Source organism: Centrocercus urophasianus, unplaced genomic scaffold, assembly GCF_019232065.1.
Source record: "Centrocercus urophasianus isolate 14NV4802_14NV808 unplaced genomic scaffold, USGS_Curo_1.0 seq_8, whole genome shotgun sequence".
Lineage (NCBI taxonomy): Eukaryota > Metazoa > Chordata > Aves > Galliformes > Phasianidae > Centrocercus > Centrocercus urophasianus.
In genome coordinates this window covers 657925-798467 of record NW_024885421.1, presented here as the reverse complement: position 1 = coordinate 798467, position 140543 = coordinate 657925, and the positions used below count along the sequence as shown (strand labels likewise).

At 51.8% G+C, this 140543-nt stretch overlaps 4 protein-coding genes across 5 annotated transcripts in view; 2 read left to right on the top strand and 2 right to left on the bottom strand.

The window, feature by feature from the left end:
- CNTFR (ciliary neurotrophic factor receptor) overlaps positions 1 to 46454 on the top strand; it is a 66605-nt gene extending 20151 nt beyond the window's left edge. The window contains exons 2-7 of the mRNA XM_042838454.1: positions 762 to 992; positions 27991 to 28108; positions 29055 to 29221; positions 35461 to 35624; positions 45421 to 45601; positions 46309 to 46454. Of these exons, the coding sequence (XP_042694388.1) occupies positions 762 to 992; positions 27991 to 28108; positions 29055 to 29221; positions 35461 to 35624; positions 45421 to 45601; positions 46309 to 46454 (1007 nt within the window). The remainder of the gene's footprint in view (positions 1 to 761; positions 993 to 27990; positions 28109 to 29054; positions 29222 to 35460; positions 35625 to 45420; positions 45602 to 46308) is intronic.
- A 28192-nt stretch (positions 46455 to 74646) lies between these two features.
- IL11RA (interleukin 11 receptor subunit alpha) lies at positions 74647 to 95120 on the top strand. The gene is made up of 13 exons (XM_042838456.1): positions 74647 to 74755; positions 90986 to 91085; positions 91316 to 91376; positions 91542 to 91708; positions 91851 to 91965; positions 92802 to 92834; positions 93074 to 93237; positions 93336 to 93499; positions 93585 to 93726; positions 94073 to 94168; positions 94267 to 94366; positions 94540 to 94622; positions 94712 to 95120. The coding sequence occupies exons 2-13, from the start codon at positions 90986 to 90988 to the stop codon at positions 94729 to 94731; spliced, it is 1245 nt and encodes a 414-aa protein (XP_042694390.1). The 5' UTR covers positions 74647 to 74755; the 3' UTR covers positions 94732 to 95120.
- Positions 95121 to 110373: 15253 nt separating this feature from the next.
- Positions 110374 to 112973, bottom strand: LOC122171077 (C-C motif chemokine 19-like). Of its 2 annotated transcripts, none has more exons than XM_042838413.1 (4): positions 112748 to 112973; positions 112131 to 112670; positions 111722 to 111818; positions 110374 to 111339 (listed from the first exon to the last, which is right to left on the bottom strand). In XM_042838413.1, exons 2-4 carry the CDS (start codon positions 112361 to 112363, stop codon positions 111319 to 111321), a joined length of 351 nt encoding a protein of 116 aa, XP_042694347.1. In that variant the 5' UTR covers positions 112364 to 112670; positions 112748 to 112973; the 3' UTR covers positions 110374 to 111318. The 2 variants fall into 2 exon arrangements, with proteins under 2 accessions (XP_042694347.1, XP_042694348.1); XM_042838414.1 differs by having other exon boundaries at positions 112131 to 112254; positions 112748 to 112941.
- A 3462-nt stretch (positions 112974 to 116435) lies between these two features.
- Positions 116436 to 119095, bottom strand: CCL21 (C-C motif chemokine ligand 21). Its single transcript, XM_042838415.1, has 4 exons — positions 118970 to 119095; positions 118189 to 118309; positions 117951 to 118104; positions 116436 to 117754 (listed from the first exon to the last, which is right to left on the bottom strand). Exons 1-3 carry the CDS (start codon positions 119034 to 119036, stop codon positions 117966 to 117968), a joined length of 327 nt encoding a protein of 108 aa, XP_042694349.1. The 5' UTR covers positions 119037 to 119095; the 3' UTR covers positions 116436 to 117754; positions 117951 to 117965.
- Positions 119096 to 140543: the final 21448 nt, after the last annotated feature.

Below are 140543 nucleotides of genomic sequence, written 5' to 3'. Positions count from 1 at the left end.
ATGGGAGGAAAGCATCCTATGATCCTCAGCACTGATGAGACCACACCTTGAGTACTGCATTTGGCTTTAGATCTCTCAGTATAAGAATGACTTTGAGGCTCTGGAGCCTATCCAAAGAAGGGTTTGGAGCACAGGTCTTATGAGGAACAGCTGAGGGAGCTGATATTGTTCAGTCTGGAGAAGAGGAGGTTCAGGGAAGACCTTATCACTCTCTGCAACTCCCTGAAAGGAGGCTGTGGCAAAGTGGGGTCAGCCTCTTCTCCCAGGTAACAGTGATAAGATGAAGGGGATTGGCCTTCAGTTGTGCCAGATGAGGTTCAGGTTGCATACTAGGAAAATTTCTTCTCAAAAGTTTTGTGATGAATTGCAGCAGGCGGTCCTGGGAGGTGATGGAGTCACTGACCCTGGATGTGTTCAGGAACTGTGTAAATATGTCGCTGAGGGTCATGGTTAGTGGACATGGTGGTAATGGGTTGAACTAAGTCATCTGAGAGATCTTTCCCAACTTTAACCATTGTGTGATTCTGTGAGATAGATGTGATCCTTGAGTCCCAGTTCATTGGTCCTTACCAGCTGATTCACTCCAGTACTCTGGTGTAAGGTCAAAATAAATTATTATCCGGACCAGAGGGAGAATGTGAACTTCCCTGACCATTGTGTCAGCTCATGCTCCTGTCCTTCCCATGCTTACTCGTCATGGTAAGATCCTGTTTCCAAGGTAGCCCACAGGCTCTGATCTCACCTGCTTTTCTCCTCCACAGACATCCACATCCAGTATGAGCGGGTAGGTGCCGACGTGACCATGAAGTGTGGCTCCATGGACTGGGATGCAGCTGTGACCTGGACAGTCAATGGCACTGACATTGATGACTCCCACCTGAACGGGTCGTACCTGATCCTGAAGAAAGTGGACCTGACTCAGAACGGCCAGTACTCATGCTACGAGGGCTCCTCCTGGCATCTCAAGTACCAGACCTTCCTTAGGGTGGGAGGTGAGCACGCTGCTGTGTGACGTTGTGGGGAACAGGGGACACAGCCACACCACTGGCTCCTACACTGACCCCTCACTGCACCCTCCATTCGCGCCAATCCCAATACTGTCCATGTATATGGTTTTCTGCTGCACCCTGCAACACAGCCTACCAGTGGTGTATGAATCATAACAGCAGGATGCTGGAATCAGCCTCTCCTGCTCCAGACTTTGAGTCAAAGCTGATAATGATGCCCATGGAATAATTTTGGGAGGGATGCTGCTTCACCAGCCAGCCCAGTGCCATGGTACAGCAGAAGGAGCATTGTCTGAGGGTGGAAAGGGTCTGTACATGGCTGTGGTGGGGGACAGCTGCATGTTTCACAGGATTTTGCATATTTTAAGTGGGAGATGTGCTGATTCACAGATCTCACTGCAGGAGATAAGAGCTGTGCTGTATTTCACACCATGCTGATAGCTGATAGCTGACAGCAGCTGTGTGTTTTGCAGGCTGCAGTGTTTGTACAGCTGATAGCAGCTGTGGTTTTCGCAGTTGCAACTGAGAGCTGGCGATACCTGGGAGCAGTGTTTGGCATGTCTGGTGGCAGGGTGGAGGCTGCTGTAGAGGATGCTGAAAGGTACCAGTTGTAAGACCCCAAATATATGCTTTGTAGGTGGCTGTTCCCATGGGCGGGCGATTTCTTCTTTAGCACCTTGCAGGTGCATCTCTGCCATCTCTGCCACATGGGCCAGGCAGAAGAGTTACATGTATCATGCGTAAGCCCTGCAAATTGGGCAAAAATGGCCCTTTGTGTTAGTAGGTCCAAGTTTTGGGAATGCTGCATGGTGCTGACCTTGTGGTACTGGTGTCTAATGGGAGGGATGCTGGCACACAGTCTAAGGATGCTGGAAGGAGCTGGACATCAAAGAAAGAAGCAGGCAAGTGGGCAAGTGGAAGCAGAGAGGATGGTAATTAATAGCATGTAGCAGGCAAGTGCGTGGCCAGAGACCTCTTGACCATGTTACGGGGCTGAGGCGGTGGTCCAGGACTATTGGTCAGGGTGCCAGCAACACCTGGTATTCCAAGCAGGGCCTGCAGCCCAAATGTAGACCTAACGAGGGGAACATTGTCTCCAAACATCTCTGTAGCTGTGGCATCACTGAGACTCTGCAATGACTCTTACCTCTGCTCAGCGCCTCAGCTAATAGTAAGCCCTCTCACTCCGCTCTGGGACCCAGGGGAACTTCACAGCATTACAGCTGAAATCCCACTGTTTCCAATTACGATTTGTTCCTGTCTGCTGCCCACTCCTGGCCCTGCTGGGCACTGGGCAGCCAAAGGGCACACTCAGACACCACAGGGGCCACGAGCAATAAATAAATGAGTGCCCGGTGTTCTAATGCAATTAAGTATGCAAGGAACTAATCAGATGAGACCCTTTTAGCGGTAATTAATTTAATTGCCTGGATTTAATTTAATGTTCTCTCTGAAGTTTCTTTTCCCAGCACCCCTGCTGCCCCCAGCCCCTCCCTGCTCCCCTTTCCTGCCCTCGCCAGGGCCAGTTGGTACCCCAAGGTATGCAGAGTGCTATGGAGAGCAGGTTTGGGAGCATCCTTGGAGGAGATACACATGGTTTGCAGCATCCCCGTGGTAGCTTGTAATTGTGGGGATGTTTGCTGCATTCAGCTGGGCATATGGAGTGAGTGCCTGCAAGGACCACAGAGGAGAACCTGTGATTTGTAGAATCTTGGACTTGTTTAAATTGGATGGGAAGTTAAGTGAAAACAGGCCTGTGGCTGCATTTTCATGTCTTTAGCAGGTCAGAGCAGCAAAATTAAAGCAGTGTTAGCTATATGAATAAAGAGAGAGCAAGGAGAGAAATGAGCTGTGCAGGGAGGCTGGAGGGGAGCTTAGCGGTAACAGAGGTAGAATGTGGTCCTGAGCAATGCTGGGAAAAAAGGGGAGGAGAAAACCTAAAGATGGTCATTAGCCAGGTTCATTAAGGTCGGAGGCTGTCATTGGTGGAACCCAATGGGGATACAGGGAAAGGCAGCATGTCTCCTGTGCTTGGGAAAAGTAAAAATCCCAACTTCAGTGTCACAGGGTGCACTCAGGAGAAAGCACAATTACAGATATGGAGACAAATGGAAAATGGGAGAAAATAATACGGAGGCTTGCCAACAATACATCATGGCAGATTAACCTGATAGCTCTCTTTGATAAGGGAACTGATTTCCTAGGCCCAGAAATGCGGCCGATGTAATCTATCTTGACTTCAGTGAAGTATTTTGTTATGATGCCACATGGGAAATTATGAGTTAAACCAGAGAAAATGTGGATTAGTATGGGAATTGGAACATGGCTTAGGAAATGGCTAAAGGGGATCAGATTGTGCTGAAAGGGGATCTGCTAGGAAGGATGGGGAACTACAGCATCAGCCTTCGGACTGTGCTGCTCTGTTTTACGTAGTGGCTCTGAACCAGGATGATGAGGGAGTTCAGGTGGGACGTGGCTTTGGGATGACCCTGGGGCTTCTGGGGTGAGAGCTGCATGCTGGAAGGGCCAGAATGCAAGTGGGGCAAAAGGCACAAAGCACATGAAGGTGGCACACTAATGTGCTTTCACAATCTGGTCTTAAGGATGGGATTTGATATCTAGGTCCAACTCATGGGGGTGTGGCCGAGAGCTCTGCAGCACCCAGCGGAGTGCAGATGGCTTGAGGTAGCCTGCCTGTCCCATAGCTGCAGAGACAGGGATGCTGGCACACAGGCGGTGCGGGCAGTGTGTGTCCAGGGATGGAGTGACTGAGACATGGAGAGCCCAATTGGAAGAGCAGAAAGGAGCAAAAGCCGTGTTTATATGTGGGAGTCCCATCTGCTGTGCACACAACATGTGAGGGGACAGTGGCACTTCTCTGGGACAGCTTCTTCCAGAGGGCTTTGGGCAGCAATGTGTAGCTTTTCAGCCTTTCATCAAGTGGTGACAACTGAGCGTGGGGTGAGCCGTAGGAGGGCAACCGCAGTGCATATCTCCCATAGTCTTCCCCATAGCCTGGAGATTGGTGGGTGTCTGAGCATGGGTTGGAAGCAGTGGGCAATGGAGCTGTGGGCTTTGCAGGGCTCTGGGTACCAAGCTCCCGGCTACCTCCATGAGCTGCAGCATTTGGAAATGCATGGCCTGAGGGCCCGTGGATGGATGTAACAAAGACGTTGGGAAATAATGCGCTCTTGAGGTTTGGCACACGGCTCCGTGCATTACAGAATGTTATAAAAATATTGCTAATGGGCCAGAGAGGAGTGGAAACGCACGGTGGAGAGGCTGCCAGAAGCTGGAGAGTGCACATGGGAGTGGGGAGGCCTTGTGTGCAGACAGGGGAGGGAGGCAGCAGCCGGGTGGGCGTCCATCCTTTCTCTCCCATCTAACCTGCTTGTCTCCATGCCCTGCCTGATGGAGTCTGCAATCCTCTGGCCCCTCTGTCCTGGGATGCTGGAGCGCCCTGCTCACCCCATTGCTGACAAATTCCCTATGGCAGGGATGCAAGTCGGGATGTTGGTTGTGGGATGGGGATGTGAGGCCACGTGCCTGCCCAGATCCTGCCTGCAGGAGTGGGAGGTGGGCAGGCTCCAGGCTGGCTTGCTTCCTCCCATGTCGGTCACTGCAGTGGCTGGCAAGAGAAAGGGAAAAAACATGCGGTTTGACAGAAAACGACATGGAAAAACAACCAAATTAACAGAAAAACAAACAAAGCAAAACCAGAATGGGTTGGGGGGGGGCAGGGAGGGACGGGGCAAAGCAACAGAAACCACATGTGAGCAGGGAGGCCGAGAGAGCCCGAGTGTGTTCTGTGTCCTGATTAGCGAGCGATCAAACATCAGCCACTAATAAATAATCAGAGCCTCCCTTCTCTCTGCCTTAGAAGTCCCTTTCCTCCCAGCTGGGCTCCAGCTGCAACTGGAGGATCGGACTGCAGTATGCTTCTTTTTTGTGTGTATGTGTAGCGTTTTGGTTTTTTTTTTTCTTTTTCACCCATCCATGATGAAGAAACAAAGGAGGCAACAACCTTACAGTGTGACATGTTCCTCTGTGTTTCCCCAGCTCAGAACGGAGCAGCAGGCAGGTGTGAGCAGCCCACAATGGGCACTGACTCCATGAGGTGGCTCTCTGCCCAGTCTTCTCTGGAGGTTGATTTGGAGTGAAAAATTGCACTGATTGTGCACCCACGCCCTCAGCCACCGGTGTGAAGGTGCATGGAGTTAGTCTGGTGCTCCCGCTGGTGTAGGGTCAGTGTGTGCAAATATTTTCCTCCTCATGTCCAGCGATCTGTGATATAGGGATTGTTTTTGTCTAAAAGCCTTTTTGATGGATTTTTCCCCCATGAGTTTGGCCAATCCTTTCCCGTGGCCATGTAAACTTGAGGCTATTTCAAGAGCAGCAAGTTTAATATGGCAGTGGCTGCTGCCGGGTACGAGGGCCAGCTGGCAGCACCAGTACTGTGTCCTTCTCTCCTTCCAAACTGGGTACCCACATCTCTTCTGCCCCTTGAGAGCAGCACTCAGTTGGCTGCACCCAGGCAGAGATGCATCGACCTGGAGCTAAACCACATTGAGTATAGCGCTAATAAATCAAAGCATGTGGCTGCTGATGTTCCAGCATCAGAAGATGCACCCAGAATCTGTCAGCACTATGGCTGTGTGTTTTTCTGTAAAAGTCTGTTGCAGTGGAGGTGCACAGGTAAGCAAAGGGTTATTGCCACATCCCTGGAAGCATTCAAGCTCCCCCTCTCAATGGAGTCCTGGGCTGCCTCATCTGATGGGAGGCAACCAGCCCACAGCAGGAGCTGGGGCTGGGAGGGTTTTAAGGTCCGTTCCAACCCAATCCATTCTCTGATTCTGGGATTCCATGATAACACATGAGGCTGATCAGCAGAAGTGTAGAAGTGGAGCTTCATTTCATGAGCCATACAGGCTGTCTGCATGCCCTGCTTTGCTGTTTGCTCATGGCTGGAAAAACTAAGTGGAGGAGCTTTGCTGCTTGTGCCCTGATTTTGGGTCTTGGCCCAAAGACAAGTTGGTTACGATATTCAAGTCATCATCCCAGCTTTTTAAGCAGCAGGTCAAAAAATACTCCCCCCAAAAAGCCCAGCTATGCTCTCAAATGCAATTAGTGCTAATTGGATTAGAAGCTGGGCTAGAAAAACAAAACACTTTCAATGGCAGCAGGCAATCTCTCTCCTCTGGCCACATGGGAGAGGATGGATGAAGCTGTGCCCTCAGGCCCAGTGCGCACACATATGTACATTTGCATGCTCACACCCATGCATTGCACACACCCGCACTCCACTGCCTTCTCCCATCCTTCCCTGCGCCGTGCTCGGCAGCCTGCCCAGCTGCAGCATAGCAGAGTGATGCTTCCTTGGCTCGCCGCATAAAATATGATAATCTGGGGCAGCCGGTGTCAGAAACAATAAAAATATCCCCTCTCCCAACACGGCGGCCCCCCTGCACTCATGGGAGCTGGGGGCGGAGGGGCTCAGCGGCACGTGGCATTTATTAGGTGCTGCGGCATGGACTTGCAGCACTTGTAGGTCTGCCCCAGAGCAGGGAGGAGGTCAGCACATGCGGGATCCTGGGTCCCCATGATCTGAAGGGACCTGGCCCCATGCTTGACTGTAGGGACCCATGAGCTCATGGCAGCTTGGTGGTGATGGAGGGCTGCTCGCTGAGCCTGAGTCATGCAGGAGCATCCCATGGCACAAGGTCACAGAGAAGCCACCGCTTCTCCTGGGAGCTCCTCTCACTGGATCATGTCAACAATGGATGTTCCAGTGCCCACCCTCTGCTTGCTGCCATCTGCTCACAGACTGCTTCTCCCTCCCAGCACATCCTTTTCCCTGGGATGGGGTGAGAGGAGAAGAGGAAGAAGAGCTTTGAGGCACCATCCCCATATGGCACAGCTGGGTTCTGGGGACTGTGCCATGCCAGTGTCCCATGTTACAGCCTCCTCCGCGCTTCTGAGGTTTGTTTATTCCTTGTTAACATGACAAAATCAGCTTGCTAATTAGCAAAGCCCAAGTCCAGTCTAAACAGCTTCCTGAAGCCCCTATTCCTCAGTGCCAGGAATGAGGGACGTGCGGTGCCGGAGGAACAGAGCCTCTCTCTCCTTGGCCAGGGGACAGCGGCTGCAGGCCGGGGCTATGCGTTCTGGGGACACGCGCTGGCGGCACTGGGCTCTGCTTACACCAGGAAGGATTTCGTCTTGGCCTCTCCTAAGTGCCCCTTGTCAAAATATTTAGTGCAAGCTTCCTGCTGCCTGCTCGTGGTGGGTCCTCAGCTCTGGGAGGTGATGGAGGGGAAGGGCCGGGATGCGGTCTCTGAGCTGTAGGACACGTCTGCAGGGACCCATGGTGCTGAGACCCCACAGTGGGGACCCCTGCCTTCCCCAGAGCTTGATGACCACACTACCAAACAGATTCCAAAGGAAAGAAGGTGACAGTAAACCCTTATTTTTCCCATCTCTTGGTGCTTCTCCATCCCTCCATCCCCAGTGACGGCACCCGGGCAGCAGTCTGGTTCCAGCATCCGATGTACTTCCGCGTGAAAGACATTGTCATTAGTGATGGTTTCCCAAGCCGGTGCGCCCGCTGTGAATAATTTAAAAGATCTAAATGTGTGCTAACAGCAGGTCTGCATGGTCAGGAAGGGGAAAGAAGGAGGGGTAGGAAAGTTGTGGGTCTGGAAAGTAGAGCAGGGAGTGAAGCGAGATTATTTTCCTGCTGTTTGCAGGACAGGGTGGTGTTCCCCCCCGGAAAAGGAGTCAGAGGGTTCCCATGCCCGATGGATCCCTTTGCTCCCTGTCCCCTCCCGAGCTGTCAGCATCGGTACCAGAGGCAACTGCAGGACAATTTCCAGTTGCTCTTGCTCAAAGCACTTTAATGCTGTTTAAACAATTACGCAGTTGATAAATTTTGACAAGAAGAGATAGAAATAGCCTGGGAGAGCCGCGCAGTAGAAATGCTCTAAACAGATGTCCCTTTTCTCCCCCTCCCCTGCTCCCTGGGGGTCTTTATCATTCCCTGCCAACTAAACAAGACTGTGTTTGCTCGATTTGGGACTGTGCGAAGGGGGGAGCAAAATGCCATATTAAAATGGTTTATGATACCGTCCCTGCGGTGACGGCTGCTTGTTTTCTCTCCAGAATGATCTCCTCTGCACCGACGGGAGCCTTGCACAGCCTGTGAATACCACAGTGATGTTTGCCCCTCTCGCTGGCCCACTGGCTACTGGATTCAGCAGTCATTTGCATGCCAAGGAGCCATGTGTCCTAGCCCAGAGATACAGGGGATAGAGTGAGCAGCATCTGTAGGGGATGCTTGATTTCTTGTACTGCTGAGCTCAGGTGTACAGGGTGAGGAGAGAGACGCAGCTAGCTGTACCCAGAATCACCGCCCATTGTATTTTCCTTGCCACAGCCACTCACCCCTCCATCTCTGACTTTCCCAGTTCTCCATCCAGGTGCATTTGCTTTCTGCAAAAGCTTCTTCCTTTAACTTCTTCCTCCTCTTCCTCCCTTACTTGCACGCAGGGGAATGCAGATCTTCTCTGTCCTTTCTTGTCCTGGGTGTTTGGAGCTGAGCACAACTGCAGCTTTACTTTTGCTCTCCTTCTGCTCTTTACAGAAATTCCCAATCACACCAATCCAAGCAGGATCCCCCCTCTGCCCTTCAGACCCCTGGGTATTCCCGTAGCAGTACAGGAGGGCACCACATTTGCATGGGATGTTTCGTACAGTGCCAGCACTGGTACAACTGCAGAAGCCTTGTGTGGAGTGGTCTGTGGGGTGTCATGAGTGTCTCAAGGAGAGGGGCTGGACTCTTTTCCTGGTGCTATCAAGTGTGTGGGTGGTGTTCGGTCTGGCCAGGTTCCCTGCAGGAAGGAGCCCACCAGGGCTCTCAGCACAGCTGCTGGTCTGCTGCTTTTGCACAGAGGCAGGTCTCCAAATCATCTGCAGATCCAGCCTGCACGGGCTCCAACATAAACAGCCTGGGCACAGGTGTGTGGGGTTTCCTCCAGCTTTACTTCAGAGCAAAGCCCCATGCGGGGCTCCCCAACCCAAGGAAAGCACCTGCAGCACACAGAGCACTCTGGAGTAGGGTATGTGTCATGGGGGTCTGCTCCAGGCTGCATCCCCCTGCACCGTCACTGCTTTTTTTTTTGCAAAGAAAATGCAGTGTGTGCAAGCAGAAAAGGAATTTGCAGCTGGGGTAAGAAGCACTGAATTGGTGCTTCTTACTGAATTGGAGCTCCTTCCTGTCATTTTTGCTAGTCTGCAGCAGGCAGATAGATGCACAGAGAGGGGCTTTCTGTAAACCCAGCTCACTTACTGCACTGAAAAACAAAAATGGTGAAATAAGGTCCCACATCAGATCCTTGTGCTCTTCCTGGAGAAGAGAGTGTGAAGATCAGTAGTAAGTCCCATAGACCCCTGTGCTATTTTTATTTGCAAACCAGACTTGACTGTCCTGCACACCAGCAACAGTCTCATCACCTCCAGGTACAGGAAACAATACACACCTTTTCTATCCGAAAAAGGCAGTGTTTGTGGGCGTGATTTTTGTCCTGTCCTCTGAGCAGCACTGCATTTGCAGTCTCTCCAGGGCCGCCACTGACTGCTGTGTTCATCTGTGCAGAGTTCTGCTTAGAAAAAGGGTGATGGACTTCTTCACTGGCACGAAGAAGCCCATCAGCTGCTATGACTTATAGTTTGTGCAGATGTAACTTTGCTGTATTCCCTTCCCTTACTTCCCATCTCTAGCACCTGGGTTTCGGGGATAAAAGTCAGGGGCAAATGGAATCCAAGGGCTTAATTGTGATGAAAAACAGCAAAATTGCAGACAGCAATGGAGATATCTCTTACAGAAGGGTGACAGGATAGAGACAGCACAAACTGGGAGATTCAGTTGGGACAGAGCAGTCTGAGGCTGTGTACACAGCCAAGGTAGAATCAGCTTCAACAAACACTGCTTGTGTGTGTGAGGAGGCGGCAATTTTACCTTGTTGCAGATTGGATCTGGGACATCATTGCAGTCTGTTGCAGTTGCACTAGCTAATATGTGAAGGTCCCTTCTAACTGAACTATCCTCTTCTATTCTGTAGTGAGTAATTTGAGGAGGAAAACCAGAGAAAGTGCAGAAAGATGCAAAGGGTGCAGGGGGAACTGCTGTAAGGAAAAAGACTCAAAATAGTCTGCTTGGTGGCTTCAAAAGGATTTGGAAAGATGCCCTGATTCTAGCTGGTAATTGCCTCCAAGCGGAGAAGACACCGAGTACTAAACTAGCAAGCAAAGCCATAACTAGAGCCAATGACTGGAAGCTGAGCATAGCCACATTCAAATTAGAAATGAGGCTCATATTTTTAATAGAAAAAATGATTAAGCATTGGAACAAACTGCCAAAAGCCGTGGTGGCTCCTCTGCTGCTTGTTATCTGCAGAGCAAGGCTGGCTGCCTCTCTGAAGGATGATTCAGTCGAACATGAGTTATTAGGCTCAATGGAGGGGTAACAGCGGGATGTAATGGCCTGTGCAACCCAGGAGGTCAGGTGAGATTAACTAATTTTCTCCCGTGGCCTTCAAGCCTGTGAGTTAAGGAAAGTGTGTATCCCTGTCTTGCAAATTTAGCTTCATGGACACTTTCCTGCTGATTGGTGCCTGATAATGTGACTCTGGCATTCGGTGGTTGGAGCTGGTCTGTGGGACATTTGGAAGGTGCTGCACATCACTGTGTGAGATAGGACAAAGGTAGCCCCGAGGGTGCAGGAATGCATCACCACAGTGCGGAGTGTGGTTGGGGCCGTTTCTCTCTTCTTTGAGCTCTCCAGGAGTAAGAAGACTCATGCATCACCCATTGGAAGCCACACACCCCATGTGCTGTGTCCTTATCCAAAGCAGAGGATGCTATGCAGAAAGATGCAGCACAAGGCAAGAGGGATTAGCACGAGGCAGCAGGTTGGGTGGGATGCCCTGTGACTGAGCTGGGGATGTGGAGCTGTCATTGTTTGTGAGCAGTGTCACCGCCCCTGGAGCTTGCACAGAATGGGCAGCTTGGCAGGGACACAGAAGGAGGTAAATGCAGCCTGCTGCTGAGCATTTTTTCTCCTGGAAGGAAGCTAAATCCGCATTGGCAGGAGGAGCTGGCTCTCCTCTGTCTCAGGGGGGCCAAGCCCGAGTCACCTCCCGCTCCCCAGTGTTCCCTGCTTTGCATGAAAGAGGCACTTTGATTGCTGACATCTGTAGACAATCAGATAAGAATTAGAGTTATTCCTCTCGGCATAAATGGTATTTCTAATCTCATAATCCCTTAATATTGTTCTCACCGGGATATGGCCACTGCTAATCCCTGAGAACTTGTTGTCAGGCAAATTTCAGGGAGGTGCCATGGAGAGAGTTTGGCTACCTTCCCCCTGCCCTGAGGACCTCAGGGAAGCGATTGGAAGTTGTGCACCATGTATGCACCATAGGCACGGGCCATTGCATCGATCATCCCCACTGTGTTTGTCTTTCCCCAGCATGCCATACATGCTGAGCAGAGCCCAATGCTGGCTGTGCAGCCACGTTCCCGATTTAGAAGAAGGTGCATGCTCTATGCAAGAGGGTATCCCCAAAGCTCACCCTCCCTGGGAAGCACCTTCCATGTCCCTCTCCCAGCTGCGTTTTCACAGGAGGCAGTGTACCACCATCTCTCCCCCTGCCAGGCAGAAATCTGTCCATCATTTCCTCCTAGACCCAAGTGGTTTGTTACTATAGCTACATTGCTCCAAACTCAGGTCTCTGCAGGGCTAAGGTCTCAATGGCATTTCTGCGCAGCTGAGAGGAGAGGGCTTAGCCTCAAGGTCAGATGCTGCAGGCCATGGGGATGCTGTGACTTCAGGCTTAGGTGCAGTGGTGCAAGTTGTCCAGTAGCTCACAAACACTGAAACGCAGCACGATACCATGAAAAGAAGCATGGATGTTGTTGGCTTACAATAAGGCAGCACAACACTGCAGTGCATTTGTTTGCTGCTGCCTAAAGGCTGGCATGTGGATAAGGAGCTGGTGGGCACCCTCGCTGCAGTAATTTTGGGGAGGAATTCCTGAGGGATTTTCTGTCAGGAGAAAAGGTGGAACAGCTGGATTTTATGGTTCACTGGCAACTTTGGGAAAATGCTCCAGAAATCAATCAGATGAGCATTTTTAATGAATTGGAAAATTAGAGAATTAAACACTTGGGTTTGGGATTTCAGTGGTTTTAAGAGATGTGTGTTTTAATTAAATCAAAGGGAGCTCCTAAAGGGAAAACCCTGGAAACTTGGCCCTTCCCTTATAAACACCAGCAGTGAAAACAATGATGCCGTTGTGTTTCCTTTGGAAGCAAAGCAGACAAGAGCATGTGAACCCCTTTGGCATGGCCAGATGTGTGGTGTTCCCTGCAGTGGAGACATGGGTTAGGGTTTGTTCCATCCCACTGTGAGGGTCCCCTCAGCTGCAAAAGGTGCCTCCAGGTGTCCCTGCAAGGAGCTTGGCTGGCAATGGTTGGCTGAAGGTGAATCACCTGGCACCAGGACCATCCATCTCTGCCCCTGCCATACTGTTCCTTCTCCTTCCCCTGCTGAGACATTGCGTTCCTCCTTTCCTAAATATCCCCTCCAGTGGGGCCACCACCCCACTGTGCCCTACCCTGTGTCAAACCCTGAGGGCAGGAAAATATTTTGATTCACATCCCAACCTAGCCTGGGGCGATGCTTCAGCCCCAGGCTATGCCAGCATCCTGAGGGATGTTGTAGGATGCGTCTCTGACAGCATCCACTGCAGTGAGTGACCTCCAGCAACAGCTTGTGCCTGTGCTATTTCTATCCCCGCAGGCATCCCATCCTTGGGCTGAGGGAGCAAATGCAGCAAGGCAGTCATCCTGCTGAGACCTCTTTTGTGGGCAGTGGGAGAAATTTCAGCCTTGATGTTCCCTGTAGCAGTTGCTGGTATGTGGCTGCTGAGCCAGGGACCGCTCCCCCCGTCCAGCCATGCCTCTCTGCCTTATCATTTCCAATCCTATCAGAAACAAAACTGCTGCTGCTTAATGCTTCATTACAGGCTGTTATGTGTCTCCTACGTTGCCCAGGAGAGCAGCAAGGAGGGCTCTGACTCTATTTAATAACTGTTTCATGGTTCCTAATTGACAGATAAAAACGCTACTAACTTGGTTTCATCAAACATAATCTATGGGCAGGAGCAGTGCTGCCCTTCTGGAGGCTGGGCGGCAGCACAAGTTTGGATCCATTATTTTGAAATGGGAAATCCATAACGTGCTGATGTGCCATGCCGATGACAAGTTTATGCCTTGCTCTGTTGGTTTTGGCTTTGACCATGCTGGGGGAAGCCAGTGCTGCTGGCCCCAGCCCCAAGACTGTCACCCTCAGGCTGTCACCCCTGGGGCTGTCCCACCAGGCTCTGCTCATACTGGGGAGGAGCACCGAACCTTGTAGCTCTGACAGGAAACATCCACGCTGATGAACCAGGAAAGGATTTTTTTTTTTTGCAAATTCAGAGATATCGGGAAAGCAGGATGTTTCTCCAGCACTGTGCTTTTAGCAGAAGTTCACTGTCTCTGTGGACTTTACCCTGCCCCTTTCTGCTGACTCAGGTGACCAAGTGACCTAGGCTCCTTCCACACTTTGCGATGGGAAATGCCAAAAGACAAACCTTTGCTCTCCCCAGAGATACACATGGCATTGCAAAGCCGAAACTGTGGATGCAAGGCGTGCCAATGGTAATGAGAAGGGTTGCAGAGGTGGGGTTCAAAGCCACACATCTGACTGAAAACTTGTCATGCAGTGACAACATTAGAGGATTTGCTATTGGAAATCTAAATGAGAATATCTATTGGAAATTGGGCTTTTAAAGAGCTTTCTCCTCCCATCATGGTGTCTGGAAGCTGAAATAAAAGCTGGTAGTGTGGCAGGTATTTGTGAGTAGTGGAGGGGCTAAATTGCACCCTGTGACCAGGAATCACAGAGGAATCAGCCCCTTGGACACCAGGCTTATGGTACTGCTCACTGGGAATCATTGACAGCAGGGCTTGTGCAGCGCCAGACAGTCAGGTTTTGGCTCCTCCTTCTGTTTCTTGGTTGGTTTTGCCACATTTGAGGCTTTTAAAGTTGGAATGAACACCCTGAGGTGTTTGTGAAGCTCCAGTGTCCTTTGCCAGGTGCAGAACGCCCACAAACTGCATGGGCAGCACCACTTCTATGGGGAAGGTTGTGATACTTGGGGAGAAAAGCACAACAAGCACATCATTCGTGGGGATGTCAAATCCTGTGTGCAAGTGGAGGCTGAGGTACTGTGGTGCCTCGCAAAGGCACCTCCCAGCCACAGCTCCTGCAGTTTGCCCACTCCTAGTAGGGGCAAAATTCGCAGCTATAGAAGGGGGGGAGGGGGACTGCCTGTCTCCTTCGTTCTGCAATCCTCCTGAGACAGTCCCACTGTAGCTCTGTCTCCACTCAACCACTGCAGTGCAGCCTGAGTGCTCTGCGCGAGCCTTGCATGCAACACAGGCTGCTGGGTGCAGGCGCCAGGCTGCTGGAGGCATCCATGTAGAGGGAGCTGCTCCAGGCATTCTGAGCAGTGCTGTGCTCGGTGACGGAGGTCTGGCAATACACTGTGACCTCAGTGTGGCTGTGCTGCAGGTCCTGCAGATGGTCTGTTTGCTGGGAAAGCTGAAGGACATGGGAGGCTTTCTCTGCAAAGTGCCAGATTCTTGTGCACAGCAACTCAGAAGAAAAATAGGAAAACAAACACAAAGAGCTTCAAGCAGAAAAATTATTTGAGTGGAGAAGCACTTCTGCTGCGTGCTCAGACTCATTTTATCTCCATGGCTTGGCTGTTATCTTGCATCACGTCCCCTGTAGCTACAAGCAGGGCACAACATGACCCTGTATCCTGATGAGAGCCGTTGGTGTTGCAGCTGGGCTGTGCCATGAGAACTACAGATGGCTACAAGGAGCTGTGCAGGTCTGCTGGCTGTCCTAACAATAAATCCATAACCATGGATTAACTGTCTGCAGAGAGAGCTGGTGGCATTTCATCAGCCCTTCACACCCCACTGATAAAGGGACTCTTGGTATGAAGGGTGGCCAAGAAACCACTCTTCCCCTTTCCCATGGATGAGTGGCTGAAGCTGTTCCCAGCTGGCTGGAGCCCCTTAGCCTCTGCTTCATCCCTCAAACTGAGCATCTTCCGCATAGTTAATCATGGCAAATGCAGAGGCTGGAGGCAGCCGAGGCCACCGAAGCCCCATGCTGCTCAGTGACCCCAGGGAGGAATGTGCCTGACTCACAGCATGGGAATCCGACCTCCACCACGGCCCTGCCTCTTGCTGAGATCACAGACATCCATCTCCTGGCTCCACAACTCCTGGCAGTGCTGGAAACAGTCCGGCTTGTCCTCCCGCTCCCACTAAGTTGGTCTCCAACTTACTGCAGTGATGCTCTGCTTACATCCTGCTGTGGCGAGCACCCAGCTCAGCACCTGCATCTTGGTCCCCAACCCTGCTCCCACACGCACCAATCCTGGCTCTCTCCAACATCATTTTGGCATGTGGCAGATGCTCCGAGTGTGCCAGCACAGCCACTTGGCTACCTCTGATCCTCCTCCAGGTGACCTGCAGAGTCCTGTTGGAGTTGCTAATCCAGTGCTTTTTATTTAAATCAGTATTTTCTATATATTACCTTTTTCCTCTCCCAGAATGGCTTTAGCTGCAGTCAGGTTTGCACTGTTCTGCACTTGCCCAGGGGCGTCACTTTCCATCCATCTCAAGTTCTCCACATGCATCCCCTGATCTCAGCCGTTTTGCTGGTTTTCAGAGCACTGGTGGTGAAGCTGAGAGTTGCCCAGGCACAACGCCTGGTGGTGAAGCTCTTCTCATTCTGCCATGCACCCACTACAACTGACGGCCTGGCCCCGGCCTTGGTTACCAATCTCTGACACCAAGCAGCTTGTTCGTTGTCAATCCGAGAACATCTGCAGCATGGATATGGGTGCTAGCAGCACTCATGGAGCCTGCAGTGCTAAGATATTCTCCAGCCAAACCTCTCGGATTCAGATTACCACTAATTCACCTCATTTCCTCATTTGTTTTAATTTCCCAGCAGAAATGAAACTACAGGCTGCTTTGACCAGTTCCTTTCCTGGAGTTAAATGTTTAGCTCCTAAAAAAATGGTGGTCCTGAACTGGTTTGTCCCAGTGACTGACCTGAGTACCCTCGTGACATGGCAGGGGCAGATGTATGCATCTCCTTGGCTAATGCACCTCACCGAAGAGCAGCAGAGCAGCGAGGAGAAGGCTCAGCCCTGATGTGAAATTCTCTAGTGTGGAATCCAATGGATTCTTTGGTGAGATCCTCCTCCTTGTTTTCATTTACCATTTTCCAGCTTTTCCTTGATTGCCTCTATGATTGGAGGGTTAGGAAGGTTGGGTCCAGCCCTTGCTTTTCACCTGGTGCCGTGCTGGTTTTGCACATTGTGCCCACCTACTTATGAAGGTGTTCAGTAGGCATCAAGTTTGCAAGGTTAAGGAGCATTCCTATACAGTTATAGAACTCCTGCAGGCTGTCACGTGTCTCGCGAAGAGGAGTGATTGAAATGGTCATCACGGGGTCAATGCGTTAAAGCTGTGCAGGGAAATGAGCTCTACAGATGCAGCCTGCTATGTGCACAGCCTGACCCCAGTGCATGGCATCCCAACACATCCCAGCAACCAACCATCCCACTTTCCTAATTTCAACCCCGTTTTGTGCCTTACGAAGCAACTCCCATCTCAGGGCTGTCCTCAGGACCACGTTGCCATCTCTGCCTCCGGCAGAGCCTTCCTCTCATCTCCAGCTCTTCGCTGTGTGCTCTGCACAGGGATTTCAGGTGGCTTTCCTTACCAAAACGTAGCGATAGAGTTACTTTTAATAGCACATACGTGACATGGAGCGGGACTGACCACTCCGACTCCGGCTGGCACGTTATAAATCTCGGGGAAAAAAGAAAATGCAATGGGCCAGGAGGGTGGGGGGTGAAAAAAAACAGAAGAAACAACGGTTTTCCCAGAGCCCGAAGCAGTGCGGGGTGGGGAGCTGGAGAGGCAGGGTCGTGCGGCTCGCCGGGGCAGAGTGTGCAGTTGTTTATATTGGAAATGAGTTTCTGTTTATTGCAAGCTATGGTGGGGAGACCACAAAGTGAACGTAAAACAAAATGGGAAGGGTGTGGAGAAAGGCAGAGGAAGGGGGGGCGGGTGCCTTTGACGAACTCCAGAAGTCACGTCCAGTAATAAATCAAGCCAGGATCCGTCCTGGGGAATGGGACCCAGAACATCTGCTGGAGTGGAGGGGAAGGCGAGCGGTCAAGGAGGGAGGGCAGGGCTGGAGCACCCCCTTTGGGGTGATGCCCATGGGGCACAGAGCTCACTCCTCTGTTACTTACGGCCATACCTCAGCTGCTCGGCACCTCCATTTCCTCAGGTGGCTTTTCCCCTATCCATCACTTCTACCCAGCTTCCAGGTGCTGGATGAGAGGAAGCAGCATGGTGAGGGTGTAGGTGCCACCAGGCAGGGTGGTCCCCTACCCTCTCATGAAAATTACTGTGTTAATGGGGCTGTTGCCAATGAAATCAGAGACAAATCTCCTGATAACCCCACCGGGGCCAGCATTGCATCCATTCTTTGCACAAGGCTTTGAGGGTATTAAGTGCTAAGTATTTTAGTTTGACATCTGAATCCAGCTGCATTGTTGTGAGAAGCCCTGACAGATTATTGCTCTAGACCAACCTTTCATATATAATCTATTGCCACGGATTTAGTGCTTCAGAAGGGGTGATGGACGTTTGTTTTACAGATTTAAGCTTTCCCCTCCTCTTCTTCCTTTTCTTTCCCCTTCCTTGGAAAATGGATCCTATTAACCGCTACAGATGATACAACACATGCCAATACATTTGCAACCCATTTTGCTCACATCAAGGGCTGCATTCAAGCTACAAACTTCCCCAAGAGTCCAAGTAAAGCATTGGGATGAGGAGGAGAGACAAAGGCCGTGCTTCTGTCCTTTGGGTCCTTTTCCAGTTCTTTCCAGCCCATATTAGTGCAGAAAACAGGAGATGCAGCCACTGGGACGTGTGTGTGTGTGTGTGTGTGTGTGTGTGTGTGCATGCACACACTATGGTCTCAAAATTAATTTGCTTCTCATCACACTGGGCCATGGCTGGGTTGCTTTGCCATTACAACACGGGTGCTGCGGGAGCCACTGTTGGAAAATGCCCATGTGCGATTTTGGGGCGTGAGGCAGGTACCAGTTTGTGCCTACAGCACCTCCCCTTGTGCAGACAAGCCCCAAATCCTCTTGTACTGGGCTTCACCCCACAGATTCGTCTGAATAACTCACCTGACACCAGGTGTGCTATCTTCTTCCCCACGATATTGGTGGCTACAGACCCAGCGGAACTGGCATTAACCCAACCAGAGTTGCTTTTTCCACTCCAGGAGAGGATGGCAAAATATTTAGGTAAATCCAAGACTGCCCTAACCCATTTGTTTTTCCCCATTACCTCCTTGCAGCTCTTACCCACAGCCATTGTCCTCTTGATGAACCTATCCCCTGTTCTCAGGAGGATGCTGAGCCACACCATGATGTCAAGGGGAGGCTCGTCCCTGCAGTATGGGGCATTTGCAGTGCAAGGAACAACACTGCATGTCCCATCCATGGCAGAGCAGAGCAAACACAGCATCCTTCTGCCACCAGCTGTGCCAATCTCAGAGCCAGGTCCAAAGCACAGGACTTGCTATTCTGCAATTTTCTGTGCAACGCTTCAGAGAGTGCAGAAAAATCCTTCAGTGACTCTAATAATGTTTCCCTCCAAAGCTCTTGGGTATTTTTCCTCTGTACCTGTGAAGTCATGCTTCAAGCCTGCAGAAATCCGATCAAATACCTCCTGAAATCCTCTGGAGCCCTTATGAGAGTTTATTGAGAGTCCAGGACTGTTTGACCTTGGAGAGCAGGGAAAAAAGGCAGAAGAAAGCCCTGTCTTCTCTGCAAAACTCCTCCTTTCTGAAGAGGAAGATGAACCCCAATCCCTTGGTCTTGGAGTCCGTTCCTAATTTCTAGCCCTTCATCTCAGGATGAGCAATGCCATTCCACTGCTTTGGATCAGAGAGCAGAAAAAAATTAATTTCTTCTTATTTGTTCTTCTATGGAAGAAAAGGAGAGAATGCTTATGAAGCTGCTGGAAGGCACTGTTTGTGCCCAGGGCTGCTGGCTGCATGCATTGAGGGCTGTAAGGATAGTTGGTGCTTTGGGATACTGTGTTCACTTCTGGGTGTCTCACCATTCAAAGGTCATTGATAAATTACAGGGGCTGCAGGGAAAAATTGATTAAAGGATTAGAAGACGGTGTAGGACCTAAAGGGGAGATTAAGGAAACGTGGTGGGATGCTGAATTGAGGGAAGAAAGGAGGGGAGGAAATGGAGAAAACCTTGCAAATATTTTGTAGATGAGAATTAGAGCAGTCAGAAGCAGTCACTGGGAGTGATCACGTCAAGTAGTGCTTCTCACTTTGTTTTGCAGAGCCTCAGGTGGGTGGCAAGGGGCTCCCTGAGCTCCTGAAGCTGCCGCTGCCTGAGCTGTGTGCACCAGGAGCATCCCATGGGGTATGCCTCTTGCCAGCTCTAGGGATTTAATCATCATGTTGTGGTCTGAGCAAGATGAGCATCATTTTTATAAAGCAAAGAACCTTTTTTAGCTCTGTTTCTTCACAGATGGGCTGAATAATGGGACTACCCTTGATGTCATCTGTGCTAAAGATTCAGCTGTTATTTCCAAGTGCAGTGACGTCTGGGGTTGTGTGAATTATATCATCCCAAGGATCTCATAGCCATTAGATAAGAATGAGGCCAGGGCCTAATTCAGTCCTGAGTATAAAAAAAAAGCCAAACAAACAATGGAAAGCAAGATGAGACAGGGTTGTAACAAGAAGGCTTTTAAGAAAGGATGAAGATACAGGACTAGTGATAAAGCAGCTCTTTTAGGATAGCAGCTAGTCTCCCAAGGTATGGGAGAAAACAAGGGGAGCTGCTCCTCCTGGGATGCTCTTCCACTGTTCCCACTTTCTCTGCAGAAGCCATCAGCATTCCCCTGCTGGAGATGTGTGGATTTTAATTTTGTCTCTGTCCCCTGAAGAGCTGATGCCATCTCCCTGTGTGGCTCCTGAGAAATGGGGGAGATGTGGAAGAGCAGTGCCTGTGTCAGCAGTGCTCTGACCTCAGATAGGGCATCATCTGATCCCTTCCAGTACAGCCAAGCTCCCTCCTGGCATTCATCCCCTTGCATGACACCCTTTGCGTGAGCTGCAGAGGTGCTCTGAAGATGGTCTCCCTCCTTCTGCCTGCTTTCACCTAACACCACAGTGCTATCAGCATAGGGAAGGATTCTTCCTGAAGCATGAGTCCCTCCTGCTGTTAGCCATGGGTCTGACCAGTGTTTTCTCCAAGCAGGACGATGAATACTGAAGGTTTGAGGTGGAGACTTCATGTCTTGGGACAAATTGAGCATCTTCTCAGGTGCACATCATTACTAGGAAGGCAGCATCCCCAGGCAGCCTGAACAGCAGCATCAGGCAGAGGTGTCCATTCCCCACAGAGTCCATGCTGGGATTTTCTAGGATATGTTATGCAAGAGGACATCTGGGAAGGAGCCAGGTGGCTTTGCTGGCCATGCTAGTGAGGCTGGCTGCTGCTGCAGGGACTCATGTGACTTTGGGTGTGAACAGCATAGAGACAGTCTGTATGAGGCACAATTTGGTAATATGTGAACTCCCTACAGCTGATTCCAGCGTGTCTCGGGGGACCTCTGGCTCCAGCCTAGCCATTTTCTCGAGGTGTCTGCAGCTCATTTGCCAGCTGACAGGGGGAGGAAGGCACCAGTGCTGAGAAATGAGATGGGAGGGTACAGACAGAGTCCTGGGATGCTGAGAATGGGCAGAAGAGAAGAGAAGCACAAATACATCCCTTTCTCTCCTGCAGAAAGCTAGAAATCTCCTTCTCCTTAGTCTCCATCCCCTGTGGTGTCAGATACCTATTCGTGTGTTAGCAGGACAGCATCCTGCAGTGCAGAGCTGGGGATGCATCCAGGCTGCCACTTGAGCAGGATAAGGAGAGAAAAGGCAATTTTGGAAAGCTGCTGGCTGTCAGGGGCAGTCTGCTCTTCCCCAGCTGGGAGTGAAAGCTGGTAATATTCACAGCTTTCCCACTGCTCTGTACATGACAGAGAGCTTGTAGCTTCTCTCAAGAGGCTCCTTTTGGATGAATTTATAGTTTCCAGGAGCTCTGGTGGGACAGTTTTGCTGAGGATACACGACTGCCGATGGTCTCAGTTTCGTCTGATTGCACCAAGTATTTTCCCTGTCTTCTCCATCTGGAATGGTGGGGAAGAAGGACTGCTTGCTTGCAAAGTAAGGTGGTGGAGAGGGCAGGGGAACTGCGTGGTGTAGGTTCTGTGGGGTTTAGTGCTTGGAGCCAGGAAAAGAGAGAGAAGGGAGATTCTGAATCCCCTTCAGCAAATACCACAGACATGGAGGACCGTGGCACAGACCCTCAGGCTCTCCAGTATCCTCATGCAGGGATGTTCCCTTGCTGTTGCTTCCAGCAGAGCTTGTGAGGAATGTTTCAGCACAGGCTGTTTCCAGGTCTGTGTGAGGCTCATGATGAGACTGGGACAGCAGCGAACAAATGCTTTGGAGCAGCTCTTTGGAGCAGGATTATCCAGACCTTTTATTGAGGGATACCTGAGGTGGAGATAGCTACTCCTCTCCAGAGGTAGGGGCTATGATATGGCCCATGTACCAGCCGTGAGCAATTTGAGGTGAGGAACAGGTGCTGGGAGACATATCCCCAGGTACAAGGGATCATTTGGTCCCTACATCAGCTTGGCACAATGCATTCCACCCCAGATGGAAGAATGGGGCTGGGAAATTAAGGATAATTAACACTCCCCCCTGCAGCCCATCTCTTGGAAACAGATTGTTTTGACAAAGGGGAAGATTCTATGGATTTCATTCCCTGCATTCTGCCCAGCTTTTCAGAGGGGCATTTGAGTGAGGGCTGTGGGAGATGCATCAAGCTCTGTTTGCCAAGTCAGAAGGGTAGAAAGATTCCAGAGGTGAGCAAGCAGTAAGCAACCCAGGATGCTCCAGACCTGTGCCATGGACAGGGACACACTCTACATCCCTTTGCCTCCATTTGCCAGCACCTCCCTCACTGGGGTCATACCTCGGGGATGTGCACAGCTCCCTGTACAGGACCTGGCTGGAGTCCCAGCATGCCGGGTCCCAGAGGCTGCTGAGCAGCTGGTAAGGAGGTTTGGTCATTCCTGCCCCAGGCTATGTACGAACCAGTGACCTGGCTCTGAAATGGTTTATGTTACACACAAATCTCCTCGCAGAGGTGCTGGGGGAGGAAAGCTGGCCTGGACATGAACTCCCCGGGCTGGAGAGCAAATCCCAGCCATGCCGTGGTCTCCCTGTGCCCAATATGCTGCTCTGGTGGCCGCATCCTGCCCCCTTGTTCCACCAGACCCTCCTCCTGTGGGCACACAGCACTGCGGGTCCTGTCCTCATCCAAGAGCTGGTGCTGCTACCGTTATACACAAAACAATAATCAGCTGCCGTAACAGGGACACGGAGTAGCTGAGCTGGCTTCCGCGCTGTTGTGCCGGCTCCAAGTAGAAACAGCTGCATTTGGTTTGGTTAAATGTTTTATTTACTCCCAATTATCCCAGATAACAGATTTGCTTGCCTTTGTTCAATATTTAATACTGTTGCAGAGCAAAGCTGCTCTGTGCTTTCTGACGGAGGGCAGGCTTGTGGCAAAACAGTTCTCTGCTGCCGTGGCCCCAGGGACATAAGGGTTCCAGGGACACCCCAGCACCCTCCCAGCACAGTGATCTCAGTGGCACCTGTATCCCAAACAGGGTCACCTGCAGGACTTGCAAGCTCTCACTCATCCCTCCAGCCTGCTGAGAGGTGGCTTTTAGGGCTCGGAGCTTGCACTGTGCTTTGCGCTTAAAGCAGAGCTGTGAACTCTGTTATGGGTGAGTAATGCTGTGTGCCTCTTCCCCAAATTTACAGCGCTGCCTCTCGGTGTGAATTTTCTGCAAGGGAAATGAGAAAATCCATAGCTTGGTTTATGAGCCCTAATCAGTGTAAAACAGGGCCTTTAAGAAATTTATCTTTTGCTGAGTCCACCCTTTTATTTGGCACCTTCCAGGGAATAAATTCTCTCTCCTTGAGGCTGGGGAGCTAGCTCCTGGTGGCAGCAGGTCTTGGGGACTTCAGTCACAGCCTCAGGTCCCTGCAGCAGGAACAGGCAGGGCCACTGTCTCCCTGGCCCATTTGGGAACGTCCCAGGGAAGAACAACCAGGAGTTTTTGCGTGTGCGTTAATATTGTCACAGGATGTCCCCGGAAGGGTCAGATCCCGTGACTGCTGTAATGTACAGGGATAGGTACCTGGGATTGGGGCAGTGACACTTTAATACCCCGTACACTACATGATGTTTTGATGTGGAATACTGAAACCATTAAAAAAAAAACAAAAACATAGAACCATGACACAGGAGGCTTTGGAGCTGGACATGGGTGTCTCTGGTGCATCTTGTGATGGCTTAGGTACCAGAGAGATCTCGTTTTGATGTGTATTTCCAAATGGGAGCATGTTCCCTGGAAATATCCCGTGCTAAGGCTGGGGTGGCTTAAAGTGTCTTGAAAAGAGGTCATGCATCTGGCAGTGGGGTGAAACCCTGTCACAGGAACATCACAGCCCAGGCATAACAGAGCAAAGAGAAGCAAAATCGAAGCATCACCTACTTCCCTTGCTCTAGCAATGGGACATGGACACATCCCAACCCTTGTGGCAGCAGAATTGACTGTCCCAGTGACAGCTGTGCTACTGGGAGCACACAGGTGTGCAACTGATGGATGCTTCCCTGCTCAGCCGGGCAGCGGAAATATAATTTATTCATTGCTATTTTCTTTGTTATTTCCTACCAGCCTGTTTTACACAGGCAATTTTGGATAAGTGGCATTAGATAAATAATGCATAGTGTTTGCCACCAGTTTGTGTGCAACAGATGGGCATGGGCTGGTATGTATGCTGGTCGGCCGCTCCTGCATGCCGTGCTGATGTCTCTGCTCCAGGCTAGTGTCTCCAACCTGGCTGGGTCCTCGCAGTGCTCTCAGGTTTGCTTTTGGCCACTTGGGTGCATTTTTACTTACGCACACTTGCTTGCAAATGAGCCAAGTGCTGCTACAAGGTGGGGGTGGTCGTGCAAAAACCATCATTGGTTTGAGGGGGCTTTGCAGAAGCAGGGGACAGGAGAGGCAGGAGTGAGCACTGTGCTGGAGCTGCCCCCTGCATGGGCAGCACGCCTGCATGCAGGCGGGCTGTGTAACAGCCGGAGATCTGGCGTGAGCACGCAATGTTGTCATGGGCCCTGGAGGTTTTGCTGGCATGAACTGGGGATGATGAGTTATGCAGGTCATCCCGCGAGTGCACTGTAACATCGGTATCCCCTGCAGCCCGGGGTCTGAATGTGCCCCAAGTGAAAGAGAAGAAATACCTCCTACAGAAGTGTTTTAGAGACCTCTTAAAAGTTTTATGGGTACTATTTTTTTGTATCCCTCCACCTGTGGAACAAGGCATCTTTAGTACATTCAGCCCTCAGCAGGAGAGGAAAATTACAACTGATCCATTTCAGAAACCTCTAAAAATGACCTAAAATAACTTTTCTATATATAAAAATGCCACAATTTTAATGTCCATTATCTCATGACCTAGCAGGGCTAGGAAAAGCTATTGTAGATCATTTTTAGTGGTTTCTAAAATGGATCGGTTACACTTTTTTCCCTACTCAGTGGGACTCAGAGTACAAAGGCATCTGGGCTTTAGAGGTGGCAAGAGAGACAGAACCCTGTTCTAGGCTTCCTTAACTTATCCCTAGGAAGGGATACTTTAATCCTCAGGGGCCGTCTTGTGGTGTCCCCAGTCTGGCAGAGTGCTGGCGCTGCTCAGGCAGCAGTGATTCCTGATGAGCCAGAAGGGAATTGGTCAAGGGGATACAGTGCAGGATGAGGAGGGCAGCCCCATCCCTGACATGGGTCTTCTGCAGGATTTGCAGCACAGTAGTGATGGTTGAACAGATTATACTACCTGACAGAGTTGTCCATTTTGCAAGGAAATTGCACAAGTGAATGCATTCCTGTGAGTGGCATGAGCCTGCTCACTCCCTGAAGCTTTTCGCAGCAGCTGAGCAGAGGGGGTGATGGGGGTAATGGGGTTGGGAAGGAGCCGTGGCCCAGGCATTAGCCACCCCAGGCATGCAGAGTGGACGTCAGCAGAGCACGTGGGAGAGGTGGCTTCCTGCCATGCAAGAGGTTAATAGACAGATTAGAGAGGGCAAGCAGTGTTTGCAGCGAGAGGAGAGGAGCTGTGCCTTGATGGAGCTCAGCAGCTCCACAAGGCGACAGGGAAGTAAATATTTGTCAGGATTAGGGAGGCTGCAGGCGGTCACTCCCATGTGCCTCTGAGAAGTGCCCGTGCTGCAGGAGGCTGAGCCTTGAGCCTGGGCTCTAGGGGCTACGTGAGGCCACCACTGGGCTGGAGACTGCAGGGGCTCAGGGCTGGACATCAGCCTGGTGGGATAGGGAAAGGAAGGGTGGAACTGGGCTCTGTGCACCCAGACACACTGCCCAAAGCCTTCTGAGATCCTCAGGACAGAAAAAGCCTTTAATGCTCCCTGATGGCTCAGTTTTCCTTTGCTGCCTTTCTTGCTCTCTCTATCAGCCGTCAGCCTGGCCCACCTCCAAAGACAGCATTATGGAGTGCAGGATCGATTGGAGCCTGCTATTTTATTTGCTGTCTGTAAGATCCTTTGATGGGTAGGATGAGCTGTGCTGGCAAGGATTTTCTTGCCAAGGCTGGGAGAGGAGCAGGGTTGCAGGCCACCATCTGCTGTAGAGTGATGGGACTTGCCACCAGCTCAGGAAAGGTGGCCATGACCCTCTCTTGGTGCACCATCACATCTCACAAAGAGCTTGATGCTCCCGCTGTAGTGGCACCTGGGGACATGGCCAGGTGGGCCGTAAAGTGCCACAGCCACATCTCCAGATGGCATATCAGCCTGGCTTTGCACTGACTGAGTAAGCATGATGGAAGCAGAGACTTGGGCAGTTCCATCTCCCTTCTCAGGCTCCTCTTCCACCTTATGCCTAAAGGCACTACAGCCAAATGACTGAAGCTGCCACAAGCACAGAAGCTGGGGGCTGAGACCCTGCCCCTGACCCCAGCGTGGTGCCGAGGGTGCCCATGGAGATGCAGCTCCCTTGCAGACTGCTGCAGAGCAGGGGTAGGAATGGGCAGCAGCAAGCAATCCTGTGTCTTTTGCAAAGCAAGGCAGAGACACGAGGCCAACTCAGAGATTGCTGAGAGCTGAATCTGGTCTAATTGCAAAGATAAATTATCAGCTGGGCTAATTGCAGGTAGGGCAAGGCACCGTACAGGACATTGGCGTTGTCCTGTATCCAGAGCCTGGAGTGGCTCCCGCTCTCCTACAGGAGCTGTGCGGCGCTGAACGCAGGAGAGTCCCATGGCATCCCCCCTGCACTGCCACTGCCATACTCCCAGCGCCATTCCCAGCCCCGTTCCAGCCACCGTGCCAGGCGGGTGCTGTGAGCCCACACTGCCACCGCGCGGTCGCTGGGACACAAGAGCCTGTCCCGAAGTCCCCTGCACCACTTCACCCCTCAGAAACATCTCACAGGGGCCCTCAGAGACTTCCTGTTGGCCCCTGCAACAGGTGATGCTGTGCTCAGCTTGTTGCAGCCTCACTCTTAGGGTATCTGTGGGGCAGGGAAGGGGTTAAGGACGACCATAGGAAGAGGAGGAGAACAGAGATGTAGTGGGGAGAAGGCCCTTGTTTCTGTTCTTGCAATTAGCTATGGAGGATCTGCTTAAATAATTTACCTGGGAGGCTCATTACGAGGCTCTGGCCTTCGTCTGCCGTCTGAAGGCTGAAATAGCCATTAGGGGGAACACACATCTCCTGTCCAAGCAGCCTGCCTGCCCCTCCACATCCCACACCCTGCCCGTGCTGCCCGTTCTGTGGTGCCTCCTCGCTCCATCCTGCCGCAGGGTGATAAGGCATGCACAAGCCCCGTGCCTCAGTTTCCCCCATCCAGCCAAGGGAGTTCATCTTAGTACAAGGTGCCATACCATGGTGCTGCTCTTAGCAATGGAAGAGTACAGGTACTGAAAGGAGTTAACTTCAGTGATTTTAGTGTGTTACTAACCTGCAAGGGCAAAATTTATCAGCAGAAAGGTATCACAGTTCTTCCTCCCACATGAGTGTTTCACAGAGGCTTCCTGTCGCTCTGCTGCACTCCTGCATGCTGTGATATTTGCTTGTATGTTTGGGAAAGCCGAGTGCAGCATGAACACTTGGGGACAGGATGCTCTGCCTCACTGCTGAGAGCAACAGTACAGCTGTTCCTGCAGGGCTGGATTTTCCCTCTGGTTTCAGGCTGCTTCTCTGCATCTTGTCAAAGCTATCCTTCTCCATCCCTTTAAGGACCTCAGGTCTTCCTGAGGATCATCCCTCAACAAGAAGTTTAGCACTCCCTGGGGACATGATGGAGAAAGCCGTGAGCGCTGCAGCTTAATGGGGTCAAGAGAGCAGCACATCCTCCCCATCAGAATCATCTCTGTGTAGCGATCTCAAAGATAATTTCCCCAGTACCTGCCAACCTTCTCTGCCACCCTTTATCTCATCAGAACTGGTGACCTGCTGGGGGAGGAGGCAAGCTCTCAGCTGGACCTGGGGGTGTGCTTGAAGGGGAAGGACCTCTCCGTGTTTAGGAGCTGGTGATAAAGCCCACCTGGATGAATAATTCCTCTTTTCTTTTTCCTTGACAGTCCCTCCAAAAGAGCCAGTGCTGATGTGTCGGTCCAACAACTACCCGAAGGGTTTCTACTGCAGCTGGCACCTGCCCAGCCCCACCTACATCCCCAACTCCTTCAACATCTCTGTCATGTAAGTGCCTTGGAGGGAGAGCACTTCGTTCCCCACAGCAGGTTCCAAGTAGTGCTTGGGTCAGCTGTGCTGAGTATGTACTGTCAGTGCCTGAAAGATGGGCCCTAGGACGGATGCTTGGCATGGGGGCTTTGTCCCAAGGAAGATCCCATTTCCCTACAGGTGACTGCCAACATAGAGGCCTATGAGACCTGGAATCCTAAAGGCCTAGAGGGTTGAATATAAGGCATAAAATCCTTTAGGCCTGCTTAGGGGCAGGCATAGAAGGAAGCCTTGAAGCTCAGAAGCCCCAGTACCTAGGATGTTAACTAGAGTTCTCAAGCTCTAGAGAGAGACCTATGGGTCTAGGTGTGGATCTGGGGGCCTCAAGGCTCTGAGGCCAACTCGTAGATCCCCTTTCTGTGCCCCTGAAGTCCATCCTGTCCATGCCACTTCTCTGTGGTGGAGGTCATACCTTCTGTTTTTCAGCAATTTTGGCACAGCCATGCTCCCTCCTGAAAACTGGCTGTGGCCAGTTTGGGCCGTGGCATGGCATCACCCACCGCCCTGAGCAGGGGTCCTGGAACTACCCTTCTAATACCACGCCTTTGTTTTTGGGGCTTATTTCCTGAGCAGAAATAAAATAGATCCTGATCCTCCCACAGGAGAGGCAGAACCAACCCTAGCCCCAGCAAGGTCTCATCCTTGCAGCTGAACAGGGGAAGAGCAGCAGCAATTTCTGGAGGCCAGCACAAACACCTTCACCCCAGTCTCTCTGCAGACTTCCGTCCATAATAGCAGATCCTCATGCAAAATTCTCTCCCGTGAGGGTGGCAGAAGGGGTTCTGGCATTAGGGGACCTTGCACAGAGTGGGTGCACCACACTGCTGCTCTACAGCTGTGTGTGTGTGCATCCCCACCCTGAGTGCTGGCCTGTAGCTAATTGCTCTTCTCCTCCTACTTACAGACATGGCACGAGAGAGATGGTCTGTGAAAAGGACATCTTCCCCAAAAACAGGTGTCACATCAGATACCTCCAGCTCTTCTCAACAGTGAAGTACAAGGTTACTCTGACCGTCACGAATGCTCTGGGCAAAAACTCCACCACTCTCACCTTTGACGAGTTCGCCATAGGTAACTTCCACAGCAGCAACTGGCCTCTCTGAGCCAGTGTTGGGTTTGGTTTGATCTGTGCACTGCATCTCCCACTGCAGCAATGGGCAAAGGAAGCGTCAGGGTCCCAAGTCTCTGTCTGCCCATGCATGAGATAGAGCTGGGGTATGAGCCATGCTGGCATCTCTCTAGAGTCTCGAAGGATTGTGGCATTTGGGTTTTGCTGTGGGACATGTGCTCCTGCTGTGGTGTGTCTGGTGGAGGGGCTGCCATGTAGGGATACGACACCTGGGCATCCTGGGGGAGCAGGGCAGGGTGCAGACGAGCAGCCCCCATGTGGTCCCTGATGTTTTGACTGGTGCTATCCTCTGTGGTCTCAGGTTTCTCAGGGTGCTAAGCTACTATTAGTTAGGGTCTTGGGAAGCAGCTGTCACAGGGCAGAGGGCTGGGGAATCATGGCACTGCCCTTCTCACACCTCTGAATATTGCTGAAATAGAAGTTTTTTCTTCATGTTTGAAGCAAATTTGCAGGAATTGGCTTTGGAAGACAAATTCCAATTACATGTGCATGCATAGCACAAGCACAGCCCGGACATGGAGCAAAACTGACCCTCTGTGGCTGCTGTCGTCCTCTGAGTATTTCGCGTCACCCTGGCTATAAATGCCCAACAGAGCTCTGCAAGGCAGCAGGAGCAACCATGGTGCCATAATAGCTCTGTATGTATGCTGCCCCGTCTCCCACACTTCTGCAAGGCTATTGCTCAGCCTCCAACTGGCACCAATAGAGGCAGAGAGGGCTCAGCTCTGCTGATGGAACTCTTTCAATAGTGGACCATCCTGGAGCAAGCAGTTCAGAGGGAAAGTGGCAAAGCAGGGAGCTGAGCACGGGGCTTTTGCCACCTACCGAAGGCAAACCACAGCTGGTGAGGAGACAAGATTGTCCATTTTCAAACAGCAGGAAAAATGAGAGAGAGGAGTTCAGAAACAAGTCAAAAAACAATTTGCTGTTTACATGAGGCAATTACTGGACCAGAAAATCAAATAAATGAATCTCTGAAATGCAGCCAGCAGTCAGTCAGTGCTACGGACATGCTGCGTGTGCCAGTCTTGAGCAGCCAGAATTGCCAGAGTGCAGGTAGAAGAGCTCCACTGCTGTCTCAGATTTTCCCTTTCTACTCTAGGTCCTGGAAAACATCAAACAAGAAACAAGGTGCCAGTTCCGAACAGAGCGGGGAAATTATTTTGGAGCAGGGACTGGGACTGTCCTCTTGTGTCCCCACTGCTGTGATCCATATCCAAAGTTCCTATCCTTTGGTGCATTGTGAACATTAATAACAAAGCAAGGAGCTTAGAAGGGAAGTGGTGGAGTTTTAGTCACTTGGGTGTTTTTAAATGGAAATTGTTGTCTTTGTGGAAGATACACTCCTTAAATGAAGGTAACCTCCGGACAACAGTCCCAGGGCAGCAATTAAGCTGCATTTTCTGAGTTCCTTGCATTCCCTCCTCCAGGAGTTCAGGGCATCCTCCTGTAATATCTGCATCCCACCCATGCCCTTCCTGGTTTGGAGAACATCTGATGCCACTCCTGAGTAAAGCAGCCGGCACCACCTCTGCAGGAGGAATCTGCCGGTCCCCCTTCAGCAAGCAGGGGCATCCCCCCCAGGAAGCACACCCGGCTCAGCACCAGCACAATCCAGATCCAGCCCAGGAGCCTGAACTCAGCTGGGTCAGAGCAGCAATGAGCAGGGCCAGCTGCTAGCATGGGTGCAGTACCACTGCCTTTCACCAGATGTGTTCCAGCTGTTGCGGGGGTGTGAGACCCCCAGTACCCCATGGCAGATGCTCAAAGGCACTTAAGGAAGGGGTGATGGGACAGCACATTGCTTCAGTATATTCCAGCCTTAAAATCTCCACGTTCTGCATGGCTGTGAAATTTTCCCCCTTAGGATTTTTTACAGCTGTAGTGTGTAAGAAGTGCAGAGGTGATCAAGCAGGCAGTCAGCAGGAGTAGCAGAGATGTTCCAGGATGAACTCAGCAATAGCCAAGTATCCCACATCGAGCTTCTCCTTGGGCCTTCCCGATTTTTGATTAAAACAAGTGTGCTGCACTACTGTATTTTGCTTTTGCTTGGCATTTCTGCCTGGGTGATTCTGGTGGTAGGAGAGCCCTAGGTTGCCTTGCATGTCTGCAACTCCTGGAGATCTGCTCTCTGCAGCTGCAACTGCAGCAGTGCAGGGTAGAGCCTGTGCCCCAGAACAGTTAGTGGCACCCAGCAGAAGTCACCAGTCAGAGAGTTCATCTTTGAATTCTGCCTTGCTAAATGGAAGTGCAGAGAAACCTCAGGCTTGAAACAAAACTATTTCACTGACTTGTTGCAAAGGGTTCGGGGGTGTAAAGCCCTTACTTTGTGCCTGCTGGGACCACCCACTGGCCAACCACAAAAAGACCCCTGGGAAGAGGTGATCTCTTTTGGTTTTGCTTCCTTCCTCTTCCACCAGAGTCCTCAGCAGCAAATCCCCTCCCCAGCTGCTTGGAAGATGGACTCTAATTGAGTGGAAAATGAGTGGTGCTTTCTTTTGATATCTGGAGCCGATGCCTTGCTGGTGGTTGCACGATGCTGCCTGTTAGCAGCCAGCTACAAGGGGCTGCTCTGTATTTCCATTCCTAGTGATGACTGGAAGAAGGTTTCCAGCCCTCTGACCCCCATCTTTCATTGCTAGGATATCCGGGCAGCCTCCTGCCCTGTCTCGCTGCTGGAAATTGTTTTCATAATTATGTTTTCTGCAAAGGTATAAATATTAATAAAGGTGAATGTGGTGAGGGCAGGGCTGTGCAAAACCTTGCAGGCATCACATCTCCAGTCTCTAGCCAGGAGGGAGAAGGGCTGGAGGAAGAGAAGAGAGGGCTTGAGGCAGGGGAAGGTGCCAGGCAGGAGTGGTACAGTGTGCTAGGGGCTACCCTTCCCCTTCTGACTGCTGGGAACACTGATGTGATTCAGGGATGTATCCCCCACCTCCAAGAGCATCCTGCCACAGAGCGGGGACAGCACCACAGTGCCAGCATCCCACCTCAGTGGCAACGCCTTTTTTTCTTTTAATGCAAACACAGGGCAGATTAGCAGGAGAAGATGCACAGCATTAAAAATGTATTGGCAGCACTGATTATTCTGGCGAGATGGCAGGGCTGCAGACAAGCAAGGGAGCGCAGAGGGGCTTGCTTAGGTGTGATCACAGAGGATTTCACCCAAAAATTGTTGAGCAGATAATAAACCAAAGGTTTATTATCAGATTTTCTTACTTCACCCCATGCCACGCTGTTGGGATATGCTCAGGACAGGCGGAAAGTGGCAGCACAGGCAGTGGTGTCATTCCACATCTGCCACACATCCCTTGTGTGACCCTGGGGAGGTCGCACGATTGTCCCCACTGCATCTCCGGGGCAGTGAACGCACAGTGTTGCAGAGGGGCTGTGTGAGGATGAACGTGCTGTCCCCTGTAAGAAATTCAGTCTCTGAGCACGGGTATACAATTGCCTAGACAGAAGGTCAGTTCAATTCATACTACTTAGGGAGGCAGAATTAAATTACGTAGACTGACATTTGGCTAAGGCATGGAGTTTAATGTCCCTCTTCTCAGGGAAAATGCCAGGGGATATTTAACGGCCGCAAGGCATCCATTTCAGCATGGGGCAGAAGGATGGATACATGGTGTGTGCTCAGGCAGCACCTCCTTCGATGAGCACTTGTGGTCCAGCGTGAGCCTGCAGAGCCTTTAGGCAAAGCCTGTCCTGTTCTAAAGACAAGAGATAACTGCAGGACCCTTTCTGAACCCGAAAGCAAAGCAGAACGAGCTGGAAGCTGCCTCCCAACCAAATCCCATGTCTCCTTCTCAGGAATGTTTGGAGATGCTCCCTCAGCTCTGCAGGATAATATTACATCTGGTTTTGCAGCCGCTTAACCAATACTCAGCCTAATGCCCATCGTCCATTATTATTATTATTACTATTATTACTTATATTACATTACTGCCTGCGGGCCTGTGCTGAGGACACAGCTCCATTATGCTCACTGATGTACAGCCAGACAGCCCTTGCCTTGCAATTTGCTGCTTAAATGGACTGGGCAGACAAAGGCCGGGGGAAGGAGGAGCGGGGAGCAGGGACTTGGGATGCTATGGAGGATGAAGCACTCCTTCAAGGTCAGGCACTGGACCAGCTGCAGAGCTGGTGTAGATCCCCATGTACTGGCTCCCACATCCCCGCAGCGATGGAGGGACATGGCAGGAGTTTTCTGGGAGGGGCTGGCACTGCCGCACCTCTCTTAGGCCTGGGCAGGAGTCCCACAGCCAGGGGGACACGTGGGGAGGCAGACGCAGCCCTTGTGATGGTTTTCCCATTAAGACGCAGTGACGTTTGAAGGCTCGCTGCTGCTGGGAGCTCTGCCACGCTCACAGTAAGCCAGCACAGCTCTCCTCTAATGTGAGGGGGTCACGTCCCTGAAAAATGAAGGGATGACTTCCTCCCTCAGCATCAGGGCACCTTCCTTGCTCTCCTCCAACCTGACACAGTGGCGTTTCCCATTCCCTGTGTTATGCCAGAGCTCTCCTCACAGCTGTGACATCCTATTGCATCCATCTCCACCCTGGTGCTTTTATCCCTTGCTGTGGAGCCACAGTTTGCTTTCATCTGCATTCATTCAGCCAAACAGATTTTTTGTTTTGCAAACCCAGCCCAGTGAGCCAGCACTGGATTTATACTTTTCCGTATGTGTTTGGCCTCCAAGGCCCCATGGATGGAAGCTGATGTCCAGCCCAAGCCCAGGGATTCAAAGCGAGCAAGGGAATTACGCAGCCATCTGGAGTAGCTCAGCATTGCAGTCCCAGCAAATCATCCCTCCCTCCGCAGCTCCTGCCTGCCTCAAATTACTGCCTCAAGTTACTGTCCTCAAATATGATGACTACAAAAACCTCGTGCACAAATTGCCTGCACTGCCCAGCTCCAGCCCGCCCCTTGCAAAGTGGCAGTGAGTGGCAAGAACATGAGTTTCTGCAGCAGTGCCATCTCACATGAGCACCCAGTCCCATACAGCTTCAAGCCTCACTTGCCCCCTTCACTGACCAGAGGAAGCAAAGCCCTTGTGGAGATGTCATCTCCCTGGAGCCAGCAGGGAGGAGACGGCTCTGAGTGCATTGCAGGAGCTCTGTCAGGCTCTTCCCAACCCCAGAATCTCTCCTGCGTGATTGGAATTAGAGATGGTGCCTTCACAAGTTTCTGGTCAGATCAGGAGCACTGCTTTATCTGGCAGTTTCTAGGCTGAAGTGACAGTTTCTTCATGCAGTCTTCATGTGGATTTTGGGAGTGTTGAGAGCTCTCCCAGGACAGCACCATTCTGTGATTCTGTGATTAGGTGACCACCTGCATCACTATTCTTAGTGAACACAGAGAGCCTTGTGAGCAGTCCCATGGAAATCCTTCACCTTCCCGGCTCCCAAGTTTGCAGCAGAGATTCAGGATATCTCCATGCATAGCTCCTCAGAGGGGGTGTGTTTTAACCTGGCTGTCAGGCCCCTGCACAACCCGTATTTTAGACTTCTCAGAGCTTTGCTGCTGCAAACTGAGAGTCTGAGCTGTTGAGATCTGGGCAGACTTTTGGTGAGGAGCAAAGCTGACTCTGCAAGAGGCAACGCTGTTCATCACAGCCTATTTAGGTTTTGATCCCAGCACTTTAAAGTAGCAGCAACTTCTGAGCATGTTGCACAGTCAATTAATATTCACTTGAAATACTTATTGGGTAGTGAAAAAATATTCCTGTATCTCAGAAGCAGAGCAGGAATGACAAACCACCGGGTTTGCCTGTGCTGCATGCAATGGGTCAGTGCCTGGAATCCCCAGCCCTAAACTGCAACCTGCTGAGAGGTGAGTAGATCTGATGGCAGGTCAGACTCCCAGCCATCTGGAGGAGCAAGGAAAGCATGGAGTTAGGGCTCAGCAAGCTCCCTGCACTCACCCAGGTACCTGTGGAGAGGAGGGATGTTCTCTGTTCTGTCCAGGTGCTGGCATCTCCTTAGTGCTGATTATTCTGAGCCAGGATATTCCTGACCCATACGCACTAAAAGGTGATTTTCTACAGCTGATGAGCCATCACTTGGACTTACTCATCCCCAGAGCACATCACCTAGGCAGGCTTTTCACCCACCTCCCCACTGTAAGACCTGTTGCATCCAATCAGGGGGACTTTAACAGCTGTTCTTTTCCCTTCCAGTAAAGCCGGATCCTCCAGAGAGCGTGGTGGCCAAGCCTGTGCCCAATAACCCGAGGCGGCTGGAAGTGTCATGGCAGAACCCCTCATCCTGGCCCGACCCTGAGTCCTTCCCCCTCAAGTTCTTCCTGCGCTATCGGCCCCTCATCCTGGACCAGTGGCAGCACGTAAGTGATGCTGAGAAGCAGGCAGCAGGCTGGCAAGATGGGGTGACCTGGGACCGAGAAATGTCTGTTCACTTTCCTGTCAACACAGCCCCTTTTCCTCTCTTTTTTTTTCCGCCTCCCTTTTCTTCCTCTTTCTTTTAAGTCATATTCTGCCTACAAATGGCTCTGCAGGCTCTCCCCTTTTTGCATTTTAATCTGTGGCCTGTATCTGTTTTCCATACATATGTTCTATATAAAACCTGCCAACAAGATGTAAAAGGCATTTAAAGTATAAATGTCACTGCATTTAAATGTGCCTCTGCCACATTTAGATTTTGAGCCGAAGATAAAATACCGTTTGCAGTAACTCAGGGCACAGTCAGCAACGGAGCGATTGCCATGATGTTATCGTATTTCTTACTTTTATTTCTTGTTTCTTTAAAAAAAAAAATTGTCAGTGAAATCCTTGGCAGCCCGCAGGACAGATTTCATTTGTTAGCGGCAGGAAGATAACGAACAGGATTTTTTTCTTCTTCTTTGCTATATGCTGCTTGCATGCTCCACTTATGAAGGAAAGCAATCTGCTGCTGGATGAGAGGTGCTGCTGCACCAGTGTGGCTCATCCCGACATCTCCTAGATGGGCCAAAGGAAAGCCAATTAGGCAAGCGTGGCAGCGGGTTGCTTGATGAGGCATTTTGCCCAGAAAGGAGACAAATGGGAGCCAGCGTTCCATCCCCAAGGAGCTCACCTGCGATGCGATGCTGAGAGGGATTTTCTGCCAGACAGCTCTTCTTAGGGAGAAAAATATCTCAAAAAGGGAATGAGAGGCTTTGTGCTGTGCTTGTGTCGCTGTAAGACATCATCATCCCAGTGGGTTTTTCTCTTTCAGTTGCTTTTCTTTGATAAGGCAGTGGCGCAGGTCTTGTTTCAGACTGAAGTGTTTTGCTGATGGCTTTGAAAACTAGACAGGTGCTGGTAGAGTCTTCTCCCATTTGTCTCTCCCTGCCCTTCTCTTCTCAGAGGGAGGGAGAGAGCAGCTGCCAATCGCTCTGCTGGGACAAGAGAGAGATGGGAGAGTTTGGATTTTCGCATTGTTGGAAGAGCTTTTTCATTTTGAGGAGGAAAGTATTCAAACTGTGGGAAAAGGGGTAAAGTGCATGGGAAAATAGGAAATGCAAAGTCACTTATTTCAGCTTATGAAACCATTGTGAAAAAGGCTGATGTTTTCCCCAGCTGCAGCCTGGTCCTCATGATACATGTGCCAATGGGCTGTCTCCTGCCTCGACGTATTGGCTTGGGGCTAAGCCCATGAGGGGACAGAACAGTACACAGTGGGAAATACATGGAGGTGCTGGAGACACTGGGGTGAGGCACCCCAGCTGCAAAAGTCAGCTTTAGGGCAGTCAAAAGATGTCTTCCCAAGCTGCAGAGCGGGAGCAGTCCTCAGTATGGGTGCTTGAGAGCTGGAAAGCTCACCATCTCAGGAGGGCACAGTGGTCCCAGTGGTGTCACTCTTAATCCACGGCGTTTTGTAGGACTTGTTTCTCAGTCACTGGCTGATGGAGAAGTGTGTTTGGGGAATAATTTGCTTGGTAAGCAAGTGCAGTACCAGCCTTGCTTACTGAATCCCTACCCCACTGATTGCATAATGAAAAATCTGATTTATGGGTGATTAGAGGAAAACTGCCACTATTCATCAGATATTCATCAACTATTTGCAAAACCTAATTCAGTCAGTTCCCAAACACCAGGAATGGCAGTGCTGCAGCGCCAGAGCCCTGGGACCCCTGGGTGTGCTCAGCCACAGCCTCCTTAGCCCCTCTGGATACCTGGCAGATTTAGGTGTCTGCACCCAAAAGTGAGTTGCCAGATGCTATGAGCCCTAGAAGTTTAGCATCACTGGAGGTGTTGAAGAAACAAGATGTGGTACTGAAGGACATGATTAGTGAGCATAGCAGTGATGGGTTGATGATAGATGATCTTAGTGGTCTTTTCAACCTTAATGATTCTGTGATTCTATAAGCTCTGCTTTTCTAGACCCATTGCTTCTTGGCATCTTGAGAGTGCCCAAGGAGCACCCAAAATCTGTCCAGGAGAGGGAAGGCTATGGCTTGGTGGAGCCAAGACCAGCTCAGCATGACTTAAATTGATGGTAGGTCTCTCCTTATAGGGACTGGTGTCCTGAGATAGGATGAAGCATGACCTGTGTTTGCACAGCAAGGTGTTAATTTGTGCTGAGGTGAAGGTTTTCCTGAGTGCTTTGTGGAATGTCCATTGCTGTAAGAGCAGGACTAGAGGACAGCTCCAGAGACTGGCTAGAGATACAGCCCTCCATGCTCGCATTGCACGTGGCATTTCTTGGCAAAAGCTGCAATTCCTTCCTCCCCTCCGCCTCCCATTATCTGCACAGGGGCTGATTTATGCACAGCACCTCAGCAGACAGGACTGAATGAGCACTAATAGGATCAGATGGATGTCGAGCTGTCGAATACTGTAGGGCCTGATTCAATCAGCGTCTGCTTTCTCCCAGGCTCTTCCTTTCAGGATTTTAATAATGCCAGGCCTTGGCACCAGAAGATGAAGCCGTCCGTGGCGGGAACAGTGGATCTTATCAAGAGTGCTGCTGGGTGAGCCAGCTATCATTGCACAGCATCTTCCCCAGGGACAGCCAGCCTGGGAGGTGCAGAGCCAGGGGCACAGTGGGGACCCTCCTCCCCTCCTTGACATGGCAGAGTGCTCACAAAGGTGCGTTTCAGCCTCAGCACACCGTTTGCCCCCCCTTTCTCTGGGCTCAGCAATGAATTTCCGCTCAGGCCACTTAGCAGCTCTCGTGTTGGAGTTTGCTCTGGGAGTTATTACTGCATGCTCTGGGATTTATTAGCACAGAGAGACGATGAGTGTCCACGTGTGCGGGATGCTGCTTGCAGCAGGGCTGTCGTGACATCTCACAGCAGCTCTGTTGAACCCAGCACAAGCATTTGCCAGTTGTGCAGGACACACAACCACTCTGTGTCACATTGGGTGATCACTCTGTCTCACCGACACCGAGCTCACCCAGAAAGCTGAGCAGCTTCAACGTCACACTCTTCCCTTCTGGAAGAGGGGCTGGCAGTTTCTTTCCTGCATGAAGAGAGATGAGATATTTGTAGCCTAAACAGATTTTTCCATTCTCTCCTTTTGGCAGAATCTCATGTTCTGTCTCCTAAATATAAAACATTAAATGTTCAGGGTATCCTTTATTTTTCTCCTGCTTTTAAGTTTGTAATTCAAGCCAGATTAGCATGGTTTCCTCTTCTGTTTTATAGCCCCATCCTGGCCCCAAGCGAGCTCTCCTAATGCTCTCAGATGTTCCTCTAATGGATTACCTAGGCTGGAACTGGATACCCTTTCCTAATGGATTGCTAATAGCCTGTTTCTGGTTTTACAGGCTCCTTCGGTTAACTCGCAACAGCAGCTATCTCTGTGCATGCCTGCAGGCTGCCCACGAGCACAGCTGTGTGCACACTCGTGGATGCGATGGCATGCAGGTCCTTGGCCATGCACATGCTCCCCCACACAGCCGGGGATGTCCCAGGTGACGTCAGGAAGCCTGACACAGCTCGTGCACCAGATCTACTCTTGCTCAGGGGTATCACCTGGATCAGGATCTCTCCATGGTTGTTTCTAGCGGAGATGGCATGCGCTGAGCACTGGCGGGGTTGGTGCACAGGCGCAGGAATGTGGCAATGCTCAGAGGTAGTTGTAGGACTGGCAGCCAAGGAAGGAAGGGAGGATTTCCTCTGGTGAGCTGCCAGCAATTTGCAGATGCCGTTGTGAAGTCTAATTGAACGCATTGGCCGTGCTGACAACACGAAATGTTAACGAACCGTGCATCTTCAGATTTGCAGAAAAAGGTCATGAGATGCTTAAAGCTAATAATGCGATGGGGTTTTCTCCTTCATCTTCTGTTTTGGAAGCATTAGAGACGTGTTTGTAAGCATTTGCAAAGGCTGGAAACAGCTTTCTTTAGAACATCAAGGGGAGATCTTCATGGCTTGCCAGGATGTTAGGTGGCCGTGAGCAGCGGTCTGTGCAAGGTCTGCTGTGTGGGTAGGTTTAAGGATATTTCCCCCAAGCAAACCAACGTTTTTTACCAAATGTATGACTCTCACAGGCTAACATAACGCAGAAGTATGTCCTAATCCTATACGTCACTGCCCGTGATGGGCAAGGGGAGGAAGGAGCTGGGAAGGCAATTAATGTGACCGCCTGCTGCAGCCGCATCCCCTTTGGGATGGCTGCAGTGTCGCTTTGTGACACCACACTTATTTGTGCCTGTTTGCATCCCCGTGCTGCTTTGCCTGCATTTCCCTTCCTCGCTAGGCAGCCTTGGCAGGGAGGTCACCCTGACCCAGCGCCATTAAAGCTTCACGCCTGGTTGCTTTTACTGCGACACTTCTCTTCCTTCCCCTCCTGGCTGCAAAGTCAGTGATTAAAAAAGAGGTGGGGAAAAAAAAAAAAAAAAGAATCAATAGGAGGTAGGAGGAAGTGAAATGTTGAGGCTGGAATAGCGTCGCTTGCAGTTTGGTATGGGACAGGCAGAGCAGAGGTGCCACAGAGGTGGAAGTCCCATCTGCTGTAGTCCCTCTGCATTGGCCCCAGCAGTAGGAGGAAGCTTTTGCATGGTAAATGCATCTGCAGCCGGAGCCTGGAGATTGGTGCTGAATGCCCTGAGCATCCCAGCCCCATCCTCCTGTGGCTGCAAGCAAAGCAAGCTCTGACAGTTGTCGCTTGGCAGGAGGGGAAGACGTATCCGGAGACAGAGTCCCATTATTAACAAGATTACAGCTGTGCTTTCAAAGATGCTCTTTATTTTAAGCCAGAAGGGAGCCATTCAGCCTCATCTGGTGTGAGACAAGCCAAGCTGCGGAGGAGCCCTGCAATTACTCGTCCTCCCCAGCCAATAGCTGGAGCTGAGCTGTGTGCTGCAGTCTTTTTTGGGGGGTGACTGCAGGGACAATGGCTCAGACCTCCCTGGAACTTATCCACTGCCTGGCTGGCAGGGAGGAGGCACAGGGGGAGGAGAGTCCTTCACTTTTACCAACCTTTCAGTTATCACTGAAGGAGAGAGAAAGTTTTGTCTGGGGTTAACCAAACTGATTCCCGCCGTGCCACAGGAGGAGACGTTTGGGGTCTCTTTTATTAGTAATGAATGTCAGACCTATATGATTTCCAGACAAAAGGGGGAAAACAAAACCTTTCCTTGCCCCTGCTGACATCATTTCACAGGCAGCAGCAACTGTTTGCTGTGACCCAGCTCTCGGGGTTGACCCTGGTTTGGAGCAGGAGAAAACCCCTTCCAGGAGTCACAACGGAGAGCGGGAGGCATTGAGGAATGGAAAGTAGAGCTGCAAACACATTTTTGTGTGGGATGCAAAGAGTCATCCAGTCCTCCCTTCTTCACTGTCTTCCAGCACATCGCACCACCAAGCCCAGCTGCAGGGCAGGGAGGGCTGAGGTCCTCTCCTTTTGGAGATCATCCAGGTATCAACCTTGCACTGCATCACCCTGTTCACCAGTAGTTGCTTCCTGGCAGCACAGAATGGAAATAGAGCTTGACTGGGAGCAGAACACACTGTGACCTCTTTACTGCCAGGGCACCTTGGCAGGCTACAGGAGCACAGGGGGAAATCACAGCTTTAGCCTCCGCTTCACTGTGTGGGAGGATACAGTGCCCTTTAAACTTGTGTTAGCCATGGGATGAGAGATGGACACTGCTCGGTGTGTACAGTGTCCCAAGGATGGAGACCTGCAGAATGCCAGCCCATGCTGCCCTAGGCAAGATGTAGGCTGAATTACTGCTGAATTACTGGGGCTCAAGGGCTCTTTTTCATTTCTCTCTGGTGGTTTTTTGTTGTTGTTTTGGTGGGGTTTTTTTGCAATGCTAATAGCTCTGCATTGCACTGGCTGCTGATCCCTCATTAATCTGGGCAGCGCTTTACAGCCAGCCAGAGTGACTTTTGGCAGGTGCACAAAGGCAGGCTGCAAAATGCAGACCCCTCCAGCCAAAAAAAAAAAATTACCATGCTCAGCCTTCTCCAACTTTTTTCTCTGTGTGACAGGGACGCGGATTAAGGAATTTCTCCCTCTCCCTTTGATGCTGTGTGCCCAGCCATCCCTCCGTGTCCTCCCCAGTCTGTTCTCGCTGCCTCTCCCTTTCTGTGTCCAGTTGGAACCTGTGTGTTTTCCCATCTGCTGCTGCTGCTGCATTTCTGTGCTGAGACACAGGCACCCGTTCATGGACTTTCTCATCAACCATGACAAAGCTGTTCTCTCTCTGATATATCCCCTAGCTCAGAAATGCCTTTTGGAAAACTTGAACTGCGCTTCAGGACATCCTATGTAAGGGGGGAGATGGGTGCTGTACCCTACACCTTCCCTTTTTATTTGCTGTCTAAATAGCTTAGGACAGCATCCTCCAAGATCCCACAAGGAAGATGCTTCATCCTGGGTCTTGGGGAGCATCCCCATGACCCCATAGTCCCATCTGCAAACATTCAGCTGCAGGCCAGCTGCATCTGGAGGGCAGCAGGAAAAGCAGGTGCTGAGGACATTCTTTCAAGTGCTGTATGTGCAGCACTAGGTGCTAGGAGCCTATCTCTGCTGGGCACCCTGATCCAGCTTGGGTTTGGGGCAGAGGAGCTCAAACTCCTTTCCTGCAGGACTGTGCCCTGGGAAGGGAGCACCTAATTCTGGCCATACGGATGAGAGGCAGTCGAGGGCTGGTTCTTTGCCTCGTCAGCAGGCTGGAAAACAGTAAAGCCCAGCACAGAGCCATACTGGGGGCTGAAGTCTTGCCTATCTCTGCTCCATGCAAGGCCTCTCCTTGAAGACATTTCCCCTGTGCAGGCAGCTGCAGTCACATCCTTTGCCCCAGCAGGACAACGACATCCTGTGATGACCACAGCTGCTGCCCCTTTCATGTTCCCAGTGTCACCCAGGAGTGCCATGCCACAGCTCCAGATGCCCTTCCTGATACCAAGCAGCAGGGCGGTGGGGGGACAGGGAACAGGCACCGTGGCACACTCTGACCTCTGATCCTGGCTGAGGCATTAGCAGTATCTGCTGGAGTCCCAGAATGATGAGCAGGCATTAAAGACAAATTCTGCCTGAATGATCCCAAACACTGCACCTGCTTCCAGCATTGAAGCCTACACCCCCTAAACCTGGCACCCTAATCAGCTGCACTTGTGCCAGTGGGTCAGACCCTGGCTCAGTGCTTTTGCTCTTCCCTGCAGAACTCATGCCCCATGTGCAGGGATAAGCAGGGCTAAGCATCCCTCTTCCCAACCCAAAAAGTGCAGTGCTGAGACAGACACACACCTTTCTCCCTGCTCCCCTGTGGATTTGATAACAACTTCGCACCTCGCGGGCGGCAGAAGGCCCTTTGCTCCAGATCTGCTGCAGATGTGAGGCTCCAAGCCACTGGGAGCACCTGAGAGCACAAAGCCTGGCTTGCGGCAGGCTGCAGGCAGCTCTCAGAGAGGGAACAGGGGCAGAAAGGCTCTTGCCCACAGTGAAAAAACAAAGCATCCCCTTCTCTAGTGGGGAACTTAGTGGCTTTATAAAAGCTGAGGGTGATATCTGTGTAAGAAAAGGATTAAATCTGTGCTAGGATGTTGAACATGCTGTGCAGGTGAGATGGGAAGAGGGCTGATTGTTTCTCAGAATGGGTTCCCTCCTTTCTGATATCCCTGCAAGGAGCAGGGTGATGGCTTTGACCACACCAGTCACTAGCCAGGCAGTTCTGCCAAGGCACACATCCCTAGCAGGGACAGTGTCCCCATGCATGCTGAGATGCATTGTCAGGACATCCTTGCCACATCAGCACACTGACTGTGCTGCATCCCAGTGGTGCAGCCCCCTTGGCTGTTCAGCTCTTTTCAGTTTCTGGGATGCAAGCAAGAACCAGGCTGAAGTCTTCATCTCTATCTTTCTCTTGCTGTTGAACCAAGTTCTTAATAAAATTCAGCTGTCAGTGTTACCCTGGGCAGTGGAATGCTGTGCTGGAGCCTTCTGCTCCTGGAAGCATCGCCCACCTTGCTGCTGTCTCCTGAAGCCTCAGCCACCATCTGCTCCCACATCCCAGGCTGAGTTCTGGGGCTCACTGGGCACAAATGCTCTGGGATCTTCCCTGAATAATGTCATAGAATCATAGAATCCTTAGAGTTGGAACGGACATTTAAAGGTCATCTATTCTAACCCCCTGCAATAAGCAGGGACATCCACAGCTAGATCAGGCTCCGAGATCTTGATCCAACCTTGACCTGAAAGTCTCCAAGGATAAGGCATCAACCACATCTCCAGGTAACTTGTTCCAGTGACCCACCACCCTCACTGTAAAAGACTTTTTCTGTGTATCCAACCTAAATATACCCTCCTTGAGCTTGAGGCCACTTCTCTTTTTTTCTGTAATGACAGATACTGCTGAAGAGTCAGTCCTCTTCATTCCTGTAGCTGAAAGGCTGCTCTCAGGTCTCCCTCAGCCTTCTCTTCTCTAGGATGCACAGCCCCAGCTCTCTCAGCCTGTCCTCATAGGAGAGCTGTTCCATCCTTTGGATCATTTTTGTGGCCCTCCTCTGGGTGTGCTCCAACAGGTCTATGTCTCTCCTGTGCTGAGGACTCCACATATGGACGCAGATGTCCCTGCCCCCAGAGCTGCTCAGAGCCACTGGGACCACAGCACTTGGCTTGAAGCCATCAGCAGGCTCAGAGGCCAAGCACCATGTCCCCCCCTTTGCCTCCTGAGCAGATGGGCTGTGTCAGTCCCTCATCCCCCCTGGACATGTTTATTATCAACATGTGTTGCGAGGGAAGGTGGTTCGTGTCAGCTGGGCGAGTGGGGAGGAGAAGGCTGCACAAAGGGGTGTCCATGGTCATGCAGGGTTTGTGTGGCCCCGTGCTACTCCAAGCCAGACACAATTAGCATGGATGGGAAATGAAACCAGTGGGTATTAATGATGAACCTCAAGGAAGGCTGCAAAATGATGCACAGCGCTCTCCCGCAGCGGTCCCTTTGGTGACCACAGGAGTCTGATGCAGCTTAGTGTTATCCCTGACATGTTGTGTCAGTGCTGAGCTTTCCTCTGCTGTCAGTACTGTGTGATTGCTCAACAGTGACCCTGCAGTGTGGATGCATTTCTATCAGGACATATCGCCAAGTGGATCAGATGTCCCCAGGAGGAGAAGGAGTGGGGTTGCTGGAGATGTGCTGGCAAGGGAACCTCCTCTCAGTCTTGAAAGAATGTTGATTGACTGTCAATGCCAGGCTACCCTGATCCCCACATCCCAATATGTCCGGGCAGAACTGCCCACACATTTACTAGTTTATGGTGACCTCTAGAGGAAGCAACTCCACTCTGGCTCTGCAGATCTGGGGACTCACTGCACCCTTGGCTTAGCTGGAGCTGGAGCATCTCCCTGTGTGTCCTTGTGCTGCACAGTGATCATACCTCTGGCCCAAACCACCCCAGAAAAACTTCCAGTCTGGTTTGGAGGATGTGTGGGGACATGTGGATATCAGGATTAACACTCTGCCTATTTCCATTTATGCACAGCCAGCTTCAATCCCAGCCCTTTACCCCCTTGCTTTGCCTTTAGATGATATTTTCTCCCTATGGGGGTAAAAAAAAAAAAAAAAGTGACGTGAACCAGTCTCTTTATCACCCTCTAGCTGGGCTAAACACACTGATCATCTCATACTTCCCACTGCCGGAGTTCCTCCTCTGGCTGCCTCCCATCCCCAGCACCCCCTGCCTGATCCCCACCTGCCCGCAGGTCGAGCTGTCGGATGGCACATCGCACACCATCACAGATGCCTATGCTGGCAAGGAGTACATCATCCAGGTGGCCGCCAAAGACAACGACATCGGCACGTGGAGCGACTGGAGCGTGGCTGTGCATGCCACCCCCTGGACGGAGGAGCCCAAGCACCTCACCACGGAGGTTCAGATCACAGGTGAGACCCTCACCCAGCACAAACACCCTACACTCAGGAGTCCGGGGTGTGGAGACCCCCAGCACTGGGGGTGTGTGGCAGAGGAGGGCACAGCCCTTTACCACGTGCCTTCACGAGCCTGTGGCCCTGTTGCGTGGTTGGAATGGCCCAGGAGGTGCTGACTCAGCACACCTAGCTCTGGCATCTTCCTCACTGGAGTGCTCCAAGTGCCACGACAGGGCTCTGGATTTATTATTATTTGCTGGAGTGCTGCCCCCCACCATCTCCAGCTCTTCCTCTCCTCCACAGCTCCAACCCCGCGCAATGGCTCGGAGCGATGCCAGTTAGAAATAAAAGCCCCCAAGTTAACAAGCCTCTGTTTCTAGGAAAGAGCTGGGACCGTGTCCAAATGCACGTTATCAGCCCTTGGCTTCCCAGAAGGATGGGAGCGTGCCCTGCGCCGGTTCCCCTGACTGGCACCAGCTGTGGGGTGGCTGGGAAGCACTGGGGGACACTCATTGCCAGGCACTCTGGAACCCTCTGGGTCTACTGTTAGAGAACAGAAAGTCCCATAGACCACACTGTCTCCATTCTCATCATCTTCTCCATCCAGCTTGGCCCTAGAGTAGCACCGTTGGGCAGTGTGGGGATGGGATGCCGCCCTACTCCTGTGGGCAACATCCTAGGGGGCCCCAGCTCCTCTCACCACCCACTCTCCCTCCCTGCAGAGACGACGAGCACCAGCACTTCCTCTTTCATGCCGCCCCCCACCACCAAGATCTGCGACAAGGGGGCCGGAGTGGGCAGTGGCGCCGTGGCAGTGTGTTGGACAGCTGGACTGGTCTTGGCTGCCTATGGTGTCCTCTTTATTTAGTGAGTATGCCCCAAATGGGGGCATGAGGGATGGGGTGGGTGCTGGAAGGGCGTGAAGAGCTCAGGGTCTCTTGCATGGTCGGGAAGGAGACGCTGAGCAGCCTGTGGGCGACGGCTGTTGGGTAGGAAGCATTTGGGTTTGCTTGCAGTTCTTTGTCAATAAACCCAACATGGCTGCTTTTCCAAATCGGGTGTTCTGGTGAAGATAGCTGGGCATGGTTTTTCAGACACCTTCTGCAAAGCTTGCAAAGGAGTTGGGCTTCGATGCTCATGTTCAGCAGAGATGGGGCATAAAGGATGTGCCACCCACCAGGAGGCACCAGAAAGTGCACCAAACAGCCTCTCACATACTGAGGCAGAATGTTGAAAGGTGCACACAGTGAGAGTGGGGTTGGTGTCTTCTCACTGGTGACAGGTGACAGGATGAGGGGAAATGGACTCAAGTTGTGCCAGGGGAGGTTTAGGCTGGATATCTGGAAAAAGTTCTTTACAGAAAGGGTTGTTAAGCACTGGAATGGGCTCCCCAGGGAGGTGGTTGAGTCACCATCCCTGGATGTGTTGAAAAACATTTGGATGTGGTGCTCAGGGACAAGATTTAGCAGAGAATTGTTAGATTTAGGGCAGTATGTTTAGGTTGTGGTTGGACTTGATGAACTTGAGGGTCTTTTCCCACCTGAGCAATTCTATGGTTCTGTGAGTCTACGTGACCCATGGCAGTTCCCATGGTCCTTTCCCTTTGGGTGCATCACCCCCATGTATGATATTAGTGGTGGCAATAGCAGAGGTGGTGTCACGCAGACAACGGTGCAAGGGCAGGGTCCTTTGGGAGGAGAAGGTGGAAGTGATGGTTTTGCGTGCTCAGGTTCTGAGGAGGTGTGCATTTCTTCCTGGGGAAAAAGCCATATTCAGCTCAGCGTATCCCCAGAGCTGTGTCAGTAGCTGGACACTCCTGCTAGCTGGCAGGAGGATGAGTGACCCTTCTCTTCCTCATCACAGATCCCCATCTGTCGCAGCCCAGTGGAGACAACCTCCCACAGCCACCGCCACCGCCACCACCACCCTCCCTCCGCACCCTGCCCGTTCTGAGTCTCTTTATCTCTTCGATTTTGCACACGTTGAGGACGTATCACGCTTCTCGCCATCGCTGCGGAGGAGGACAGAGCCACCATCCCCCCTCCAGGAGGACCTGCCCCAAAAATCCTCGCCGAGAGCCCGGAGCGAGGACATGCACTTGTCCCCATGTCACCCACTCCGCCCCACTCTCAGCAAGGCGCAACGAGCCCGGGCACCGTGCCGCAGCCCCGGATCCAGCGGGCCAGCCCCGCCATCGCTCATACAGCTAACCCGCCACGCCAAAGACGTGCCACCGCCGCGCCGCCGGGACGCGGGTGACAGAGAGCGTGATGGCGCGCTTGGAAGAGGGGATGGGAAACGGGGACGGGGATGGAGGGATGCTCTCAACCTGCGGCCAAAGGGGGCACCCCGAGGACCGGACTCACTCCCCCCTGAGCTCTTGATGGCGTGGAAAAGCTGGAGGGGTGCAGGGTGAGGGCTCGGTCCCCTCCGAGGGGATGGTGGAGGGATGAACTGGTGGCTTTCAGGAGTGCAATGGGGATTCGGGAGCTGGCTCGGTTTTCATGGGGATAAAAGGGGATCAAAACAGCGACAAAAGCCTAGGCTCCCCCCAGCAGCCCCTTGCAGAGCATCGCGGAGCCTGCCCCTCCAGCCAGCGCCCAGCAGCACCCAGAGGAGCCTTCACCTCCCCGTCCCCACGCCCTCACTCTCTTTCAACCACGTTGGATACAGGGAATCACCTCCATCAACATCTTTGTCTTACTCTTCAGCAAAATAAGAATAGCTTTGCCGTCCCCTTAGAGCTGGAGCCCCGAAGACCTGCCCCCCAGTGTCCCTGGCTGTCCCAGTCCCACTCTGTTCTCCTCCTCATCCCACCCAGGCCCTGTTTTGTAAAGACAGCTCCTCTTGTCCCTGCCCAAACCCGAGCGCAGTATTTAATACCGTACGTCCTAGTATTCCAACTGTTGACATGCTGTATTTGAATTTTTTATAGATGTATATATAAAAAAAAAAGCTCGGTTTTCAAAGAAATAAAAGAGAAAGAAACAAAAAAAATAATGGAGGGAAGAAAAAAATAAAGCCCACACAGACACACGCACACACACACGCGCGCGCCAGGAGAGACGGTCTTCATTAAATGATCATTTCATGACCACTGTCAGCTCTGGGTTATTTCCTCTCTGGACAGGAGGGTTTGGTGCACAAAACCTGGCCTTCAGAGCACTTCAAGAGGGTGTAAGAATGGTGGTGGGATGCCCACCTCTGGAAACCCGTGGTTGGCTGTCAGCACACCATGTGGCATCCACCCTGTGGTGAAGTAGCTGGCTGCTACTTGTACCCATTCATGGATAGTGCATCCCCAAGCTCTGGCTGCATTCAGGTACCTCCTAGGGAGGTGGGAGGACAGAGCTGTGGGCGTCTCTAGAGGCAGGAGATGACACAGTTCCAATTAATGCACTTTCCTTGTCTGATTAATAATTTGACATCAGAAAAATGGCATTGGCCCAGATGCTTTGAATGAAATTTCCATGTGACAGTGCTGACAGGGACTGTGTGTGTGGACAGCCTCCACCGACAGCTTGGACTGAGGAGCAGGATGCAGTGCAATGAGGTCTGCTCCTCCATTTCCCCAGCACGTGCCCCAGTTTCCTGCCAGTGTAGTGGCTGCTGGGCTCACGTGTTCATATGCATATGGACACAGGCAGCCTGTGCTGGTCCCAGATCAGTGAACACCAGCAATCCCTTTGCCCTCTTGTTTGTCCAGGTCTGCTGGGGATGGATGGGATGGAAGCAGGCACACAGGAGCAGCCTGTGTGCTGCTCTCATCTTGCCTTGCCTTTGCCTGATGCTGGGCCTCATGCCTTCCAAAAAGAGATGGATGGATGGATGGATGGATGGATGGATGGATGGATGGATGGATGGATGGATGGGAGGATGGATGGATGGGGTTAACATGACGACAGCCCAGGATTTTCACAGCCCTGAAGGCAGCACCAAGTGAGCACCAGCTCCCACCAGGTTCTCACTGTGGTTTTTGGTGTGCTGAGGCTTTGCTAGAGGAGAGCTCAGCCCCATGCAGCCCTGCCTCCCGCTCAGACAGTACTCCCCTGCATGCTGGCCTGGTTCACTGGTTAATGTCCCATTACCAGACAACATGCCTTCATCATTTATTAATGTTTCATTAGTGTTAAAAACATCTGGTAATTAATTATGCACTAATTATGGATTCACAGCATTAAAAGCCAGGGTAATCAGCCATAGCAGATGGCTCTCAGGGCAGGGGGAAGAAGTTTCTGTTGGCAGAGAAGAAAATGTCAGGCCCAGCCTTTGCCTGGGGGAAGTATCCCAGACAGAATGCTTTCATCTCTACCAGGCTCTCCCAGTCCATGCTAAGGCTGACTAGGAACCAGTCACAGGCACACGAGCTCAGGCCTTTAAACAGAGAGGAAACCTGCCCCTCTCCAGCCATTTTAGAAACCAAAGGAGCAGTGTTCCAGTACACAGGGCTGATGGAAAGTGGTGGCTTTTGCGCCCAGTCCCAGGCACCCTCCATCATCGGGAGTCCCACTGCCGGCTGCAGGAAGTTATTTGTCAGCCCCTCCACCGTGCCTGTCTGCATCAAGCAGCAGTCCATAAAGCAAGGGGTGTTGTAAAATCCCAGTCACAGGGTGCCCCAGCGATATTGCCTACAGATGTGCAGAGATGTTTCTAACTCGGGAAGGTCCTCAGGGAGCATCCCTGCCAAGCAGAAAATCCATCCACTTAGCAGTATAAATCCATACAGGAAGAAAGAGGGAATTGCCGTGCTCAGAGAGCCCCGTGCATCGTATAACGTGAAATTTAATACATTAGCCAGGCAGAATGGGTCTCCACATCTTCCCAGCACATATGTGGCAGTAAATCCCACCTTAGGTGTTGCTTTCGGCTGTGGCTGATGTGAGAGCGGCTTTTCACTGCACTCCCCAGGCAGGCAGGCTCAGGAGCTATTTCCTGGCTGCGAGGCCGTGTAAGAAGCAGAACACTGCCTCACTCAAGGGATGGGCTTAGCAGACAGCATATGGCTTCAGTGGGGTACCACGCTTCGGTGGATGGAGGAGGAGCAGTAGCCATGGTGGTTAGTGTTCAGGCTCTGGCAGAGCATCAGACCCAGATGAGAATGATGATGTACAGGGGTAAAAAGCAGAAAGTACACCAAGACAGCTTCACAGACGGACCTGGCCATGCATGCGTCCTATCAAACTTGCTGCAATGCAAGGTGGGATCTGCCAAGCCAGGTGGCACAGGAGAGCTGCAGCTCTTTGGGGCAGGCATCGACCTGGTCTCCGAAGTGCAAACGTCACAGCAAGAGGTGGGGAGATAAGCATGAGCAGCAGCAGGAGCTGGAGGAGAGGTGGTGCTTGTGGTACAAGGGTGAAGAGCAGCACCTACAAGGGGAGAGAATGCAAACTGATTCAGTGTGATTTTGAGGAGGGTTGGTCCCCAACATGCAACAGTCCCAAGTCCAGCAATGTGCAAGATCTCACCCAAAACCATGGAGCACATGTTTAAAAACTGCCTGTTGCTGCTGTGCCAAGAGAGATACAGTGCCGGATGCCTTTGGCAGGTTGCAGCTTTCCTTCCAGGACTTTTCTCCCAGTGGCTCAGGAACAAGGTTCTGCTGCCAGGAAAGGCTTCTGCTCACTGCTGGTGATGCAGGAATGAGTTTGGGTGGTTCAGCTACCACTTCACAAAGAAGCAGATGGAGATGCAGTCAGTAGCCGTGCGGATAAAGAGATCCTACCTGAGCACCCTCACAGTGATGCAAGGCGAAGATTTGTAGCAGCAGGAGGTGATAAATCACAGCAAGTTTCCAGTGACAGCCTTGGAATGTCTGTCGTTGTTGGCTTCAGATCGGGACTTCAGGACTTGATGTCTCCAAAAGAGGGTATCTGTTGTCTGAAGAGCCTCAAAGGACACTCCTCTTCCTCATCTCCATCCTGAACAGAGCAGGATCTGCCCTGGCACTGTGTTCCTGGTCCCCCGACGCCTTGTTCTCCACTTCCATGCCCTCTCTTCCCTTCAGACCAGTCCTGACACCTCATCCCAAAAGGCAACACAAATAGGCAGCACCCACCTCCTGCTGCCCCACATCATCTCCCTGACTACTTTCAGTCTGTCCCAGTGCTCTGATCAGGGTGACCTCCAGGGTACATCTGCACACCTCACATGAGAACACAGCAGCCGGACCCAGCTTGCATGGCTCAGCAGCAGCATGCAGACCAGACCACACCAGAGTCCCCTAATAAGCAATTGACTCTTTTTCTCTCCTCCCTTTCAAGAAAAAGCCAAGCATTAATTTGGCTTCTGCCACTCTGTTTATCTAATAGCATCTCTGATTGATTGTCTTATTTATAACCCAGATCCGGTGTCTGGGCTGCTTGCAGAGACAGGGATGATTGATGGGAAGAAGACAGCCGGGAGAGGACTTAATGGAGCTGTGTGGCTGAGCAGCAGAGCAGTGGCTTAGGCATGAAATGCAAGCATCTTCCAGAAGTCTGGGCTCCTTTTCTCCTCCTGCACATGGTTCTCGGGAAAGATGCTAGGTGCTGGGAGAGAACACTGTGGCCAGGGATGGTGCTCAGGTCTCCTCCAGCAGCTTGGACAAGAATGGGCCAAGGGGACACAGTCATCAGCAACTTGTGCTGCTCAATGGATTCTTGGGCCAACCTGAACACGTTCCAGGCCTCTGTCCCACCACCAAGAGCAGCTGCCCCCTCTGCAGGATCAGCACATGGCTGACATCTTCAGGTCTCCAAGATGATGTTCAGCTTTGATCCGAGCCAGAGCAAAACCCTCAGCTTGTTATAAAGTTCAGTTTAGGAAAACAAAAGAAAAAGAAAAAACAACCACCACCATATTGGTTCAGTCAAAATATTTCACGGTTGTTTAACAGTCTTTATTTTATCTCTGATTGTAATAGATAATCTAATACAACCCTAGAGCAAAGCCAAACACAGAGCTCTTTCATGATGAGGGATCCCATCAGCCAATTTTGACGTGGTTAAGCCCCATCACTTTTCTTGTTTTTTGTTTTTCTTCCTTTCTTTTCACATCTGAAATTTGAGCAAAACCAAAGCAGCTTCACGAACACTGTTATTCAAGTAGAGCAAAGGAAACCAATTTGAGAATTAGTCTCTCATCCACTGACATTTGGCATATTGGCACTCACACCCCCAACACCAGGTAGCCTCTACTCAGTGCTTTTGGTAGAGATCTGTCACTTTGGAGACAAAACTTCATGGAAAATCCCCCATACCCTAACACAAGCAGAGTGGTGCACATTCCCTTTGGGGTCACCTCACCCTCTGGCTGAGGGTGTAGGAGAGGTCCAAGATCCTGTGCAGGATGTTCGAAGAGGCCATGACAGAGGGGCCCCTGAGCAGAGGGAGAGGAAGCAGCCTTTGATGTAGAATCTCTCCTTTTGCAAACACAATGAGTTGCAGAGGAGTTTTATAAACATGGCTATTGTTGCTCCATCCCTTTGGTGGGAACAGATGGTCCAAGCGCTCAGTTTGGCCCCCCTCTCTTTCCCTCACCCTCCACCCCCATTAATAAAGCCCCAGCAAGTCCAGTACCGCTAAGGTTTTCCCAAGGGGGATCAATAAATAAATGTAATAACAACAAAGGGGCCCATGCAGACGAGATTCTGTTACAAAGAGGCCTCGGCCCCCCTCCTTCTTTCCGGGTGAGAGGCATTGCGCACAGGCACTCCAGTCGGTTCGGGGAGAGGTTGCTCCATCCCCACTGTCTGCTAGGTCTTCACTCTTGATGAGCTGAGCAATATCTGGAAGTCAGGATGACAACTCTGATGCCACCTTGAAGCCTAGACCATGGGATGGTGATGGTACGTGGCTTTTAACTCCCCATGGGCATTTTCTTGCCTTTTGAAAGATATCTGATCACAGTCTGGGGAAAGGCTTAGCCACCAGCCCTGGGTATGGGGCAGGCAGATGTTCTCTTCTTTTATGGTTTCCTGGCTAAATGGTTGCTCCAGATCTTTTCCCAGCTGATCACAGTAAGTACAGATCTCTGAGGAATCAGCTTTCAGATTCTACTTCAGCTCAGTTTCTATCTTGTTGCTTGACAGTGGAGGATGAGGCTGTTTTCTGACCAGAGAAAAAGAAGTGGTGACTGCCCCTTCCCTTGGTGGCACAGTGAGATTTTAGGCAGAGCTCAGGAACAGCAGTTTGCAGGGATTAAAACCACACAGAGCAATTTGCAGAAGGAAATCGCCAAATTGCACCATGTAGAAATCACCAAAATCCACAATGCTTCCTGTGGGGCCAGAGAGGAGCTTCTCCAAGAAGATCAACAGGATTTGAAGATGGCCAACAGCACCTCACTGGTCTCTGAATATTGTACTCCTGCTCAAACACTCCCTCAGGAGGGTGTCAAATGGGCTTTCCTTTGGCAAAGGATGAAACCCACTCTGTTAGAGCTCTCCATAGACTTGTCTGCTGGGGAAGAGGCTCAACCTGGAGCAATCCCAAAGGCACAGACCAATGGGCACTGCCTGGACCTTGGCAGCGTGCTGAGGGTTTGGTCCCAATACCCCAGATACATCCCAGCTCCAGATAGGCTGCAGACAGCCATTGCACCACCTCCTCTTTGGCTGCTTCCATTGCCCGGATGTGGTGGAATGTTGTTTTTATCTTCGGAGAACTCCTGCAGCTGGGGGTCAAATGGACAAAACATGTCTCATGCACATTCCCCCCCAGCCCCTGGCTCCACTCCCCCTTTGAGCTGCCCTGGGATTCCTCCCCTCCCAGCCCCTCACTCATAAAAAAATTGAAACTCTTGATATCATCTCCCATAAATGTGGATTTCAGGCCCCGTCAGTCACCAGACACGTCCCACAATCTGCGTTGGCTGCAGACAGCTGGAGGGGCTTGTGGAGGACCAGAATGACTTCACACCACCTCCCACGGACTGGGGTTACCCAGAGGGCTTGTTGCAGGGAGGGAAGTGCTCAGATCTTTTCCCACCTCACCGTCCCATCCGCTGCCACCACACCATGCCTAGTGCACATCAGAATGGGAACTGGTCCAAAGGACAGTGCAGGCACCATCCTGACGCACTCAGGACATGGATGTTGTCCCCATGAATCCAAGGAAGACAGCTGGCCCAAGCTGCGGTGCCGGTGAGGTTTATGAGGGCTGACCCCTCACACTGAGCGCCTGGGGCAGGATAAATCCCTCTCCGCCTTGCAGTGCAGGTGCACGGGGCTGACGGAGAGGGGAAGGGCCTGCAGATGCACGGGGGACCCTGCGAGGGGGAGCGATGCGGTGCTTCAAGTCCGTCCCTGAGAACAGTCCCTTCCATCTGCTGAGCAGTGCGAGCAGGGTTGAGGACACCAGGACAACTGAGAGATGGGGAGGACGCAGCACTTACTGGGAACTCGTCACATCTGGGGGAAGCAGCCCTGCTCTGCAGGGATGGGATGGAGCCGTCTGATACCTAAAGATGTCTCTAGGGATGTCTGCTCCAGAGCGGGGACCTACACTAGAGCCCATTGCATTGCTCTGTGGGTGCACCTGGCCCAGGGAGCCAAAAGATCTGCACCATGCTGATACGTAGGTTGCTCCAAAAGTAATGCCTCTTACTTATTCCCACGGAAATCACAAGAGAAACAGAAAACACAATAGCACTACTTGATAGAGCAACTTCTCAGCTACAAAACACTATTTTTCAACAGTCACCACCACTGGCCAGTTTGCATTGACGAACTGATTGTAACACTCTTCATTTCATGGTATGACAGCTGTGCTTGGCCATCTGGAAAGTGGCTTGTCTTTCACTTTGCTGTCACCACTGCTGAAATGCACCACTGTGCTAAAATCCACTGTTTGGTCTCCATAAATGTTCAGCAAGCATCAACAAATGTCAGTGGGTGCCAGTTTTTTCCATAGGGGGGAATTCAATGGCACACTTTTGCTTCATGCATACTTCCATGTCAGTGTGTCTCAGTGTTTGAGAAACTATTGAGATCTGCACTGAGAAAGATGCCTGAAAGCAGATACAGCCCACAGTCCTGCCAGCATCACCTCAGGCAGTGTGTTTGGCCAGGCTGGGACATGGGATTATTGAGTACAGGATGGAGAGCTCCATAAGAGCAATCGGGATGTCAGGTCACATCCTCCCTCCCATTTCATGTAGTGCTCAAGAGCCAAGCAGGGGGGAGGGAGACTTTCTCCGAGGGAATTGCAATCGTGTTTTGTTGATTTGTTGGTTTTTTTAATAACACAAAGCAGCTGGCTGAGCTTAATGGTGGATAAATACCCAGCATGCAGCACCTAGCTGACAATGAGTGTGAGCCCGGCACTGGATTCTTTGAAGCCAGAGCATCTTCATGCTCTCAGCAGTTTTGGGGCCCAAACCCTCTGTGCATGCCTTCTGCCACCACGTGGATAATTTATGGACTTGGTAGGCTATCCAAAAACTCCTCTGTGCACTGCCAGCATCAGCCCAGTCCAGCTGGTCATGTTTGCTTCCCATGGAGCATGGTATTGCATGAACCAGCTCCAAAAGAAAATGTTTTTCTTGACATTCAAATCACATTCACAGACCCTCAGTTGCAAGATGGCATCGTTTCTCAAGGTACACCATCCCTCTAGTGCATACCACCTACCCTGCCCCACCAGCAAGCCACTGACGGACAAATGTGCCCACACTTTAATTACAGCACTGCAAAACCTCCTCATGCTGTTTTGTTGGTTAGCTCATCTATTTGAGGAGCTGGAGCGGCACTTACTCAGCTTAGCAGCACAAGTCTCTGGATTTTCAGGCCTTTAATATTCACTCTGATCTGTTCATAAGTTATTCATGGGGCATGGGAAATGCTTCACAAGAGAACTCACTCCAAATTGCAAGCACTTCTGAGGCATCTTGCAATCTGCTTGTGCAGAAAAAGGAGGGAAAAGTAATAAATAAATGATTATTTACAAATTATTTACTTGTCTCCACTAATTTCCATGCTGTTTACCTGCCAGCAGTCTGAAGTCAGGAACAATTAGAAAAGACTCTCCTCGCATATCAGCAGCTGGAAGTTGTGCCACACAGGGGAGAAGAAAGCCAATGCATCAGAGGAGCAAGGAGGAGCTGGTTTTGGCTGCCATTAATGGCCATCAGGTTCAGTCTTGCTTGTCTCCACACTCCAGAAGCAGCCGATGTGGACAAAGCCTCCTTCTGCCATCATCTGCTCAGCCAGCAGACCTGTCTCCAAAGCGTCCTTATTTGCATGTCATGTGGACAGGCAGCCAATAGCCCCCTGACATAGCCCACTGCAATGGATGTCCCCCAAAATCTGTCCACGGGAAGCAACAGCAGCAATCTAGGAATGTCCTTATTGCTCCAGTTCACTGTGACACATGGAGCCAATCCAGAGCCTTAAAGCATATTGAGAGTCATGAGGGCACTGGGATCTGCAGAAGACGACCAGGTCTTGCTAGAAGGCAACTCTCTGCTCCATGGGAGTCAGGGATTTGTGGGGAACACTGTGGAGAAGGTTTCTGGCATGAGCTATGCAGCAGAACTTGACAGGACGAGAAGCCTGGATTGTTCTGGTGTCACCAGTGGGGGGAAATCATGTACACAGCTCGTGTGTCACCCCAAAAAGCACAGGGGGGCTATCTTGGGGCAAAGCCATCCCAGCAGGCAAGGGCTACCCATGCCAGGCAATGGAATGAACCTATTCTCCTTTCACAGAGCATCCTTCCATCTTCATCTCCCACAACAAAACAGAGAGTCATGGTGAAGAGGGATGAGGAGCAGGAACCTTAATGTGTAAGTGTTCGTTAGGGAAGGAAATGGGAGGAGACAATCTGGCAGTGTTGGGACAGTAAGGCAGGCTGGGGACTACTCATACTCGGCTGGGTTGACATATCCTGCAGATCTCCCCACACTTCATTCCTGTTCTGCCTAGGGTTTATCAATTCCCTCCAGCTGATCCAGTATCCTTACAAGCCAGTCCCAGAGCACTCTGTGCAGAGGTAGCTCTGGAAGGAGTCTCAGGATGCCTTTAGGATGGTGAGGAGTGTGCAGACCAGGAAATGATGGCTGAAGCTTGAGCTTGGACTGCTGCTGAGACAAAGCATAGAGCCTGGGTGATGTACTTAACCAATGTGCTATCAACCCATGCTGTGGAATGGTGACCCAGAGGAGACAGAATGACACAGTGTCAAAAGGACTGATTAGATGCACAGGCAGGGGAGATAGAAGTCGGATTATCCAGCCCTGCAGCATCTAGGCTGCAGTCCAGTGTCAGGTCAGTGGGCATGCAGCAATGCTGGAGCTGGTAGAAACATGGGTAACAAGTCCAGCTGCAAACACCTGGATTTGCAGCCCCTCTTGTCATTGGCTTGAGGAAACAATGCAGCTGAGAGGCAAGAGGAAAGAAAGATGTGGAAATGCCTGTAGGCCCCTTGGCCAGCACGTGGATCCAGCAGAGAGGGATTTGCACCTGGCTGGGAGCTGGCAGCAGTTTACTCGTTCACACCAGCCTGCTGATCTCCCTCCACAGCCCCCCAGAGTCCAGCTCTCTGGTGTGATATGAACACTGAGCAAATACCCCTTTTTTTCCTGCCACAATAACCCTCTTTAACTTTTCAACTTATCACCTGCACAGAGGTTTATAACATTTTCAAGCTAATGGCGTCTCCAGTAATGATACTGCAGATGTACAAGCTGCATCCTGGGATGAATAAATTATAGGAGGCAGAGTAAATTGCAATGGGAAGGACAGCAGCTGCGGGATGGAAACAGATGGCTTCGCTGCGCATCACAGCTTGCTCTCAGTGCAGGGTATGTTCCCAGGGATGGCCTTTTCCTGCTGGCCCTGACAACCACCTGGGCACACCTGAGGCTGCAGGTCCTGGAGCAGCAGCAAAAGCTCCAGCCAGTGCTGAGCTGTTCTGAGTGCTGCTGCATGGCTGGGTGGTGGGGTGGCTCAAAACTGCCTCTGTCCCAGAACTGCTGCCCTTGTGCATCCCAAAAGACCACTGGGGCTGGGTTTAGAGCTTCTGCTCTGCTCCAGAATTGCCAGTGTGATACCTCAGCCCCAGTGGCTGGGCTGGTGCTGGTGAGTCCTGGCAATTCACCCCACAGTTTGGTGTTGCCCAAATCATCAGTTCCCTGCAAAGTTCTGGAGAGCAGCAAGATGTTGCCAGGCTGTAGTGCTTTCTTCCCTCTTCTGCATTCCACCAGCCAAATCATTCTGCAAAGCCGCCATGCTAAATGCTGACCAATGTGTCAGAATTAGTTCTCAAAAGCAATTTCCAGTGTGTTTTGGCTGGCAAATTGGTTGCACTACAGTTTTCTGCGTGTCTCCATGTTAGGTTGCGCTCAGTGACTCAAAGAGAAAGAAGCTGGGCACCTCTAGAGATAAAAACAAGCCCTGCCCTAAACAAAGAACTTGATGTCTGTTTCTCTTTCTGACCTTAGGGAACCCAGCCTCAGCATAGCATACAACTGTCTGCTTGGACTTCTACAGCAATCAGGGATGGACTGAAGGAGCAGATGATAGCTCTTGCACTTGTCCACATCCAGGGAAGGAACCTCCAGCTTGTCCTTGGCTGGAGTCACATCTATGCTGGAAAGTCTAGCAGAGCTAGATCCATGCAGATCACCTCCGAGCACACCAAAGTGTACTTCCTTCCCTAGGACAGCAGGAACCCAGCCACCTTGAGCAAAAAACACCAAGCACCAGTGCCAGTAGGGCTTGCTCCTTTCCAGGCATCCCCAAATAAATGCTGCCTGAGCTCACACTAGAGGCAGAAGATGCATAAGGAGATGCTCTGTATGTCTGCCCCAGTCACCCACGAGGTCCCTTTGAGGTCCCATCCAGGCTCCTTGGATGCTCTCCAGCTGCAAAGCCAGGGTACACGCAAGAGACATTTCCAAGTCCTGGGAATATGGGATGCAGTTTCATTAGGGCTGCAAGATTAGGGTAAGCACAGCTCTGGCAGGGGATGGGGTCACCTTTTCCTTTGTCTGTAGAAAGTTTTACTGCACTCTATGACACCATCTCACTCCGCTTTCTTTCACAGTTTCACTGCCTCATTCCAGAGTGATTGCAGAAGCAAACGTGTCCAAAAGCAGATGGATCCGCTAAGCATTTCTTTGTTGCACATTATCTCATACAGTTTGGGTGTAATAAAACTTCTAGGCAGAACAAATCTTCAAGCTTGTGCCGTGCCTTATTTTTAGCTGCGAAGTATGTCTGTTTTAGAGCTCCTAATCCCTGGCTTGGTTGTAATTTATGGAGCAAGCTCTTGGCTCAGTTAGGCCAGAAGATTTGCAGTAAAACTTTTATAAGTTGCAGAGATGAATCCCATGGACTCTTGCAGTCTCATGAGACTCTCCTCCAGAAGTGTGTTTTGCTGAGCACTCCCCTGGTGTGGGAGTACGCTCAGGCAAGAAAGCGTCAGATGGCTGAGAATAAATTGTCCTCGCTATCGTCACAACCTGCAAATTGCATGGGAGGACAAATCGGAGGAGTCCACAGCTTTGCTGGCCTCACACATGCTGGAGATAGACATGGAAGCCCCCACTCAGCAGCCTCATGTCTGCACCCTTTACCTGGTGTGTGGAAGGACTGAGGACTGAACTACGTTATCAGGCGGAGCGAGGTGGTGAGGTGCCTGAGCAGGTGAGTGGTAACTTGTAAGCACCACTTGTGGAATTAGTGGGGTGACTGCATGCTCAGTACTGCAGGGAAGCCTGTGTGTACTTGGCCTTGAAGCTTTTAGAAGGGACAAGAGTGGGGCTTAGGTGCAGGAGCAGTACCAAATGTCTTTTCCCTCACTGCTTTGGGCTTTCACAAGGTAGGAGTTTTTTCAGGATGGGACACTATGTTCTGCTTTGCTGGAGCCAAGGAGCTGAGAAAAGTCCAGAAATGGACAAGGGGAGAGGGATCATGCCATGGGAGCTACCAACAGCCTCTTCCAGATCCCAGCCAAAACACAGTCCCACAGCTGTCCCCAGCTCACCCATCCAATTCTTGCCTGCAACATCAGGCCTGGCTTCTTTGAAGCTTCCTGAAGCTGGCAGCTCCCCATGCCCCATTCCTGAATGAATAGAGGTGTGTGCCTGCAGACCAACAGCTGGGAGCCGCTGCGGGGTTGCTGCAGCACATCTCAGCATGGACTCCAGTGATTCACCATTTGTGCACCACACTGTGCCAGGGTGATGCTCCGTTTGCTGTGGTGCTTAGATTCTAGTCTGAAATGTATCTATACCAATGCACGCAGCATGAGCAACAAGCAGGAAGAGTTGGAAATGATTGTGAGTCAGGCCAATTATGACCTTGTTGCTATTTCCAAAACATGGTGGGACCACTGCCATGACTGGAGTGCTGAGATAGATGGCTACAAGCTCTTCAGAAGGGATAGAGGAGGAAAGAAGGTGGTGGTGTGGCCCTTTATATTAAAGACTGTTTTGGCGCAGAAGAGCTTGGGTTGGGAATGATGGAGTGGAGTGTGTGTGGGTAAGGATCAGGGGAAGGCCTGTAGGGGAGACATCGTAGTTGGGGTCTGTTATAGACCGCCTAGTCAGGACGAAGAGTTGGATGAGGCATTCTATGAGCAGCTCGCAGAAGTCACGCGATCGCCAGCACTTGTTCTGATGGGAGACTTCAACTTCCCTGACATATATTGGAAATATAATATAGTGCAGAGGATGCAGTCCAGAAGGTTTCTAGACTGCGTGGAAGATTGCTTCCTTATGCAACTGGTAGGAGAGCCTACCAGGGGCAGTGCCCTGCTGGATCTGGTCTTCGCTAACAGAGAAGGACTGGTGGGAGAGGTGAAGGTTGGGGACCGTCTTGAGCAGAGTGACCACAGAATTGTAGAATTCTCCATTCTCGGGGATGTCAAAAGAGTGACCAGCAAAACTACCTTCTTGAACTTCCAGAAAGCAGACTTTGATCTGTTCAGGGAGCTTGTAGCGCAGGTCCCTTGGGAGTTGCTTCTCAAGAGTAAAGGGGCACAGGAAGCCTGGACACTCCTCAAGACCGAAATCTTGAAGGCACAAGAACAGGCTGTGCAGAGTGCCGTAAGGCGAGCCGCAGGGGAAGGCGTCCGGTGTGGATAAGCCAGGAACTATTGTTGAGACTCAGGGAGAAAAAGAGAGTCTACATCCTCTGGAAGAAGGGACAGACTAGTTGGGGAGATTACAAAGAAGTATCTAAGGTATGCAGGGAAGAAGCAAGGAAGGCGAAAGCCCAACTTGAACTCAGGTTGGCCTCTGCAGTAAAAGACAACAAAAAATCCTTTTATAAATATATCAATGGGAAAAGAAGAATCAAAGATAATTCTCATCCTATACTTGATGCAGCAGGGAATGTGGTCACTGAGGACAAGGAGAAGGCTGAGATCCTCGACTCCTTCTTTACGTCTGCCTTTAATAGCCAGATCAGTTATCCTCTGGGCTTTTTATGCTCCGATCTGGAAGTCTGGGACACAGCACAGAATATGCTCCCAGCAATTCCGGTGGAGACAGTCAGAGAGCTCCTCCTCCATCTGGACTGTCACAAGTCCATGGGACCAGATGGGCTGCACCCTCGGGTGCTGAGGGAGCTGGCGGGGGTGATTGCCGAGCCCCTCTCAGCCATCTATCAGCCCTCCTGGTTAAGTGGTGAGGTCCCAGAGGATTGGAGGCTTGCTGATGTGACTCCCATCTTCAAGAAGGGCCGCAGGGAGGATCCGGGGAACTACAGGTCTGTCAGCCTTACCTCAGTACCAGGGAAAGCTATGGAGCAAATCATCTTGGATGAGATTGCACAGCATACGCAGTGTCCAGGGGATCAGACCCAGCCAGCACGGGTTTGTGAAAGGCAGGTCGTGCTTGACCAACCTCATCTCTTTCTACGACTGGGTGACTAGTCTGATAGATGAGGGAAGAGCTGTTGATGTAGTCTTCCTAGACTTCAGCAAAGCCTTTGACTCGGTCCCTCACAGGCTTCTTCTGGGGAAACTGGCTGCCAGTGATCTGAACAGATACACACTTCTTTGGATAAGGAACTGGCTACAGGGCCGTGCCCAGCGGGTCGTGGTGAATGGAGTGAAGTCCAGCTGGCGACCCATTTCAAGCGGTGTCCCCCAGGGGTCGGTACTGGGGCCGACCTTGTTTAATATCTTTATTGATGACCTGGATGAGGGAATTGAGTGCACCCTCAGCAAGTTTGCAGATGATACCAAGCTGGGAGGTGGTGTTGATCTGCCTGAGGGTAGGGAGGCCCTTCAGAGGGATTTAGACAGGCTGAACCACTGGGCTGAGGTGAATGGGATGAGGTTCAACAAGGCCAAGTGTCGGGTCCTCCATTTTGGCCATAACAACCCCATGCAGCGTTACAGGCTTGGGGATGAGTGGCTGGATGAGTGTGAAGAGGAAAGGGGCCTGGGGGTGTTGGTTGATGCTCGGCTGAACATGAGCCGACAGTTTGCCCAGGTGGCCAAGAGGGCCAACGGCATCCTGGCCTGCATTTGTAATAGTGTGGCCAGCAGGACAGGGAGGTGATCATCCCCCTCTACTCAGCTCTGGTGAGGCCGCACCTCGAGTATTGTGTTCAGTTTTGGGCCCCTCACTACAGGAAAGATGTTGAGATCCTGGAGCGTGTTCAGAGAAAGGCAACAAAACTGGTGAGGGGCCTGGAGCACAAACCTTATGAGGAGAGGCTGAGGGAGCTGGGATTGTTCAGTCTGGAGAAGAGGAGGCTCAGGGGAGACCTCATTGCACTGTACAACTTCCTGAAGGGAGGCTGTGGTGAAGAGGGATCTGGCCTCTTCTCCCAGGCAACGAGCAGGACACGGGGCAATGGCTGCAAGTTGTATCAGAGGAGGTTCAGGTTGGACGTAAGGAAGAACTTCTTCTCTCAGAGAGTAGTCAGGCACTGGAATCACCTGCCCAGGGAGGTGGTGGAGTCACTGTCCCTGGCAGTGTTCAAGAGGCGTCTGGATGACGTGCTGCGTGACATGGTTTAGTACTAGTGGTGGCAATGGTGATGAGGAGACGGTTGGACTGGATGATCTTATAGGCCGTTTCCAACTTTGTGATTCTTGTGATTCTTGTGATTCTTGTGATTCTTGTGATTCTTGTGATTCATGCAGCCCCAAGGCCTTCATATTCACACGAGTACTTTTTCTGAAGAGAATGAATGCATCAGGGAAATGCAAGGGAAAGACAGTCAAATGTAGAGAGGAGATGTTGCAGTTCTACCTAACTTTATAACCTGAACAGGTACTAAGGTTATCTGGGTAGACTCACTCCCTGTGCTCCAAGGATGGAGCAACCTTGATCTAAGAGGTATCCATGGGATGTGACAGCTTCCTGGTGCCACTGTGCTGTTGCAGGGAATAGGATAGGTCTTTCTCAAATGTCTCCCTATTGTTTAGTCAAGGATAAAGCTGAACTTAATTTCTTTTAATAACTTTTTCAGATACTCTTTGGTAAATGCAGATGTAGAGAGCAGAGTTTGTCCTGTCACAGCCCATTGGGAGCTGAGTACTGGGCAAGGAAGTGAGTGTCTGAGACATCCTACTCACATAGCCTTGGCTCTCATCCTGGCCCTCTCCCAGAGATGTCCCAATGTCCATTGGAGGTCTTCCCCACGGAGGAATGCCTGGTGCTGCCTGGAAAAGATGGAAAATTGCCCTGTGTATTTCTGTCTCTAACAAATGGTATTCACAGTGAGGGATGATAGCCAGATTAGTAGCAGGGTCCTGCATAAACCATCCCCTCTGCATTCATCCCCTGTGTGCCCGCTGTTACAGCCTCCATCCCCAGCCCTTGTGGGAACAAACTCAGCCTCCCATCACACAGGAGAGCCTTTGGTTCCCATGCCATCCCCTCCCTGTCCCAGTGAGGCGATGACACAGACACACTGCTCAGAGATCCCCACAGAGATGTAGGCAGCAGTGCTCTACAGGCTGTGATGCAGTCAGCAGGACAGCTGCAATGCTAGAAACAGAAAGCCAGGGTGCCTGCTAGAAGCACAGCCTTTTGGAGATGGAGAAAACAAGGCAGTTGAGCCTGTAGATCTTCACCTTCTCTGGTTCTCTGCACAGCTAGAACACTCCGCTCTGGCATGGAGGAGTCCTGCCTGCCCTTGCAGGATGTGCAGTAGTTTGCAGAAGCTGGCTGCAGCGTGCAAGCCCTGCTCTGCTCTGCTGCAGTGCTGGCAGCGGTCTGCACTGCCATCGCATGGTTGTGCTGCTGGCTGGGTGCTGCGGGGCTGCTGTCAGGCTGCACGGCCCTGGGGCAGCTGTGGTGAGGGGGAGACTGCAGCTCCCACATGAGCCATTTGCACCTGCATTGATGGGTCGTGGTCCTGTCTTGACACACATCTCTCAGCATCACTTCCCCAGCATTCTCAGCAGAAACAAACTCCTCACAGATAATGTGCACCCACAGATTTTGGCTGTGCTGCAGGACGGTTGTAAGGCCTGCATTACACCTCTGAACACTGATGCGTCTATGAACATGTGCCACCCAACTGCTTTCCTCTACCTGGAAATTGCAGCAGGTACTCTGCGCTGGAGCAGCACACTGCGTCTCTCCATGAGGAAAGAGAGGATCAGAGAGGATCCTGTAGGGGACATATTTTCCCTTCTCCCACCTGAACTGCATCAACTTCTCCTCCTGATTCCAAGAACCAGACCAGTTTCCAGCGGCTGGAAACCAATCAGACAGCAAATCGCAGGGACCTATTGGTGACACATTTTATGGCACAAATCCCTCATTTCAATTTACAGACCTCCTCATCTTTCCCATGCTCTGTGCTCACAATCACCTGCTCGTGCTCTTGTGAATGGCACCCACAATCAAGATGCTGCTTAACAAAACCAGCTGTGCTCAAGAAAACTGCTCTAGGTGCACAGCTTGTCCTGTTGTACAGGTGCTTTGGTACCAACAGTACTGCAGATGCCCCCAAGCTATCTGTGCTTTCCCCCTGATCCTAAATGGTCTAAGCAGAAAATAAGATGTCTGCCTCTGAATCACAACTTGATGATGCCCATAGACAATTGCTCCTCTGACAGCAGGGCACTAAACTATTCTGAGCATATCCTACAGACTGTGGAGAACATGGGACCTGTGCTTCTTCCTAAATGATGAGCCCAGGTGTAGCTTTTTCTTGTGTCACCTAAGTCTCCCTTGCTGTTCTACAGCCAGAGCAACTCCTCCTGGTGCAGGGGGTGGCTGTCACTCCCCCCATTTACATACAGGTGGGTGGTCTCCACTCATACCTGGCCCTGCTGAATGGGTGCTTGCTGTTTTTTACCTGGTTCTCATCTCCTCTGCTACCTCTCAGCTCAACATCCGTCATTTTCTGGTGGGCAGATGCTCTGTGTCATACTCCTCCCTCTGTCCCAGGCATCCTGTTCTGCTTGGATCACTGCTCTGGACTGCTCAGAAGCACTGATTGAGGTGGATACTTCTCCTTTTTCCAGATAAAAATCTGTTGCCAAAAGCACTGTCCTGAAAAAAAGCACAGTTTGGAGGAGTTTGAATGGCAATGGAGTGTTGTTTGGCCCCGCTTTGGAAATCTCTGTCTTGGAAGTCTGCCTCATGATGCCCCCTCAGCTTACATAGGGCAGCATGTGGTCCCTCTCCTAGCCTCAGTCACAGCCCTTGGGAGATGGTGTCAAACACCATGTGGGGTTGCAGGAAGGACAGCTGTCAGTGTGCCAGCATTGAAGATATCAGCATGATCCCAGGACCCCACATGGAAACATCTCAAAGGGAGCTCAAAGAGGCTTTGTTGGGCAGTGAATGCCACTTTTTCTTGGATCTCTGGCTTTGCCTCCACATACCAGTAGCCTGCAGGCAGCATCAGGATGAGGAACCAGCAGCTTCAGACACCCAAAGGGGTGAGCTGAGGCAATTGGGTTTTTTTAACCCAAAAAAGGTAGTTCAGGGGAGAACTGTCTAAAATTACTGCAAAGGAAGTTGTAGAGATGCTCATGTTGGTTTCTTTTCCCAAGCAATGAGCAACAGGAGGAGAGGAAATGGCCGCAGGTTGCTCAGGGGAGGTTTAGGTTGGATATTAAGAAAAATTCTTCACTGAAGGAGTTGTGAAGCATTGGAACAAGCTGCCCGTGGAAATAGCCAAGTTCCTACCCTGGGAGGTATTTAAAAGATGTGTAGATGTGGTGCTTAGGGACCTGGGGTAATGGTGGATTTGGTAGTGCTAGGTTATTAGCCAGATTTGATGATCTTAGAGGTTTTTTCTTTCTCAACCTGAGTGATTCTATTATTCTATTATTCTATTTGTCTTCTTTGTATTTTCTCTACTCCAAGCATATCTATGCTGTTTTTTGATTTGGTTGATTCCCTTGCCTTGCCTTGCCTTGCCTTGCCTTGCCTTCCTTGCCTTGCCTTCCCTGCACTACCCTGCCCTGCCCTGCCCTTGCCTTTTTTTCCTACCTTGGCTTTTGAGACTGTTGTCTTCCTCGAAGAAAATCAAGTTTATGGAGCTGCTGTAGCAAAGGAGCAGGTGGACGGGCCGCTACCGGCAGAGGGCAGCCGCAGCCCGAGCTCGCAGCCGGGAAAGCCGCCGGTTCGTCGGGCACCGCGGGGGCTGCTCCTGCTCCCGTTGCCTCGGCCCCCTGAGCATCTCCGAGTCCACCATGTGGGGCTACTGCCCCATGCCCATCGCCGAGGTCAGTTCCCGTCTTTCAGCAGTGCAACGATGCCAAGGGGTGCAGCAGTATGAAGGGTATTCACACCATCACGGCATGCAGAGGTGGCTGTGCAAGGGATTAACCCAAAGTGTAGCTGGGCAGAAGGCTGTTGGCTGGATGGTGGCACTCAGAGAGTTGTCGTCAATGGCTCACTGTCCAGATGGAGAACAGTGACAAGTAGCATTTCTCAGAGGTCCATATAGGAACCAGTGCAGTCATCATTGGTGACCCAGACGGAAGTACTGAGTGCATCTTCAGAAGTTTGTGGATAACATTGAGCTGTGTGGTGAATCCAGCATCTCTGAGAGAGGGGATGGACAGACTCAAGCAGCTAGGCCATGCAAACCTCATACAGCTCAACAAGGCCAAATGCACGGAGCTGCACTTGTGTAGGGGCAATCAGTACAGGGTGGGAGATGAATGGATGGAGAGCAGCACTGACTGAGAATGACCTGGGTGTGATGTTTGATGGAAAACTCAGTGTGAGCCAGCAGTGTGCTCTTGTAGTCCAGAAAGCCAACTGTATCCCGTGCTGCATGAAATAGATTGTGAACAACAGGATGAGAGAGGTGACTGTCCTCCTCCACTCTGCTTTTGTGAAGACCCTCCTGCAATAATGTACCTAGCTTTGGGGCTCACAGCACAAGAGGGACATGGGCCTGTTGGAGCGAGTCCAGAGGAAGACCATTAGATTGATTAGAGGGTAGAGCACCCCTCCTGTGAAGATGGGCTGATAGAGCTGAACTTGCTCAGCCTGAAGAAGAGAAGGCTCTGGGGAGACCTCGTTGCAGCCTTCCAGTACCTAAAGGGGGCTTAAGGTACTGGGAATATGGGGAGGTACTCTTTGTGAAGGATTGCAGTGATTGGTCAAGGGTTAGCAACTTTAAACAAAAATAAAGGAGACTTAGATCAGACATTAGGAAGAATTTTTTTTTCCTGCAAGGGTGGTGAGGCACTGACACAGGCTGCCCAGAGAAGCTGTGGGTGCTCCATCACTGGAGATGTACAAGGCCAGGTTCACTGGGACCATGGACAACCTGATCTAGTCAGTGGCAACCCTGCCCAGGGAAGTAGGGTTGGACTACATAATCTTTAAGGTCCATTCCAACTACAGCTGTTCTGTGGTTCTATGGAAAGTCCCTAATGGCATTTGGAGGTAGCCCATAAGACATTGTCTGGAAAGGATAGCCTCCATGGTCTCCTCCTCTCTTTATTCTGGTTGTTTTATTTCATTTCTCTTCAGTCAGCAAAACTAAGCAGGATATCAAGGGAAGATCAAGGATGGATGAGCAATGCTCTGGTACAGCAGGTACTGGGGAGCCCACTACTAAATCACAGCATCTATGGACCTATTAGGGCTAACTGCATCTTAGGATGCATGGAACAGTCAGTTGATCAAAACCAGCGATTCTCCCACTATACCTAGTGTTGGTGTGAGCTCGCCTTGAATGTTGCAATCAATTTTCCCCATGTAAATGTCTTTGAAATGATGTTCAGGTCTTTGAAATTTTTCAAAGGAGGACAGCAAAGCTCATAAACCAGCTGGAAGGCTGGAGAGAGTAAAGACACCTAGGTTTGAAGAAAAGGAGACTGAGGGGTGACCTCATAACTGGCTGCAACTTGCTAAGGAGGGAAAATGGAAAGGGAGGGTGGTCCCTTCTCCTTGGGAACCAGTGCCATTTTACATGGGAATGGCCACAAAGCTGCATCAGAGAGGTTCATAATGGACATCAGGAAAAACTGATTTACTGTGAGGGTAGCCACACACTTAAAAAACGGATTCTAGAGAAATGGTTCATGTTCCTACCCACCAGTGTTGAAGAGACATTTAGATAATGCCCTCAATAACATGCTTTAATTTTTGGTTAGCCCTGAAGTGGTTAGGCAGTTGGACTTGATTTTTCTAAGTCCCTGACAACTATTCTATTCTATTCTGTTCTGTTCTGTTTTGTTCTGTTCCATTCCGTTCCATTCCATTCCATTCCATTCAATTCTATTCCATTCCATTCTATTCTATTCCATCCCATTCCATCCCATCCTGTTCCATTTCCTACTCCTCTCTCTCACAATAATGATAAAGAGCAGCATCTAGGAGCACAGACATGGGAAAGGACCTTTGATCTGCATCCAGTAGCAGGTCCCTGCTCTGATTTTACACCATCTTGGAAAGGTTAAGGAGGCCTCTTGATCCCACCTCCTAGCAGCCACAACAGGAGCAAACAATTAGCAGAGCTGGCTAAGAGGCACAGAAGAAGCATCCCTTGCAAAAGAATGCAATTGTCCCAGAAACAGCAGAATCCCTTTGATTGTGCTGATTTCGCTTGGGAAATTGAGAGGTATTTTGCCAAGTGACTAAGGAATAGGGACACAAGTGATGTATCTATGAGTTTAAATTATCAAAAGCCAACTTGTAGTCATTGGTGTCTTTGGGAAGGAGCCAAATCTCATCCCTGGACAGGAGTCTCTTGGGGCAGCTGTGTGTGCAGCATCCAGCCACTGGGGCCCAGTATGGGGGAGATGCTGCCAGGAGAGAAATCCAGCCTGCACAACAGGAGGGAGGAGAGGTGGAGCCCAGCAGCGTCCAGGCATTACGGTCAGCCTTTCTGGAAGGAAACATTCAAGTTTTCCTTTGGAAATAATTTCTCATGTTCCACTTCAGTTGTTGCTCGCTATCTCACACTATAAATACCATTTCTTCAGCAAGTCAAAATCAAATATTACCATGTTCCTTCACTGAACTCTTCCTTGGACATTCTTTTGATAGAAAACACGAAGGCCAGAAGGCCAAAACTGAACAAAACTGACATCGGTCTCTAGAAACCCTTCTTCCATACTGCTCTCTGTGTTCCACACAGATTTTTCCATCCTAGTGTCCAATGCATGGGCACACAGAGCCTTCAGCAAAACACAAGATGAAGGAAGAACAAAGGGGAAGGAGCTAGAGACTTTGTAATGGAAGAGAACCAAATCACCATGGGTTGTAGGCACTGGCTTGGCTCCCCGTTTACTGTCTTGATGGCACTTTCCCCCTTTAATAGCCAGGCAGCCCAGTGAGCCACATGGCTCAGCTTGTGAGCAGGGATGAGGAGCCCTCCAAGTGCTGGCAGGTTTGCTCTCATGTCCCCAGGTTTCTGGCTGTTGTTTCTGCCCTGACATCCCTCCATGCCAGCCCAGCCCTTGCTGCTGCCAGTCAAGCCCTGGCAAAGGGCAGCCCTATAAATAGCAGAGTGCACAGTATCTCTTCTCTCTGCCACCACTCTTCAGCTGTGAGTTGCCTCCAGTTTGCAGCATGGAACATTTGGCATGTTGCCGTGCACAGCGCTGGGAGCGGCTGAGTCTGCTGGGGGAAAGAGCCAGGTTTATTTTATTGTCATCCTTACAGCAGCTGTGGTGTTCCCTCCAGAACAACAGCAGCAGGCTGAAGGTGGAACTGCTGGTCATGAGCACTGAGCTGTGGGATCCTGCATGTTTCCTTCCCTTGGCTGGTGAGGTAGATGAAGCAAAAATTCTGGAGCAGTACAGCTCTGGAGTACAATGTGCATTGCTGTTCTGCAGGACAGAAGTGAAGAAATGAGGAAGATGTGGAGCTACAGGAAAGAAGGGGACAGACTCTTTAGCAGGGTCTCTTGTGATGGGACAACACAAAACAGTTTCAAGTTTAAAAAGGGTAGATTTAGGTTAGATACAAGGAAAAAGTCTTTTACAGTGAGGGTGGTGAGGCACTGGAACAGGTTGCACAGAGCAGTGGTGGATGCCATGTTGCTGGAGACTTTCAAGGCCAAGCTGGACCAGACTATGAGCAACCAGATCTAGCTGTGCACGTCTCTATCTATTGCAGAAGAGTTTGACTAAACGACTTTTAAATGTCCTCTCCAACTGTAAGGATTCTATGATTCTATGTGATATTGCTAAGAAATCCATGTGCCAGTGTGGGTAATATATGGAGTGGCACCAGGCTGGGCATCTGCCAGCAGTTTCTCCTTGCGTGGTATGGCTGGCTACAGCTGGGACAAGACAAGCTGCTAACAGACAGGATGAGCTTTGCATGGCAAGGAGCATCCTGCCATCCTGTTCCAGTTGCAGGACAGCAAGATGAATCGGAGCAAAGCAGAGCTGGCAGGGTGGAAGCTATGCAGCACCAATTGGGGTTTTTGCTGCCTCATTTCAGCAGTGCAAGCAGCCCGAGCTGTGACCATAATAAATAAAGTGACAGCCAGCGTGCAGAGCTCTCTGGTTTCCTGTACACTCCAGGCTGGCCAGGGTAAACACACAGCAAGCCTGCACTTTAAGCAGGGCCATGCCCAGTGCACGTCAGCCAGAGCCTGGCCGGACCAGGCAAGCATGAGCAGCTTTCCATTGCCTTGTCCAGCCCATCAGGAATCCATGCCTTTGGGACACCAAGAACAGCCACTGGGGCTGGGCTTGGGGGCAAGAATTGCAGTGCACAGACATCATGGGGTTACACCACAGCATTCACATGCATTCATCTCCTACCTTCATCTCCCTTCAGTCAGAATTCCGGTGATCACAGATGCATCTGGTGATTGCTGAGGACCAGTGTCCTGTCCCTTGCCACCGTGACGCAGCACCTCCTCTGTGGCCTTACACATCTCGCTTTGAGTTTAGTCTGAAGTCTGGGAGGGAGAGCAGTGTATAACCTAGAAGGTTGGGGGAGGAGAATGGGGGGAAGGGGTGTCCTGCATAAGTTTGTGATACTGTAATGTAAGCCCCAACCCTTCTGTTCATGTGCCTGAGTCCTGACCTGCCTAGACAAGAGCTGGCAGTTCCCCCTCTGGGCTGGGACTGGCTGTGTCTTCTCAGAAGTGAGAGAGGGGAGAAGAAGCACACAGTTCCCAGATTTGGCCCTCTTGTGGTGCTGAGTGGGTGACCCACTGCTGAGCAGGATGCAGCAGCCAGTCTGGGATGTGGGATGTGGGGATGCATGCAGTCTCAGCCTGAGGATGGAGCAGGGCAGAAGCTGCAGTGTCAGAGCTGCAGGCTTTGCCTGCCTCGTTCAGTGTGTGATGTGTCACAGCAGCCCTGTCCTAGGGGGCCCTGGGGGTTCTTTGCCAGGTTTCCCAGCCCCAATGAGCACTCCGCTGTTCAAGCAGGCCCCACTCTGCTCTCACCAAAGCTGCCCCTTCCTCACTCAGTGTTTCAGTCTCTCCTTACTGGCTCTGCATGCTGCTGGTGCCCTAGCAAGCCCTGTTGCCCTGTATCCCAGTACTCCACTGTGGAGAGTCTGTCTGCACTGTTTACCCCATGACCCCTCAAAATCAATCCCTGGTTTTGCCTTCACAACATTGCTTCTGGCAGAGCTGGGGGATTCCCCAGATCTGCAGTGCAGATGGGCTCTCCAGCTCTGCAGCAGCAGAGAAAGCATTACATGGCTTTCTGCCAGTGCCGGCGCCAAGCAGCCCAGCTCTCAACTCCCAGCACCCCACAAAGCACAAGAGAAAGCCCAGGGTCTGCTCCCAGGAGGGAACGACAGCCAAATGCTTACTGTCAATCATCCTAAGGAGCTGATCCTGCAGGTTGCAGCTCATGAGCATTGCAGGGAATGGGAGCAGAGCAGCATTGTGGAGTTGGAAGGGGAAAGCAAGAAGTTGAATGGAGGGAAAATCTCCCTGCCCAGGAGCAGCTCCTCCTATATTCCCAGGCAACCAAAATCCCCATGAACAGATGTTCAAAGCACCTCAGAGACCATAGGGATAGCTCAGGGAGGGACATCCCAAGCCCTGGCATGAGCCCAGCGTTTTGTGGCACAGGCAGGGCAGATGTGGCCACATGTGGCCAGCGAGGTTGCAGCCCAGGACACGAGCAGATGTGCCAAGCTGCAACATTCCTCGGGCAGTGTGGGCACATAGCCTCAACCACAGCCGAGCGCATGCCCACATCGCGGAGCCTGTGTGCGTGCTGGGCTGGGCACACTCACCCTACTGCTCCCAAAGTCCCCATTTTAGACTAGGGAAACCACTGCATTTGCAAAGAGCTGCAAAAAACAGTGCTTCTCCCAACCACATGAGAGAACCAAACGGAAGGGACCCCTCATTCTCCAGCACTACCACCCTGGGAGACAGCTTAGTTTGCCCCTTGGATAGTGTTCATTGAATTCCTTAACACCTCATATCCCAATCATTGCATTTATTAATACCCTGGAGCAGGAGGCAGAAGAGGCTGCATACAGGGAGGGATTTCCCTGTGGATTACACCACTTCCCCAGAGCACCGCTTGCACCAGCACTGCTGTGGCAATGGCAGCGTGCACAGCCTCGGGGCACTCAGTTATTGTAGGGTTGTACAGGAGGGTTGGCCCAAAGGAAAACACCAGTTTGTTACTGCGGGATTACATGGGAGGTGAGATGACTCACGGGCTTGTTATCATGAGGTTGCAGAGCATGAGCAGGTAGCAGGGTGCTATTGAGTGGTTGCAGAGGAATGCGATGATGCGGGCAAGGAACGCTTTGCATCTGTTACCACAGGGTTGCAGAGTTGGGCTGTAATGCAAACACACCTCGCTTATTCCAGGTGGGCTGCAGTGCACTCTGCTATTGTAAGATAGCTGGAGTTGTGCTGCGTGGATGCTGCATTCACATAGGCACGTGGCTCTTATCTCTGCACAGGCTCTCTGCCCGGGCATGTGGTAGTGCTTGGCCTGCAAGGGGCTCCCTTAGCTGCAGCTTTGCTGACCTCACCTGGGGTCTTCAGCCCATCCTGGGAGATCCCAGAGTGTGTGTTGCCCCAGGTACCAGGGGAGAAGTCCCTGTGGGTTTTCACCGGATGGTTTCCCGCTGCAGAATTTCATCATGGTTACTCCTCCTGCAAATATTTACATTAATGAAAAAAAAAAAAAAATTCCAAGGGAGTGCAGGGAGGGCAATGAAGAGGTGATGCTTCTTAGAAAAAGAGGAATGCAAAAGTACTGAAGGACATGAGGAGGAAAGAGGCTTTTTTTTTTATTTAAATTCACAGCTGAGGAACACAAGCCTGAGGGCCAGATTTCATCTTACCAGTAGACAAGACATAACCCCTGTAACAACAAAACCCAAAAGAAATTACAATCCCAGGAGCAGAGAAACTGCATCACCCCTTGCTAGGATGCTAGGGGGCTGCAGCTCCTCATCCCAGGGGTACCCTGACCAACGCAAGCCGTGAGCCCCAACGGGACGGGCTGGGCGAACCAAGTGCCCCCGGGACATCGGGAGCCCGAGGACGTCGTGTGCCGCAGGGGCCGCGCCCCGTACTGATGCAGCGTGCACCGGTGGGGTGCGGAGCCGCGGGAGCCGGTGCCGGTGCCGGGCGCGGCTCGCAGACAGGAAGCGTCCCGGAGCGGCGGCGGCAGATTGGCAGCGCCCTGCTCCAATTGAGCGGCGGCGGGCCCGCACCGCCCGCGTTGCCTCCCCAGCCAGCCCCGAGCGGGCTCCCCTCCGACGGTGCAGCTCCGCGGTCCCTTGCCGGGCCCGGCCCGGCTCGCTCAGCACCATGGACACATAGCCTGGGAGGCGCGGAGGAAGGTAGGAGCAGCCCCGCTTCTCCCGTTCGTGACTCCCCGCCGCCGCGGTGAGGAGCGCCCGGTTGCGGGCAGTGCCGGCGCCGCGCAGGCAGGCAGGAGGCTTAGCCCGGTGTTTTGCTGCTCGTCCCAAAGCTCGTGGAAAGGTAGCTCCTCGCTCAGTCCTGGGAGCAGCCCCTCGCTTTCCCTGCCTGTGGGTACCCGGTGCTGCTGCCCTTCTGGGCTCAGCGCCCGCCTTGGGATGCTTGGGGGGTGGGAAGAAGTCCCGGGGTGGAAGTTTTGAACCCCTTCCCCATCATCTGCTCGGAGTTCCCTCTCTGAGCTCCGGGGAGAGTTTTCTGGAGAAAGGTTTGAACAATACCAGGCAAAGTGCCCTCACCCCTGCGGAGCCACAGGTCTCCCTGGCAGGGCCCTCTCTTCTCCTGGGGGGTCTGGGGAGGGAAAATCTGTTCTTAATTAGGAGAGGCGCGGAAAGAGCTGCTTTCTCATGCGCAGGCAATAGAAAGGCTCAGCCTGCCTTGTCCCTCCTTGCCCTTGGCTGGCTCAATCACGGCTTCTCAGTCCCCTGCAGATGCCCAGCTCTGATGCTGCTTGTGTCACCTTCCCTGGCCGTGTCAACCCCTGGGTCCCCTCTTGAGTTCTGCCAGCAGTCTGGTTAACGGTGTGAAAGGGGCTGAGTTTTGCTTGGCCTTCACTGTCAGAACTGCCAGACCCTTCTGTGATGATGCTTTACTTTAATCGGATCTCCACAAGGAGAAACCCAAAGCTGCAACAATTCAGGAACATGCCGCTATGCCCCAGACAACGGTGTGGAGGGCACAGCTGCTGCAGTGTGGGGCTGGCCTGGTGGGTGCCAGCAGGTACCTGCTCCTGCAGGCTGCAGCCACGTCTGACGTTGGCTGGAGAAGGAGGTGGGGTGTTTGCGCTCTGTCTGTGTTTATCCGAGGGCAGGTCACAGTGTGGTTACGCTTGGGGCTGCACGGAGCCTGTGGCATTTCAGCCCCACGTGGAGCTGTGAGCTGGCAGGGCTCCTCCTTGGGCCAGGGCTGGTATGATACGCGGCCACCTTGTCCCGGGTACTGTGCACTGTGTTCTCCACCAGCCCAGCTCAGAGAGGAGCAGGGTTTGCCTTCCTCTTGTCTGCAAGCTGCTGCAGTCCACTGGGAGCCTCACGGGGCAGGGAAAACATGATCCTGTCTGATAAGCCACTTTTTCCTTGTCCTGGAGAAGCAGTCTGGCTGTCACAGCAGCGGGGGGAGGAGGATGCTTGGCCGGGTGCAGGCCCTGTTTATGAAGGATGAATGAATGACTCACTGCGTCGCGAGCCTCCCTGCTGTATTCAGCCTGGAAGCGGCACCGCTTTCCTTTTGCAACTGCCAGGTTTAACAGAAGCTGCTGTGAGCTGGGTGGGCACCTGGAACCCACCCTGTGTCCCCTTGTCTGCAGGTACCTAAAGCCACCTGGCCCTGCCCTCTGCGCCGTCTCTCCTGAACCCTGAGTAGGGAAACGCACGCAGCTGGGAACAGTGTGTGGCATCCTCATCTGCCAGGAGCTTTCTTTTCAAAACCTTCCTTTCTGCTCCAAGTTGTGTTCAAAGGCAACTCCAAGGCTCTTCCTGCTCACACAGGACTAAACCTCCCTCTGTTTTCCTGCTCGAGTATATTCCTGGAGAGTTTATTCCCATGTGGCTTTCTGCCAACATTGTGCTTTTAGTTCAAGACCTCTTCTCCCTCTCCAGTGTTTACCCTGGTGTATTTATAGCACCTTCGTTGTTTTATATGGTTAAGCGAGCCAGGAAAACCTTGTCTCCTTGTGCTGGATCAGCTCCGGGTTACCTTCACTTCATCCTACAGTCTCCACATCCATCTCTGGCTTGCGCTATCCATCCTCAACCATGTGACAGCCCAGAAGGCTCCTGCCGTGGCCATGGTCCCTCTGCAAGGCAGGTTCCCCTCTTTGCAAAATGCTGATTCTTACATTGGCAGAACCTTGGAATTCAGGTGAACATTATTCCTGGGGATGAGGTGTCTGAATGCCCAGAGCAGCAGGCTGTGATCGTCATGTTGAAGATGTGCACTGTGGGGCTGGGGCAGAGTGTGCCTGGAGCCTGGCAGTATGCCTGTATGTGTAGTGTGCTTTCACGTGGGCACATGAGGCTGTCCCCTCACTGCAGGCTTTGCTGTGAAGGAATACCCTTTGTGAGATGCTTCCTAGGGGAGGGGTAGGTGCCAACCAGCTCATGGCTCTGCTTTCCTCCTGTACAGCATCACTAGGGAAATTTGGCACATTTTTGCCTTCATTTCTTCTCTTCTTGTTCAGTCACGGGATGTGGTGGCTCTACCCATGCCAAAGCCATAGCCAAGGACAGAGAATGTCTTGGATGGGAGCTCTCCCCTGGGGAGTGAAATGGGGCCTTCTTTGGCATTTGGAATGCTGATGCAAAACCAGCATCAGGAATTAGCCCCGGGATGACTTGCTGGGATGTTTGGAGAGTTTTTGGTTTTGCTAAGTGTTCCTGTGATTAAGAAAGCATCTCATGTGTGAGAATCACCAACTCTCTCCTGCTAGGGCTTTAAAGTGACCCTGTGGCCCCAGTTCCTGCCAGCAGATAGATCTCCATGCTTCCCAGTGATGCTTTTCTCTGGTGTGCCCTCCTGCCAGGCTATGAAGGTGGAAAAATATGATGATGTCTTAGAGTCATGGTTTACTTGTCTTCCCTAAGAGTCACATTCCAGTGGACCATTTCCATGGAAAAGGAAAAATTCCTCTGGAAATTAGAAGCAGGTTTGCTGTGTCAGAGATCAGCTTATTAATCGGAATTATCTCTCGAGTCTGGCTGGTTCCCAGGTCTCTGAGTCATCCTGTCATTGAGGCATGCCCTCGGGATGGGGTGAGCTTCAGGTTCCATTGGTCTGTCCCAGCACCCACAGTGTGTGTCAGCAGGAGGATGGATGGATGAATGAGGAAGGATGGAGGCTGAGGTGCAATTTCACCTCCCCTTCAGGCTGTGAGTCTTAGAAATGGGGGAAAAAATGGGAAAACACCTCCTCATCTCTGCTGTATCTATTGTTTGGGGTAGGGAAAGGCTTGGGATGAGAAAGGCAAGGAATTGAGATATGCTCTAAGACCTGATTCACCTCCGTCCCAGCAGGATTCTGTGCTGCGGTCACATCTGACCAGCGAAGCCTGGATGGGGGCCAGCAGGGATCAGTCATTGCTGAAAAAGCTTACAAGGGATTTTGGAAGGGTTTGCTGGAGGGTCTGGCTGGGGAGAGGCCACATCTGTTCATACACATTTTCTGAAGATGCATGTGAAGATGGCAGCCAGGCTGGATGGACCTCTGGTGAGAGCTGGTGTGGGTGGACATGATGCTGAGCTTTGCAAGGGGTGACAGGTAGGGTCGTGCACTGAACCAGTGGGAAAACATACCTGGGGAAGAGAGATTAAAAATGATGAATCCTTGGGTTTCCACTGGGCTGTAGCCACTGGGGAGGTTTGTGCAGACCTTGCTGTGGACAACGTGGTGGTTGTGGCAGTGGGTAGGAGGGTTGGATGTGGGGAGAAGGGCTGATGCTGAGAGCGTTTGGTGGGGTTTCGGAATCCACTTCAGGACTCCCCAGAGGCTGCCGGGCTCTGGTCCTCTCCTCTCAATATGGAGAGGGCAGAAATAGAAACAGCATAATAAAAATGGTTACGGCCCCGCAGAGATTTCCTTATAGGGAGGGGTGGAAAAGTTTAGGGCTCCTTCATCTAATGAAATCCTGACGGTGGAAAGAAGGTCGTTTGGGCATTTTCTATTTTACCCAAGCTCTTTAAGTGAAAACAAGGGATACCAAGCCTGGTTTACAAAATGATGCTGGAGACATATTAAGGGGCAGGGGCAGAGAAGCCACGAGCAGGCAGAGCTCCCCATACGCCACAGCAGCAGGGCTGGCTTAGCCCCTGGATCTCAACCCATTTTGGAGATGCTGCATAGCGTTGTGCGGGCAGCCCCAAGTGCCTGGTTTTGGCACAGGGGTTTGGATTTGCCTGCAGAGCGCTTAAGAAGCAGTGCCCCCCTGCTGGGCATGTCCCTGTGCCGAGAGGGTTGGCACAGTTGTGCTGGTTCAGCTGTTTCCTTTGCCTTCCTTTACTTTTACCAGCCATTTCCTTTGGGACTGTGCACTCCATTCTGCCCAGATCAATCCCTGGAGCTGGGACCTCACCAACTCCAATTTGATGGAGGTCAGTGCCTCTTGAATTCGGTGATGCCGTGAAGAGTGATTCAGACCTTGCCTTCCTGCAAAGGCAGCTAGGAAAAAACAAAAAGGTGGCAGGGGGTTGTTGCATGGGGCAGCTGGAGCGTCACCCCGTGTCATGTCAAATTGCAACAGTGGAGCTGCAGAGCAGAAAGCTGTGCTGCAACGGCCCTGCGAAGGTCCCCTGGGGCTGACCCAGCTGCCATGTCCCTGCTTTGCTTTGCGAAAGCCACTGTCACGCACGGCGCCTGGGCCAGCTGGCGTCTCACCATACTTTCGTGCAGAGCTGGGACAGATCCTGAGCCCCTGGGGAAGTACACAGGAGTCTGTCCTTCGCTTTCCATGAGTTTTGCCCAAGGCCCTATGTCTTAGGAGGAGCTAGTGGGCTGAACCAGCTCTTGCTCCATCGCCCTCTTGCAAGGGCCAACACCAAAACCCAGAGGGTTTGGCCACCCTCGGGCTGCTTTTGACTTTTAGCTCCTTGTGAGGCTCCCAGGAGGCTGCTTCACAGCTCCCCTGAGGCTGCTCTGTCCCATCAAAGCTTTGAGTTTTGCAGTCTTGCAGCTGGAGCGTGACAGCACTGGGGAAGCATCCTTTCCCCCTTGTCCATGCCTCATGTTCTTTTCATGTCCTCCAGCCAGAGTAATGCTTGTCGTCCTTGCACCCATGGCACTCAAAAACAACATGGGTGCATGGGACTCTCCATGTGCAGCATTGCACTTTCCTGGGGCTCCTTGTAGCACAAGGAGCAGAATGCAGACCCTCGCAGCAGTGCCAGGTGTGAACTCCAGAGGGGATGTGTTCCTGGAGCATCCTCTTGATACTGGCTGCAAACTCCTCCTTGCTCCCTCCCTGGAGGTTGCATACAGGCACTGAGATCCCTGCAATTCTGACTGCTCCAGGAATGCCATGCAGTGCTCGGAGGTTTGGCTCCCAAGCAACCCAGGACGCTGGGCTGGGATGGAGACCTTCAGATAACTGTTAATGTTTATGCTGTGCCTGAGATGTAAAGATGAAGGGCATAAGGATGAAGGATGTGAGCAAGGCAAGGTCCGTGGATCTATTTTCACCTCTGAGATGCAGCTGGGACAGTGCTGGGACATTGTCTCCAGGCAGCGTCCCTCTGAGATGTGTCACTAGTGGGTTGACACATGGTGGAGCCGACATTAGCACCAGGCAGCTCCAGGACCAGACTCTGCCGGCTGTACATTTGCTTCCTCCAGTGCCTGGAAAGGTCCCTGCAAGCTACTTTCCTTGTGTTGCAGGGAGGGAGCAAATGCCTCCCCCCATCCTTTGCCTCGTCAAGGGAAGGGTGGAGGGGAGATGAAGGAAACTTTTGCGGCCAGTTCTATGAATTTCCAATTAACAGCTCGCCTGTAGTGAGTCTCACCACCACGAGAGAGGTTAATGCACCTAATGCTTGGAGAAACGATCCATTTTTCTTAGTAATTTAATAGCGTGGGCAGTCTACTGGCTGACAGAGATCCAGCAGCCAGCACTGAGGAGCCTCTGTGCCGGGCTGCAGCCTGTAACCACCTTCCCTGTGCGAAGGAGGAATGCTGACCTAATAGAAAAGACATTTAAACAGAAGTTTTAAAGAGCAGCACGGGTCGGACCAGGGTGCAAAGCTATTGGCTGCAACAGGCTGCATCGGCACAGTGCAGCACGGGGACGTCCCTGCCGGGAGCACCAGCAGCCGCCCACCGGGTAACATTGGGCAGCTGCTTCATTTGCAGGGGAAAAAGTGAAAAAAAGGCAGTTTTTGGGAGGCCGGCACACGCTGTGAATTGAGGCCGGGTTCAGCACTCGGCTTGGGCTCTTGCCAGGCTGGAAAAGCAATGGCATTTCATTCTGACATTTTCCAAATGAGACGTTTTGATTTTATTTTATTCCCCACCCCAAGGTAATGTTTGGAAGCCAAATTTAGCTCGATTTAATTCGAACCATTTTAAAAAAGTAAAACCGCTGAAAACTAAACAAGGCCTATCATTTAGAACAAAATGTTTTGGTTTTCATTTTCCTTTTGGCACGAAAGTTCAAAATGTGTTTTGTTGGTTGTATTTTTCTTTTTTTTCCATTCTCCTCTTGACCCACAAACAATTTTTTTTTTTTTTTTTTCCACTCCTGGTTGTCTCCCAAGATGATGCTGTGCACAGAGCTTGGGTGCTTGGCATAGGGACAGCTGTCCCCAGCCGGATGACATGGCATGGAACGGGGGCTTCCGTGTGATACCCCGGGTTGGAGACCCAGCACTGCAGCTGGAGGGATTTTGGGAGCACATCCCATTGCCAGCACTGATTCAGCCGGGAGCTCCTTGAAATGAGGGAGGCCCCATGACGGAGGAGGATTTGGGACTGTCCCCAGGATCCTGGGACCCAGCACCAGACTGTGCTTGGATGCATCCTTGGATTCAGGGAGCTGCAGGGAAGAGTGCGTGCTGGCATCGCCTTCTCCCCTTGTTTATTCAGGTTTAAAATTAATCTGGCCTTCCCCCGTTCTGGCTTGTACAAACACTGCATGTCCTGGGGCGGGGAGCTCCCTTCAATGTGCTTTCCCCTGGCTCTGGGTGAGGTCCCCAGTGGGGTGCCGTGGGCTGGGGGTACAGCAGAGTGCCCACTCTTGCCATGGGTGCAGCATCCTACGGAGAAGGAGCCTCCAGCCATAAACCAGGGCACGGTTAATCCTTTGGACAAACACTGCCCAAAGCCAGCTGCCAAAGGCAGTGGCCAGGAGGCTGTGTGCCTGGATCCGGCCCCTCTGGGCTGGGCGAGGGCAGGAGGTGCCAGTCATCCTTCTGACTGTACCAGCCCTGCTGCTGTCCTCCGCCCTCGGGGCCATGCCAAAACCCCGCTCTGCACTCCCTGGCCTCGCCGGGAAGTCTCCAGGCTGCTGGCTGTCAAAGCATCGAGGAAGGGACAGACCTGAGCCAGAGGCGCGCTGTGATTCCCTGACTCATTCAGCACCTGATTTTATTTTTATTTTTTCCCTCTCCTCCCGGAGCAGCGCGCTGCATTCCACAGCAGTGCTTTTTATAGCCCCAAGCAGCGGCCTCGGCACGCTCCCGGCTGCATCCCCACCAGCTCTGTGTGGCAGGAACACCATCCCTATGGCATTGCAGCGAGGGGAGAGCACGGGCAGCAGAGGAAGAGAATTAAACCTTAACCTGGAGCCACGCTCCCGTTCCGCAGAGGCGTTTAAAGAGCTGCATTAGTCACCCACGTGCTGGCAAGCGGAGGCGGCCTGTCCGTGGCTCCGCAGCCCTGCTGTGTGTGTTAGGAGGTGATAGGAGTTTCCCGATGGGCACTTGAGGCCTCATTGCCCTCCCGTGGGGCAGACTGCCAGCCCTCTCGTAGGCCATGCATCCCTCTGTCCGACACGGGATGGGGATTTTGCATTGCCTGGGAGGGGATGGCCAGCTAGCCAGCAGGGCAAGATCCTCCTCGCTCTGGGGACGGCTCCACGCGTGCTTTCTCCAGACGTGATTTCACTGCTGCAGGGAAGGCCTGCTGCCAAGGGACGGCCCCAGGCGCCCCAGCGGCTCCCGTTAGTCACTCAGAGGAGCCGGGGGCCGGGGCGTGCCGGGGTCCGCACGTGGTGAGGGGATGGAGGCCCAGCAAGGCTGTGGTTTTGTTCTAGGGAGCCGCCAGGGAAGGTGGAAGGAAGGAGGAGGAGGGGAGGGAGGGATGGGGGAGGCCGCCGTTGTCCCCCTCCTCACTGCCACGTGGCCAGGAGCTGCCTGGGAAGGGGGCGGAGGGCAGTGGTGGTGCTGAGGAGCCAGGTGTGAGTAGGCAGGTGGGGACTGGATTGGGATGGCGTTCTGGGCCGCTCCTCAAGGTGCTGGCTGCTGCCCTATGGAGCTGGGCGAGGCAATGAGAAGGTGCGGGATGTGCTGCAGGGGAACAGCATCCCTGGTGGGCACAGATCTGGGGAGGTGACCCCATGCGGTGGGTGTAGACGGACCCCCTCAAACTCACCCCAGTGGTCAAAGCCACCCCTCATGGCGTTGGATATCCTCACAGATCTGCACCAAGGAAAAAACTAGTGAGGGGCAACAAATCCTTGCCACCCCCAATCCTTATCTCTCCTTCTCCTCTGCTAGTAAACACCAGAGCCAGGCACGATGCCTTGTGGTGTGAGCAGACACCCTTAATCTGCTTCTCCTTCACCTCGAGGGACACAATACCAAAAGGTGACCTGCAGGCAGCACCAGGAATGGCAGGGTTGGTATGTGCATGGGTGGTTTCATGAGAAAGGTGAGCTCAAGTTTTAACACTGTGCCAGGGTCTGCAGGGGTGCTTCAAAAGCCGTGTCATTCCACAGTCTCTGTGTCTGCTGAGTGCCTCAAGCATTGCTGAAGAGAGTTGTGCCAAGTGCCATAGGTTTGCCTCAGCCAGAGGTTCCTCACTGTGCCCCAGCCAGCACGGAGCTGTGTCCCATGCCTCAGCATCTGCTTCAGGACTTCAGGGGGTTGGGATTACTCCAGCAGCACCCCATCCGGTCCCTCGTGCAGCTGATGGTGAGCACAGGGGTGGCCCAGATGGATGCTCAAGGCATAGTGCTGTCCCCACCACTACCCCAGGACATGCTGAAGGCCATGGCCGTGTGCCGGGGCTGCTGCCGCAGAGCCGCTCGCGAGCCGGCCAGGTGCCGAGCATGCCGGGAGAGGGGAAAGCCTCAGAGACTCGTTCTGAAACAAGGCTGCCCTTTTATTCTCCTTTATGACTGTGTTTTAATATCCACAAACACCCCTCCCTCCCCGGGCTGCTGCCAGCAGAGCCTGCATCGCTTGCACTTGGCCGACCGAAAAACCCCAGCCAAGCCCAGGGCCTCAGAGCAGGAGGGAGTATTATTTTCCCCCTCTCTTTTAATATATGTTTTCTGTAGCTCTAATTGGATGGGACTGAACCCCAGCCAAGGCAAACACACCTGAGGGAGGCTTGACTTGCAGACCCCATCTGCTGTGCCAGAGGCTCTGCTCTCCACACAGCCGCTGCCTGGCCCCTTTATAGGGAGGGGGCTGCCTTTGAGGGGGGACCACGCAGGAGCCCTTGCACAGGAGGAGAAAGCAGTGCAGCACTGCACCGGCAAGGCTGCCTGGGAGATGGTGCAGAGCTGGGGGGGCAGCAGGCAGCTGCAGGGGACCCCCCTTCCACGGCATGACCCCCGCCTCACCCGGAGTCGAGGTACTTCCCTGCTTCTGTGTTGGCAGTGGTGTGGGACATTGAACCTATGGGGATGGTGGAGTGGGTGCTGGCCTTCCTGGGGTGACCGTGTGGGTGGTTCAAGGGGTTGCAGCCTCTCTAGAGTCTTCTGTGCATCCAGGGGAGAGTCATGGCAGTGGGGTGAGGATGCAGGGTGTCCCTATTGTGCCCGGATATTTCTTGGGCTGCAGGACCACCTACCCAGTGACGCCCGTACAAGGAGTGTTTGGGAAAATGAGGAGGGGACATTTGTGTGCCAGGCCACCACAATGGCTTGTATTGACAAACAAATCCCAGCCCGGTGTTTGTTTAGCACTCTGGTTCCCTGGTTGATAGGCTTCTCTTGGGTGGGCTTTTCAGCTTAACTCACTGCCTTTGTTTCACGGCCATCCTGGTGTCCCCATGGCTGGGTGGCTGAGCTGCACAGCGAGGTCTCACACCATGTCTGTGCCAAACAAGCTGGGGAATCTCTTGGGGGTCTCTGCTTGCCCATGCTCTAATTCTTGGGATTAAATCTCAGTTCCAAACAGGGAATGGGGGGCACACCCCAACTGTGTGCTGTGGGCCACCTCTGGGTGTCACCCACTAAGGCCCATCCAGGAGGGGCTCCCCTCATCCTCTTGGTGTGCAACCCCTCCTTGTGCAGGGGACAGAGCAGGGTTCCTGCTCCATCCACAGGGAAGGATGCAGCATGGCATCCGCTCCTGCTCCCTCTGTGGTGAACAGGCAAGCATGGAGCAGACATTACCTGTTGCAAAATGCTGCAGAAAATCGCTCCATCATTAAGACGCAAAAAGCTGGATCTATCTCCCTGGATGGGGAGCTGGATGGATTCCTCCAGGTGGTAGGCTGGGCAGGAGGGATTTGCACCAGCTGGGTCACATCTGCCTTCCTCCCCCAGCAGGATTGCAGGTTTTCCGTGCATGGGTATTTTGGGGTGCAGTGGCTGCAGATGGAGACAGGCTGCAGAGAAGGGCAGCTCAAGTATTTCACGAAGGATTTCAGAGCTGTCCTGGCCTCAAGTCAAGACAGGCTGAAATGGGAACATTTCGAAATTCTTTTGGATAAGGAAAATTCCACGGGCAGCCCCCCTCCAAAGAAAGTTTGGGATGGTTGAAATGTTTGGAGAGAGAGGCTGCTTGCTTTTGTTTACTCTGAACTATAACTTTTCGGGGGGGTGGAAAACAAAAAAAAACGAGAAAAGGAGACAATGGGAGCTTGTAAACAGAGCTGTCCCCAAGTGGGGCCAAGGCATCCCTCCAGCAGTGTGGAAGGAGATGTGTCAGCACGCTCCCAACTTTGCCCTGCTATCCCCCTGCTCGGATACACTCACACTCAATCTTTCAGGAGCACTTTCTTTTTTTTCTTCTCTCCCCCAGCACGAAGTGATCCAGCCGGTGTTTTTCCAACCTTCTCAACTCACAGCCCCCCCACCCTCTAGCCCTGCTCTGTAGCCCCCTGTCCTTGGCAGCGGCTTCCTCCTTGTGTACTTTCCAGCGTCACTGCTGTGCCATGATTGCCCGTGCCAGTAGGAGGTGACAATTAATCAGTGCAGCTGCAGGGAAGCGTTCTTCCCACTCTGCTGCATTGGTTGTGTGAGCACAGGGGTGTAACTTCGGGTGTCCCAACATGCAGGGACATCGGAGCCACAGCGGTGCAGTTAATGAGCTTGTAGTGGCTTTATTTGGTTGCCCAGATGGCCCCTAAAGACACCTGAAATCCCCTTCCAGCCCAGAAGGGATTTTGTTTTGCAGGAGAGTGACAGCAAATTGCTAGCTGCAGGAGTATTTGAGCCATTGAAATGAAACGCTAGCAGCTCCTGAAAGCAGGCAGTAACAGTGAAATGTTTATTTTGGACCTGCCGCCCTGCGGTGTCTTGGCTGACCCGAGCGCCTTCGTGCCTTACAGGTGGCGCTGCGCCCAGTTGCTCCCAGACACTGCTGAGCCCCCTACCATTGCACGGCATGGGGCTGTGTTGTGCACTGCGAGGCCCCTATTGCCCCTGCTTCAGGCTGGAGTTCACCAGGAGCAGCCTGATCAGCCCCAGCACTAAGGTGCTGCGCTTGGAATGGGGAACTCACATATGTGTAAATGTAGGGATGTGCATGCACTTAATTAGAGCTTCAGCTTTTGCCCCTCTGCACTTGCTCCATGGACTTTTAATTGGGACCAGGCACTGCTTGGGGAACACACTGGATGGACTGCACAGCAGAGCTCTTCCACATTCTAAAGGAAAGCTTGTTGCACAGCTTCCAGCACCCAAATTCATTCTGCAGCAGAGAAATGTCCCAAATCTGAAACTCTCTTGGGACAGGAGAAAACATTCCCTCCCTGCCTTTATCCTGCCAAGGTCCCTTCAAGCCAGAGCCCAGTAGGTCACACTCCTGCCTATGGCCCAGCTATCCCCATGGGTACCACCCCCCATGGCTCCATCCCTTGCCCTCTGCAAGCCAGCTGTCTTTGCAGCCAGAAGATTATTTTTAGGAATTTCTCCAGTGTGCGGCTTAGGGCGAGGTGGGGGAGAGGGGGAGGGGAGCCTGGTGTTGGGGGCTCCTCTTGCCCCCCCACTCCGAATAAAATGCTGCCAGCTGGCAGGGCTTGGGGCTGCTGGCTGCTAACAGAGCTCTTGCTGTTTGGCCCCTGCTGATGCTTCAGGTTACAGCCGGGAGCCAGAGACTTCTCCTTCCGCGGGATGGGGCAGGGGAGGGTACGGGCGAGGGGCCGGGCGGAAATCGCAGCTCTGGAGGGGGGAGTTTCCCAGGGTCGGTGCAGAGAGCCGCCCCACATCGAAGCTGCCGCGATGCCGAGGTTTGGGCCCCCAAGCACTGGGTCTTGCTAGTGGCTGCCGGCCCACAAAGGAACGAGGTGCAAGGGGTGGTCCCTGGGTGTGGGGTTTGGGTTTGGGCATCGGCAAGGCTGTGGGTGGTGGGGCATAGATGGGTCTGGGGGGCTTTTAGTGAGTTGGCTGGGGATGGGAATTCGGGATGAGCGCGGAGCAGAACCCTTTCTCCTGGCCGTGCTGGATTTAACCCTGTGTTTGGGCTGCTGTGTTTGGGGTGCGTAATGCACATTTGGGCTGTGCTGAGTCTAAGCTTACATTTGGGCTGAGCAGTGGTCGCTGGACCACACCGTTCTCCCAGGAGAAGCCTGCATCAGGTTTTACTGCTTTGTTCAGGGTTACTCCCACAGTGGGTGCCGTGCTGAGTGCAGGACTGTGTATGTGTATGCAAAGAGGTGAAAAGGGAAACAACACTGAGGACACTGCACCTATGGGGTGCAGTGTCCTCAGTGAGGCATGAGATGAGCAGGAGTCACTCCTTGGCCTTGAAAAGATGTTAGCAAGAAGGTACTGCAGGCTATGCTAGCAGTCTTGGTAGCTGCATACAGCCCTGGTGGCCCCTAACACAGCAGAGGACGAACCTCCCTTTGCACCAGCACTCAGTGTTCAGATGCTTGCAGGCATGTTGCAGCTTGGTGGGTGCTTGCAGTGTGCTCTCCAGGTGCCCCAGGATTTTCCTCCTTACTCTCAGACTTCAGTGAAAGAAAGAATACAAATAAAAAGCGCTGAAAATGAGTGCATGGCAGTTGCTTCCCGAATGGTGAGATACAGAGCTGGAGTTCAAGATGCAGGATACAGCGCCTTGCAGCCATACGAGGCATTGCAGGAGGCAGCAGGGTTGATGTGTTTGCTGCAGGTTTGTGCCACCTCCAATTCATGTTGTTGGGTACACAAACCACGAGCAGCTTTTCGCTTACCTGGAGAGAAGATGGTGCCAGATGTGCAGGACTAGGATGCTGCCGGCTTTCTGGGCAGGGCACCAGCCCCATCACTTGTGAAGTCCACACTGCAGCTCCTCAGAACTTTGGCAGGGCAGCAGGACAAAGAGGGGGTTAGCAAGGCACTCCCTCCCAACCCTGAAGGAAAGCAAACTGAAGAGGGAAATTCCTGCTGCTTCCAAGTGCCGCCGCCCTTGGCCACCGGACTGGTTTCCCACAGCGGGCACTGGCAGGGAGCAGGGCTGGGCAGAGGGGCAGGGATGCTCCAGCACAGGCGCAAGAGCTCAGCACTATGGCATGGCCACGGCACCACTGTCACACCTTTTCCACTGCAGATCGGCATTCTGTAGGTAGTTGACTCCAGCAGAGCAGAGCTGCCAAATGCTGTTGGTTTTATTTTCCTCCATTTCAGCAGTGCTGCCCCAGACCACCCTGGGGGAGGCTTGCAGGCAGTGCGGGTTTGCATGCTCAGTTGGGATCACCCTGTGTTCCTGTGGCACCCTCTGCATGTGTCCCCCCTGGCTCTGCATGTGTCTCTTTCTCTTTGAAGATCAACATCAAATGAAACAAAGTTAAAAAAAAAATAATAACCACTGTCATTCAAAGTGCCAAGTGCAATGGAAAGTTTGCGTTCCCCAGGAATCTGTGCCCAGCTCTGCCAGGCCACCATGGGTCATAGCACAGTGTGTCTGTGCCGAGGGGATTGTCACATCCCGCATGTGCATCAGAGCTGTGTGACTGATTCGGGAGCAGGATGTCTTGGCTCGCAGTGCATAGGTCTCAGAGGGATGCTACTAGAAGGAGCTCACAGCAGACAGAAGGACAGCAGCGTGGTGTGGGATGGAGGATGGCACCTTGCATTTCTAGCTGGCGCCTGAGTGTAAAAAAAGGCATCTCATGCAGCAGGAGCAGCATCCAGCATTGTGAGGCTGAGCCACCACCCCTGACCCGGCCACAGCGGTCACCATGCACTGACAGGGAGCAGTCCGCAGGGAGCAAGAAATGCTCTGATTGTTCCCTCTGGTTTGGCTCCAGGCCACTGCGCCGGGACTCCCTGTCCCCAGCTGTGTCACTGCTGGTGCAGACACAGAGGGATGCTTTCTCTGCCTGTGTGGGGTCCATGAGATAGCAGCTTAGCTGAGGGAAGCAGCCTACTGTACAGATGTATGGGCATCCGTTTGCATGCGTTTTAACTTCAGTGCAGGATTTCGATAGCAGAAAACCAGGACGTCATTTCTCGACAGATTACACTGAGCAGCTGGAGACCTTCCACACCTCACAGCAGCCTGCAGGTCTTCCTCTTTTCTGTGGCTGCTGCCTGCTGTGGGACAGTTCTATGGATGCTGCTTCATTGTGTGGGGGTTTTTGCCCTTGGCCATTCAGTTGCAGAGCAGGGATTGCGCTGCATCTCATCTCTTTCCTCATCCTCATCCTATGTTCAGCTGTGGCCATACTCTGGCAGTAGGCAGACAGGTCACAAGGAACAGGACAATCAGGAGAAGAACTTGTTTTACTTTAATACATTTTGTGTTTGTCCACACTAGTGCACTCTCCCTTCTCCCTGATCCCCCCAGCACCATCCGTTAATTCTGGCCCATGTGGTGCTTGGAGTTATTTTGGGTTGCTGCTTTTAAAGTGTATTTAAAGTCTTTTTTCCATCACTGAAATATTTTACTTCTAGGCCTAGTATTCCTAGTCAGTATCAGTTACCAGCATAGTTTTGGCAGAGTGCTTTTAACTGATGTTTCTTGGGAACGTTTCTCCATGTGGTTTAGTAGGAAAAGCTTATGACAGTCTCATGAAGTTATTTATGTGTGGGCTTGCGTTGGAGGCTGCCTGGTGGCTGGAGGATGGGAAACAGCAGCTTCTTCAGGTGTCCGGAGCATCATGATGTGCCACAGGGACATCAAGAGTATGATGCAGGGTCACCATGGTATGATGGAGAGACATCATGGTGTGATGGAGGAGCACCACAGGGTGATTCAGGAGCACCATGTTGTGATGTAGGATTACCTTGGTGTGAGGCAAGAGAACTGTGGTTCAATGCAAGAGCAATACATGCCTTTCCTTTTCATAAGACGAACCTAGAGGCCAGCTCCCCACCTCACTGGATATTAGCACATTAGCTCATTTATTTCATTTCTCATAACTCCAGTGTTATGTGGTTTGATGTGCAAAGATGATTGCAGTTTTCTGGGCTCAAGGTGAGCAGCAGCATCCCCAGATTGCTGTACTGGAGACTGGCCTCCTGTTTGCAGAGTGGACACAGTCAGCTGCTCTGTGGCACCTTTCCAAGGCTGGGATATTCCCCTCCAAGCTGTCAGCCTGGGTGACTCAGCAGGACGCGGATTCACACTCATGGGGCTGCAGCTTGCACCTGCCCCTGTGCCTGGGGTTGGCAGAGAGTTTGCTGCAGCCCCTGTAGCAGTATTGGAGAGAGTGAACAACCCTGCCCGATAGTGACTGCCCCTTGTTATCGGACAAGCGGCAGGAGGCATTCCAGGGAAAAAATAATTCATCTGTTTCTATGCCTGTTCAGGCCAGGACTGTAATAGACAGGACAGTGCTGTCTGGAAGGGATGGAGTTCTGGATGGGGTGATGCTGGCTGGGATTCGTAGGACACTGTAGGCAGGAATAGACACGTTGGGGTAATGCTGACTGCAAAAGCCAGAGTGATACTGACTGCAGTGTGGTGCAATCCCCTTTGATCCCTCCTTAGTCCTTTCCCTCTTCAGCTGCACCATCACAGTTCTACGGACCACCCTGGTTCACTCACAGATCTGGGAGACAGCCAAGGCTCTCAGCACAGGGCTGCAGCAGCAAAGAACCCTTGATCCATCCACTTCCTGCAGCCCTGATCTCTTGATGGATGTTTGCCTATCACATTCTCATTTCAAGCATGGTGATTGCTTATGCTGGGTACAAATGTGAGAGTGGCACAGTCCGCAGCAGGACAGGGCAAAGCAATGGGACAGGGTACAGGGATGCAGTTGCTGACACTCTCTGCTTCCCCCAGATGCACAGTCACATCCGAGGCCTGGGCAGGGTGATGGTATTCCTCGCTGCAGCTTTGGCATCAGCCTCCCTCACGATCCCCGAGGGCTGGGGAGGGGAAGGTAAGCAAAACGGAGTTCCTGTGGCGTGGGGACATTGGGATATCCTCAAAATGGGCAAGGACCAAGCAGTGTGAGTGCCTGCCCTGCAGATGTCTTTCCTGCCCCAAATTCATCTGTAAAGAGTTGGGTTTCCTCTTCCACCACCCACCGCTCAGCCCCAGCCAGGACCAATCCCTCCAGCTCCCCAGTGCAGCAGGACCCAGGGTGACCCCCTCTGTGTGCCCCTGCAGGTGTGCAGTACAGCCAGCTGGGGACGGACGTGACCCTGTCGTGCATCGGTGCCCGCACTGGGTAGGTGTCTTATGTGCACACTGTGGGATGGTTTAATGGATGAGCTCTAAAAAAGCTGGAGCAAAGCCAATGTCTCCGTCCCTAATTTTGCCCATCCTTTGGCTCTGCGTTCTGCAGCTCACAGGGTGTCCCAATCCCCTAACACCCTATCTCTCTCCCCTAAAGCTCAATGGTCCAATGGAGACGAGATGGGGCTGTGGCACTGCCAGAGGGCTCAGCCATCCATCAGGAAGCCCTGGTGCTGCCACGTGCCAGCCTGGCTGCTGCTGGGACTTACAGCTGCCACGACGAGGATGGCAGCCTCCTGCATACCGTGTCCCTGCAGCTGGGCCGTAAGTAGCATGTCCGTTGGTTGGGTGACATGGGGGTGTCACAGGGGGATGACACATGGGTTCCTATGTGCTGACTCTGTTGCAGGGTGGGAGACCCTTTGTGGGGACCCCTCACTGACAGTCTCCTCCCCCCGGGCTCCAGATCTGCCGGGGGTTCCCTTTGTGTCCTGCAGAGCATCTGATTACGAGAACTTCTCCTGCTCTTGGACCTCCAGCCTCGAGACCTTCCTCCCAACCAGATACATCACTACCTATAGGTGAGGGCTTCAGGTTGAGCCTTCCCAGGCTTAACTCTCCCATCCTGCCTGCACTCTGACCTTCACCCTGGATTCATATCCAGTCTCACAACACAGCAGCCAAGGAGCCAGCTGTTTCCAGGAGCACAGCACTGAGCATGTGGTTGTTCAGAAAGGGGCCCCTAAGCAGCACTGGGGGCCAGCACAGGCAGGCTCCCTCTTTTGCAGTGCTGGAGGGGGTGGAGAAGAGAAGCAGGTTGTCTGCAAGCTGCCAAGTGCTTCAGTATGCTTCAAGATGAAAGGAGTTAGGGAAACAACGCTGCTTCTAATTATCATGGCAGGCCAAATTATGGGACTGCTTTGAAGTAAGCCAGATTCTATAAAAGCCTGCAGCAGGGCTCTGCTCCACAACATGCAGGCACAGTGGGGATGCAGGGCTCACCTCTGGGTGTGTAGGCACAGCATGGAGAGGGTGCTTGGAGCTGGAGCTGTGTGGAGCTGGCAGTGAGAGTGGTGGGGCTCAATGTTGATGCATACAGTGAGAGCAGAGCCAGCTGCTGGGGAATGGAAAATAACACTGCATCCCTGCAGGACTGCTTTTGTTAGTGTCTCTGTGTGCTTGCCGCTGCTGCTTGGTGAAGTTATCCTGAGACCCCCGGTTCCCTGCTGGTGGGACTGGGCATAATGTTACTGCTTGTCCCTGCCATGGTGCCCAGTGAGCTGCAAGCTGGGAGTGGGGTGCGGCAGAGCATCTGGTGCAGAGACCTCTGTCCCTTCTCTGAGTCATGTTTGGGTTGGCTTCATGCTGTCCCCCATCCTCCTGCCCTCACCATGTGCTTTTCCTGTCTCCACTGCAGGAAGAAGTCACTGACAGGAGAAGAGAAGCGAAGGTAGGGTGCATTCCCACCTGACTCTCCATTCCAAATGCTCTGCCTATGTCCTCCTGGTCCTGGAGGCAAGGGCTGAGGGGTCCATGAGGAAACATGAGGCTTGTGGGGGTTTTGGGGGTCATATGGGGGCTAATGGGAGCTGCCCAGACCCTGCTGAAGCTGTAAAAGAGTCTGCCTCCTCCATGGAGTACCTGGCATGTTGGGGGAACATATCACCATCCCACCTCTTTGTCCTGCAGGAACAAGAGCGGGCACGTGGGGCCATGCCTGCAGGACCCAGCACGCACGGGCACCTGCACCGTTCACCGGTCAGAGTTCTGGAGTTCCTACCGGTTGAACATCACTGAGGTGAACCCACTGGGCTCCAGCTTCCGCCTTCTAGATGTCACCATGCAGGCCATCAGTGAGTGCCTGTCCCCCTGCCTGCCCACCCAGCTATCCACATGGCATAGCAGAAGGGTGACACAGTGTGATGGAGCATCCCTGTCCCCTCCCATGCAGTTAAGCCGGACCCTCCGGAGGGCTTGGTGGTGGAACCTGTCCCCCTCGCCCCTAGGAGGCTTCATGTCAGCTGGAAGTACCCCGCATCCTGGCCCAAGGAGCCCCACTTCCAGCTGCGGTTTCGCCTCCAGTACCGCCCCATCATCCACCGCTCCTGGTCTGTGGTAAGCAGAGGCCAGGAGGGGTTTCACAGTGAGGTGGTGGCCTCCTGTAGAGGTGTCCATATGCCCAGTGTCTTCTGCTGCACAGGTGGAGACGGTGAACCTGTCTGAGGTGATCACAGATGCTTTTGCGGGGCTGGAGCATGTGGTGCAAGTGAGCGCGAAGGATTTCCTGGATGCGGGGAATTGGAGCGAATGGAGCGCAGAGGCACGGGCCACGCCAGTCAGAGGTCTGGGACTGGGGTCTTACTGACTGGCAGCATCCCTCCCATAGCCTCTCCAGCACTCGGCACCTCTGTAGCCCCTTTCCATCCTTTGGGTGTCACTGGGGCAAGCCCTAGCTCCTGGGGCCCCTTCAGGTTGCCCAGAAAATGGTTCCACAATAGGAAGCAGAAAAGCAGCTCCCAGACAATTGAAAATCATGGCAGGGTGTGATTTGGGAATTGCCCCTGCCATGGCCTTCAGGGCACCCTTGGTCTACCAGGACCCTGTGGCCCATGGCACCTTCCTTACTCCTCTCTGCCATGCTGCTCATGATTTGGGGTGGACTAATTCCCAGCCCTTTTGCTTTAACAGACCCAGCCACCATGGTGAGTGAAGAAACCACTACAGACGTCAGCCTGGGAAGCCTGGCTGAGGAGCCTTCACAGGCACCCAATCCTGAGCCCATCAGTGAGTAGAGCTGGGGGCTGTGGGGTGGGAGCAGGCCCCAAAGCCTGGCTGCAATGTCCTTTCTGAGTGCCAGAGGCTGTCACAGTTTTCTGTCCCAGACCGTAGTGACCCCCTGGAGAATACAACCATCCTGGTCTCCCTTGGGATATTTGCCTTCTTTGTCCTGGCTGCCGTTCTCGTCATCGCCATACTCATCTGGTAGGTTGGATTTAGTCCTGACTGCTCAGCATTGGTGTCCCATGGTGCTCTGTGCTGTAGCCACAACACAACTGGGCACAGCTGGATAGGGGTGCACCATGGAGGCACTCCAGCAGTGCCGGTGCCCAAGGTGGGTTGCTCAAGGTTCTCAACCACTGTTGTTCTGTCTGCAGGCTCCGTGTGAGGAAGCACAGCAAGGATGAGACCAAACCCCACAACTTCCTGGTTGCTGCCACCCACTTGAAGGCTCTGCCAAGTGAGTGTTGGAGTAGAGGGGCATGAGGCCAACAGGTCAGGAAAAGGCTCAGGGCAGAACCTCTGACGCTCTGCCTTCTTTCTCCAAAGGAACCCAGATCCTGCCATGAGCCACAGCTGACCCTGCTCTGTGCATCCGCTCACCATGTACGGGACATAGCACCACTGTTGGCCCCAAGGGCTCCATGTCATGCAGCCTCGGGCATTGCCCCCAGCACCTCCAGGGTGCGGGATGGACCCTATGGACAGAAGCTGCGCTCCCAGGATCTCTGGGCTTCCTGTGCCTGTCAGGAGCGGCTGGACTCATGGGGATGGGGCACCGAGCCAGCCCCTCATCACCTCGTCATGCCGCCTCCATGGGGATCATGGGCACAGGCTCCTCCCAGGGGTGCTGGGCATCGGTGACCGCTGTGCCCCTCACCAGCTGTCAGCAGACAGAAGGGAACCCTCCTTCTGTAATCTCAATAAAGAGGGTAGTGTTTTCACTGCCCAGAAAGACCCCTTTGCACCAGATGCTGGGCAGGAGAAGCAGTGCCAGCTTGGTGACCCTCACTCTGTTCAGCTTTTGCTGAATGCCAGCAGAGGACAGAACCCTCTACAGAGCCCCCCGCTTGGTGTGTGCTGCCTGCCCCCCCTTACCTCACCTTGACACAGCCCCCATAATCGCTTCCATGTGTTGGCACCTCCTAGCCCCAGTACTCGACGCCAGTGGCGTCATGCCCAACCAGATCCATATGAGGCTGAGTGGAAATGCAGGCAGCAGCAGTGTGGGGAGCATGAGGAGGCTCTGGGGCTCTGCATTATACAGGATTTATCTCACTGTGGTCCCCATGTACCATAAGGCAAGGCTAGGAGATGGCTCTGGTATGAGCCTACCCCAGAGTTGTGCTGGGAGTGAAAGCTAGACAGTGCCAGAGAGGAGTCAGGTTTGTGCCCTTTGCAGTGGCACCACCAGTCCTGTGCCTATCTCCTGCTGTGTGATAACCAGCTCAGCTCTGCCCTTTCTGCATGTCCTGGGGCTTGGCTTTGCAGATTCCAGGGTCTCTGGCATGCTATGGGAATGCTTCCATACTGGGATGAGAGCCTGCAACACCCAACCCAGCCATGCCTGATTTGCTACAGTCACCCTCATCCCCCTTGGTTCTCAGCATGCTATGCACAGCCCCTCCTGCTTAGAAAACCTCTCAGCACCACCAGATCCCATTTTAGCAGCACTGGGCTTCAGTTGTCCATAGGTTGCTGTTGAACACAAGCAACACCAATCCCATAAATGTGACTTCAGTGTCTGAAAACAGCTCAGCGTGCTGCATGCACCTGGCACTACTTTAGATGTCGACAGCTGTGCACCCCATATCCTGCCTTGCTTATAAACTTAAGAGTCCAGGCTTACGCCAAAAAAAAAAAAAAAAAAAAAAAAAAAATTGCTGCTATCTGGGAGAAAGCAGAGACCTCCAGAATCTTGTTCATCTGAGCCTTGCCATGCCCCCAGCAGCCTGTAGATGTGATACAGAGGCAGCCTGAGAGCCCAGTAAGCTGTCGGTGCTTGGGGTTCTGAAGGTACACAGAGCTGGGGGCTGCTTGCTCAGAGATTCAGCTGGCGCTGGATGTGGCTCTGGAGCAGCAAGATGCAAGGCTGGGGTGAATAGCAATCTGGGATAAAGGAGAGGGCTCTGGATGCCAAAGTCAACTTTGCCTCCAAGCTGCGGAGGAGAAAAACAGGAAAGGACCATGAGAGCAGTCCCAGTGCCGGCACCTCCCTGTCCCTCCGCTGGGCCAGGGCACTTCCTTTGGGGCTGGGGCTCCTTGGTGGCTCTGGCTCCAGCAGCACTGGCAGGAGGTACTGCCAAACTCGCCTCGCCCCGATGGGTCACGGGGTGGGTGGCTGCGTGCAGTGCCTGGCTGTCTCGGGTGGCACAGATCCTGCCAAATGTCTGGGCTGGCCCTCAAGCCCTAACTGCTCTCCACCATCTCTGCCAGGACCAGGATGTTCTTTGAGCGAGGGGAGGCTGTTGTCTGCAAAGCAGCTCTCACTTTGCTCTCCTGCTGCATTCTTCTCCTTTAAGAGGTAGAAGCAGCCCCAAGAAGATCCTAGAAAACACAGAGGCATATGCATATTCTGGGGCATGGGAGAAAGGAAGGAATAGACAAGTTGATTAAGAAGGAAGGGAAGAATGCATATATTGAGGGAAAGAGTCTTATTGATGTATAATGTGATGGAAGGACTGCTGGACAGAGGGAGGAAGGGATGGATGGATGGATGGATGGATGGCTGGATGGATGGATGGATGATGGATGGATGGATGGACGGACATCCAAATGCCATCCTTAGCATCAAAGATGTTCACTGTGCAAGGACTGGTTTGTAAAAATGCCTGGGAGGCCAAGTACGTAAGATCCACAGTCAGAGCAAGGACACTGTTTAGGGACAAGTTGCACTGGTGCCCTACACACCCAGTCCCCATGGAAGTGGCATCACATCTTGCACAAGGAGACACAGCCTGAAACAGTAGTGAGGCAGGTCCCAGAAATACAGCCCCAGTACCAGGCAGAGAAGTGACATCTCCATCCCCCTTATTTCATGATGTGCCTACAGTGTAAGCAGGGAAGGCATCCGGCCCCGGGGCACAGTGAATCCAGACACAAATGTTTTAAAAACACAGTGATGAACATTCACTGTAGATTTCAACACGTCTGCTAGCAGTGCACGTCTGCCTGGGGTCTTGAGAGAGGGTCTAAGTCCGCAGTTCATAGGAGTCCACTGAGTCACCCATACTCTCTTTATCTACCCCTCTTAGTAGCTGAAAACTCCATGTCCTGAAAGAGAACGAGGCATAAACCAAAGTCCAGACTTACTGGCGCCCATATGTGGAGACGGATGAAGTCTGAGAACTCTCGCTGTCCCATCATGGGCTTCTCCCTGCAGGAACAGGTTGCTTCTTTCCTTTCTTTCCACTCCCTGCCTCCAGGATGCTTCCTTGTCTTTCACAGCCTAGAAATGCCAAACAGAGGGACACAGAGATTCTGGGAGGCTGAAGCCAGCAGCTTAGCTGCTCGTTATGTTCCCAGGAAATGACTGTTCCTAACTCAAACCAGAAGCAGCATTTGGGATAACTTCACCAAGCACTGAGCTCTCTGTCTGCTTTAGTTTTGCACAGATAACAGGACTGGTGTTTAAGCAAGAGTTCATGTCTCTCATCCATCTGCCTCCTGACCTCTGTGGTCCACAGCAGAGAGGGAAACATTTCAGGAGCTTCCTTCATGAAGTGATAGGAAGTGTTCTCACCTGCTCACCTCCCCGCAGCTGCATCCTGCTCCCCAAGGGAGCTCCCCAAGATGCTGACAAGGAAGGTACTAGTCTCTGGGAGGATGCCAAGGCTGCAAGGCACCATTTCTCTAGGATATGGTGCATTCTCCCCTATTCCAAAGCATTTCCTTCAGCTCCCCATGTATTCTGGGCACCAGCAGAGCCAGGAGCCCACCCTCCTTCAGTGTCAAAGCACAGAAGGATGCTCAGACCTTACTTTCCCACTAGATGGCAAACACTGTCTTTAAAATAGCATTCAAGAAGTGAACATGACTTCCTCCAGCAGGGGAGGCTGAGAAAATCCATCCTCAGAGCAAAAGCTTGGGATTGGGTCTGGGACTGCCTGCTGCGGGGATGGGGTGGTGGGACCCCAGCACAGGCATGCCAGAGACATTCTGCTTCTCTTCCATTCCTTGGACTGTCCTTCATTCCCACTCTTGTGGTTTTGTCCCAGTCTTAGAGACCAATCTCTGGCTCAATGCACGGGAGGCATCTGATCAACCCTGCGAAACACCCTGAACCATGGGCAGCCATAGAGCTAAACCTAGAAGCTTTGCTGGGAATTAATCATGCTGTGGTTTGCAAGCCAAAGTTGTGCTCAAAACTGCTTGCAGGAGGGAAAGCACCCAGCTCCATGTTCAAGCCATTATGCTAGGCACAAATAAAGAAGGAAGGGATGAAGGCTCTGCAGGTGGATGTGTGTGCTTATGTAAGATCTTCTGCCAGCTCAGATGTGTTTCTAGGCTTGTGTGTGTTTGCTTGAATTCAGCCCTGGAGCATCCTGTGGTAACCACACTAACCTCATGCAGAAGATTTCTTCTGTGAGTTTTCTGCTGGCCCTGGCACTGCTGCAGTATTTCTACGCAGTTAAACATGACATGTCATAGCTAAATAAGGAGCTAACTGTGGACAGCAAACATTTAATGCAGGCAAATCATGCTAGTGCAACAACACTAGGAGAGGAATGTGTCATGTCAGCTCCATGCAAGAGGACAGGGTCTGGGGAAGGATGTTAATGAACTAGCAGCAGCCGCTGCATCTCCTCCACGAAGTGCTCAAAGCTGCTCCTGGCAGCGCCAGCTTCATTTGCTGCTTCCAGTGTTTCCTGCACAGGGATGTCAGTTGACATTGCTTATTCCTAGGAGAGGAGGGCCATCTGGGCTTCCTGGACACTTTCTTTGGGAAAGGTTAATGCCTTTTCTTCCTTGAGGATGGGAAATCCCTCCCTGGAAAATGTAGGAAATGAAAGGATGAGAGTGACTGGGGAATAGAAACCAAGGGAGCTGGTGAGCGGCGTGTGGCCAAGGGCAGCCTGGCCAAACCCATTGCCCCACCACAGCTACTACCAGACCACGAGCAGTGCAAGCAGAAGCCCTGCTGGCTCACTTCACAGCTGGGCTCCTGGACAATGCTTGTGACAAAGGGATGGTGCTGGGCTCTGGTGTGTCCCAGTGCCCAGATGCTTCCCAGTTCCTCTGTCCCCAGAATCAGCAGAGCAGCAGTTCAGCATGGATTTGGCTATGTCACACTGCACAGTGTGATATAAAGATCCAGCAGGGTTTGACACAGGGAAAAATACTCGGTTGCCCAACCTGGGTGCCTGCATCAGAGAACCTTCAGTGCCCCCCAGTCTAACTGATACCCCATTACCCCTGGCTATTGGCTCCACCTTTGACCTGAGCACACCAAGAGATGGCCAATTCCCCTTGCCTGCAGATGACATGGCCTTGCCATGATGTGTGTCTGGCCTCAGCTTTCCAGCTCAGGTTCTAGGAGTGGTTCTGGCCCTTTTCTGCAGGTTTTGGGATTTTTCATCCTGGGTGCTTTTCACCAAGCAAATGCTTCCTGCCTCTGTGTGGCACCTGATGGGTGACCGGCTGCCATGGACAGCATGCACCAGCATTGCTTTTTCACTCGTCTTGGGCTCATGGAGGCTGGAACCTGTTCAGGCTGTGGTCTCAAGTGGTCCCAAGACAAGCAGCAGGACAGCTGCTCTCCTGAAGCTACAAGGGCATTCAGATCCTTCTGCTGCTGCTGATAGCAGAGAGCATAGAATTAGAGAATGGTTGAGGTTGGAAGGGACCTCTGGAGATCTTTTGGCTCAACATTCTCCAGCACAAAGCAGAAACACCAGAGGAGCCGCACCACACTACTCCAGCTAAGGAGCTGTGGGATTTCAATGGTTTGCTTGTTCCTCTTGCATAAGCACTTTGGCTCTGCTCCAGGATGAAGTTCTGCAGTAGATAACATTTTGTTCCTTTCAACGCATTCCTGCTAATGCAGAAGTTCCTACACTGTGGTAAAGAAGTAGTGGGTGACCCCCTGACCTGACTTCTCCCTTAGTGCTTCCTGCTCCACTCAGCTGCCTGGAAGCCCACAACAGGCATGAAAGCTTACCAGGTCTGGAGATGAACAGAAAGGTAACAGTGCCAGAAGGGCTGTGCTTTCATTTCCTCCTGCAAGCAGACAATTTGAAGAAAAGACCCTGAATGGATCTGCTGCCTTTGCCAGCCTACTGCCTGTGAAAGGAAGCGAAAGTTCCCAGCTCAGGCTCCAGCACAGCCTACCATGACCACAGCTGTGGTTCCCCGGAACAATAAGCCCTGTAGCTTTCCCCAAAGCCCAGCTGGGAGCCAGCAAGTAGGGAAAAAGACAAAAGGACAGTGACACATAAGGAGACCGAGCACCATGGTGGTGGGAGATGGCAGAAACCCAAAGCAGTGTGTGAAGGGGGTGCTGCCCAGTTTTCATTTGCTGTTTAATTCCATCATCTCCCCTTTTCCCCTGACCCCGTGCTCCTTGGCTGTCCCAGGAATAACAAGGAGGCTGCAGGGCCGCCACTGATGAGCTGCCACTGATGTTGGAGGCAGGACGCAGTGATAAAGTGCCTCTAATCTATCAGCAGCAAAGGATGAATTGCCATCAGCCCCTGCAGAGGTGAGGCTCGCCTCACCCTGACCTTCACGCTGCCGGCTTGCATGAAGTTCCCCATAAAATCACTGCAGCTGCGGTGGCAATTCAGTGTTATCTGGAATAGAGGAGGAATATTCTTGCAAAATGTAGGCACTGAATTACAGCCCTGGTGCAGTGCAAGAGGAGAGGGGTCAAGATGAGGGGGCAAGAGCTGCAAGTGTCCCCTTAAGAATATTATACTGCTCTGAATAATAACACAAATGCATGCAGGGCTGTGCTATCTGCAAGTCTGAGCAGATTGTAAAAAGACTGTATAAAGTACTGAGCTCTACCTTGATTATTTAGATTTGCCTTCACCTTTTCCTTCCCCCTTGAGGACAGTTACCAGGCTGAGTTTGTGTATCTTGTACCCCATAAAGATATTAAGAGCCCTTTAATCTACTGCTGCATAATCAGCAGCTTATTTTGCTATGAAGGTAAACAATGTCAGTGCAGCGTATTTGCTGTGTGTGGCTCAGAGCTCCTGAAAAACCACCTCCATTAGCTGGACAGTTCTTTGTGCTTGCACATGCTGCAGGCCAGCCTTGTCCCATGCAGCTGCAAACCTGGTGGGTTTTCTGGTGGGCTAACATGCCCTCACGGGGGCATGTTAGCATGGACATGTGTGTTTTCAGTCTGTCAGCAGGGACAAACTCAGGGAAAGACATTGGGCAGTGTGGCTGCAGCCCTGAGACTGGGAACTCCCAGAGTGTTCTGCTGCACAGACCAGGCGCTTCCATTTCCTTTAAATTTCCCACTCGGTCACTGCAGGGAGAGACATAGCTCCTGTTAGGCCTGGGGACAATTGCAGCACTGGAGCAGCTGGGTTGGCCCTGGGAACACTTCAGTGAAACACTGGGAGGAGGTTTCTAACAGACTTTAAAAGGCCTCCATGGTGCAATTCTGAGGGGACAGTGGCATTGCTAGGAATAGGGAGATAGATCAGGCTTCCAGCAAGCTGCAACATCACACAGCCCACAGGTAAGACAGACTTGCTGCCTACACCTCCCAGCAGTCCCTGTGCAATTTCAGGGACCCCTCTCTCCTCAGCTGGACTTGGAGCTGCCAGAAGGAAGGACCTGGCTGCTTTTTGCTTTCCTGTCATGCTAACTGATGCCTGGAGTCCTCTCCCCTCTGTTTCCTGTAACAAGGGATCCACAAGCACATTCTGGCTCAGCAGGGCACAGGGCCAGCCTGGCTTATCAAACGCTGAAGAGCCAGACAGGGACTTTCCACTCCTAGCTACTGTGCCCTGGTAGGAATACCAGCCTGGTACATTGCATTGTCTTTGGAGATTTCCCCAGCTCCCATGCCCTCTGCAGCCTTTGCCCTCTTAGCCGTTCTGCCTTCCAGCTTCACTCCTTCTGATGACTTTTTGCTGGCCTTGGTCACACTCTGGAAATCCTGAGTATCAAGGATTTCCCATTGGAATGCTGGGAAGGAAGGTGCAGACCCTTCTGACCTGTGGGAAGCCCCCACAGACCCAACCACCACGGCGACTTCCTTTGCAAACAGCAGAGAAAAAATTCACTTGGGAACTTTTGAATTGGACTCTGCCCATTCTGTCCGTGATGGTCCATGTAAAGGTGGCACAGAGCTGCTGGCTCTTCAGACAGCTAGTACCTGCTCTCATACTTTCAGAGGAAAGGCTTTCAGAGGAAACCCTCTGTAGCAGTTTCAAGCCAAAGCACTGCAGAATTACCTGTCCTTCCTCTTCGTGCTCAGTCTGGCATTGAGAGCAGCGTCACTGAAAGAGAAGCAGCAATACTGAGCAGACTGAGGCTGTTCAAGTACTGGCCCAGAAAGGGGAATGATTTGGCTGGTGGGCCTAGAAACCTTTTATTACTGCAACCAGCCATACCTTAAAAGGAGCAAGATCCAGAACAGGAGAAATCCCTTCCCAGAAGATGAAGTGGTTCTGGGAGCAGGAGAGCAATGACCCCCCTGAAGCCCAGCCAGAGCTCTTGTACAAAAGCTTTGTGAGGTCACGTTTGCAAGGGTCAAGGCCCTGCTGGAAGAAGTTGTTCTGTGCCTGCATTTGCCTGCAAAATGTATAGAAAGGCTGCAGCCTTCGCACTGATGAATCAAAGGAGGCAGAATCCCTCAGCACAGCACAGCTGGGAGCTTCTGCTCAGCATGGGCTTGCCCTGGCAGCTAGCAAAGCCATGATGGATGGCCCGGCGTGTCCTGGCATACTGTGGCCCCACAGCACTCAACTTGAGACAGCTGCAGCACAAGGAAGACAAATGAGATCCAGAGAAACCCAACCTGCTGTCTGCCCCCTTCATCTGTGTTTACATCTGCTTTTTCTTTCAAGGCCATGTATCTCCTTTGTTTAGGAGTGTGTGTTGCTCTTGATCCAATTCCAGATATTTTCTGCTAAAGCTTTTCCTCATTCTCTTACAGCACTGAGCATGGAAACTTTGGAGCCAATTTTGTTTAAAATTCCCATGCTTCATACTCTTTAGAATCATAGAATCACAGACTGCCTCAGCTTGGAGAAGAGCTCAAATCCCACCCATTTACAACCCCTGCCATGGGCTGGTTGCCCCCACCAGCTCAGGTTGCCCAGGGCCCCATCCAACCCAGCCTTGAGCACCTCAAGGGATGGGGCAGCACAGATCTTGGGCAGCAGTGCCAGGGTGTCACCGTCCTCTGAGTCAAGAATCTCCATGACTGCACGCAGCTCTCAGATATACAGCACAAGGCAGAGAAAGCCCACTTCACCTGCTGGGATACTGACAGGCCAGAAAAATACAGAAAAGAAAGGATTTTGAAACGCTGCCCCACGTTATCCAGTCCACCCTGTGCAAAGCCAGGGCCAGCACAACTCAGCAGGTTTTGACTGTAAAATCCACAGCATTTCCTTAGCTGACCCTTCTAGATAAGTGGAATTTCCCCCCGGCATCTGACCCCAAGATTTCCTGTGACTTCTTGTCCTACCAGAAGTGAACTCAGAAAACAGTTTCTTCACTTTTTTTTTTGCAGCAGGCTTTTGTGTATTTGGACACCATCTCATCCATTCCTGGAAGCAGGGTATACCCAAGTTCCTTCAGACAGTGCTTGGAGGTCAGAGTATTCAGTCTCCCATCAAACATCAAACTCACTGCCCATCTCCAAAGCCCTCTCAAGTGGATGCCCACCTTCCTGGACCCATCTCCCACTCTTCTCCAGAGCCACCTCTCCAACAAAATTATGTCCAATATTTTTGCTGAATGTAGCTCGGATTGAAATGAAGGAGAGAAGGGAACAGAGCCTGGCTGCATTCCTTGCAATCCAGAAGACCTGTACCCACTCATCACAGAACCACAGAATGGTTTGAGTTGAAAGGGACCTTCAAAACCATACCAGGCCTTCAAACCATTCCAGGCCCCCTACCACGGGTAAGGATGTTTCCCAACAGATCAGGTTGCCCAAAGCCCCATCCAAGCTGGCCTGGAACACCTCCAGAGATGGGGCACTCACAGATCTTCTACGGAACCTTCTCCAGCACCTCATCATTCTCATAGGAAAGAATTTATTCCTAATATCTAATCTAACTCTACTTTCTCTTAGTTTAAAGCCATGGCCCCTTGCCCTATCACCGCGCTCCTGGGTAAAGAGTCCCTTCCCAGCTGTCCTGTAGGTGCTTGCACTGGAAAGCACCTTCATCGCCTTGCTGTCTGTGCTCCTTTTGATGCAGCCCAGGACATGATCGACCTTCTGGGCTGTAAGCACTCATTGTCAGCTCATTGTGTGTTTCTCTTCAACCAACAGACCCAAGTCCTTCTCCTCAGTGCTGCGCTCCATCCATCCATCACCCAATCTGTATGGATCTTTGGCTTTGCTCTAGCCCAGGTGCAGTACCTTGCACTTGGCTTTTATGAGGTTCACATGTGCCCAGCTCTCAACTTGTCTGAGTCCCTCTGGATGGCAATTCTATCCCTCCATCATGCTGCCTGCACTTTTCAGCACCCACAGACTGGCCTCATCCAGCAGCCATAGCACAGTTCCCATTTCTTCACACCACTGCACCTGCTGCCAAGCTGGGCTGCTGGTTTGAGCACTTCATGGTATAAGACTGACTCATAAATGGCTCTTTGTAGGGATTTTTTGCTTTAGTCTGCACAAACACTGTTTTAAACACTGGTCTTCCAGCACACAAGCGTGCCAGGAGATGTGAATTTTTGCAGCAAGCCACCTGCATTTGATTTGCTGTCAGCAGGGTTGGATAGCAGTTTAGCTTGAAACCAGGCCAAGGTGGAGAGAGCTTCCCTCCTGCCATCCCCCGTCATGCTGCAAATACCTTCTGTTCCTGGCCCTTTTTCAATGAAAAGAAGGCATAGTTCTCTAGCCAAGGTGTAAACTGCAGATCTCCAGGACCAGCCCTGCCCATGCCAACCAAACCCAGCAAACAGCAGTGGCACAGCATGGGCTCAGCCCAGTGGACTTCAGCCCTGCCTCTCCCCCAGGACAGGCAGTGAAACCCCATGGGCATCAACACTGGGAATTCCCTGCAGGCAGCTGGCTCCAAATTCTGAAGCACTTCGCATCAGTTGAGAAATGAAACCAAGCACTATGAGTGCTGAATGAATCTATAATTGCAGTGTATCCGAGACACTTCTGCTTTCATTCTTTGTAAGATAGTGGCTGCTATCTATCCTTTAATATACTGGTCAGTGCCTTTCCAAAAATCACAGCATCTAAATACAAGATGAGAAATTACAGTTTGCAGAGCACTGCAATGAAAATTATTCAAGTTTTTCACCAGAGATCACCTCAGAGGCTCAGAAGACATTTGACAGTGTTGCTTATTTGGAGCAGCATCTTCCTAGAAACAGTGGAAAGTCATGGCTTGAGAGTTTAAACAAGATTAAAGAACACATATAAACACAGTTGTGTGCTTCCATTGTGGGGATGGTGCACAGCCCAGCAGAGGAGAGTTTTCCCTGCTAACACATCTGCAAGAAGGAAACCTTTCTTTCTGTGAGAAAGCAGAGAAGAGTGAGACGTGCTGGAAGAGGTAGCAGATGGGGCTGCAGGTGGTGACCCTCCCAATGGCACAGAACAGCTGCCACATCCCTCTAAATAAGCACACGATGGCCAGCAGATAGAGCTGGGAAGAAGGGATGGAGGAACTGGGACAAAAGCTCCAAATTTCCTCTTCTTCCCAACTACCCAGCCCTTATCCCATGGTTCTTCCTCCGATCTGCTCCCAAGCGGATCTCAGGGAGCAGCTGGCTGTTCCTCAGTCCCCTTCCAGCCCCATCCAAGCTAGAGGTGCCCACCTGCTCTGTATCTCCTACAGCCCCAGAGCCATTATGCCATACAGATATGCCTTTATATTGCAGAGCACTTGAGAGAAAGAGAAGGAAGTTTTCCCTAGCCCCCTGGCCAGGGAGGCACACCAGTCACAGCCTTTCCTACATGGAAAACATGAAGAAGAGGTGGGAAGTGACACAGAAAATGGAACTAAGCTCCTCATTAATGTCTACCACGTTGCTGGGAGAGATGGCTCCTGTGGAAGGTACTTTCCAGAGGGTTCTGGCAGCAGGACAGATCTACTATTTGCTTGTCCTCCTGGGCTTTGTCTTTCATCTCCAAGTTTTACTGCTACCATCCATAAAGAGAAGATGGGTGCATCGGTGGCAGAGAGGATGGCCTCCCCTCCCTTTCCAAAGGGTACTGTGGGAGTGGGTAAGGGTGCACCTGGCTGGTGGCTGAGCCTATTCTGCACATAAAACCATGGGGACAAAGGTCCTCATGTCAGGCAGCTGCTGGGCTTCCTTTGATTGCAGGAATCTGGACCAGGAAGAGCAGCCTGGTTAGTCCCCTGCTCCAGGCCTGCTTAGAACCAAGGAATCAGACCATGATTTCTCCAGGGCACTAGGCAAGGATCAAAGTCATCATGTGCACAGGAGAAGAGGGCACATCCCAACATCCTGGCCGCTTTTGGGGGCTGGCAGGGTTTTGCTGCTGTTCTTGTCCTCCAGTCGATGCTTTTCTTCTGCTTTCCCCTGCATCCACAAGCATGACCAGCTATGAAGATCAAGCTTTGAGGAATCAGTATTCAGGTACCAAAAAACTCCCACATCCCTTCTTCTATCATCAAGATTCTCCCAGTACCTTTCTAGCTTCAGGAAGTGCCTGTGAGGCACACTGGGGTGAGAACCCCAAATCCTGCCAGCAAAAAATGGATCTTTGCTCAAAATGGGTTTGCCCAGCATCGTTGGAAACCCATCTCTCTCCTTTGGATGGGCTGGGATTTTTGTTGTTATTGTTCGGAAAGATCTGTCTGTATATTCAGGTACCAAAAGTCAGAACAAAACTCACAAGCAGATGGAGAAACAAAACTAAAAGCTCTGGGCTGGAGGTTGGTTCTCTCCCTCTTCCTAGCGGGGCTAGGAAGGCAGTGGGAAGCCCAGGGCAGTGGGAAGCCCAGGAAGCCCAGGGCCAACCTTTACCCAGCATTTTGGTAAAGGTGAATGGGATTCATCCAGCCAGCCCCTATCCTGGGCAAGGAGAGCTGGATCCGCTCACAGATACAAATTTTAGTGTTTGCTGATGGTGTAGGCTGGATCATACCACCAGAACAGCCCAGCTGCAGGATAAGGTTTCAGATATAGAACCCATGGGAGGAGCAGTTCTGCTCAGAGACCCCCAGCTTGTCCGAAGTTGCTGTCATCTTCCCACAAGACAAAGCCTAGCAGAAAGTATCCAGATAAGCAGCACCGGAGATGACGCTCTGGGACTGAATGAAGAGCCAGAAGGAGCCTGGGTCGGAGAGATGCCAAATCCGGATCCTCTCCATCACCCACACAAGTTGCTGATTAGGCAAGAGCTAACAGCACAATGAGAAGGAACCAGCAAGGCTTTTCTCCTCCTGGGTTCCCACTCAGCCCATCTGTCCACAAGTCTCATCTCCCCAAACAACCCAGACAAGTCTCTGAGCACCTTCAACTGGATCCAGTGCTGGTGCCAATGGAATTGTGCCCATGGAGTGCAGCCTCTTCCATGGCACCAAGTGGAGAATATAAGCACCATGGAGGAAGTTGGTCCTTGCACTTGGACACTAAAGTCATAGCAGATCACACCTGACCTGTCTTGTGTCCACTTGGAAGGCATCTGTGGCAGCTTTTACAAGCCTGGAAGATGGATGCCCCATCCCTGGAGGCATTCAAGGCCAGGCTGGATGTGGTTCTGGGCAGCCTGGTCTGGTGGTTGGCAACCCTGTACATAGCAGGGGAGTTGAAACTAGCTGATCACTGTGGTCCTTTTCAACCCAGGCCATTCTATGATTCTATGATTCTGTGAAAGAGAAAAGCTCTGATGATACCAGCATTTAGACCTGGGGACATAGAACAATGCAGAGCATGTTTGGTTTGCTTGTATAGGTACAGCCTTGCCTTTCTTTCCTGGCCTTGAGAACAGTAACCAGAAGAAGGGCTGTTTTGTCAGCTCCCTTGGAAAGCTTTCTATTTATAATGACTTTTGAGTCCATTACATGAGAAATATTTTTGTCAGGAATTGATAAAGCTCCCTGAGTGATTCAGTTGACACTCCAGAATACTTCATATCAAAGTGGTCTGTGCAACAAAACCCTGGACCTACTGAGGGCATGTCTGCATCCCAGAGTGACAGGTCCCAATCTCCCACTCTGTGGATGCAGAGAGGCTAGGCAAAGAGCAGGAAAACACAACTGGAGAGAAAGAGATAAACAAGAGGACTTGGAGCACTTTTACTGAAATGGTTTCTTGGCTGCAACTCAGCATTTGCTGCTTTCTCCAAGGACTATGACCTCTGAAAAGTCATTGACTTTTTTTTAACATATATCAGAAAAACTCGCTGTGCTGTTTTTTGGTTTTTGTTGGTTTGTTTTTTTTTTTTTTTTTCAAGTGTGGAGTCCTGCTGGCTTGGAAAGATTCCCAAAAGATAGACTGAGGAGCATGGAGAGCTCCAGGGTTCTCCCCACAGGACCATGCATGCTGCCCAGGGAAGCATCTCCTGTCCTTCCCTCAAGGTCCGCAAAGGTTGGGAACCAAGGCACAGTGCCCTAGATTCCTTGCCTCCAGCCAAGCATAGATTTGGTCTATCTCAAGTTGAGCCCACCAGCTGCAGCAGCTCAGCCCGGGCACGGATCCATGCTGAGCATCCTCCTCCTCCCTGCTGTGGCCCCTCGCATGTCATGGAGTGAGCAGCAGTGTGGCTCTGCCAAAGCAAGCACCAATTACACTCCCTTCCCACTCATATCGTTTGTCTTGGCTTTTCCTCCCGTACCAGCCTTCCTCCTTCTCCTCCTCAGGATTATATTGCTGGAGCTGTCACTGTGCTTAATGAGCAGGGACAAAGCAGGGGAAAGGGCTCTGGGAAAGTTACGGTGGGAGACAGCCAAGCCTGGGGCACTGCAAGTGCACATGGAGCAGAAGGACGGTGGTGGGGGGAGAACACTTGAGAAAGAAACTCTAACCACCAGCAAAGGCAGAAGCTGAACAGGAGGGTAAAAAGGCTTGGTGGCAACAGCCGCCAGCTGCCTAGGCCTCCCCGTGCTGCTCCCATGGATGCATCCTGGGACAAGACTGTGGCCACATCCTTCCTGCCCTCAAAAAGTCTCCCAGGTGCTCCTAACCTGTGTTCAAATAACAGTAGTGCAAGAGCATAGTGCTTGGCTGCTAGCCTTGCCACACATAGCACCTGCATGTATGTCCCAAGCTTTAGCAGAAAGGAGCAATTTTGTTCCAACATATGTCTTGGGTGAAAGGGCAACTCCCAAGGGGACCTGAGATCACTTTATGGCAGCAAACCTTATGGCAGACTGGCTTGGTTTTAGAGACTTGATTGTACACAGCTCTGGTGCACAGACCTGAGAGTAAAGCAACCCAGGACTCCTAGCTCATTGGTGATGAGGGGCAGAAGCTGTGCCTTACCCATGGATGCACCTAGGAGCAGAACACTGGGATTTTCACCAGGTTGCACTTCCCCGAAAGCTCTTTCTCTTGTGCAGTCCAGCTGCTCGCTGGTACAGAGATGCAGGCCAGTCTGAGCATGCTGTGCCTCACTTTCCCTCTACCACAAGGGCAAAGCTCCCATTCCCAGCAGCTGTACTGGTGGTACTGAAGTGGCTTGTTCTGGGAGGTGCAACACTTCACAGAATCACAGAATCACCAGGGTTGGAAAAGACCTTCAAGATCACCCAGTCCAACCATCCACCCATCACCAATAATTCCCACTAAACCATGTCCCTCAACACAAAATCCAAACGTTCCTTGAACACCTCCAGGGTCACTGACTCCACCAGCTCCCTGGGCAGCCCATTCCAGTGCCTGACCACTCTTTCAGAAAAGAAGTATTCCTAACGTCCAGCCCAAATCTCCCCTTCCATGCTCCCTCCCACCTTTCACCCTCTGAAATCATCCCTCACCCCTGAAAGCCATTTTATCACCCTACATTCCACACACCCCCATACTCTGCATTGTTCTTTGGGCTCAAACACAAGGCAAGCCAACAACTCATAGGCTTTTCTTTTTATTTAACAAAATCACAGCTTTTTTTTTTTTTTTTTAAGAAGAAAGGAAGGAAGGAAGCAGCTAAATGCTGTAATTATTGCACTGAAGAGAACTAGCAGCAAATACCTGAACACGTTGTGAATACTGCTCCTGCATCATTGCCAAGAGCAATCTTTGATGATGGTGGCAGGCTTAGGGACCGAGAAGGATGGCAATAACCCTGAGTGATACCCATCACCACTCGCATCCTGCAGGCCAAGCCATGGCCAAGTAGACACCAGTTGTTCCACAGCACCCAGCAGTGCCAGGATGGGACATCTCCCCCAGTGCACCTTTGCCTGTTCCAGATGCCAGCCCTGACTCCACTCCACCTGTCAGGAAAGTGAACTGAGAGAAAGCTGCAAGGGAGTGAGGGCTCAAGAGAGAAACTGTACCACCAGTTCCCTGAGAACAACATGGAATCAGCATGGTGGCAATGGACATCCCCATCTCTCCCATTCATCCCTGTACAGTCTTTACTGAGCAGCCCTTCCCAGGGATACAGAAGGGCTCAGGCTTGAGGCTGATGTTGGAAACCTAAGGGAACAGACCAGTGATGGAAATGAGACCACAGGAAGGCTGAGATCCCAACAAACTCATCTGCAGATCAAATCAATTCCTCAGCCTCAGTAGTGGCAGGGGTGATGCTGAGAACCCTTGAGGCCGAGACTCCTGTCAAGCAGCCCATGGCTTGGGCAGATGCACATTTCTCAGTCACAACAGTGGCAGAAAGGAGAAGAAAGAACAGAAGTGCTGTGCCCAGCACTGCACACTGACACCAGTCCCAAGGAGGGCTGGTCCTGTGCACAACAGCAGGGCATACAAGCAGGGTAGGTTTCATGGCTTCACAAGCTTCAGAGTCACAGCTGGGAGTCAGCGCTGCTCTGGGTGCTCGGGCTGGGCACATGTTTCTGCATAGCTTAATTGCCTTGATTTGGGACCTAGGAAAGAGAAAAACCCAGCTGGGATGAGTGTGGATCTAAGGCAGGAGCCTTCCCAGTGCCCCTTCCCTGCAGCTTGAAGTGGTTACCAGGACTATGGGCAGAGCCTGACCTTGACTGTCTCCAGAGACTGGCATCCACCACCTCTCTGGGCAAGAAGAGAGCTTGCAAAGCACCCACAAACCTCATCCCAAACCTTCCCCACGGAGGTGCACATTGCCAGATGCCAGAAGCAGGGGTCTCTGCTTTGTTGCCAGTGCCATTTGCTGTGGCATCCATCAGTCCCGCTAGGACTGGGATAAGCTGTTTGGGGGCAGATCCAACCCATCCCCACGCTGTTCCCATTCCCCAGTGCATGCCTGAAGCGTGGCCCAGCTCCCACCTTCCCAGCAGATCTAGCGTCCAGCTTCTCTCGGAGGTGCAGCACCCACGGAGCTTGGGGTGGGGCACAGAGCCGCTTTCCCCTCGCGGTGATGAACCTGCCAGGTCCACAGGGGAAAAGAAAGAGATGTTCTGAAGATGTTCCTCCACAGCTTGAGTTCTCACCCACTGCCTCCATCACCATCCTCCTCCACGCCTCCTTTATGATGACTTTCCTCCACATTTTCCCCAGATTTTCACCTCCCAGCAGGTTTGTCCTGCTCTGTCTGAGCCTCTGCATGTCCTTTCCTTCTCTTTGGCATCCTTCCCTGTTCCCCAAACCCATCTCACCCCTCCTTCACCCTGCTGCGCCTCCCTCCCTGCCTCCTGCTTGCTCCATCCCTCACCCATCATGGAACTAGGGCTCTTACACGGTGGCAGGGATGTCGCAGCCATCCTGCACCAGCTGCATCCGGTAGTCCTGCACTATCCGCCGGGGGATGGGCTTCTCGCTGGTCCGCAGGCAGCAGTCGAGGACGTTGTTGCCAGCGTACACTGGAGGAGGAACAGCATACGTGTTATTGAGGTCGCTCCTGGGCTCCGTGGACAGTGGGGCCGTGGAGTGGGGCAGGAAGACGACCGCTTGGTGGGGGCAACCCTGCATGCCTAGAGCCCTCCCCTGTCCCCAGACCAGTGCTCCAAGTGCCAGGGGTGTTCCCCTGTTGTGCTAGGGACTGCTTAGGCAAAGGAAAAAGGAAGCACGGGGGTGAAAGGAAGCACGCAGATCAAGTGTGCACAGGCTGGGCTAGGGCACAGGGGGGCAGGAATGCTCCGCCACTGTTCCCAGCACAGTTTTCTGTGTAGGATCCTTTGCGGACTTTGGGCAGTGCAGAGTCTCTCTGGGACGGGTTACCAGCAGAGCATTCAAGAGGGCTGCTGCAAAGCCCCAGCAGTGAATCCCTGTATTACTTCTGCAAATACAAAAGCAAACAAGAAGTTGGCTCCTAGCCCTTCTGCAAGAAAAGCACCCGTAAAGCTTCCTTCTTACCATTCAGGATACATCTCTGCACCAGGAGACTAAGGCAAAGAAGATGCATCCGCTGCATTGTGTCACTGAGTCAGGCAGAGGAGGGGCTGCAGACGGTGGTGCTCCGGGCAGGAGAGGTGAGCTCTGCACAGCTTGCTGCGATCTGTTGCTGTGCTCTCCACTGCCTATTTATCTGTCCCAGCCCGTGGCTTTCACTTTCTTTTGGTGAAGACGGGTGGGAAATCACAGCAGGCAGCATTTTGATCTTTGTGCAGTTCCCGAACATCCCGTCAGCTTTCCTTGCAGCCAGCTGCTCAGCCTCCCCACAGCCAAGTGCTCTCCCAGGGCATGTGGGCTTCGGTCAAGATCCTCACCCCTGGTCCCTGGGAAAACACTTATGGGATCTCATCCCGTGCATTTCCCACTCCCTCCTCCAGGACCTCTCTGGGACATCCCCACTGGATGGGGCTCATCCCCCAGAGATGAGTGTGTATTGAAGCTGCTTGGCTGCCTTTAAAGCTTCCAACTTGTTTGCAGGAGCCTGGCTGCCCCTCCACCTCCATGCCCTCCCCATTGCCAGCACACCAGACACATTCAGAACTGCCTGAACTTGGAGAGTCTGTGCAGCGCTGGTGGATGGAGCCTGGCTGAGCGTACATGCCAAAAGACAGTGTGGTTTCCAGGTGTCCCTGGAGCAAATGGGCTCATGGCCAAAGACAGCTGCATATCTTTCTGCAAGTGTATACTCTCAGCACATGGGCAGAAATCCCCTACGGAGGCTTGGCTGCCAGCACTCACTGCTCGTGCAGGCATCACCAGGAGCAAAGAGCACACTCCTGCTGCAAACCTTCAGAGCAGAGAAGAGACAGAGGCTGTCCCTCCTTGAGGTCACCGTCAGGACAGTGCCACCAACACCACCACCCTCAGCCAGCCTGCTCCAGCCCTGGTGCGTGGTGTGGGGCATGCAGCCTGTGGAAGGGACAGTGGAAAGGATCTCACTCCTGCCCCACAGGCATTTGGAGAGGTGTAGAGCCAGGGTCCTCTTGGAGGGAACTGGAGATAGGGAGAGAAGCACCAGCTGCACTCAGGGAAATGCCCATTAATATCAGGAAAAATATTTCTCCACAAGGATAGTCAAGTCTTGGATTGAAATCTCCACCCCTGCACCCTCTCCATTGCTTCAGCTTCAGCCCTTCCTTGCACCTCGGTGGAGACTGCAACACAGGGACAAAGGTCTCCTTGGGGACAGGAGATCCCTCTGCTCCTCTCAGCAGTAGGAGATAGCGATCTGCTCCTTCCGTAGTCCGGGATAGGAAGAGGAAGCTCCAGCCATGCCACCTGCCAAAGTGCCTCATCCCTGTGTGGCTGGCTGCTGGTGCCACCTTGTGCACGGCACTGTGCTTTCCATCAGGAGAGCCTTTCCTCCAGCTGTGCCCGTGCCCAGCATGTCAGTACTGCCGGAGGGGACAGGAGGAAGCTGGCAGGCAGAAGGAGCAGTGCAAACAGGATGTGCAAGCATAGCTGCAGTCAGACCCTCCCACTTTCAGCACTCTCCAAGCTTATTAACTGCAAAGAAATCTTGGTGGGTGGAAGAGGAATTTAGGCAGCAGAGGATTAACATCATTCATCAGTCCCATGTGGATGCAGTCTGGTGCTGGGACCTGATATCCACTCATTCTCCCTTGATGCTGGCAGAGATCCTGTGGCGAGGAGGATGGTGCAGGATCAGCAGGGAGTGCTGGAGGTCCCCTCCTTTGGGATCTCTCCTCCTGGCACTTCTGGGGGCCCTGTCCTCATGGCAAAGGACAGGCCATGAGCAAAAGGTGTGGCAGTGCATCCTGGGGGCTGGGGGGAGAATAACTCCTGCAACACCTCCAGCAGCCCTCAGCCCCTGAGAAATACTGAGGCTCTGCTTTCCTGCATGTGACATGGAGCTTTCCCAGTGCCAAGTGGGTGAAAGCATGGCTGCTGGAGTCACTTCTGCTCCCCAGGAGGACCATGAGAGACTGAGGAAAGGGGCTTTCCACGTTGGGAAAAGGGGATGCGATGAGTTTCCCCCTCTGTTGGGGTCAGTGAGATTTCTAAGAAGAATGTGGTTAGCCACAAAGCACATCCAAGCGACCATCCCCCCCACTCTGGTGTGATTCGCGCTCACTCCTGAGGAAGAATTTCTTAATGAAAGTGGGAACAACGCATGAGGGAGAGAGGGGGCTCCCGTAGGAAATCCAACCTATTGTTATACATCACTGGGCTCTGTTCAGGAGGCACAAGCCATGCTGCTGTCCTCCCTGAGACCCCCTCTTACCAGGGTGTTGTGCAGTGCTCTGCTCTCCATCTCCAAGCCAAGGAGCTAGAAAGGGCAAAAGGGGAATTCCAGCAAGCTCAGACACAGCCAGCCCCCGTGGCAGGATCTGGCCTGGCTGCATTCACCTCATTGAGAAATGTGAGACTGCATCACAGCTGTTTTGATTTCCATGCCTCTACTACAAGCTTCTGACATGGGAGGCTTCCATGTCTCCCACAGCATCTCAGTCCCACTGCAGCGTGGCACCCAGGATCTCCTTGGGATCTCCTCCAGCTGAGAGAATGTAGTCAATGTAGTCAATTGTAGGTCAAAATGGAATTAAGGAAAAAACAGTGAGCACTTGACTTTGGCCAGAAAAGAGCAAAGAGGGTCTTGAGGTCTTGGCTAACAGGAAGGCAGTTCTGTGCCAGTTCCTAAGTGGCTGACACTGGGGAGAGTGGGAGCCCCGTTGCCCACCATCCTCTTCTCCATCTCCATGCTGAAGCAGGAGGACAGAGCCCAGGGGGATGATGTGGTTGGAAATGCTGGCTCTCCATGAGCATATCTCTCACTTAATAACCCACAGTTCCTCCCCTAGTTCCACCACTGAGGGAAACAAGGTCCAGAGGAAACCACTCTCCTGCAGGGCACGTGTCTACACACCACAGTTTTGGAGATCACCGCCCTTCTAGCACCCGTGTAGCCCTGTAAGCACCAATCTGCAGAGCTGCAGTGTGCATGCTCCCATGTGTTGTCATCAGTACAGCATGGAGGGACCAACCCTGTGCATGTGTCCCCAGGTGAGCATCACTGAAGCTCAGCCCAGCATCCCAGCCCAGCATGCTGTGCTGCCAGGAGCCTCATCTGTACCGGGTAATTGCTGAGCAGATCATTTGGCTCACACTCAGGACTTTCCTTCTTTTGGCTGCATGTTGTGGATTCTCTCTTGCTTGGCTACTTTCTGCTTGTCACCTAATCCTGTCTGCTCCAGGGTGGCCCAGCTCCTGGAAATCCCCCCAGCCCAGCGCTGTTCCTCCAGCCTGTCGCTCAGAGAGTATAATTGGAGTGTTCTCTGGTGCTATTGCACCTGCCATGCATGACAGCAGTTTTTTTGTCTGCTCCCACCTGAGGTTTCTGCTACGTTCTTTTCACCCTGTTTTCCTCTGTAACAGTGTTTTGCAGTGAGGATGGCTTGCAGACTCACGTCAGCCCCGGCCGGATGCCTGTGCATGCACTCCCGTATGACCAGAGCAAGTCACAGCCCCATTAATAACTCCTCTAACATCCCAGAGAGCACAGGAGCACGGCTCTGAGACGAAGTCATGGCTGTGGGGATGATGTGCGGTGCAGCCCTTTCACCCTAACCTGTCTTCCCCACCCTTCCCACTCTCCCCAAAGACGGTCATGAGAGCCAGAAGGATTGTGTTTGTGTTTGAAAGATATGTTTTATTGCCTTGCATCCTGCCTGGAGCCCGGACAGCCGCACTGTGGCACAGGGCCAGCTCAGTGCCCAGGGTCGGTATCGGGTTCTTCACAGTTTCTTTACAGTCTTAAAAGAATACACCTCAACGCTCACCAGATAAAGCAATCAGCCATATAAATGCACTCAATAGAAGCACTCAGCTACAAGTGTTCGCCAGCCAGCACACTTCCTATGCTGAAATTTTTAAGCCCCACAAATCCTATTACTGTAATCATACAGCTTAATAGACCCTTACTGACTGAAGTCCACGTCTGAAGGCCAAAAGCAAACAGCACTGTGGCTTTTACAGAGCCTTTCCATTGTTCCTCAGCACAGTGGGGAGACTGCAGTCAGGGGATCTATCCACCCACCTGCTTGCAGCCTCACTTTTCAGTGTGCTCAGGGTTTGATAGAGCTGCTCACTATTGTATTTGCAATGAATTCTGCAGATTCTTCTATTGCTGCACCTGCATAGCCTTCTTCTGTGCACTATTTCCACCATGCACACATTTCGTTTTGGAGAAGAAAGCCTAAGAGAGTTTCTTTTATCGCTCCTGAAAGCAAAGCACTTTGCTTAATAATGACTCAATCTCTGAATACAGCAAAAACGAGTGAGGACAAAGCGGTAAAATCGCACTAAAATGAGAAGTTTGCTCTGACCTCATTGCAATTTTATATCTAAAAAAAAAAGGATTGAAAAAAATCAAAGGATATTTGGAAAAAAACCTATCTTCCTACTGTGATACTGCAACAACTTGAAGCTAAAGGTAAGCTCCAGCCCAACAGTATAGCAGAACCTGCAGTCCCCATGCTGCTCTCAGCCACCATGGGTGTTGTGAGATGCAGCACCCTGGCCCTGGGCACTGCTTGGAAGCTGGAAAAGAGCAAGTGGGCTAGAGGGGAATGAACTGCAGCCATCATTTATTTGGTATAAAAATAAGAGCCATCTTCCAGAAAAGCCAGTCTGCAGCATAAATGGTGCTCTGTGAAGCAGCAAGCAGAGCCCTCCAGGTGCAACTGTGTAAAGCAGAGTCTTTAATATAAATACAAATGTATAATATCCCCAAATGAAGCTGCCGTCCCACCAGGTGCCTTGCAGGAACCCCCCCACCATGGTGAAGGTGCTCACTGCTGGGGCTCAGCTCCCTGCTGGGGAAAGGGGGTGCCAACAGAGGGGTGGAGGACATGGGGCAGAGCACAGTCCCCTCTTGCCCCACGCTGGAAGGTGAGTGTGCTGCAGGTGTCCATTGCTGGTCGGTGGTCAGTGGGGAAAGTTCTTGTCCTAGGGAAGAGGGCAAGGAGAGATTGAGTGTCTCAGCACACCCCAACCTGTGGCTGTGGGGCAGTGTCCCCAAGCATTTCTGCCACCAGCTTCATCCCCAGGCTGCTGAGGGGGTGAATTTGGGATGCGGGACAGCATCATTGCCATCCCTTCTCCAGCTTGTGATCCCCTCCCTCCCAGTCTGCCCCTCACCTACCTCTTCAGGCCTTGCTTAGACCTGCTTCTTCTTCTGCCTCTTGGGTTTGCGCTGGGAAGGGTTTTTTCTTCTGTTGTCCAGGCTCTTGATCAGCTTCTGGACAGTGGGGTCGGTAGGAGAGGAGCAGATTTTCATGTTCTTCTTGGTGGTGAACCTGGGAGTATGGGCAGATGGGTTTGCTGCTGAATAAGAAGGAGCACACAGGGAGGGAGGGCTCAGACCACAGTGGAGTACTTACACAACAGCACGCAGCACGCATCCTGACTCAGGGCCCTGGATGCTGTAGGTCTTCACCAGCTTGATGGGGATGGTCTTCTGGCTGGTCTTCAGGCAGCAGTCTGAGGCCGGATTGTCCACACCTGGGGGACAGAGGGGGCATGTGAGATTTTGGTGCCCCATTGAGCCAAGGCACCTTCGCACCCCAGGGAAGCACAATGTGAGTCATTGTTCCTCGGGAGTGATGCTGTGATTGTTTCACACTGATGGGCAGGTCAGCTCCAACACAGTGCTCCGTAAAAGAACAGGGGGAGAGAACAGGATGAACAAAGGCTCATGGGCTAAGAACGGCATGGCCATTTACCTACTACAGTCATGGGCAAAACATCTCAACGTAAGAGAGATTCATACAATTTATCGCCTATTCCTAAGAAATTAGAGCTGGGAAAACTAAATGCAAACTAAAAACACCTTCCTTCCATCCAACTGCTTCTATCTCTTCCCCTGAGCAATGCAGGGGAATGATGTTGGGGCACCAAAATAAGGATGGGAACCCTGCTTCCCAGTGCCCCACTGCAGCGATATGTGACACACAGTGCCACCCCTGCACTGCTGCTGGGGGCAAAGCAGGAATGGGCTCTTTTTCCTGCTTTGCCCCCAAGCTTGGGGTGCTGCCACCCCACCCAGACACCCAAACACCCACCTGCACCACACCACCACCCTTTGCTCTCAGGGCCACTGCACTCTATGCAGAGCCCTAACCCTAATCCTGACTCCTGCCCCACATTCCCTACAGCCCTCACCTTCAGCCTGGTGGAGCAGGAGAGAAGCAGCCAGCAGGAGCAGAGGCAGCAGGACGCGCAGGGCCATGGTGGGTGCTGAGCCTCGCGATGCTGAGCAGCAGGACACACACTGCTGTCCTGAGCTTCGGCTGCTCCAATTTATCTGCAGTCGCTTTGCTTTCGTTTTCAGTCCCCCTGGCAGTCAGCCCACTAGAGGCTGTGATGGAGGAGATGGAGGGTGGAAGTTTCCCGTAAGCAGTGAGCCCCCCTTTACGGACCAGTTCTGTCTTGTTCCTGGCTGCCCAGCACAGCACAGGGTGCCACGCGGGGGGCACACCGGAGACACAGCCCCCGGCACGTCCAGGTAATTTCTGGGCTCCTGTTTCCTACCCCATCCCACAACCTGCCGCTGCCTGCTCCCAGCTGCTACTGCTTGCCTGCTGGCTCCCCAGGCAGTGACCCTGGCAGGTGGCCAAGTCATCAGGAAAACCAAGGAGGGAATCTTCTGATTCCCCAGCCTGTGCTTTGCTTCCAAGACAAGACATTCTCCTGATGTAGGAGGAGCTGAACGTCCACATACGAGCTCTCTCAGCTCTTCTCCGAAGCTACTCTGGGAGCCCCCCAAAACTCTTGAGTGCATCTCTACTATTGGGATGTGCAGGGTCCATGGTGCAAATGGGGCTGGGGGAGATAGTACATCTTGCTCCCTCTCTGCATACATGAAGATCCAGAGTGTCTGCACCCTCTCTGTGTCACCTTATTGTGGGGACCTGGGGCTGAGCAGGGAACTCAACCAGATGAGGGAAATGGCTGGTGAGATTCTCTTGAAGCCCAAGGCACTGTCCGTCAGGTAGGAGACGGTGAGCTCTTCAGCAGGACATGCTGGGCACGGATCTGGCAAGAAGTGATTCTGAGGGAGCTCAACTGCAGTGGCAAAACCCAAAGGAAGGGCTCGGTCACCATGCCACAGACTGGAAGAGACGGAGGATCAAGATTTCACGACTAAGGATGAAGATTTCACAACAGTCTGGGCAACCTGTTCCAACACTCAAAATGTTCTCATGTTGAAAACATTTTCCCTCTGTTTAATTGGAATTTCCCTGGGTGCATCCTGTACTGCTTCTTCTCACCCAGACCCAGGGTCCCTCTGAGAAGAGCTGGGTCCCTTCAGCCCCCTGGGCAGCCACCACCAGCAAGGAGCTCCTTTATCACCCTCCCCCTATCACAGACCCTCCTGACCCAGCCTGGCCTCCATCCTTTCTGCTGACCATGTTGATTGTGTCCCCAGAGCCCTCATAGGTTCTCCAGTTGTAAGGAGGAGTCTGAGTTCCTCCCTCAGTCCTGCTGCCTGAGCCCCAGTGTGCTGCTAGTGAAGCCCCAGAAGTTTAAAGCAGTTCCTGATAAAGATCCTCATTATCAATCATCGATGGCAATGAGTAACCCAAGGGGAGAACAAAGTCCCAGCAGAGAGCAAAGCACTGATAAGATGCCTGAGCTCTCCACACAGAAGGGGCAATGGTCCATGGGCAGCAGCAGATTGCCTGTGGGTGCATCTCTCCAGAGTGCCTGGCAGTGTAGATCCCCACATGCCATCGGATGTCACTCCAACCCCAAAGTATCAGTGGCATCTATGAGCACCAGGGGGAATGCCCTGGCGTTGCACATCTGGGATAGTCAGAGTGCCTCTGTCCCACCACAGATCCATGTGCTGGAGAGCCAAGATCACTCTTCCTTCTTTCTCCCTCCCTGCCATCCACCCTGATTAGGCTTGTCTTGGTACCCATACGATGTCAAGGTGAGTGATGCGAAGGGAGGAGAGAGATGCCACTGCTTGCCCCTACAATAAGTGAATTACCCCAGGAGAGCTTTGAGAAACTGCACAGAGCCCTACTGGATTCCATGCCTGGTCCCAGGTCTGGCTGCTCCTGGAAAGTCCCTTGCTTTCTTGTTTTCAAGACACTGTAGTAGCATCCTCTGGCCAGCCCCAAACATGGCCTGAGCTGCTGAGCAAGGTCAGGGCATGTGCTTCCTTTGCAGGCATCACTGTTAGCAATTTTCTGGTCACTGAAATTTGTATCAGAAAGAAAACAGCTGAGTGGACCCTCACTCCATTACTCCCAGGATAGTTGTTTTGGAGGTGCACAAGCTCAGGGCAGGGGTACCCAGCAGCATGCTCTTGCTCTGGGCACAGGCTAGGCAATGTGCAGAGCCACACGTAACCTGGGCAGGGGATCTGTGCCCACTTCCACTCCTGCCTCCCTTTCCAAAATCCTCCTTCACCTTATGTGCTCTCCTCTATCTTCTATCCCTCACATCCAGGAGAAAGCAAGGCATTTCTGGCAGGGAGATAGGGATGAGCATCCCTGTCTGCAGGGAGTCATGAGGCAGATCTAAATTTTGGGAGATAGAAGAAAGGTTTTTTAGGGCTCTCCAACACCAGCAGACTCCAGGAGCAGCACTGCTCTGCTCTGGACAGGCACAGTTTCTTGCATTGTACCCCCATTAACCAATTGCTCACCAATTTGGGTTCCTGCAGCCACCAGAGCTCAGGAACAGCGGTAGAGATAGCTACAGGGAGAAGAATACAACCAGACAGGATGCCTTTCTGCAGTGCTGGAAAATACCCCTTGATGCTGCAGTGCCACAGGTTTGGGCAACTCAAGCCATTTATCCCAGACTGCAGGAAGAGGAGAGATTACAGTGACCCACAGGACCTATAGGCAAAAACAGTCAGAGACCACAGCCACCTTGCTTGCAAGACTTTTCCAAGACTGAAATCATCCCAGCAGCTTGCAGGCAACTTGCTCAGATCTTCATCTCAAATGCCCTGTATGCACCCCTCACCCCAGTGCCAGAGCCTGGGGTTTGCTTATGAATTGCTTCCCCAGCTTGCTGCATTGCAGTTTGGCATCTCATTCCCACACGTCAGGAGAGGCCACAGAGCTCCTCTGCTACCCCAGCTCTGCTCCGAGCACCCTGTGCACGACAGGACAGTGGGGTCTGCTCCTCAGCTCACTCAGGACCAGCCACAGAGACTTCTCAGCTGCATGCATGGACTAAGGGCATCCAGGAGACCCAAGCTGGGGGGTGGGAATTTCCAAATCCTTTTGGATGCTGCATCCAAATTAAAGTCTCTGCTAACAGGAATAGGGTCGTTCAGCTTCACTCAACCCGCTGACCAGCAAATTCCTTCCCGCAGAGCCCCCGATTCCCAGGAGAAAGCCACTGAGGCACCTCGCTGAGCCCAGCCTGGAAAGCCCCTATCACTGGGAAGGGGAGAGGGCCGCCTGCCAGCCCGCACCGTATAGAAACGTGCTTCATGGCATCCTTAGGAAGCGGGAAAAGAATTGCTGGAAGCCAGCGGCACACGCGGCAGCTGCCTCCCTATCCTCGGCGTGCAGCAGGGCTGATGGGAAGAGCGGAGTGAGCACAGCGTGCTGGGAAGCACAACCCGGGACTCTCCTCCCCATAAACGGGTGCTGAACTGCAGGGCTTTGGTGTCTTTGGGCAGAGAGAGTGTTGTGCGCCGTGTACCCCAGACCCTCTGATCCCAAAGAAAGGCATTTTCCCAGCTGAGAGTCATGCTAGGAGTTAACCCTTTACTCACCCATATGGCCATGGACGTGTTAAACAGCTCTGGGAGCGGATTAAAAAATGCACAGAAAAAATGTGCAGAAAAATGTGCATGGAGTGAAATGGTACTGATAGTGGTGAGAGAAACCTGCGTGAGTGATCAGCGTGGCAAGATCTTCTCCATCCTCTGTGTGGTGCAGCGCTGCCCATAGCACTACCCCCCTGATCCAAAAGCAAGGGGCTGGGCTGGCTCTGGCTTTTGTTACCCCTTCCAATCAGAAAAAAATGCTCTCACCCTCTTGGCCATGCACAGCCCAGTACATGGCATCTTCTGGGCTCAGGCTGGTGTGAGCTTGTACATTTGTCACTGTGGCACCAGCACACTCAGCTTGTGCTGGAAGGGGTGATGCTGGTCCCTCTGTGGCACAGTGGAGACATCCTTAGAGTGGCAAGGTTTGTGTTAGGGATGGGACACAGTGAGATGCTCCTGCTCTTGGTGAGAAAGAAGTGAGTGCTGCATGGAAGAGTGGGGCAATTTGTGTTTTCATAGCCCTCCAAAATGAGTGACCCTCTCACTTGGTCCTCAGCCCTGTCACCAAGCATTGGTTCAGCTCCTCTCCCATCAAGCACCATGGCAAGGCTTGATTCAGAATCCCTGCTGTTTCCCTCCCTGCAGTGTAAATAGAAGGTAGTGGGAATTGCTGGTACTAGTCCAGCTGTTGTGGAAAACAGAGAGGTAACAAGTCGTAAATCCCTCAGGCAATGGACCAGGCATGTGAGAGCCGAGCCAGGCAGTCAGAAAGGTTTGGGTTGGGCTGTGAGCAAGGACACACAGAAGCACCGTCCCAGTGCAGCCTGCATAGCTTGAATTCAAAGAGACTTAGGGAAACTGCTGGGAAAAGAGACAGCTGAGTGTTGTCAGAAAGGAAGCGACTCCTTCTCCACTTCATGGCTTTATGCTGAGGGATGTGGGATGTTGAGTTTGAAAGCAGGCAGAGCCGTGCTGCTGACACCTAGCATCTGCCAAGCAGCCCTGTGCTGCCCCTGGCATGAATTTAGCCCCAAAGGGCTTGGCCAGAGAGAATGTATCCAACTGCATATAGCAGACAGGATCTGGCAAATGCAGCAAGCTTGGCAGGAGGGGGGGAAAAGAAATTAAAGGCTGCCGAAGGGAAATGAAGCAAAAAACCAAGAAGGCTATGGAGGGTTAGTAGAAGATGTTAGAGCATCAAGTAAGCTGGGAACTGGATGTGCTTCAGCTCTGCTCACAGCTCAGCATCAAACAAGGAAGCAGCAACCCAACAGTAGGAAAAGCAAACGGAAAAAGCCAAAAGACAGGATTGAAGTCCATGGAATGAGGAGATGTCAAGCTTTGCATTGGGCACGGGCTGGTGGAATGGTAGCTTTGTGTACCATGAGTGCCTTTAGACAGACAGAGCCAGTACCAGCCTCTGAATGGTGCCTGAACTCTTCCCAGAAATTGCATGGAGAGAAAACAGCTGTTGGATAGAGAGGAAATGTTTGGGGCTGCTCAGAGAGCCCTGCTCCACAGTGCACAGGTCTCTTCTGCCCAGATACAATTAAGCAATAGGAAGAAGTTATGAGTTCAAATTCTAAACATGACTAGTCATTAGGACTAATACAAGCAGAGCAGTGAAGCCATCAAAAACCAACAGCAGCTGGATCAATAATGAGACAGTGCTTTAAGGCACAAGCAGTGACTTGAGAGTCATTCTGGCAGCCAGGAGCAACATCAAGGGTACTCTGCACCAATCACGTGATGAAGATCAACTTCCTTGCAGACATGTACAGAGGTGAAATTAACTCAGATACACCAAAGATCTGGGAAGATGGGACTGGCCATATGGCTTGGCCTCCGAATTGGTCTCCAAAGGAGGCAAAGGGGAAGAGCGTGGGGTAAACACTGTGTGGAGCTGGGACTCTGCTTGAGATGCTCCATCCAGCCGGTGAGCATCCGAGCCCCTCGGTTCAGCGGGTGGCTGCAGACAGTGTCCAATAGGCCAGGAGCAGTGGGGGGATGGAAAACCCCTTTGGGGCTGGGGATCTGGCACGATGGCTACAGTGAGGGAGCAGCAGGGAAGAGCTACAGAGCCAGGTGCCAAGAGACCTCCTGGAAGCATCTTCCTGCCAAAGCCCCCCAGGACCTTGCAGTGGTAGCACCCATCTTAGCTCTAGGAGAATCGTCCAGCTGCTTTGCACTGGGAACAGCTGGAGTGCTGCTGAGACTGAAAGGCCATAGCTAGGGAGCTTTATTTTGATAAACATGAAGGACAGAAGAAATGGGTATGTTTGTCCTGTCTGATCTCAGGCCAGGAACTATCACTGACTGAGCTCAGAGATGTGATCAATCAGGCCAGCCACTCTTGTGTAAGCATAATACAGACAGTCCTCCAGTCTACCAGAGTGCTCAATTTCAACAGTTTCAGCAGCCAAAAAAAAAAAAATAATCTGTGCTTACAAAACTCATGGCTGGCACTACTGCCAAGGAATCACACTCTGAGCTTTAAAAGTGATGTACGTCCATGCACAGGCACATCTGACTGCTGCTGACACAGTCCATTCTGGTGTCAGCCTTTCAGAAGGAAAAAGGATAAGGTATTGAGAAAAGGATGAAGAAGGACCCATAAAAAGATTATTAAAGAGATAATATGGTGTAACCAAGACAGAATCTCCCTTTATGGCACTGGGAAGATATAATAGGTGTCTATAGTGCAGCAGATTGGTATGCAGCCTTTACAGGCACCCAAATACTTTGTGTTCCACCGAATTTCTTCTACAGCGGCACTTGTCAGACACAAATTCTGGCTCAAAGCTGCAGAGCTTGAAAAGAAACGAAAGACCTGCAAGTAATTCTCCATCACTGTGGTTGGCCATGGCCAACAGTTTATTCCACACAATGATTGCAGTGTTGACCTCTCCCATGTTTACAGCACCCGGTTTCCACAAATAATACCCTAGAAAACAAGAAACACCCTCAGAGCTCCTCTAACCCAACAAGTTGGTCAGTCTTGTCTCCATCCACGTGACGTGTCTCCAAAGCTTTGGCAGGCGGATGCTGCCGGGAGGTCTCTCGGTGCCTGGCCCTGTAAGTCTTCCCTGCTGCTCCCTCACTGTAAACAGCCGTGCTGCCTGATCCCCAGCCCCAAAGGGAATTTCCAGCCCCACACTGCTTCCAGACCATTGAACACTGCCTGCAGCCACCCGCTGAGCCGAAGGACTCACTGGCCGGCTGGGGTGCATCAAGCAGAGCCCCAGCTCCAAATCTTGTTTTTCCCTGTGCTCTGGCAGTTATCTCTTTCCATCTCCCTCTCATTAGAGAACGGTTCATTGTAGCCTTTCTCCTTTGCAGAGAGCGATGGAGACCTTAAGATGATTCTAGCACAAGCAGGGTCATTGTGGAACACAGACACTGCTAGAGTTGGCATTCCCATGCACTCAGAGCAGATCTGCCTCCAGAGTCTGTGCTGCAGAGTGGTTCTGCACGTACCCAGGGATCCTTGCAGTCCAGCTCTGGAGGTCCAGCTCCTGCTTGTAGTATACTGTGGTACAAAGGTTCCATTCCTGCCTCTTCCAGAGGGTTCTATCCCAAACTCTTGGCAGCAGAGCAGACTCTGATTGTTGCAGATGTCTGGAGGACATCTGGGGCAGCTCTGGGGCAGCCCAGATTAGATTCAGACCAGATCGTGCCCCACATATCCCAACAGTAATTGACTGCGTTTGCAATTAGGAGGGGGATTTTGCACCCCCAGGAAGACCACAAGGGCCATGGCCCTAATTCCCATCTGTGCAGGGCTCTGCTCCAGTCCCAAAGGTCTCTCTGAGAGTTGCCAGCATTGCAAAACAACAGTCTCATTGTACCATTTTAGTGTTGAAATTTCCAACGATGCTCCTGCTCTCTTTGTCTTTGCTGTGTGCTCCTTTTCCTGGGAGCCACAGGAAACCAGGACCACCAAACTGTCATGTAAGCAGCCTCAGCCTGGGAGAAACTCAACCTTCCAATCATCAGATTTGACTTAGTTGCCTGGATAGCTCTTTTGGAACCTGAAGAAGTTCACAGTTCCTCTTCTGTCACGGAGAATTAAAAGAGTAAGTACAACTTCTGCTGCCGAGCCTGAGCTCTGCATCCAGCCAGGATCACACACAGCCACTTTGGCTATAGCACTGCAAAGATAAGGAGAACTCTAAACATCCAAACAGCCCTTGGAGGTCAAGTTGCTCTCCATTCCCACTTGATGTTATCTGCCTTGCAAACTCCTTAGTCAAATAGAGATTTCGGGAAAAAACACTGTCTTATTGAAAAATACTTTATTACGTTCTCCAGCATGGGGATGTGCTATTTACTAAGTGGTCCACCAGACACGTGCACCGTCTTTCTTGTTCATCCCTGTACCCTTGTCAAATATTATAACATTTTTTACTAAATCTTTTGGAAATCCCCGCTGTCCTGAGAATTGGCTGCTTCTTGGGCTCAGCACACTTTGCTGGAAGAGGCACTTTATATACACTAAGTTAATGACATGGGACATCAGAAGATCTTTCCTTGGGGTGAGTGACACTCATTGGAGATTGCAGACCCAAATCTCCCTTCAAGGACTTCCCCAGAGCTATGTGCAGTGTCCATTCACCCCCCACTGCCACAGGCTTCCCTGTGTGCTCAGGAGGAGCAGTGACCCCTGGTTGCCCTGCAGCAAAGGTTTACAGACTGAATTAATTTGTGTGGTTGTCACTCTTCCTAAACCCATTGGGAGCTCCCAGGTTCAATGGGAGATGCATCCCCAAGCACGGTGATAAGGGCAAGTCCCAGGCATGAATCATTCCTTGTGCAAGAGAGGTCCCAGTGAGCTGGCCCCAAGCTGCCTGGGAAGAGCAGGGTGCAGAAAGCTGTAGGTGGGGATATGCAGCTGGAGCTACACCAAGTTCCTGGCACACAGAGTGGATCAGTTGCACCCCTCGTGGGTCTCCATGCAAACACCCGATGCGTCCTCATCCTCACAGCCATCTTGCTGTTATCTGTGGTTTGCAAAGGGCTACATCTGGGAAGACCAGTGGTTTCTCCAGCCTTGAACTCAGTGTTAGAAGAGGCCTGGTGGAACAAGAACCAAGAGAAAATATGGCACCCACACCTTCCTTCATCCTCACCGCATAGCTCTCCTGCCTGGCCCTGGTTGCTGGAATATGCACACCACAAGCTTCCACTCAAACCCACTCCCTTCTTCTGCTCAGAGGATATCCACATAAAAAGCTGTCCTTCCAGTCTCTCAGTACTGAACTCAATATAATGCAACTTCTGGGAAGCTTTGGATTTCAAATGTGTTTGTCCCACTTCCCAGGCTTCCCAGCTGCCCAGCTGCTGTGTTCCATTTAAGCTAATCACAAAGATTAAGGCAAAGACCCAGCCTGGAAGGTTTGCAAACAGCTCCAGACTACTTCTGCAAACAGCTTTTACAGACAGCAGTCCTGCACAACAGCACAAGGACTAACAAATCTATGGCATCCATGCAGGGAATTCCCAGGAAAGCTCAGTTCTAGCACATCCCAGCCATTTCCAGTCACTTAGTGGCTTAGTGACACTGCAAAACTCAGGACCACTGGACACAGGACCCTCGAGGGGGAAGTTCGTAGGGGCAGCAAGGGTGACAAAAGGTCCATGATGCATCCCAGCAGAGAGGCTGGATCCCATTGTCCCTTGTCCCCACAGAAGGCTTGCAGAGTCAGGCTGCGTGGCCAGCCCAAGGAGAAGCAAGCTCAAAATCATTCCCACTAGACCCTCATGTCCTCAGCTGCAAGCAATAGTTGTTGACCAGAACTGTGCACAAGCAGACTGACTCCAGATTTTACAGTCTTCAATCTCGCACAGCCATGAGACTCCAGGCCAACATGACAGATAAGCCACAACACATCCGTAAAGCCGTGCGCTGAGGTTTCCACAGCCACCCACTAAGCAAGCCCTGTCAAAGTAAACAGGTCATCCTCCCTCTTGAGGGATCGCTTTGAACCCCCAGCCCATCTGCAGCCCCATGTTTGTTCCCATATTAAGGAAGCAGCTTGCAGCCGGTTGCACTAGGACAGAAGGGGGCCCTGGTTGACTGCAGCGTGTGATGGACAGTTGACAAACGTGACCCCTCCCAGAAATTCAGCATCAAGTCCCCACTTAATGGGTGGCTGTGAGGAGGAGCTGAGAGAGAACACAGATGCTCCTCTATGAGGGGATTGTGGCTGAAATGTGATATTCTCCCCAAGCATGGTGGGAAGGCTTCTGATAGTATGGCTGCTACTGGGGCAAGGAAGACATTTTCCAGGATGGTTTGCCTGCAAGAGGATGGCAGGAGGCTGCAACTGCCCTGGTGCTCATGAGACTTGGGAACACAGAGTGGCTCCTGCCAGATGTGTCAACACTGGGGAATGAGCAGAGAACACAGCCCATGTATTGTGCAGCAAAAAGACCTGACCAAACTTGCTTCAGCTCCAGGCACACTGCACACAACGATCTGTCCTCTCCTTCCCCTGCCACAAGCCCCCTCACCCACCCCACTATCAGCATAGCACAAGCAGGGGGATTTATCAGCAGGCTTATACGGCTGCAGACATTTGGCATTACTGCAGCTGTGCCAGCAACTTCCCTGCCAGCACGTGGTTTTGAAGGCTGAGTGCAACGCTCATACTGCAGCAAAGCACAAAGCTCAGCTAAGCACAGCTGGCTTTTGGCAGGACATAGAGTGAGCAAGGTCAGCAACAGCCCTGAAAGCAGTGGTTTGAAAGGCCTGGGTGCAAGCCTGCTGGCTGTCCAATCTGAGCACCTTGGCTACAGTAAATCCCATCCATCCCTTTCCCAGCACAGTGTGGCCTCCCAACCACGACAACCTCAGGCTTGCGTTGATAATGCAAACAGGACATGTTGACCCCAAAACCCAAAGTCAGTTAAACCAGGAACACTGATGAGACCTGCAGAGGAGAGATGTTGAGACAAATTCTTTAATTACTTTCAATGAGGAGCACAAGTGAGGAGAAAAATAGGAAAAATACTTTCAATTTTCTTCTGCTGGTGCTTGGGAAAATAAACAAATTATTGAAATGCAGGTGTCATTAAAGCAGGGACTTTTCAGCCAGAAGAATTGCCAGAGGATCACTGGGAACCCCATACAGATCAGGAGAGCCAAGGGACCTGTAGCACCCACAATGTCCTCATATTCAAACATGACGAGAGGATGAATGTTTCTGCTTAGGAGGGCAAAAGCATCCCAGAAAATCTCAGAAACATGATGAGACAGAGAAACTTTTGGGGTGAATAACTGCCCACGGATGAGGTGCAAGAGAAGATAAAAGGAGCAAAGGGAGAGCATACACTTGATTTCTCAACTTTGTGATGTAGTGGCAGTGTTTGTTGAGCAGAGGGAAACTGCAGTGACCATACAGATTGTTCCTTTCCTTTCTGGTGTTCCAGAGATGCAGCTGCCAGTCTCTTGGCACCTCCACCACAAAACTAGTGTCCTTGTTTTGTTTCAGAAAAATTCCCTCACACTGGCACCTCCTGATTTATTATCACAGAAGCCCTCGAGTGGCTATGTCCTCCTGGAGTAAAACTCTGGCTGCAGTGACAACTGTCAGAATGTCACTGTGTGCACTGAAAAATTGCATACATGCTCTTTCACATGCTTCCAAGCCAGACCAGCCAGAGCTGAGCAAAATGCACAGGGGTGAGAAGGACCAGGAACTGCTCCTGAGGGCTGTGGAATGAGGCAGTATTGGCTGCAGATGAGGGGGTTTCTCCATAAGGTGGCTGAGGTGCTTGGTGGCCTTCCCATGCATGCTTTGTCAGCACATCCAGACCTGGCAGCAGCACCTTCCTCACAGCCTTTCCCATGGCTCATGTCTGTGCCAGCCCAAAGCATTTACAGATGTTTTTCCCAACAGCTCTGTTAATTTCCTGTTTCCTTTGGAACTGGCAGAAGAAAATGGGATTAGGCCAAATCTAGAAGGAAATGCTGAGATTTATCTGAGTGTTTCTGACATCCTAGGCTGTGCGTCCCTCTTATCTTTACCAGTCCCAGAGCCCTGTACTCTGGTAGGCCCTTTCTACAATTAGCTTTCCCCCTGACTCAGACCAAGTACTGGGGGCAGAGCAGGCACCCCAGCAGTCATTTTCTCCAGCTTTTCCTCATTCATCTTTCAGGGTCCTTTGTGTTGAAACCATTTACAGCTACTGACTTCTCTTGCTTCTTATTCTTTGCCCGGGGAGGTGGTGGAGTCACTGTCTCTGGCAGTGTTCATGAGGTGTCTGGATGAGGAGCTACAAGATGTGGTTTAGTAGCTTGTGGTAGTAATGGTGATGGGTGAACGGTTGGACTAGATGATCTTGTAGGTCCTTTCCAACTTTGTGATTCTGCGATTCTATGATTTCCACTCCTTTAATAGATTCACAAACCCATTCAGGCTGGAGAGGGCCTCAGGAGGTCTCTAGTCCAACCTTCACAAAGCAGTGGCAGTGATGGCATCAAACCAGGCTGCTCAGCATTTTGCACACCTGGGTCTTGAAAACCTCCAAGGTCAGAAATCCCACAACATCTCTGGACCCCTCTCCCAGTGGGAGACATGGGAAAACCCTCAAAGTTAACCTGTTCCTCCTGCTGTGCATCTCCGTTAAAAGCCTGACTCCATCTTCTTAATAATCTCCTCACAGCTGTTAGGGGATCCTCTTACGTCCTCCAGAACTATCCCTTTTCAAAGCTGAACAAGCCCGACTCCTCCAGTCTCTCCTCACATGGCATTAATTCCAGCCCCAATGTCTCAGAAGTCCCTGCAGAACTCTCTCCTGATTACTCAGGAGAGTACCAAGGAGCTTAAATCTGGATGCAGTGTCCAGCTCTGGTGTAATGACTGTTGGAAAGGGGATAATAATCAGCGTCTCCCCCACCCCATCTAGAACACAAAAGGAAAGAGCTGAGCCCCTCTGCCTTTTCACAACCCAAATGTATTCCCAAAGCTATTGCTTAGACTGGCTTGAAATGAGGATTCACTAGCTCCTCTGTTTCCTAAGAATCTCTGGGTGATAACCAGATCAGTACCAACTCCTTGTTTCTGCATTGACCCAAAACTCCAATGTGTGCAGCAGAATTTTTGCAGATGTGGAAAAGAAACGATTACCAAGCTCTTTTGATGTTTGCAGGAATGGAGAAGCTGCAGAATGCATTTTCTTCAGATTCACTCACAGAGCCTACAGCCAGAGGGAGCCATCAGATCAGCTTCTAATACCTCCTGCAGAACTGCAGGCTGGAGTCCTGTTGAGGGCTGTGCAGCTGTCTCTTCTGCATAATTTTATAACTCTTTCTATGCCTCTTGGAGCCAATAGACTTCATCTCTTTGTGTGCCTGACGTGCATGAAGAATGCTTTGCTCCCAAGGGGATGCAGATGCCTGAGCAGGGAACCTGGCAGAGCTTTGTCTGAGAACACCCAAGAAATTCCAGGTCTATAGCAAATAAATATCACTGTTGCTAAAAAACATCAGCCTGTTCTTTAAGGACTGGGCTGCTTCTTTTGAAGTATTTGTCCTCAGTGTACATCATTCCCACCTGTGAATGATAAACTGGATTTTAGAATTTTACAGCCTCAGTTGCATTTTCCTGAACAGTGGACACAGATACTGCCTTCCTTGTAGTATCTTTGCTCAACAGAAAACAGCCAACAGCTCAACAGCATTTGCACTTTTTCCTGGAAAGAGACTTATGTCAGAAGCATGGTTATATATAGAATTCATAGAATTGCTCAGGTTGGAAAAGATCTTGACCTAACCATGCAATCCAAATAACCAACCACTAAACCCATCCAAGTGGTTTTTCAACACGTTCAGAGGTGACTCAACCACCTCCCTGGGGAGCCCATTCCAGTGCTTAACAACCCTTTCTGTAAAGAACTTTTTCCAGATATCCAACCTAAACCTCCCCTGGCACAACTTGAGTCCATTTCCCCTCATCCTGTCACCTGTCACCAGTGAGAAGACACCAACCCCACTCTCACTGTGTGCACCTTTCAACATTCTGCCTCAGTATGTGAGAGGCTGTTTGGTGCACTTTCTGGTGCCTCCTGGTGGGTGGCACATCCTTTATGCCCCATCTCTGCTGAACATGAGCATCGAAGCCCAACTCCTTTGCAAGCTTTGCAGAAGGTGTCTGAAAAACCATGCCCAGCTATCTTCACCAGAACACCCAATTTGGAAAAGCAGCCATGTTGGGTTTATTGACAAAGAACTGCAAGCAAACCCAAATGCTTCCTACCCAACAGCCGTCGCCCACAGGCTGCTCAGCGTCTCCTTCCCGACCATGCAAGAGACCCTGAGCTCTTCACGCCCTTCCAGCACCCACCCCATCCCTCATGCCCCCATTTGGGGCATACTCACTAAATAAAGAGGACACCATAGGCAGCCAAGACCAGTCCAGCTGTCCAACACACTGCCACGGCGCCACTGCCCACTCCGGCCCCCTTGTCGCAGATCTTGGTGGTGGGGGGCGGCATGAAAGAGGAAGTGCTGGTGCTCGTCGTCTCTGCAGGGAGGGAGAGTGGGTGGTGAGAGGAGCTGGGGCCCCCTAGGATGTTGCCCACAGGAGTAGGGCGGCATCCCATCCCCACACTGCCCAACGGTGCTACTCTAGGGCCAAGCTGGATGGAGAAGATGATGAGAATGGAGACAGTGTGGTCTATGGGACTTTCTGTTCTCTAACAGTAGACCCAGAGGGTTCCAGAGTGCCTGGCAATGAGTGTCCCCCAGTGCTTCCCAGCCACCCCACAGCTGGTGCCAGTCAGGGGAACCGGCGCAGGGCACGCTCCCATCCTTCTGGGAAGCCAAGGGCTGATAACGTGCATTTGGACACGGTCCCAGCTCTTTCCTAGAAACAGAGGCTTGTTAACTTGGGGGCTTTTATTTCTAACTGGCATCGCTCCGAGCCATTGCGCGGGGTTGGAGCTGTGGAGGAGAGGAAGAGCTGGAGATGGTGGGGGGCAGCACTCCAGCAAATAATAATAAATCCAGAGCCCTGTCGTGGCACTTGGAGCACTCCAGTGAGGAAGATGCCAGAGCTAGGTGTGCTGAGTCAGCACCTCCTGGGCCATTCCAACCACGCAACAGGGCCACAGGCTCGTGAAGGCACGTGGTAAAGGGCTGTGCCCTCCTCTGCCACACACCCCCAGTGCTGGGGGTCTCCACACCCCGGACTCCTGAGTGTAGGGTGTTTGTGCTGGGTGAGGGTCTCACCTGTGATCTGAACCTCTGTGGTGAGGTGCTTGGGCTCCTCCGTCCAGGGGGTGGCATGCACAGCCACGCTCCAGTCGCTCCACGTGCCGATGTCGTTGTCTTCGGCAGCCACCTGGATGATGTACTCCTTGCCAGCATAGGCATCTGTGATGGTGTGCGATGTGCCATCCGACAGCTCGACCTGCGGGCAGGTGGGGATCAGGCAGGGGGTGCTGGGGATGGGAGGCAGCCAGAGGAGGAACTCCGGCAGTGAGAGGGAAGTCTTAAAGGCACAGGAGCTGGCTGTCCCCACGCTGCAAAATGAGCCAACGGGGAAGAAGACCGGCATGGACGAACAGGGAGCTATTCTTGAGGTTCTGGGAGAAAAAGAGAATCTACCGCCTGTGGAAGAAAGACAGGTGACTCCAAAAGAGTACAGATAAGTTGTTAAGATGTATAGAGAGAAAGTCAGAAAGGCAAAAGCCCAGATTGAACTCAACCTGGCCGCTGGGGTAAAAAGGAACAAGAAAGCCTTTTACAAATACATCAGTGGTAAGAGGAGTACTAAGGAGAATCTTCATTTTTACTGGAGGAGGCTGGGAATGTGACCAGTGATGACAAGGAAAAGGCAGATGTTCTGGATGCCTTCTTTACGTCTGTCTTTAAAGGTCACACCAGTTATCCTCAGGGTGCTCCACTCTCTGACCTGGTAGTCTCGGCTGGGGTGCAGACAGAACCTCCAGCAATTCGGGAGGACGCAGTCACAGACCTACTACTCCAGCTGGACTGTCACAAGTCCATGGGGCCGGATGGGATTCACCCAGAGAGCTGAGGGAACTGGTGGAGGTGAGAGCCGAGCCGCTTGCCATTATCTATCAGCGCTCCTTGTTGACTGGTGAGGTCCCAGAAGACTGGAGGCTTGCCAGTGTGATCCCATCTACAAGAAGGGTTGTAAGGAGGATCCGGGGAACTACAGGCCTGCTACCATGACCTATGTGCCAGGGAAGGTGTCATGGTTTTATGATTTTTGGTTATCAGTATTCCACACGATAACATCATGTAATGCACTGGGGGCTTGACTGCTGATGCTCAAGTTCCAGGTGCCTGCCGGAGGAGAAGAAGAACTACATTTCCCCAGGGGGCTTTGCAGTCAGCAAGGAGATATAACTCCTTGCAACGTCACCAGATGTTCTCATCTTCGCCTGCTCTTCTTCTCCTGTGTTTCTCTGTCTGCTCTTCTCTGTCTGCTTTTCTTCACTGGCTCAACTGGACTGCACTTCTCACCTCAGCATTGTGGTGAGGCCTCTCCACCTTTCAGACACTCTCTCTCTCATTATATTTTGCCGATACCATATTTAGTAAATTAGTTTGTTTCACCTCAGATCGTTGCCGCTGTTCTCAATTATTTTGGGGTCCCCTGTTTCCCTTTTCCGGAGGCATGGATCCACGGATCCCTCCGCCCTGCTGGTCGCAGAACTGGGCCGAACCAGCCTGTAAACCACTGACATTCTTGGTGAAGGATGCGGGCAACAGTTGCTTTTTAGCTTTTTAGAACGAATCTCTCTGCTCTCGGAGAGCTTCATTGGGAAAGTTTATGTTTCACCGGTACTCTCTGAAAACATGACCTTGAAAAGCCCAGGCGGACTGCCAGTATTCTAGGATATTTGTAAATTCTGAGCCTTGCTATCTTGCTTCTGTCAATACACAACAAAGCAAAACAAAACAAAAAAAACTTTCTCTTCTGAAACTGCCTTTCAAGGGACTGCATGCCACTGTTTCTTCTTTTTTAATGCTCAAAACATACTGGGCCTTAATTAAGTTCGCCACTTTGCTCTATGGAAGTATAGGTATATACAATCGATTGAGAACACTGGTGGAAATATGTACCTGGTATCTGTGTACAGAGTGGCATACAGTTCCAGAGGGAGCTGCTAATTTTACAGGGCTGGGGATTTTTAAGCAGGTTTCCAGTCTCTCCTTTGAATCCTTTATGCAGTTTCTGAATGCTCACCTGATCGCATTGTTAATCTCCTGAATGTACTGCTCATCATTTCACTCAGTATTAGTATTTATTATATTTTGAGAAAGTCCTCCCCAAAACCAGAGAATACTGAGTGGCAGGGAGTGTGGAGAGGCCCAGGAAAGACTTTAGACAGATGGAAATCTTCAGTGTCAGGGAACTTTACTCCTAAACACCTGAAAGACCCGAGAGCTTAAGCAGATATTTGAAACAGGAATGCTGTGGCTCAGGCAAATCTGAGGAGGCACAAATGATTTGGGGTCTGGCTGATGCTCATCGGACCTTATTCAATACTATCCTGGAGAGGGAGAGAGTTTGTGAAATTGAAAGGGAGAGCCTCAGGTAAACAGTACAAAATGAGCGAGAGAGTCTCCTGCTCCAGAGAAAAGACCTCCAATCTGAGAGAGATGCTCTCTGAATTGAGAGACTCCCTGCAATCCAAACTCGACAGTCTTCAATCTCAACAAGACACCCTCCAGTCTGAGCTAGATACTCTCATAATCGAACGAGACAGGCTCCAAGCTGAGCTGGAGGATGAGAGCATTGGAACTGACCAATCTGATCAACCACAGGAGGCACCACAGTTGATGTCAGTCGCCACTGTAAGAAGATGGAAAATGAAATGAATCTTGACTCAGTTAGAAGAGAAGAAAGAGGAGGAAAGAGGTCCAGAGGAGTGGCTCCATGATCCAGGAGAAGCGCCCCTGAGGGGCCCTCAGTAAGACCACGGTCACCAACACCTATGAGGGCAACAAGAAGTCCTGAAAGAGTAGGAGGTGAGCAAGATATTGTTACCATTGTTGATCATCTCTGAAAATGAATGAAATTTGAAGTCTGAGAAAAGACTTCTCACGTCACCCAAATGAGCCTATTGCCACTTGGTTACTTCGATGCTGGGACAATGGGGCCAACAGTGTGTGGCTAGATAGTAGAGAAGCTCGCCAACTGGGTGGCTAGGGACTCAGCCATTGACTTCAGGCTGAAGACAAAGGTCTTCAGGCTAAAGATCGTTCTTAAACATTTCTTGGATACAGTGCGCATAGTACATTAGTACATGCCAGAACCAGGCCTTTACCCTCTGGAAGCGGATGTTGTTAGCTGTAAAAGAAAGATACCCTTCAAAGACGATCTGATGCCTGAGAAAAAGTAATGGACTGATATCGAAGAAGGCATGCGTTATTTAAGAGAATTATGCTGTGGTGGAAAGGCTACATAGCCCCCATTTCATTCCTAACGAGCCAGACCAAGAGCATGATCCTGAGAGAGCCAGGTGTACACCAAACATGTGGCGTACATTCACAAAGACTGCACCAGAGAAGTACGCCAGTACATTTGCAGCAACATATGGCAGAAGGGAAAGAAGACCCCTTATAAATGAATCGGTTAATAAACTTCAAGACTTTGAGTTACATTTAAGCCCTCTACGAGCCTGTGTTTCAACCATTGCAAAAGTAGCTGAAAAGCTAGATGGAATGGAGAACAAGAAGAGATAATAGACAAGCTATCAACCGTGCCTGATGCTGATGAATCCATGGTGGTAACAGATACATCCAATGGGGACCAGAATTCCCAAAACAGTCTACTGGAAGGGCTGATCAACTTGATTTCCTCCCAGCCGGTGCCATCCAATATCTCAGCTATCAAAAGAAGATGTCCTGCTCGAGCAAGTGACAACAGTAAGATTACGTCACATTTTGCCTTGTGGTATTACCTATGTGACCATGGAGAAGATATGAAGAAGTGGCATAAACAACCTACTCCTGCACTTCAAGCACGGGTAAAAGAATTACAAGACAAATCAACCACCAAAGTGAACTTTTCCAAAAAGGTGATTGCTCCAGTTGCTGCAGACAACGGAGGTAACAAATAGAGGGACCCTGCCCCCAGCCAAGAGGGGAAAGTGATGAGTATATTGGACTGTGGATTAGATGGTCAGGCACATCAGAATCATGGAAATATAAGGCCCTGGTGGATACTGGTGCACAGTGCACTCGAATGCCCTCGAGTCACCAAGGGACAAAATCAATTTATATTCATGGGGTGACTAGGGGTTCCCAAGAACTGACTATATCGGAGGCCAAAATCAGCCTCACTGGTAAAGACTGGCAAAAGCACCCTATTGTGACTGGCTCAGGGGCTCCATGTATACTTGGTATTGATTACCTCAAAAGGGGACACTTTAAGGATCCCAAAGGGTATCGAGGGGCCTTTGGAATAGCTGCTGCAGACACAGAAGGTGTAAAGCAGCTGTCTGTTTTGCCTGACTTATCAAAAGATCCATCTGTTGTGGGGTTGCTACAAGTGAAAGAGCAACAGGTACCAATTGCTACAAAAACGGTGCACAGATGGCAGCACCGCACCAACAGGGATTCTTTACTCCCCATTCAGAAGTTGTTTTGTCAACTAGAGAATCAGGGAGTGATCAGCAAGACTCACCTTCTAACAGCCCCATATGGCCAGTGCATAAAGCCCATGGAGAATGGAGGCTCATGGTGGACTACCGTGGCCTGAATAAAGTCACACCCCCACTGAGTGCTGCTGCGCCGGACATGTTAGAACTCCAGTATGAACTGGAGTCAAAAGCAGCCAAATGGTATGCCACCACTGATATTGCTAATGCCTTTTTCTCCATTCCTTTGGCCAAAGAATGTAGGCCACAGTTTGCTTTCACCTGGAGGGGCATTCAGTATACCTGGAACCGTTTGCCCCAGGAGTGGATACATAGCCCAACCATTTGCCATGGGTTGATCCAAGCCGCACTGGAACAGGGAGGTGCTCCTGAGCACTTACAGTACATTGATGACATCATTGTGTGGGGCAACACAGCAAAGGAATTTTTTGAGAAAGGAGAGCAAATAATCCAGATCCTTCTGCATGCTGGTTTCGCTATTAAGCGAAGCAAAGTGAAAGGACCTGCCCAAGAAATCCAATTCCTAGGAGTTAAGTGGCAAGATGGCTGTTGTCATATCCCAACAGATGTGATCAACAAAATCACTGCCACGTCTCCACCCACCAATAAGAAAGAGACACTCTACACTGCTGCTGGAGAGAAAGGTCCCACTTGGAGTGTGTGGCAAAGAGCCTCAGGAGAGACCCAAGGCCGACCCCTGGGATTTTGGAGTGGGGCGTACAGAGGTCTGAAGAGTGCTACACTCCAACTGAGGAGATCTTAGCCATGTATAAGGGGGGTTGGGCTGCTTCCGAAGTAACCGGTGCTGAAACACAGATCCTTCTGGCACCTCGACTGCCAGTGCTGAACTGAATGTTCAAGGGAAAGGGTCCCTCCACCCACCATGCAACTGATGCCACTTGGAGTAAGTGGATTGCGCTGATTACGCAGCGAACGCAGATAGGGAACCTCAGCCATCCAGGGATCCTAGAGGTGGTCATGGACTGGCCTGAAGGCAAAAAGTTTGGAACACCACCAGCAGAAGAAGTATCACGTGCTAAAGAGGCCCCACCATACAATGAACCACCAGAAAATGAAAAGACAGATGCCCTGTTCACAGATGGATCATGTCGTATTGTGGGAAAGCATCGCAGATGGAAATCTGCTGTGTGGAGCCCCACACGACAAGTTGCAGAGGCCACCGAAGGGAAAGGAGAATCAAACCAATTTGTAGAGGTAAAAGCTGTCCAACTGGCCTTAGATGTTCCTGAATGGGAGAGGTGGCCAATGCTCTATCTTTGCACTGACTCATGGATGGTAGCAAATGCCTTATGGGGGTGGTTACACCAGGAACAAAATAACTGGCAAAGAATGGGTAAACCTATTTGGGCTGCTGAACTGTGGAAAGACATTGCTTCCCGAACAAAAAACATGGTTGTAAAGGTGCGTCACGTAGATGCCCATGTGCCCAAGAGTCAGGCTACTGAAGATCCGCAAAATAACCATCAGGTAGACCGAGCTGCCGAAATTGAGGTGGCTCAAATAGACCTAGATTGGCAGAACAAGGGTGAATTATTTCTAGCTCGATGGTCCCATAAGACCTCAGGCCATCAAGGAAGAGACGCAACATTTAAGTGAGCTAGAGACCAAGAGGTGGATTTAAGTCTGGATGCGATTGCACAAATCATTCATGACTGTGACACATTCACCACAATTAAACAAGCCAAGAGGATGAAACCTCTCTGGGAGGAAGGGTGATGGCAAAAGTACAAATATGGGGAGGCATGGCAGGTTGATTATATCACCTTGCCATGATCTCGCAATGGTAAGTGTTATGTGCTCACCATGGTGGAGGCAACCACTGGGTGGCTTGAAGCATATGCAGTACCCCATGCTACCATCTGAAACACCACATTAGGTCTGGAGAGGCAAATCCTATGGCGACATGGCACCCCGGAAAGAATTGAGTCTGATAATAGGACTCATTTCAAAAATTCACTTGTGGATACTTGGGCCAGAGAACATGGCATCGAGTGGATTTATCATATCCCCTATCATGCAGGAGCCTCTGGTAATGCTACAACAGGTTGTTAAAAACCATGTTAAAAGCAATGGATGGCAGAACATTTGAGCACTGGGAGAAGTATTTGGCAGAAGCCACCTGGCTGGTCAACACCAGAGGATCAGATAAATACATTGAACAGGACAAGCTCTTCTAGGTGGTGGAATCTCTGTTTTGCCCCGTATCACGGGGGGTTCATTCTGCTCCCCAACCCAGACTTGCAGGCCAGGGGATAGAGAATCCCCAGAATAACTCATCTGACTTTTAAAGACAGATGTAAAGAAGGCATCAAAAACTTCAGCCTCTTC

What these genes read in the sequence shown, in the direction of transcription:
- IL11RA (XM_042838456.1), top strand. Translation starts at nt 90,986, where the DNA reads ATGCACAGTCACATCCGAGGCCTGGGCAGGGTGATGGTATTCCTCGCT. An exon ending in TGCATCGGTGCCCGCACTGG is followed by an intron (nt 91,377 to 91,541) that starts GTAGGTGTCTTA and finishes TCTCCCCTAAAG; the next exon opens with CTCAATGGTCCAATGGAGAC. An exon ending in TCCACCGCTCCTGGTCTGTG is followed by an intron (nt 93,500 to 93,584) that starts GTAAGCAGAGGC and finishes TCTGCTGCACAG; the next exon opens with GTGGAGACGGTGAACCTGTC.
- LOC122171077 (XM_042838413.1), bottom strand. Translation starts at nt 112,363, where the DNA reads ATGCAGGGTTGCCCCCACCAAGCGGTCGTCTTCCTGCCCCACTCCACG. An exon ending in TGCGACATCCCTGCCACCGT is followed by an intron (nt 111,819 to 112,130) that starts GTAAGAGCCCTA and finishes TGGACCTGGCAG; the next exon opens with GTTCATCACCGCGAGGGGAA. An exon ending in ACGCTAGATCTGCTGGGAAG is followed by an intron (nt 111,340 to 111,721) that starts GTGGGAGCTGGG and finishes TCTCTTTCCTAG; the next exon opens with GTCCCAAATCAAGGCAATTA.
- CCL21 (XM_042838415.1), bottom strand. Translation starts at nt 119,036, where the DNA reads ATGGCCCTGCGCGTCCTGCTGCCTCTGCTCCTGCTGGCTGCTTCTCTC. An exon ending in CCTGCTCCACCAGGCTGAAG is followed by an intron (nt 118,310 to 118,969) that starts GTGAGGGCTGTA and finishes TCTGTCCCCCAG; the next exon opens with GTGTGGACAATCCGGCCTCA. An exon ending in TGCGTGCTGCGTGCTGTTGT is followed by an intron (nt 118,105 to 118,188) that starts GTAAGTACTCCA and finishes CCATACTCCCAG; the next exon opens with GTTCACCACCAAGAAGAACA.